General features: G+C 57.8%; 6 protein-coding genes across 8 annotated transcripts; 4 read left to right on the top strand and 2 right to left on the bottom strand.

The window, feature by feature from the left end:
- Positions 1-11192: 11192 nt before the first annotated feature.
- SEPTIN5 (septin 5) lies at positions 11193-18747 on the top strand. Of its 2 annotated transcripts, XM_056120379.1 has the most exons (12): positions 11193-11250; positions 11406-11416; positions 15286-15382; positions 15471-15557; positions 15889-16012; positions 16082-16216; positions 16335-16452; positions 16561-16662; positions 17495-17591; positions 17674-17809; positions 17927-18029; positions 18135-18747. In XM_056120379.1, the coding sequence occupies exons 1-12, from the start codon at positions 11208-11210 to the stop codon at positions 18189-18191; spliced, it is 1110 nt and encodes a 369-aa protein (XP_055976354.1). In that variant the 5' UTR covers positions 11193-11207; the 3' UTR covers positions 18192-18747. The 2 variants fall into 2 exon arrangements, with proteins under 2 accessions (XP_055976354.1, XP_055976353.1); XM_056120378.1 differs by lacking the exons at positions 11193-11250; positions 11406-11416 and adding an exon at positions 14514-14777.
- A 424-nt stretch (positions 18748-19171) lies between these two features.
- Positions 19172-20065, top strand: GP1BB (glycoprotein Ib platelet subunit beta). Its single transcript, XM_056120681.1, has 2 exons — positions 19172-19357; positions 19448-20065. The coding sequence occupies exons 1-2, from the start codon at positions 19348-19350 to the stop codon at positions 20053-20055; spliced, it is 618 nt and encodes a 205-aa protein (XP_055976656.1). The 5' UTR covers positions 19172-19347; the 3' UTR covers positions 20056-20065.
- A 28936-nt stretch (positions 20066-49001) lies between these two features.
- Positions 49002-56899, top strand: TBX1 (T-box transcription factor 1). Of its 2 annotated transcripts, XM_056120972.1 has the most exons (9): positions 49002-49128; positions 49664-49780; positions 51003-51390; positions 53283-53384; positions 54307-54478; positions 55039-55194; positions 55773-55840; positions 55917-56017; positions 56392-56899. In XM_056120972.1, the coding sequence occupies exons 2-9, from the start codon at positions 49747-49749 to the stop codon at positions 56874-56876; spliced, it is 1506 nt and encodes a 501-aa protein (XP_055976947.1). In that variant the 5' UTR covers positions 49002-49128; positions 49664-49746; the 3' UTR covers positions 56877-56899. The 2 variants fall into 2 exon arrangements, with proteins under 2 accessions (XP_055976947.1, XP_055976946.1); XM_056120971.1 differs by lacking the exons at positions 49002-49128; positions 49664-49780 and having other exon boundaries at positions 50942-51390.
- An 18374-nt stretch (positions 56900-75273) lies between these two features.
- On the bottom strand, positions 75274-95902 carry GNB1L (G protein subunit beta 1 like). Its single transcript, XM_056120347.1, has 6 exons — positions 95767-95902; positions 95345-95470; positions 92064-92226; positions 88105-88203; positions 83915-84130; positions 75274-75760 (listed from the first exon to the last, which is right to left on the bottom strand). The coding sequence occupies exons 1-6, from the start codon at positions 95886-95888 to the stop codon at positions 75509-75511; spliced, it is 978 nt and encodes a 325-aa protein (XP_055976322.1). The 5' UTR covers positions 95889-95902; the 3' UTR covers positions 75274-75508.
- A 31201-nt stretch (positions 95903-127103) lies between these two features.
- On the bottom strand, positions 127104-132483 carry RTL10 (retrotransposon Gag like 10). Its single transcript, XM_056120812.1, is given in 6 exon segments — positions 127104-127300; positions 127303-127470; positions 127473-127581; positions 128556-128565; positions 130361-130415; positions 132432-132483. Coding segments are annotated over 6 exon segments (591 nt in total).
- Positions 132484-136392: 3909 nt separating this feature from the next.
- On the top strand, positions 136393-137130 carry LOC130029462 (transcription initiation factor IIA subunit 2-like). The gene has a single exon (XM_056120353.1). It carries the CDS (start codon positions 136525-136527, stop codon positions 136852-136854), a length of 330 nt encoding a protein of 109 aa, XP_055976328.1. The 5' UTR covers positions 136393-136524; the 3' UTR covers positions 136855-137130.
- The last annotated feature ends 1791 nt before the right edge of the window (positions 137131-138921 follow it).

A 138921-nucleotide genomic window follows, 5' to 3' on the forward strand; every position in this document is an offset into this window, starting at 1 on the left:
TCAGTAAAGGTTTGAATTACATACCTATTTTGTATATGATCACACAAACATTGCAAAAGGGAGCAGCAAGGGGCTGGAGCGATAGCACAATGGGTAGGACGTTTGCCTTGCACGCAGCCAACATGACCAACACAGGTTCTATTCCCAGCACCCCATATGGTCCCCTGAGCATCGCCAGGAGCAATTCCTGAGTACATGAGCCAGGAGTAACCCCTGAGCATCGCCGGGTGTGACCCAAAAAGCAAAAAAAAAAAATACATTTACATTTACAAAGCCCAGGCACAGGGCACCTGTTGTGCAAGCAAGCACAATTCTGGTGCACCACACGCAGGAGTGTGACCGTCCAGCACTGCCACTTGGTCAGACAGGGACCAACCACGCCAGAGCTGCAATTGGCCCCCAGCTACCAGACAGCCAGGAGTGTGCAAACGCCACAATAAAGGGCTGTGAGATAAAGGGCTCTGCCGTGAGTGTCACACCTAGGCCAGCTCTGCTGCTCTGCACATGGCATCCACCATGACCCTGTGGTGGTTGTGGGCAGGGGCGACAGGGCTGGAACCCTAGGTGAATACTGCAGTTACACGGACATGCGTCCCCTGGAGAGCACTGTGTGCGTCCCTCTAAAGCGTGTGACCCAAAGCTTGAAGTACGATGCCTGGCCAGCATGTGTGCAAACACAGCAGCTAAAGGAGAGCAAACCTCAGGGCTGCCGCGTCCCAGAGAGCAAGCACCATGGCAAGGTGTGTCCCCTCTCCTCAGGCACCACAGCTAGAAATGTTCGAGCACCCCCAGCTAGGCATAAGTGGGATGACTCCCTGCCCCTTCCCAGCAAGGAAGAAAGGGAAGGGTGGGGGGGAAGGAGTTTAATTAATTAAAAAGAAGAACTCTCAAAACTCAAGAACTTGAAAAAAAGTTAAAACTTGAGCAAAAGGCAAGAGCAGACCTTGCACCAGGAGGCTATACAGATGGCAAATAAGCACATGAAAAAAGCACAGCATTGGCCAGGAGGAGATGTAGATTCAAGCCACTAGCAATCTCAACCCAGCTCGTGGATGGCAGGAGGGGGAGGACAGGACTGACATCCCCCAAAACTGGTGAGATGTGCGGGAATGGGGTCACTCCCATGGAGCTGGAGGAAATAGGAAATGGTCTTGAGACTGCAGACATCTGTTGGCACTTTCTTTCTTTTTTCTTTTTTATAATTTTATTTATTGAATCACTGTGAGAGCAGTTACAAATCTTTCGGGTTTAAGTCTTGGTCATACAGTGAAACATCCGTACCTTCACCAGTGCCCATTCTCCACCCCCAACAACCCCAGTATACCCCCATCCCACACCCTTCTCCTACCTGTGGGGCAGATGATTTCCACATTACTCTCTCTCTGCTTTGATCACATTCAATATTTCGAAACCTGACCCACCATTATTATTTGGGATTTTACCCCAACACTCGGATCTTGCCAAAAAGGCAACAGTAGACAATTTGTTTTCTATTGCGGGTTATGAATAATATATGATGTTGCGTGGCTGCAGTGGTGGCCACGCAATTTTGAAATTCCAAAATTTTAACAATTAAATCTGGAGGGATTTCTGCCAAAACCTGCTGGGTTCCGAGATCTGTTCCTGAGTCTCTGGGATCTTGACCGTTAGCAGCTTGATCAGGAGCCAGAGAGGCCGTTCGTGGGTGGTGACTCGGGGTCTCGTTAGAACGGGGAGGAAAGGGCCAGCTCCACCCCCATCCCGTGAGGCCTCACGTGTCTCATCACTGAGGGCCCAAACCTGACTGTCCAATGGCTTCTGGAGGATGGTGGCCACCGAGCCTCCAAGGGGGAGCAGGCAGAGGTACAGCACCCTTTCCCCCCTCAGGTGGCCTGGCAACAAGAACTTACTGCGGTGTCTGGACTCATTTCTGCCAAAACCCGCTGGTTTCAAGATTTGTTTCTGAGTCTCTGGAATCATGGCCGTTAAGCAGCTTGATCAGGAGCCAGAGAGGCCATTCGTGGGTGGTGACTCGGGGTCTCGTTGGGACGGGGAGGAAAGGGCTGGCTCCACCCCCATCCCCTGAGGCCCCACATGTCTCATCACTGCAGGTCCAAACCAGACTGTCCAGTGACCTCTGGAGGATGGCAGCCACCGGGCCACCAGGGGGGAGCAGGCAGAGGTACAGCACCCTTTCCCCCATGGGGTGGCCCGGCAACAGTAACCTACTGAGGGGTTCGGATGCATTTCTACCAAAAGCCACTGGGTTTCGAGATTTGTTTCTGAGTCTCTGGGATCATGACCGTTAAGCACCTTGATCAGGAGCCAGAGAGGCTGTTCATGGGTGGTGACTCAGGGTCTCGTTGGGAGGGGGAGGAAAGGGCCCGGCTTCACCCCCATCCCATGAGGCCCCACATGTCTCATCACTGCAGGCCCAAACCGGACTGTCCAGTGACCTCTGGAGGATGGCAGCCACTGGGCCGCCAGGGGGAACACGCCAAGACACAAAACCTATTCCCACCTGGGGTAGCCCAGCGCCAGTAACCTACTGCAGGGACTGGACGCATTTCTGCCAAAAGCCTCTGGGTTCTGAGATTCGTTTCTGAGTCTCTGGGATCATGGCCATTAAGCAGTCCAATCAGGAACCAGAGAGACCATGCCTCTAATTATATAGCTGAGCCGGAGGTGGTTTGTGAGTGTGTCTCCCATATATCTAACTTTTGGCCATTTACTTTCTTGGTAAACTTTGCCCCAAGTTTTTGGGGTCTGGCCAAAGGAAAGCAGCAATTTTGGGGTATCTGGAAGTCTAAAGGCGTCATCAGGCTGCTGATGCACTCGCCTCACAGGTACAGATTGACCTGCTGGTAGCACCATACCCCCAAGTGTTGGCACTTTCTTAAAATGACAAACATGGTGGGGCCAGAGGGACCACACAGGAGTGAGATGCTTGCCTTGATTAGGCTGATCCTGGTTAGGGTTGGGGTACGGTGGCTCTGGCGTTGGGAAGGCTAGGATGAGGAGTCTGTGGGGGTCTTGTTCATGCTAAGTCTGGCCATTTCCAGTTCCTTTCCCCTCCCAGGTATCCCTGAGCTACCATCATTCGCTTTGAGCTCCAGGCACTGAATCGAATCGCCTGGAAACCAGCCCTGGTCCTCGCATCAGTCTCTCACTGTGCTGGTCCTGGGGGCCAGCCTTCCTGGGGGGGAGCAGGGGGACCTCACCCTGCTCAGAAACGTGGACAACAACCCCTATAGCTGCACGTGGCCAAGGCTGGGGTGCCCAGGAGAGGCAGGTCAACCAGAAGGACGAGGGAGAGGCTTGTGCCAAGCCAGGGGAGCAGAGGGCAGCATGACAGGGAGTGAGGACAGAAGAGAGACAAAGTCGTAACAGTGGCACCAACTCTCTGGAGGCGACTGGAAGCCCAGGCTGGACCTAGGGAGGCCCACCGTGGGCTGGTTATGCTGCAGGGGGCTGAGGCCTGGTGGACACAGGGACCTATGACCCCATCTCTGATCAACTTCAGTGAGGAGAAATGTCAATTCACATTCTTTGCCCGTTTTTGGATGAGGCGGCCCTTTGGTCAGCAAGTGCCCATCTCTCTGAACTGAGCTGTAATTGACAGGTAAGAGTGTATAAGCAGAAGGGGCCAATGAAGGGATTTGACACTTATTTCTGGCACTGTGATTGCCATTGTGGCTTCAGCTAACTCTGTCTAGTCACATAATCACCACTTCTAGTGACGGGTGCAGTTAAGAGGAGACTCTTCTGAGTTCGATGCTTCTAATGCACTGGTAGGTGGCATGCTCTCTGTCCTGCCCTCATGGCCCTCTCTCCCGTCTGGTCAGTCTCTCATGGGGGCTGGGGACAAGCTGGTCCCCCAGTTGAAACTGATGAGGGGAGAATGTAGTGACATAATGGTGCACCAGGAGGGGCAGGAGAGAGGCCCCAATCTTGCGTGCAACCCACCCTGCATGCCCGACGCCACCCAGAAGCTACACGCACACAGACAGGTTCAGCATGTCAGCGGAGCGTCCTGCCAAAGGAGGCCACACATACCGGCCCCTCCCAACTCCCCAGAAGATGCCAGCACTGCTGGGTACTTGAGAAAAGTCATTTGGCAAGCTTGAGTGGGGTCAGAGGGGCAGGAAGAGGGAATGGACACAAGTCCCACGCAGGCACCCCCAGGTCCAGCTCTCAAAGACATGCTGGGGCTGGGGTGTTCCCTTGGGGAGAACCAGACGGATGCCGGCCAGAGTCCCGCATCTCCAAGGTGCAGTTTAAGCCACCCAGGATGTCTAGAAGCACCTGCTTTCCCACCGAAGCCCTCCAGGCTCAGGGGTTCCTGCCCTCCCCCCAAGTAGAGGGCACCCAGTGGTGGTCCCCAAGGGATCTCAGAACCACCCTGGGGCTCCCTGCTTCAGTCACAGGCTTTGGCACCCCAGATGGGAGCACAGGTGAGCATTGTGCTGAGTGCAGGAGCTGCCTGCCGTGGTCAGTCCCCAGACCCTCCAGCCAGGGCCACTTGCTCTGAGGGCGCTGGTGGCCGCCTCGTTACCTGGGTGTGACAGGCAGAGAGTGACTCCACAGCTAACCTACCACGCCCTTCCTGGGTGGTGCGGGAGCTCGGTGCCAGCGAGCACAGGCTGGTGCCCAGGGCAGGGCCCTCGCACGACAGGGCCTTGGCTGGGGGGCGCCGTCAGAGCCCTCGCTACATCCTGTTTATCAGCGGGCCAGGGGGGGTTCTGATCTGTCTCCGACCCAGCATTCCTGTGGCTGGGGGCAGGGGGAACAGCGCTGCGGGGGGAGGGTCATGGGGAGGAGCGTGAGTCCCTCGTGGCCTGGCCAGCTGCCCCAGGATCTGGGTCACCAGCGCCCTGCACCCCCCGCCTTTCAGAAGCAGGCCCCGGGGGATTGCACGGCGCGGGGGCCTCTGGGAGACTAACACAGCTCTGCCTTCGCCTTTGCGTGAACTCAGAGCAGCAGAGGCAGGGGCTCAGGGGCACCCCAGGCACCCTGGTGGGGGGTGGGCTTGTGTCCAGCCCCTGGGTCAAGCTGCCTAGTGGGGGGGAAGGGCAGGATTAGCCTGCTCTGCTCCCGTCACCCTGTACTCAGGGGCCCTCTGCTCCCCTTCACCCCCACCTCCACCATCGCCTACCCTCCCGGCCTCCCCCTCCCCCCTCGCCCCACCCCACCAGGCCCAGGTTCGGTTCCTTTGGGCTTTACGTGGCAATGGAGGTTGCCCTCCCATCAGCAGCAGCATGGCCCTGGCAGGGGAGGTGGTGCCCACCGCAGCTCGGGGTCCCCAGGTCCTGGGACGGGTTTCTTGCCCTAGAGCACAGGCGTCCTTTGTCACCCTCCTCCAGCTGGGCAGTGAATGTGGCCGGGTGGAGACAGAGACTCAGTCCCACTTGGGACCCTTTTCTGTCCCTTTTGACACACAGGCTACTTTAATGGGCCCGGGCAAGCCCTCCTGGCCAGGGCAGCTGCTTGGGATTCTGCTTTCAATCGCCCGTCTCTGGCTGGTGACAAGGATCCTGTGTCCAAAGTGTGCATTGGCTGATTTCTAACGAGAAGAGCTGGAAACGCGTTCTCCAGAACCGTTTACAGCATGCACAGTTCCCCGGGGGTCCCTAAGACAGCCCCCCAGAGCCCTCGTGCCCTGTGAAGCCCACTCAGTTGAACTTCGAGAGGCTGGGGGGTCGGTCCCGCAGGCTGTGGGCTGAGGCTCCAGTGTTTGACGGGACAGGGCACTCCGAGGCCCAGGCTGCACGGAAGGGCTGGACGCCACATGGTCTTGCTCGTAGACTCAGCTGGGACGGGGCCTAAGAGCCTGTCACAGACCACGGTGGGGGTGGAGGGGGCCGGGGGGGGGCCGCGGGGGGTGATGGAGTCAGGGCCCATCTGGGAGCAGGTCCAGCACTCAGGTCTGTTGCTCTGTGTCACCACTTCCTGCTCTGCCCCTCACACGCACAGTGCCTGTCCCCAGCAGATGTCTGGGCTGCCTTGAGGGCAGTGCAGCGGGGGGGGGGGGGGGGGGGGGGGGCAGTGGGGCTGCTGCCCTCCCCCATGGTGAGCTCTCCTGCCTGCCTGGTGACTGTTGTGGAGTCTGGGGTCTGCTGGTGGGAAAGGAGGGGCTCCCCGGGGCCCCCCAACTGCAGCTCTGACTTGGCTCATCACTACCCAAGAACAGCAGGGATATTGGGGTCCATGCCCCATTACCTGAAGCTTATGGACCCAGCACCCAGTGTCCATAGGGGAGGGCAGGACTTAACATGGACGCTGCAGAGCAGGCAGGGGAGGGGAAGCAGTGGGCCTGACCCCTTAGGTAGGCCCTCGCCTCTTCCTTCAGCCAGAACCAACCAGAGATCTCTGGCATCGTGGCCGTGACCTACTCTGCAGATGCCCCCCTGCCCCCAGCAACAGTGCTGCGGAGCCCCCAAGCCCCCCCATGGGGCCTGCTGAGTCTGCATGAAGCGGAGTTTGAACCTTGCTCAGGGTGGTGGGTTTGGTTCCTCTGTCACCGTGTCTGTCCTGCGGGGAGGGTATTGGGAGCAAAAAAGGGTTTCTCAAAGTTGCTGGATTCTGGAATATCCAGCTCCAAAGGAAGATAGGGTCTCGTTTCTTCCACACTGACCCCCAGCTTCCAGACCCTCAGACCCAGGTGATATCCCCGTCCCCAGGCCTGGATTCATGACCCTGATGCAGGAAGGCAGGCGAGATTGTCATTATTGGCCAGAGATTTTTTTTTTTCAGGTAGACGAATGTAATGTGTCTCGGGCTGGTCTCAGGGCTCCTCGCATCACACCCCTGCCAAGCCCAAGGACATCCATTTCTTCTCTCATGGCAGCCTGACTGAGGGAGGTGTCTGAGCAACCTGGGCCAGCCTGGCCAGGGACAGCCCTCCGCGCAACACCTCCTCTGGGGGCTCAGGGTCTTGCTCAAAGCGTCTGGCTCACAAGCGGGTGAATTTTCAAGAGCTTTGTCACCACTGACTCTTGCTCCCCCGACATCTGTCACCCGAGCCCACCGTCCCCTTCTGAGCTCAGCCCCGCGAGGCCCGCCACAGCCATGGTCCCCCTGAGTCCTGCCCCCAGATCTTCTTCCTTTCCCATCCTGGGGGACCCACACATGCACCCACAGATCTGTGCTGAGTGGGAGGAAGATGGCACAGGCTAAATGCAGCCTCTGGAGAATTTCTGAAAGACAAGAGTTGTGTTTAGGTTTTGTTTTATTTTTGATTCTCTTAGGAAAAGTAACTATTTGTAGCTCAAGTTGGTGGAACAGATTTTTTGAGTATAGTTTATTTTTTCACTCATTAACTTATTTTCCTTATGAAGAACGAACGGGCCATTTTTTCCCCTACCCTGACATATTTCACTTCTTTCCGTGAGCAGCCGGTGATCTCCCAGTCTGCAGCTCCCCTGTGAGTGCGGGGGTGTGCGGGCCACGGGCCCTGATGTCACGCCCCGGGGTGACTCTGACAACAGGGTGTGATGAATCTGCTGCTAGTGCCTGCAGGGTCTATTATCGTGACGTACATGCACGTGTGTGTGTCTGTGCCTGTGCCTGTGTGTATGTGTCTATGTGTGTGTGTCTTTGTGTTTGTGTGTGTGTGTCTGTGTGTACACGTGTGTCTGTGTGTACATGTGCCTGTGTGTCTGTGTGTGTCTGTGTGTATGTGTCTGTATGTATGTATGTGTCTGTATATATGTGTGTCTGTATGTCTATGTATATCTATCTGTGTGTGTCTGTGTGTATCTCTGTGTATGTTTGTATGTATGTATCTGTTTGTATGTGTGTAACTGTGTGTGTCTGTGTATCTGTGTATGTGTCTGTGTGTATGTGTCTGTGTATATGTGTCTGTGTGTCTGTGTATCTGTGTATGTGTCTGTGTGTATGTGTGTATGTGTCTGTGTGTCTGTGTATGTCTGTGTGTATGTGTATATGTGTCTGTATGTCTACGTATGTCTGTGTGTTTCTGTATTTGTGTCTGTGTGTGTGTCTGTATGTCTGTGTATGTGTGTCTGGGTACCTGGGTGTGTTTGTGTACATCTGTGTGTGTCTCTGTCTGTGTGTGTCTCTGTGTGTGTGTGTGTTGCCAGAGCTTAATCTCAGGGCCTTGCATAGCCAAGGCAGATTTCTATTGTTGCCTGTCCTCTCATGGAATTCTGCCACGCCAGGGTCTCCTAAGAAGAAAGTTCTGGAAAAGGCCTACAGTAGGTTTGGGGGTATCCCCTGAACTCACAGTCATGGTAACCAGTGCCCCAGGGCATGGAGCAGACCTCCTCCCTGTTGAGAGGGTCTGGTCAGGCCCATCACTGACCATACCCAGGCTGGCCCTGGACCCGTCCATCAGGTTGCTGCTTTGGCACTCTGCACACCCACCCCAAACCGAAAATGCTGGTCTCTAGTCCAGTTACATTTCTGGATGGAATCTTTGGGCTGCACTTACTTTGATTTTTTTTTTAATATTGCATTTAAGCAGTGTCCTTTTTTTTTTTGGTCTCTATCTCCTGAATTGTTGGAAAATTCACGATTCTAGTACATATGTACCTTCCACTATTTCAGATGGTCACGTAATGAGATTTAAAGATGACCGTTGGACTAGAGCTGTTACTGACTGGATTCCACGGGATGTCAAAAGACCACGTGGCCGCCCACCTACCAGATGGTCAGACTTCTTCGTCAAGATCATGAACGATCGGTTTGAGGCCCTTCATGTTCCCAGAGCGAACAGATGCCATTGGGCTACACTAGCACGCGACAGGGACAAATGGAGACGTTACTGGCGCCCGCTCGAGCAAATCGACGACTAACGGGAAGTTAAGTGATTAAGTGACTATTTCAGATCAAGGCCCATCTGTGCCCTTGACCTGAAATCAACACACCTCAAGGCCAAGCTAAAACTGCCTGATCCAGGGCTGGAGAGAAAGTTCGGGGGTTAGGGCGCTTGCCTTGCACATGACCAAACTGGGTTCAATCCCCGGAATCCCAGGAGTAATCCCTGAGCAAAGAACCAGTGGGTAAGTCCGGAACACAGCAAGGTATGGGCCAACAACCAAAAAGGTAATCCCCTGGTCCAGAGTGGTTCTGAGTTCCCCCAACGTGAGCCCCAGTGGGCAGCAGTCTGGGGGGTCGCTTTCAGGGTCATGTCTGCCACCGTGAGGAAAGCTTCTGTCCCTCTCTGTCCCCACAAGCACAGATCTGCAGCAGTTGGTCCAAGGCAGAATAACCAAGTGTCATTTCTGATCCACTTACCCATTCTGCAAAGCTCCAGCCCCCTTCAGGATCACCACCAAGCACTCCATGCCAAAGATGGCCCAGAACACCTGCCTGCCACCTGGTGTGTCCTTTTCCACCCCATTCCTTTCAAAGCTCAGGGCAAAACCAGCCCTAGGCAGACACACAGTCAATGATGAATTCCTGACGGTGTGAACAGTAGCTTCAGGCCAGGACCCGAATGTCTCTGATGCTGGAGAGCAGCTCCAGGCTCCAGGGCTAACAGTGGAGGCTCACAGCATCAAGTTCCAGCAGTGCTGGGCCCTGTGGTCCTGGGGGGGGCGGGGTGCAGGGGCAGGGTGGGGAGGGGGTACCCACACCTGCCACAGTTCTGGACCTGGCAGAGATTCCCTGGAGTGGGGGAAATGGACTTTGGCCACAGAATTGGTTCTGTTGTTTTGGTTTGGGGATACACTGGCAGTGTTTGGGTGCTCTGGGGATCATGTGGTGGAGGGCCTTGAACCCTGGACCTCTTGCATGCAAAATATGCACTCAGCCCATTGAGCATTCTCTCCATTCTCTCTTCTCTCTCTCTCTCTCTCTCTCTCTCTCTCTCTCTGTCTCTCATCACAGAATTTGACAGAACACTGTACTGTTTTTGGTTTTTGGTTTTGGGGCCACACCCAACAGTACTCAGGGCTTACTCCTGGCTCTGAGCTCAGGGCCACTTCCGGCAGGCTGGGGTCCACACGGGTTCCCAGGGATGAAGCCTTCTGGTCAGCCACGTGCAAGACAAATGCCCTACCCACTGTAATATCACTCTGGCCCTGACACTGTACTGTTTTGTGAGACTTTCCCTCTTAGTGAGCAAACAGCTCAGTGTTTGATGCTGGTCCTTCAGACGGGGGAGCCGGGGATCCCCACCTCCCACTCCATGAGCCAGCAGAAGAACAAAGGACACAGGAGAGAGGACAGAAGAGGGAGAACAGTTTCTTGCCTGTGGAGGGGACAAGAAACCCTCTGAGGAGCTCTTGAATGGGGATCCAGTAATCCTACAGTCCCCTTCTAAGGGATGGAAGGTTCCAGAACTGGCCCCTGGGGGCACTCTGTGAGGGAGCAAGCTGAGTGCACCCGACAGTGTGTGAGTGCAGAGAGCAGGCAGGCGGCATCCAGCATGCTGAGGAGTGCTGGAAACTCAGACCTCACTCAAGGTCTGAGGCCTCCCATCCGCGTCAGCCAGTGGGCTGCACTCCCGAGGACCCCACTGCCCTTTGGCACAGGGAGCCAGGATCCCCCTGTGACTCTTCTCAGGATGCTGCAAAGGGTCTACAGTGGGTGAAAAGCGGCGGTGGGCCCTACCTAGCCCGGATGCCAATCGGGTTTCTCTGAACTAGCATTCTAGGGCAGGGGACCAGGGCTCACAGCTCAGGATCGGGGCTTGGAGCCCCCCGCCCCACGCGCACACACACACACCACCCCCAACCCACATCGCCTGGTGCAGGCCAGCGCCTCCCAGTCTGTGGCGGTCAGTGGAGGAGCCGGGAGCTCCACGGACCTCACCGAGAGCGCGATGCAGGCGCGCGCGGCAGGGGGCTCCCCGGGCTTTACAGAACGGCCACCCCGGGGACGCGCTGGGTCGCAGGTACCGCCGGCACTCCCGGCGAGCCCGGGGCTTCGGCATCGCGGCGCGGCCCCCGGGATGGAGGAGGAAGGGGCCGGGCGCCGGGCGGCACGCGGGGCGCGGGGGGCGCGGCCGGGCCGGCGGGGGCGAGGGCGTCGGCCGCAGGCCGTGGGCGCGGGGGCCGTTGGGGGGCGCGCCGGGCCCCGCCCCCGCCGGCCGCGCCGGGTCGCGCGTGGGCGCGGCGGGCGCCGATTGGCTGGCGGGCGCGCGGGCGGGGCGCGGGCGGCGCGGAGGGGCCGGTCACCCCGCAGCCGGCCTCGGCCTCCGCCGCTCGTCGCCGCGCCCCGCCCGCGCGCCCGCCGCCGCACGTCCCCCGCCGGCGGCCACCATGAGCACAGGCCTGCGCTACAAGAGCAAGCTGGCGACCCCAGGTGAGCTCGGCGCCGCCCGCGCGCCCGCGCGCGCCTTTGTCCCCACCGCCCGCCCCTCACCGTGTCTCTCCGTCTCTCCCCGCCCGCCGGCCCGGACCCGCCCGCGCCCGCGCCCCGACCTCCGCCGCGACCCCGCCGCCACCCCGGCCCCGCAGAGGACAAGCAGGTAGGCGCGCGCCGCCGCCCCGGCCCGGGCTGTCACCCTTTGTGGCTCGGGCGCCGCCGCCGCCGGGCGCGACCCCGCCCCCCGCCGGCCGTCACCCGCCGGCTCGCGAAAATCGATGTCACGGGGCTGGGGGAGGGGGCTCGCGCGCCGCCGCGCCGGGGGCCGTGGGGGGACCGAGGGCGCCAGGCCACGGCGGGGCCAGGCCTCGACCCTGCCGGCGAGCCCGCGCGCCCCTCCCTAGGTGGGGAGGGGACGGGGCATGGGTATGGGCGGGCACCCCTGTCTCACTGGCCCGCGCCCTCGCCTCCCTCCCGGTGGACCGGTTCTGCGGGCCTCGTGCCGGGTCGGTCGGGACGGAGTGAGGCCACCGTCACGGCAGCCGCGAGCGTCCTGATGGCCCCCTGCCGCCACAGTCCCTGAGCAGCTCCACGGGGCGCTGGCACCCCCCATTGCTCCTCGCCTCCTAGGTCCTCTCCCCACACCAGTTTGAGTGGCGGGTCTGCGGCCAGGCCTCTGCCCTGCATCCAGCATCCCGGCTGCACCTGAGTCATCCCCATGCCAGCCGGCCCCAGCCTAGGGGCTTCCGCCAAGGGACCTGCCTAGCCTGACCTCCAGGCGGGGAGGACACCACCCAGAGGGGTGTGGGGGCACCAAGTAGGATGCGGGGTGGGCTCTTGGCAGCCTGCTAGGCGCTTCTCTGGCTGGAGCTCAGCCATGTTTGGGGGAGAAAGGAAGCCCTCTGCTCCCCGCTTCCCCCACAAACCCTGCAGGGCGCTGGCACCAGGTGGGTGCCGGGTGGAATGTGAGAGCCCTGGCCTGGGGTGTGACAGGCAGGCCAGGAGCAGCCTAGCAGATGGGTGGGAGCCTGGAGTCTGTCTGGCAGGGACGCGCCCCGCCCTGGGGAGGGCCCCACCCACTGCACCCCATCGCTAAAGGGACTCCCCGGGGATCCCTGGGTGAGAGCTGTGTCCCCACAGCAGCGGGTCAGACAATGCCTGGGTTCTGAGACACACGCGGAGTCTATTGTGTGAGAGAGAAGGGGGAGCGCCCCATGGCGGGTTGCCTTCTCCTGGCTTGTGGGCGCTCCCAGCACCAGGCCTGGCAGCAGCCTCCTCGCCATCCCTCCTGCTGGGGCGCTGCCCAGCCCTGCAGGCCCCCTGGAGCCCTCCTTGCCCCCCCCCACTCCCTCCTTGGCGAGGCGAGGGCATGATGCAGGCAGTTGGGGGTGGCACCAGCTCCCCGTGGAGGGAGCCCAAAGAGCCTGGGCGCATTGCTGTCACCGCCACTGGGCCAGCTGCACCCCAGCGCGTGCACGTTTGGGGGGGGGGGTGCACCCACCAGTGCCTCTGGGCCGTGCTGGGGGCTCTGCAGTCTGGCGGCTGCTCCCAGATCTGACTGGGATTCTAAGAATGGAAATGCCTCGAGAGTCTCAGACACCAGGAGGAGGTGGGCGCAGCTGTGTGTGGCGCACGGGAAGCCCAGAGGAGTATTTGTAGTGCCTTGGGGGCAGGAGAAAAGGGGGTGTCAGGGCCCCTTCCCTGTGGCGCTCCCCCAGGAAAGCCACAGGTCTGTCTGGGCGTGGTCGGTGGTGGGAAAAACAGTAGGTGCTGGCCCTCCTCGTGGGGACGGCCCACGAGCTGCCCGGCAGATGCCCTGGGTGGGAGCTGCCAGTCTGTGTGGGTGGATGCCAGGCTGAGGGCCGCGTCTGGGGAGTCAGTGGGCCTCAGCCCAGAGGCCCCTGCAGGTCAGAAGGCAGGGGCTGGCACGTATGAGGCTTTTCCAGCGAGGGCTGGGGACAGGCGGGGAGCACAGGGAGGCTGTGGCTCCCCCACCCCGCCCCCCACCGTCCACACTTTCCACTGGGATGAAAGGCTCTCCTGTTCCCAGCTGTGGGCCCACCCTCTGCCCCAGGTTGCCAGCTGCCTCCAACCCCACAGAAGCACCCCAGCCTGAACAGGGGACAGAGGCCCCTCAAGCTGGGAGGGTGGGACGGGGAGGGGGTAGCAGGGGGTCTCTGACTGTTCTGACTCACCAGACCTCAGCTCTTTCTCGTCCTCTGTCCCCACCCCCTTGTAGCTGGCATCTTCAGATGCTGGTGGGGGAAGACCTGGAGGGGGAAAACAGGAAGGCTGGAGTAGGAGACCCCGTGGTGTCTGGGGTGATTTTAGAAGGTGCCCAGTGGATCAACCAGGGTCAAAAGCCAGGGGAGGGGGATCCCCCAAGCCTCTCCCTCTGCTCCCAGGAGATTGGGGCGGCAGTGGAGGCATATGGGTGGACCCCCAGCTTGCAGAATTGAGTGCAATTCCTGAATTTGGGCTGGGTAGGCCCCAAGTCTCTAACGAGCCCCCCCCAACACACACACCCTTCCACTTGCAGGCTTGTAGGGGTAGGGCCAGTGGAAGGCCCCCTCCCCTAAGGCCTGGAGGTCTGCTCCCCAGGTTTCCTCTAGACTTGCCCTGTTTGTCGTTCCGGCCCCCCCCCCTCTGGTTAGGAAACAGACACACACAGACACACACAGACACACGCGTGAACACACACACAGAGGGGCCAGGCGCTCAGCAGGGGTTAGAGAAACAGCAGTGCCGGGAGAGGTAACTGGGCATTTGGGGCACATGGCGCCACCGCCAGGAGGTTTGGGGCAGAGTCGGCCAGGAGCGACGGGGCGCTGCGTGCGGGTTCCCGCGTGGGGACTGCGCCTGGGTCCCGGGGGCGTCCTCTGGCGCCCTCTGGCGGGCGGAAGCCGCGTCGCACCTCTCGGGAGCCGGCGCGCGGCGGCCACTCACGCCCGGGACCCCGGCGGGACGCGGAGGGGACTCGCGGGGGGCTTCCCTGCGTCACCCGGGCTGTCAGGCCCTGGTCCCACGGCCGCGGGTCCGAGGCCGCACCGCCCTGTTTGCCGCGTCCCGCCCCCGCGCGTAAACGGCCCGGCCCCCCGCAGCCGCTTTCCCCCGTGGCTCCGCCCGCGGCCCAATTTCCCGGCGACAGTTTCCCGGCGACGGGCGGGCGGGGCGGCTCTGCCACCCACCCGGGCCGCGTCCGCGCGCCGCCGCGTCCCGCTGCCCGCCGCGGATGCCGCCAGCCGGGGCGCTCCGCCCGCCGCGGGGGGCTCCGGGGGTCCTCTCGGCCGGGCGCAGTGTCGGGCCCGGGGCCGGGGACGCGGAGAGGGGGCGGCCCGGCGGTGGCCGCCCGTGGGCCCTTCGCCCCGTGCATGGCAGCCTCACCTGACCTGGCCTCCGTCCGGCCCGTGGCGGCGGGCAGGGCCCTGGGGGTCGGCGCCGCGATGGATTCGCTGGCAGCGCCCCGGGACCGCCTGGTGGAGCAACTGCTGTCCCCGCGGACCCAGGCCCAGAGGCGGCTCAAGGTGTGTGGGGGGAACCGGAATGTGGGTCACTGGTGTGCGTGTGCGTGTGGGCGCCTCCCGGGTCAGCCCCGGGCTCGGAGACTTGATGGGGGCCGACAGGGCCAGAGTCCACGGCGGGTGGACCCAAGACCCCCAGGCGGGGGAGGCCTGGTGCCGCGGACTATAAATAGACTGCTGCGGCAGCCAGCCACCTCCGCGGCTGGAAGGGGGCCAGGCCAGACGGGGCCTCCCACCCGCTGGTGCTCGCTCTGGGGAGGGCGAGTATTGAGGCAGGGGGCTTCGCTGCCTATGGAAGGCCTTGAAGGGGTCTTGGGGTGGGAGTGTCCTCTGCCCATCACCCAAGGAAGCACACACAATACCTGACATCTCACACACTATACCCTGTCAGGCGGGGACTGGGGAAACAGCCCATCCCTGGGACGCCTCCTGAATCTGGTTGGTGACAGGACCGGGGGCCAGCCTCCTGGAAGCCCTGCCCCGCTCTGACCCACCCCACCCCTGTCCGCAGGACATTGACAAGCAGTACGTGGGCTTCGCCACACTGCCCAACCAGGTGCACCGGAAGTCTGTGAAGAAGGGCTTTGATTTCACGCTCATGGTAGCGGGTGAGTTAGCCAGGCTCCCAGGAAGCGGGGGCAGGCGAGGCTGTCCTGGGGGCACCTCATCTGACCTCTTCCCTCTGTCCCTGAGCAGGTGAGTCGGGCCTGGGGAAGTCCACTCTGGTCCACAGCCTCTTTCTGACAGACTTGTACAAGGACCGGAAATTGCTCAGCGCGGAGGGTGAGTGGGCCCTTGTCAGCCCGCCCTGCTGTGAGGGCTCTCAGAGGGCCCCGCCCTGCTCCCCCACAGCTGGGGCCCCTGTCCCAAATCCAAAAGGCACGACCCGGACCTCTACCGCCCAGGATGGGAGGTAAAGGTCGGAGAAGCCCCTCCAAACAGCCCCCTTTGGGGCCAGTAGTGCTGCAGGTGGGGTGTGTGCCTGGCACGCGGCCAACCCAAGTTCTGTCCCCGGCATCCAATATGGTCCCCCGAGCACTGCCAGGAGTAACCCCTGAGCACCGCCAAGTGTGGCCACAAAACAAAACCAAAACATACCCTCACCCCCACCCAGAGCGCATCAACCAGACGGTAGAAATTCTGAAGCACACGGTGGACATTGAGGAGAAGGGGGTCAAGCTGAAGCTGACCATTGTGGACACTCCAGGCTTCGGGGACGCCGTCAATAACTCTGAGTGGTGAGGAGGGCTTGGGGAGGAGCGGCGGCCCCCAGCCCTGGGCCAACCTCACATGCCCTCTGCCCGCAGCTGGAAGCCCATCACCGACTATGTGGACCAGCAGTTCGAGCAATATTTCCGCGACGAGAGTGGACTCAACCGCAAGAATATCCAGGACAACCGAGTGCACTGCTGCCTGTACTTCATCTCCCCTTTCGGGCACGGGTGCGTCATGGGGCCCATGGGGGGTTCTTCCAGTCACCCCCCCCCCAGCAGGGCCTCTCCAGCCCCTCCCCGCCTCTCCCTCCACTCCCTCTACCCGCCGCTGCTCTCCTCTCTGCAGGCTGCGGCCCGTGGATGTGGGGTTCATGAAGGCTCTGCACGAGAAGGTCAATATCGTGCCCCTCATCGCCAAAGCTGACTGCCTGGTCCCGGGAGAAATCCGCAAGCTGAAGGAGCGGGTGAGCCTGGGGAGTGACTCGCCCAGCACCGTGTGCAGTGGTCTGGGGAGGCCAGCCCAGCCTCGCCTCGACACACCCAACACACACTCTGACCACACTTTCCTGCAGATCCGGGAGGAGATCGACAAGTTTGGGATCCACGTATACCAGTTCCCCGAATGTGACTCGGATGAGGATGAGGACTTCAAGCAGCAGGACCGGGAGCTGAAGGTGAGCCTGTCACTGGGGGCAGCAGGGGTGAGGGAGCTGGGGGGGCCAGCTCCAAACGGGGTTCCTTGGGACAGGGTCTTCTGTGCTGGCTCTGGAACCTCTTCATCTAGAGCTTGGGAGCTCGGGGAGGCAGCCTGTGTCCTTGCCTGGCTGGAGGCTGCCACCAGGGGCCAGAGGCCCAGTGGCTGCCCAACCACCACCCGGGGTCACGAACACAGAAACTGGCCCCAGGGTCCTGGGTAATCCATGCCCTAGCGCCCAGAATTCTGAGCTCCAGGGGGTAGGGATGGCAGCTGTGAATGTCCCAGATGCTGATGGCCAAGCCTAAGTCATGGGACAAGTGACCCTCAGGCCAGAGCTGAACTGGGCCTCTAGGCACAATAACCAGGGGGCATGGGCTGGGGAGGAGGTGCCGGATGGGCAGGCTCCTGGCATGGGGAGAAGCACCTGGGTGGGCACTGTCCTTCAAAGGGCTTAGGGCATGAGGTGCCCGAGCACTCCCTCTGCCAGCCTCAGAGAAGCCACAAGGGAGTGGGGTGGGGTGCTATGGGGACAGTGGAATCTCTTTGGGGAGAGGTCATTGATGTCTGATCCACCCAGTGCCCATACCCCTCTCCAAGCACCCATGCACACACACACACACACACACACGCCTCACTAACTGGCCATCACACACACACACACACACACACACACCTGCCATTACATATGCACACCCACCATTTTACATACACACACACATGCCCGCCTCACTAACTGGTCATTACACACATACACACACGCCCACCCGCCCCACTAACTGGGCCTAAGCCCTTGCACCTGCCCCTCCCAGGAGAGCGCGCCCTTCGCTGTGATCGGCAGCAACACGGTGGTGGAGGCCAAGGGCCAGCGGGTCCGAGGGCGCCTGTACCCCTGGGGCATCGTGGAGGGTGAGTTCAGGCGGGGGTTGGGGATTGGGGGGAAAGCCCCGCGCCAATGCCCCTGGCCCACCCAGCCCTGCCCGCCCCGCAGTGGAGAACCAGGCGCACTGCGACTTCGTGAAGCTGCGCAACATGCTGATCCGGACGCACATGCACGACCTCAAGGACGTGACCTGCGATGTGCACTATGAGAACTACCGGGCGCACTGCATCCAGCAGATGACCAGGTGCGCTGCCCCCGCCCGCCCCCACCACTGCCACTGCCCATAAGCGTGGGCGCCAGCGGCCAGGCTCCCAGGCAGGGGGCCGCGCCCTCAGAAGCTCCGCCTCCCTCATCTCCGCAGCAAACTGGCCCAGGACAGCCGCATGGACAGCCCCATCCCCATCCTGCCTCTGCCCACTCCCGACGCCGAGACCGAGAAGCTCATCAGGATGAAGGACGAGGAGGTGGGCACCATCCTGGGAGCAGGGGCGGGGCGGGGAACGGGGTGCAGCCTCTTCGCGTCTGGGTTTTCACTGTGTCCCTCCCCTCTCTCCCTCCCCCCACCCCAGCTAAGGCGCATGCAGGAGATGCTGCAGAAGATGAAGCAGCAAATGCAGGACCAGTGACCAGCCCCACTGCCCCACGGCCCCATGTGGCCGCAGACAGAACTGCCAGTCTCTGGGCTGGCCCTTCCCACCCCCCTGCACCCTAACCGGTCTGGCCTCCACCCTGGACTCATCTGGATCTCCAGTGGGCCTGGACATGTCCCCAACCCTGGAGTGGCCCAGACACGGACTGTTCCCCAAGCGACCCAGAGAGGCGGGGGGCATACTCCCCCGGCCAACCCTAATTTATTCTCAGTGCTGACCCCCTCCCATCATAGGTGTCTGCTTTCAGGGGGCGAGACAGCAGCCCCCCGGAAAGGCCCGCTCTGGTCTTGGGGGGAGCAGGAGCTAACATAGGGCTGAGACTTCTGAGATAAGCCCCTCCCCCCAGCCCAGAGCGCCTCAGCAGACTCCAGGCCTTTCTCAGGTGGGCAGATAAACCAAGGCAGAAGGGGGAAGCCGACCTGAGGCTCTCGGGGGCCCATCGCCCCACTGCCGCAGTGCGGACTCAGGAGCCCCCTGCCCCAGCTATGCTGGGAGCGCACGGAGCTGAGGCGGGCAGGGTCCTCCCGCACTTACCCCCGCACCGGCGAGCTCCACGGGCAGGTTGGTGGGCCCCTGGGCAGCAGGGGCCCTTAGGACCCTTCCGGACCTAAGGAGGCCCCCGAGCTGCCAGGAGGCCCAGGGGTTGCTTGTGCTAGGTCACCCGCGCCCCTGACCCGGGGTCTGTGGGTGGTGGGTGATCCCCCCACAACCCCCCAAACCGACACAGCCCTTCTCCGCTGGTGCTGCGGGGCCCTCCCACCCAGTAGCACCTTTGCCGGTTCCGGGGCCGCCCCCACGCCCCCCATCCTTCCACCCGCATGGCCCCGCCCCTTCAAAGGCCCCCCTCTCCGTTTTGTTCTCCCGTCGTGAATGCCACCTCCTGTCCTGGTGACAGGAGAACAATGTTGGTGAACATGGCGTTGGGTGTCCGAGTGCTCCGTGGGCGCGGGCGGGCGGAAACCCCGGGCGGCGGCGGGCCCCGGCGATAGCGCCCTTATCGGGCCCCCGGGTTATTTCTAGCCGGGAGGCCGCGCTGCGGTCTGCGGGGGGCGCGGCGGGGGTGGGCGGCCGTCGCCCGGGCCTGCAGCCCGCGCCGCGCGTCCAGAGCCAGCCGGGTCGCCGTCCTCTCGCCATGGGCTCGGGTGAGTCCCAGGGTGGGCCGGGTGGGCGCCGGGGGGCGGGCGGGGGGCGCGCGCGCGCTCGCTCGCCCGCTCACGGCGCTTCCCTTGCAGGGCCGCGCGGGGCGCTGGGCCTGCTGCCGCCGCTGTTGCTGCTGCTCGCGCCGCCCGGCCGCCCGGCCGCCGGCTGCCCGGCCCCCTGCCGCTGCGCGGGGACGCGCGTGGACTGCGGGCGCCTCGGGCTGACGCGGGCCTCGCTGCCGGCCGCCTTCCCGCCCGACACCACCGAGCTGGTCCTGGCGGGCAACAACCTGACGGCGCTGCCGCCGGGGCTGCTGGACGCGCTGCCCGCGCTGCGCGCCGCGCACCTGGGCGCCAACCCCTGGCGCTGCGACTGCCAGCTGGTGCCGCTGCGCGCCTGGCTGGCCGGCCGGCCCGAGCGCGCGCTCTACCGCGACCTGCGCTGCGCCGCGCCCCCCGCGCTGCGCGGCCGCCTGGTGCCCTACCTGGGCGAGGACGAGCTGCGCGCCGCCTGCGCGCCCGGCGCCCTCTGCTGGGGGGCGCTGGCGGCGCAGCTGGCGCTGCTGGGCCTCGGGCTGCTGCACGCGCTGCTGCTGCTGCTGCTGCTCTGCCGCCTGCGGCGGCTGCGCGCCCGCGCCCGCACCCGCCCGGCGCTCACCGCCCCGCTGCTGGCCGAGCCCGCGGGCGGCGGCGACTCCTGAGCGCGAGCGAGCCCGGCCGCGGAGCGGACCCCACCCGCCCGCCGCCCGGGCCCCAGAATTCTCCCCCGGACGTCGGCGGCGGCCACAGCATCCGGCTCCCGCGGGGCCGCCCGTCCTCCGGCCCGCGATGACCAGGATCTGCGGAGCGCCCCGCCACCCGCCCCTCGCCGTCCCCCCGACACGCGCCCCCACGCCTACCTTCGGCACCGAGCAGATCCCCTCCGTTGATCGGCTCTGCACCCCCTGACCTGGAAGCCCCTCCGCGCCCCTCCCCCCATAGAAAAGAAAAATTAAAAACAAGAAAAAAAAAGCCCTGCTGGGGACTGCTCAAGGAGACACCCAAAACAGGCCCGTGCAAACACTTGGACTCGTTCAGAGTTGGGGCGGAGGGAAGGACACCGGACCACACTGCAGGGCGATGGGTCATCGAGGAGAGGGGACATGGGGCAGTGAGCACTGTGGGGTGAGGACATGGGCTGAGGACTCGAGTGCAAAACGGAGACACTGTGGAGACCTCAAGGCCAGGAAGTGTGGCTTGAGGGGACTGGGGAATGAGGACCGTTGGAGAGGTAGACTGGGTTCGCAGGGGTTCGGAGTATGAGGGGTCCTGGGCAGGTAGAGCATGCCCGAGGGCTTGTCAGAGGACCTGGAGCAGCCAGGCCAGCCTGGTGGCCCCACAGCTGCCTGCAAGAGAAAGCCCATGGTGTGGCAGGGAGGGCCCAAGTCAGGTGGGCTGGGGACCTTTCTGGGACCTGAGGGGACAGGTGGGCCCCAGGGGTGCTATGGCCTGTGGTGAAGGTGGCCTCTGGGCACACCGCCTGTGAAATCATGTCCTTCACCTGCCCTCATGGCCAACGAACTGGCACCCTTCATGCCAGACCCATGAGGGCTCTCCAGCCCCGGTCTCGCCACTGGACAGCAGGAACTGGGCGGTGGTCCTCCACGTGAAGGGGCTGTTCTTCATTAGAGGTCACCCTTGGGCTTTAGCTGTGACCCCCCGACCTGGCTGGCCCTGCACTCTGTGGGCCCTGACCAGCAGCCCGAGGCTGGGGCCTGGCCACCTGCCACAGGAAGACCCCTGGCCCCCACTGACCGGGTCGGGGAGGCTGCCGCTGACACTGCCTTTGTCCTGGCCTTTGTCACACAAGACTGATGGCCCTCGCCGGGCTGATGCTATCTGGGGGCTGCCGCTCAGACGCGAGGCAGGGGCCACCCCCTCCTTTGTGGGCAGGTGTGGGGCATCCGGCTCATTGTGGGCTGCAGTCGACTGTCCATGTGTCCATCCGGCCTCGTCCCCACAGCTCGGAATGCAGCACCCGCGTGCAGAGGGACAGCCACCCCGCCCTCTCCAGGAGGGCCCAGCACCCCAAGCCCCAGGTAGGGCCACTGACAGTAGCCACTGTCAGAGCAGGGCACTCAGGTCACTCCCTAAACTCCGTCCCAGCATGATGCAAGGAGGCCCACGTACTTTTCAGAGGAAAGAAACAACACATAGAGGGGACCGGGTGGTGGCCCCGGAGCATGGCTGAGACCAAGTCCTGCAGGCGGGGGGCTTTCCCTCCTCACTGAGGCCTTTGGGGGACCTGGACAAAGTGGTGGGGGGGGGGGTCCTGGGTGACCGCAAGCTAAGAAGAGGCCACTGCTGGCTGTGGGACAAGGCGACGGTGAAGTCCAGGTCACTCGCCCACTGCCCGCAGGCTTGAGGACCCAGGCTAGCATCTGGCTGTGAAGGTGGGTATGAGGGTTGCCAGCTGGTGCCTCTGAGGGGTGCTGGGCTTCTCGGCGTAGGAAGCAGCCACCAGCGTGGTGGGGCTGAAGGAAGCACTTCCTGGTCGAGGGCACAGGGCACTCCCTGTGGCTCCTCTGTGCCCAGCCTCATGCCAGTTCTCAGTGATGGAGACGAGCTTCTGCCCAGAAACTGTGCCCAGGAGATGCCAGCCTGGCCCCACGTACTGCCCTCCTCCAGGTGGCGGGGAGCCCCTCCATCCTAACTCCTGACCTCAAGCTGACCCTCCACCCATTCACCCTGGGGCCTCAGCCTCCAAAGAGTGGGGAAGTGGATGGTCCCAGTTCAGCGCCCCTGAATGCCCCTCCAGGGTGAGGGGGCGTTACAGCCCTCGTCCTGCTCAGACCTGCCCTCCCCCTCCCCGTCATGGATAGCTTGCCTGCCCCAAAGCCTGTCCCCACCCTTTGTGGCCCCAGATGGGGGCTGTGTCCTTCCACATGGGAGCCAGGCAGGGTTCATTCACGATCCTGCCTGCCCCCAGTCTCCACCTACCCTGGCTGATTTAGGCTTCTTTGTCCTGCAGCCTACCAAACTGGCAGGCTACCAAATGTAACCTGCCCACACGGCAGAGTCTGGCAAACTCCCCGTGGCGTACCCAATATGACAAATACCAGTAACAATGATGGGTCTCATTCTCCTAAAGAGCCTTGAATATAGCTTTTCAGGGCTAGGATGAAAGAGACGTTACTGGGGCCTGCTCGAGGCAATCGACGAATAACAGGATGGTCGTGATTCGTCCTGCAGCCCAGGGGCCGTTCTGACCACACTACTATCTCTTCAGCCCCCCTGGGCTTCCAGCACCAAGGCCACCCCATGGCTGAGGGTTCCTGGGGGGAGGGCAGGGGTCCTCACCGTTCAAGACCCACTCAAATATCCCCTCAACAAAGGTTCTTGACCGTGCCCTGCTGGAGGCCACTGCCTGAGTGCCCCCGAGGCAAGCGGGGCTCAAATCTCAGGTTGGCAGAGGATGACAGAGAAAACGGTTTGGTGATCGAGTGAGCCCAGCGGGTGAAAAGTCCTGCCGGGAGCGTGGGTGTCCCCCAGCTGAGCGGCTAGGTGCCAGGGCCAGGGTTCCCCATCTCCCCCAGCGCGCAGAGACCCCGGGAGGGCACCAGAGGGCGCTCGCGGCCCGCGGGAAACGCCTGGATGGGCGCGGGAGGCAGAGGTGGGCGCCGGGGTGCAGAGGACCAGGACCCACGGAAACTGGAGGCCCCGGAGAGTGCGGGTTTGCAGGCGACCTGAGGGGTGGAGCAGGTCGCAGCCCTCCATGCCCACGGAGTGGAGGATCCGCGGACCTCCCTGCTCACTGACCACCTAGATAAGGACCTCGGTCAGGCGTGCCGCGCCTGCGGAAAGCTTATTGAGCTCCTGCTGTGTGCAGGCGGGAAGGGACAGCGAGGCCAGGGTCGCAGGGAGCAAGGTGGGAGCGCGCCCCTGGGTAGTGGAAAGGGCCCCCTGCAGCCCCGCCCGACCAACCAGGGGAAGTGGGTTGAGGGGTGTTCTCCGTGGGCCCCCTCCAGCCCGCAGAGGGGCTGCGCCTCTGGGCCCTCTGACCTTCTGCGAGGTGGAGACTTGAGTGGGGCCTATGGGCCAGGCCCTGGGAAGGCCTGGGGCGAGGGGGGCCGCGCTGGAGGGGGTGGGCACACCCGCTGCCCAGACAGAGGAACAACATTGGGGTGGTGGCGGGGCCCTGGGGGCCCATAGCTCACCGCAGCGTCTGCGCCCACCCCCTGCGTTTCCGATGGAAGACAGGCAGAGGGTGATAAATCACCACACCCCCACCCACCCCGAGGCATGGGAAGGGGGGCTGCTCCACAGTGAGTCCCAGACAGGCCTGAGAGGGACCTTGGTGACTGGGCTGAAGGGCTGAGCCCCACAAGTTCCCTCAGCTCGGGGTGTCTCCCCCCCCAGGCTCCTGCACCAGCCCCATCTGGAAACCAGCTGAGAGTCACCCCACTCTAGGCGACCCCCAACAGGGAGGGGAGATTGGAGGGAGCAGGACCTCCACAGACACAACTGGGGGCCCCTTGGAGAGCCATAAATCAGCAGGGGGGTCGCCCTCACTCTCCCTCAGGCCGAGGGGCCTTATGGGGGGCCCACTGGTCCTGGTGACTGGGCTCGGCCCTAGAGGTGCCCGTTCCTCCTTCAGCAACCACTGGGGAGTGCCCCGACCCCACCTCTCTCCCCAGCAGAAAGGGTCCAAGCTATCCACAGCTTGCTGTCTACACTGGACGCACCCACCCCTGGCCTGAATCTTCTGTGCCGGCCGGAGAGGTGTGGCCTCCTGTGCTCTGCCGCAAGGGCACACCCCTGAGAAGCCTCGGGTGTCCCCTCTGCTTCCAGAGAGAGGGTCTCTCCCCCATCCCTCCTTCCTGTCACTACCCTCCCCCACCAGGGTGCTGAGGGTCCCCACCCAGACAAAGGGAGCTGAGTGATGGGTCAGGTGGGGCTGCCACAGGTGAGACTTCCTGGAGGGGGGGTGCTCCCAGGCCCTTTAGAGTGTGCTCAGCCAGAACCCTGAGGCCTTGCCTCCCGCTGTCGGCATCTCGGAGATCTGGACCCTGGGTACCTCGTAGGCCCCCTTCAAGACTCCTGCGTAGGGAGGGAGGCCCAGCTTGATGAAGGCGGAGCTGCCCCTGGTGTCCAGGGGATACCCTTGGCCTCTATTCCAGACCCCGCATCCCCAGAGGCCTGAGGGTGACCCCAGAGCTGGGGGTAGGATGGGATCCTCATTAGTTTGCTCAGTGAATCTCTCTGACGTGGGGATACAGACCCCCCGGGATGTCAGGGTCCCTCTGGCAGTGGCTGCTCTTGCCCAGGCATGTAGACAGGTCTGACTTGCCCTCCCCTGGGGCGCGGGGGGTGGGGTCACAGCAGGGAGGGACTCTGAGGGGTGCCTGTGGGGGACAGAAGCTGCCTGCAGCTGAGTGGAGCGTCTTCTCTTCTGGGGGCGCTGGTGGGGGGGTGCTTGTCCTGGGCTTTGCTGACTGAAGTCAGATGAGCAGATGGAGGAGGGGGCATCTGTCTACAGGTGGGGGCGCCCTGTGTACCCACAGAAGGGGCCAGTTGTGCAGACTCTCCCTTCCTGTGGGGGGGGGGGGCGGAGGAAAGGGCAGAGCGGGAGACTCAGCAAGGTCACCGCAGTGCCCCGTCCTCTGGACAGGACACCCTCAGCCTTCTCTAAGGGAAAGGAGCTTGTTTGCGAGTCCTGGGGCTCTCCACACACTAAGGTGCCTCAACTGGGTACCTCTCACGTGGGGGTCCTTCAAACATTTTGTGGGGTTCTCTCTGCAGGTCCTTACCTTGCAGGTCGCTTGGGAACCCCTGGCCAGAGGTGGGGGCATGTTTGCTCTGTGAGTGGACCCCTCTGTCCAGGGGGCTACTGACCATGGGTGCAATGGTCCTGCCCCTCCCATCTGAATGTCACAGTGACCCCCTGGACATCCATCAGCACCTTCTCCTTGGACAAGAGTTCATCTCCCCTAGAATCATCCAAGAGGCTTCATGTGGCCCCAGGAGACCTATGTGGCATCTGGCAGCACAGGGCCAGCCACACAGCACCCCGGCACCCACCTTCCCATGCTGCTGCCACATCCTGCACAAGCATGTGACCCGACAGGGTCCTCTCAGAGGCCCCCAAGACTCCCCACATCCTCTGAGTGCTCCTGGGGCTCAGCTGGGACTGCTGTTCCCAGATCCCTCCCAGCAGGCATCTGGGGTTCGGTCAGTGAGTACTGGGCTGGGCTGACCAAGCCAGGCGAGGGTCCTACTCCCTCAGTGCTGCTGGGCATGGCCGGCGGCTGCACCGGTGGAGTCCCACAGGCTGAAACCTCCAGGTCACCGAAACCGTCCAGCCTAAAGTGGCAGGACACTGCCCACCAGCTCCCCACACACTGTGCCCTGCATGCCCACCTGTGTCCTCCTGGGAGCAACCCTGGGTCCCCTTCATCATGACCTGCCTCGGGACTTGCCTGGGACTGGACAAACTTGTACATACACACACATACATGTGCACACACACCACACACGCAGCACACATGCTGGCCTACGTACACAACCACACATACATGTGCACTTGGCACACCACACCTCATGTGTGTATGTACCGCGTTCAGGTGTGCACATGTGTAATACACACATGTCCACACATACACAACTCACGTCTGTGCACATGAGCACAGAGCACATGCATGCACGCACACACATATGAATCCCATGTACACTTGTGTCATCAGCATACCTGCACACACGTACACTCCACACTGCACAAGTACAGAGTCCACATACATGCGTGAACAATGTACATGCTCACCTAGCACGCAAATGTGCATACGTGGATGCTTGTAACAGCATGTGTGCACATGTGCGCACACGGTACGTGTACAGCCACGCGCACGTGCGCAGGTGACAGACACACGGGCAACCACTACAGTCCCCGAGGGAGAGACAGATCCCCTGAGGAGGCTCCTCACACGTGCTCCGGTGACAGGCCGCTTGAGTGTCCCCGAGGCTGTTCCACCACCTTCTCACAGGAAGACCCCCTGGTGCCTGTGGAGTGTGTGGGGCACCAGGGCAGACAGCCCTGTCCCCAGATGAGCCGGCCCGTGTCCCGGGTGCACGTGCCCTGCGGCCCACCGTGCCCCTGGGTGCCCCCGGCAGCCGCCTGTCCCCGCCCGCCGCGCCATGTGTACACAGAGGTTTGTTTTCTCTGCCTTTCGGGCCAGGGGTGTGCTCGTAAATCGTGCAGCCGATGACACATTTATCCTGCGGGCGGCTGGCGGTGTGAATTTATGGCTGCCCGTCCCTCCTAGCGGAGGCAGGCTAGGGGCTTGGACACCCCTCACACAGGCACCCACAGGCCACTCAGCTGGTGGGCTGCAGAGGGGGCGTGGGGCCAGAGATAGGCCTAGAGGGGCTCAGGGGCTCTCCCGAGCCTCCCCCGCTCAGCAAGCTGCCGTAGCAAGGTTCTGCGGCAAATGGGAGGTGAGGCCAGGCTGGCGTTCCTGGACAGGGCTGGGTGCGGGAGCTTCCAGTCTGCCTGAAGTATGGTGTTATAGTGGTCAGTCACTCCAGCTTGCTCACTGCATCTCAGTCTTCCCATCTATGAAATGGGCCAGCAGAGTGACTGTGCAGAGAATAGCAGGACAAAGAGGCCACTTCCCCCTACTCCCACAACTGCTGGGCTTTTGGGGGGCTGTTATCTTTGGGGGGTGGACTGTCAAGAAGGGGGCTGCATAGAGGCAGGCAGGGGTGGGGCAACTGGGAATGTTGGTGGTGGGAAATGTACACTGGTGAAGGGAAGGGTGTTGGAACATTATATGACTAAAATCCAATCATAAGCAACTTTGTAACTGTGTATCTCACTGAGGTGAAAAAAGAAAAGAAGGGAACTTCAGGGCTGGAGCAATAGCACAGCAGGTAGGGCGTTTGCCTTGCACGCGGCCGACCCGAGTTCAATTCCCAGCATCCCATATGGTCCCCTGAGCACCGCCAGGGGTAATTACTGAGCACAGAGCCAGGAGTAACCCCTGAGCATCGTCAGGTGTGACCCAAAAAGCAAAAAAAAAAAAAAAAGGAGCTTCACACAGGGCAGGCAGGAGGGGTTCGGGTGGTGGTCAGTGCTAGGTGGGCCCCTCAGCACACCTATCTGACTCTGCTTATAAAGATGGGGACACGGAGGGACAGAGGCCAAGGACTCAGATGTCATTCCTGTGGGGGTCCCAGCTCGGCCCACTCCCTGGACAGTCTCCATCCTGCTAGTCTGCAGGGAGGCGCAGGCGGGCCACCGTGACGCAGAGCCACAGCTGGGGACGGGAGCCAGCGGGGCTGGGGGGAGGTTGGGGGGTTGGCGGCCTCTCCTCTGCTCGTCTGTCTGTCCGTCTGCATGCAGGGTCAGGTCTCCGGGGACCCGCAGTCGGCTCTCAGGCTCCCCCACCTCTGGGCCTCACCCCCCGCGCGCCCGCCTGTCAGGATGAGCGATAGCTGAGCCCGGCCCCGGCCCTCGGCCCCAGGCCTGGTTCCCGCTCATTAGCAGCTGACACTGTTTGCTTTCTCGCCCGGGGCTGCCCACCCGTCACAGGCCATTTCTCCTGGCGGCCCCCACCCCCAAGAGCCGGCCCGGGGGTCCAGGGTGCAGGGCAGGACCTGCTTTGGACTCCCGGAGTGAGGGGATGAGGAGAGGGAGCCGGCCCTGCTGCCTGGGGCCCCAGAGGAAGGTTCTGCACAGCAGGGAGGAGGCTCGGCCTGCAGCTCCACGCTCAGCCCCTGCACGGTCACCCTCGGGGGTCGCGGGGGTGGGGGTCAGGAGGTGGGTCCCAGGTGGCACCACCAGGCCCACCAACCCCTGCCTGTCATTCCCAGCTCCTCAGTCTGTCTCTCCGGGTCTCCGTCACCAGCCCCACTGGGAGCGTCGCCCCCTCCACCCATGCCTGGCACGTTCCCATCCCCTAAGCACCCATGCTCAGCCTGGTCGTGTAAATGTCAGAGGATGAGGAGGATCAGGGGGTCGGGGAAAGGTCCAAAGCCCTGAAGCACCCACTCTGCACGCAGAAAGCCCTTGTTAGATCTGGCACCAGGGGTCCGAGAGCGACCCCTGAGCACTAAGCCAGGCAGGACTCCTGAGCACTTCTGGGTCTGAAAAAGCAAAGGCAAAAAGGGAGGCCGATCAAAGAGCAGAGCACATGCCTTGTACGTGGGAGGCTCAGGTCCGATCCCCAGCACTCTCGGAAGTGGTCACTGCCCCCAAAATATCAGAGGGTGAATTGGATATCGGGTTCTGAGAGGAAGGCAAGAGGCGAGGTGTCCAGAAGGAGCTAGCAGTGCTCCTGGTGTCTGTGCCCCGCCTCCACAGGACTCCGGGCGAGGGAGACTGCACACAGGATGGCAGGACAGGGAGGAGGAAGGACATCGACTTGGCCCGGGCAGCCCCAGGGGTATGTCTAGGGCATCAAGCCCTCCTCCCTTGGGCCAGCCTGCCACCACCCCCCTCCACCCCCCGGCCCTATGTGGCCACAGCTGGGCGGCATCAGGGCCCGCAGGCCAGTGGCAGCCAGTCCTTCACTTAAAAATGTGTTTGTGATTTCGGTGTCGGGCAGATAACGGTGACGAATGGCCGCCGGCCCCACGGGGCCCGTGGCCCATCTGGTTTGACTTTGGTCTGTCATAAGGTGCCCTTGGGCCCCCATTCCTGCCCTCGGGCCATCCCATCAGAGGCATGCTGGGGGCCGCATGCCCACGTCCCCCAAACCCTCTGCCTGTTCGGGGGCCCCCTCCAGGCCGCTGAGTCCAGCCTTCAGCCCAGCGCTGGCACACCCAGTGGGTGGGTCCACGCAGCTCCATGTGGGATGTGGAGCACGGGGAAGGTGGCTGAGGGCTCCCCGCACAGAGGGGAGATCAGGGCTGTGGGGTGGGGGCCTGTCCGGCGGTGCATGTGGTCATCGTCAGGAGGAATTTCTGACAAGGCCCCCCGACCCTCCCAGAGCCCTGTGGCTGCAGATTATCGATTAACTGGCTGGAGAGCGGCTTCCGGGTCTAGCCCTGAGCTCACCAGGGGAAGTGAGGTCAAGCCCCAACCCCCCACCCCGCCCCAGGCTCCCCCTTGGACACCCCTCAGGGCAGAGGCACAGGGAGGGATGTTCCTTCAGATGTGGGGTCCCTCTGCCTGCTGGGCCCCTGCTTCTCCCCACAGCACCCCAGGGGACAATCCGGGCAGCTCCGGCTTCATGCTTGTGGCATCCTTGGCAATGGAGAGCGTGGAGGCCCCTGGGGTGCTGTTAGGGGGGCCACTGGCTCTGTGCCTCTGGAGGCCCATCTTAGCCCCGCCCTGTCCAGGTCACCCACAGGGCCAGAAACCAAACCCCTCCCCCATCCGTGAGGAGATAAGGAAGCTGCGGGGCTGGGGACCCCTCGCCGTTCTCAAGAACTGGGGAGACATTCGGGGTCCAGGTGCAGCTGCAGAGCCTGCCTGCGGGGCAGAGGCAGCAGAGCTGGGGTGCAGGTCACCCCAGAGGAGATGTCTGCACTGCTGCCCCCAGCTGCACCCCCAGGGTGACCCCCCCACCCCCAGTGGTGACAGCTGAGGAAAGGGGGAGGGGATCCTGCCCCGCCCCCGCCCCCCTGCAAGGCAGGAAAATCCCTCTCCCTCAGTATCACATTGTTGAGAATTAACTTTGTTGAAATAAAAATTGGTCTTGGTATTAACTCGGCATCAAGCATTTTCTCCGGGATCCTGGGGGCCCACAGGGGTCAGACGCCCCTTCCCAGAGCCGGCCACAAGCTCAGCTTTCAGGGTGCCAACGACCCCCTAATCCTGCTCCTCCAGCTGCACCCTCAGGGATGCTCACCCCCTTCCTCGAGCAAGGGGCTTCGCGGGGCCTGCTCTCCCGGGGCCAGGCCACTGCGGGCCGTGCGGGTCTGAGGGGCCCACTCTCGCTCCCTCCCTCTGCCCCCCACTTCTGTGACTAGGCAGCCACGGCTCACCACCCCCAGACTGCTCTCCGCCCCCAGCACTCGACCACAGCCTCGCTCTGGGAGGGCCTCAATTTCCCCACTTCTGAAGTGAGAGGAGTGGAGTCGGGGTGGCACTGTGCCCATGAGCCGTGGTTTGCTCAGTGTGAGACCGAGAGGCCGATGCCCGGTGCTGCCCCCGTGTGCAAAGCACAGGCCCCGCAGCTCTGCCATCCGCTTTCCCCGCACTGCCCCAGACAGCGTGAACTCGACCACACGGTCGGGAGTGAGTGAGTATGGAGCCCAGTGAGCACTGCAGCTGTGAGCCCCGCGGCCAGGAGGACCCCCACCAGCCCGCATGGGACCCCAAGCCGTGGCAGTAACAGCCCGGGAGGGGAAGGAAAAGCATCGGAGGGAGCTTTGTGCCAGTCCCCGACAACAGGTGTCAGACACCCAGAGGTGCTGGAGCAGGTAGGGAAAGTTAGGGAGCCGTGCTTACGGGGAGCAGCGCCCCCATGTGGCTCTGCTTGGAACCCTCTGGAATGTGGGGAAAGGGGGTTTCTGGAGGTTCCTTAGGGTACACTGGACTGCCCTGGCTCTGGCAGGGGACCCCAGGGGGCCAGTGCCTCTCCTGGAATGTAGGTGTTCCCGCGGGGAGCTGGGACAGGGCTGGCTCTGGACCGAGGGCGAGGCCTGAGTCCCGGGGAGCCGGGGGAGGGGGCAGAGATTTCCCAGCCGGTGGTCCCCTCACAGCCTTGTCCGACCACATCCCTAGCCGCGCATTTGGGGGGGGCGAGGTGCAGCCTGGGAACGGGCTGGGCTGGGGGCCTGGGAACGAAGGCGGTGGCCCCTGGGAGGACGCTCGAGTGGGGCCAGCTGTTGCTGCCTGGCTCCAATTCCCGCTCTGCACCCGAGGCCGGTGGTCTGCCTGGGAGGGAGTGGGCGGGCCGGGGGCCTTGCCTTCCTCTGGGCAGAAGGTCCCCGGGGCAGCAGGTGGTGGAGGGGGCCACCTTCGCTCAGAGCAGCAAAACCAGCATCTCTGAGGGTGCCCCTGCCCACCAAACAGGTCCCCAAGCCTATCCTGAGCGCTGGGATGCCCACCCTCACTTGACGCCTGGGCCAACCACCTGCCAGCCCCCCTCCAGGACTCCCCATTCCCCGCCAGGAGCCTGGCACCAGCTGGCACCCCAGGAACATCCTGTGTCGGGAGCCTCTCCAGGAGACAACCTCACGCTCAGCACCGCATGGCTCTGCCAAGCTCCTCATTCCCGGCACGAAACTGGTGTCTACACAAGAATCCTTCTTTCAGTGTGGGTACAGTGGGGAGGGTGCTTGCCTTGCACAGGCAAACCCGGGTTTGATCCCTGGCATCACATATGGTCCTGTGAGCACCGCCAGAAGTGACCCCTGAGTGCAGAGCCTGAAGCCCTGAGCATCGCTAGGTGTAACCCCAAAAACTTTCGAAAAAAAATCTTTCCTTCCAGAGTGCCATTACAATGGGGAAGGCACTTGCCAAGTCTTGCTCATAGCCAGCCCGGGTTCGATTCCAGCCATGGTTCCACCTATGATCTCCCAAACCCCACCTGAAGTGATCCCTGAGTGCTGAGTCAGGAGTAAAACCTGAGCACCTGAGGGTGGCACAGACCCCATCCCCATCTCACTGAAAAAGAATCCTTCACAGCGCTGGCCCTGGGCAGGAATTGGGGGGACGTGGAGGTGAAGTGTCCAGTGCCTGCTGCACCCCTGAAGTGTGGGCCCAATAACCATGTCCACTTGTCCTCTGGGCCTACTGATGCTCTGGTGGGGGTGACCTGGAGACTGAGAGGAGCAGAGCGCTCTTGGGGAATGGGGTTTGAGTGGGTGAACCGGCACTCCCCAGAACGAGAGAATGGGGGCTCGGTGCACCCCCACCCCCACACAGCACTCCGCCGGCTTCTGTGGAGGCTGCAGGCAGGAGAGCGGGCGCTGAAGCAGGAGCAGAGCGGAATCTTCTTACCGTTGAAATCCCTCCCGCCTGCCCCGCGGCCCCCAGGGAAGCCCCGGGATGCAGGAACCTGATATTTTAAGACTTAAAGCAAATGTTTCTGGAGCCCGAGCTGTGCTGAGGCGCCCGCCCAGGCCTCGTGGGGGCAGGGTCAGCCGCTGAGGGGAGGGCTCCATTCCCCCCCACAGCCCACCCTGCCCCACCCTGGGCCATAACTCTGGTGATGGGGAGGCGAGGGGTATGCAGGGGACCCTCCTGGATGGCACGGAGCCTGGGCAGCTTCAGCCCCGGGGGGGAAGCAGGAGGGCTCCTTGCTTGCTGTTGCCCCCGCCCCCGCCCTATGTCTCGAGAACCGCGTGGGGACCATCAGGAGCCTGAGTGCCCGGAGCTGGCCTCTCCCAACCCTGAGACCGGGGGGACCTGCAGGACTGCTTGGATCTGCTGCCGTCTTTGGATTAAAGCTGCAGCAGCCAGCTCAGCAGAAAGAAACCGGGGATTGATTGGTCATGTCTGCCCAGGGTACAGGCATGGCAGTGAGGACTCACGAGCTGGATCAAAGCAAACAAACAAACAAACAAAACCAAAAAACCCTCATGAAGGGGCAGGAGAGATATCCAGAGGTTAAGGTGTTTGCCTTGTACGTGGCTGACCCAGGATCAATCTCCAGCTGCCCATATGGTTCCCTGAGCCCTGCTAGGAGCTACCCCTGAGCACAGAGCCGGGAGAAAGCCCTGAGCAACACCAAGTGTGGGTCCAAACCAAACACACCAACCCACACCACAAGGTTTCTTCATCTCCACACCAGAATGGGCCCCGCTGTCTGGCCCAGGGCGTGGCTGCTCCATCTGGGTGCAGATGGAGGCCCGGTGGAGCACTCCATGGAGCCTCTTCCTTCTGGGAGCACCGCTGGTGGGGGGAGGTGAGGGGTACAGGCAGAAAGGGGAGCAGGAGAGTGTGGGGAGGGCAGAGTGGGATAAGGGCTTAATCTCCACGAAGTGCTTTGAGGGGAGTAGACCAATCATGGCCCAGGTGGGAATGTGGGGGTAGAAGTTCTGGGGGTTCTTCCAGGGTGATCCACCCTGGCACCCCCTGCCAATTGGGCCCCGACCCTCAAAGCTTCTGTCCTGGGTCCCTGAAAACAGAAAGACCAGCACCCTCACCCCCGAGGAGCCCCATCTGAGCCAAGAACCTCCTCAGGGGGGTGTTGACTAACTTATATATGGGAAAACTGAGGATCAGAGGGAAACAGCCGTTACTGCAGCCCCTGGAGAGCCTGTAGCCGGCCCCAGGTTTCCTTCCTCCACCACTGAGCCCCCGACCCCAAGGGCACCCCCTTTTTTTCTTTTTGGGTCACACCTGACGATGCTCAGGGGTTACACCTGGCTTTGCATTCAGGAATTACTCCTGGCGGTGCTTGGGGGACCATATGGGATGCTGGGAATTAAACCCGGGTGTGCCGCGTGCAAGGTAAATGACCTACCCGCTGTGCTATGACTCCAGTCCCTGCAAGGGACCCTTTTTTGACAGGTAGAAGAGGCAGCTCTGGGCCTCTCCCCTGAGCCCTGAGGCTCGCAACCCCTGCAGCTGGCCTGTCCCTGGGCTTCTGCACTGGTGGATGCCAAGGCACCCTGGAATCCACTGGGACCCAGACTGTGAGCTCTTGTTTCTCTGGGGATGGGGTGGGAACTGTACCCAACAGAGCTCAGGGGCGACTCCTGCCCTGTGCTCAGGAGTGACCCTGGTATGCAGAGCTGGGAATTCGAACCAGGATTGTGCTTGGTGCAGCTGCGTGCAAGGCAAGCGCCTCAGTCCCTGCTCTCTCTTAGCTGCCCCAAGCTATGAGCTCTGGAATGGTCAGCACACCTGCCTCCCATCCTCACTGTGACCCCCAAAACATACACGCACACACACACACAAACGCACACGGGCAGGTGTGGCGGGGGGATCCTTCTGTCTCAGGTCTGGCTCTGCCCTACATCTCATCTGACTAGCTTCCATGCCACGCCTGATCCAGGTTGTAAAGACAGACACATCTCCCTGGACCTCAGTTTCCCCACTCTGAAATGGAGAGTTATCAGGTGGATGGTGAGCACTCCTGCCTGGTCCCGGAGGGAGATGGGCCCCCCAGTTCCCCTGCTGCTTGTGAGCAGACCCCTACTATACCTGGGGGTCAGGAAACTGCCCACCGGGCTAAGCCTGCAGCACTGTGACCCCAGGCAGCCACTTTGCCCTCGTATGGCCAGTAACCACACCCCAAGCCTGCAGGCCCCATCAGAGCTTCACATCTGCCCAGCACCACTAGAGCCCAGCACTCCCTCCAAGCCCGCACCAACCCACACACTGCCCACAGGAGGGTGTGCAGGCAGAATTCAGTGGCAGGAGGGGAGAGGGGGCAGCTGAGGCCAGAGAGAAGCAGCAGACACAGGAGTCAGGAGGAGGGAGAAAGGCCAAACAGATGTGTGTGGATGGGAGACCGTCCAGGAGCCCCCCCCCACACACACACACGCACGCACGCACACACACACACACACATACACATACACATACACTATATCAACCTAAGACTCACCTAGAAAGGCCAGAGGCCGAGAACTAAAGCATGTGGGTCAGCAGGAAGCTGAAGGCCCTCTGAATTGCACCCTGGATTCCTCGGGGCCTGCCACCCAGCCAGAGGGTGGAGGCACATGCACTCAGGACCAATCCTCCTCCAGGAAGCCCACATGGGTGACCCTCCGGTGGAGGGCGGGGCTCAGTCACCAATCTGCAGGGGAGTGCAGGCATGGGCAGGACAAGGGCAGCAAAGTGGGGCCCAGGGCTGACCCCTGCCCCAGCCACACCCCTGCCCTCTGGGGCTCCGGCCTCCTCCGGCCTCCCCGTCCCTGTTCCCAGGCCCCTGGCCTGTGCGAGCACCCAGGCTCCAAACCAGAAAAACGAGACGCAGAGCAAACAAGCACAGCCTCCAGCGGCCCAGCGCGGGCAGGGCTGAGCAAGGCCTGCTCCTCCCGGGGTCCTGGGGCCACTCGGGGAGGCATGAGCAGAGTGTGTGCCATGCTCCCCCTCTGGGACGCGGCCTCCCCTGGCACCCCCTGCCTGCCTGGCTACTGCCACTGGGGGCTCTGGAGGGGGCGGGATGGGGGAGACTGAGAGTCCCAAACCCCTGACTACCTCTCTGAGCCCGCTGCCCTCCGGGAGGGACAGGTGTCACTTAGTGAGTGCAGCACTGGGTGTATCCCTAGTGCCCATGGACGTTTGAGTATTTAATCAACAAACTCTTCAGTGGGGCCCAGGGCCAGGTGGGAGTCTCAGACTCATCAACCTGCACACACACACACACACACACACACACACACACACACACACACACACACACCACTGCCACCGTCTCCTAAACCAGGCCTCCCAGCTCCAAGGATCAGGCCGGATCACTGGAGCCTGTGCATCTGCCAGGCCAACCCACCCCAGCACCTGCCATGCCTGCCCCAGGGCCCTTGCACATGACTAAGTCAGGGAGAAACTGAGTCTGAAGTCTAATGATAGAACCATAAGAGAAACTGAGAAGGGTTCCATTTGTCCCAGTTGCTTGGCTTTTTTCGGTATATCTGCAGATTTGTAGTTTGACAGTCTACTCTCTACAAAATCGATTGGGAGAGGCTTGTGTTTTAGGGGGCCTGCAGAGTGGATGAGCTGGGGAAAATTATTAAGCCATGGTCTACAGAGACCCAGAACTCTCCCGGCACGGGGCTGCAGGGGTGTGGCTCTGGGAGACAGGCCAGGGCAGGACCTGGGGCCCAGGAGGCAGCAGAGGAGCTGCGGGGGGCAGCTGGGGTGGGGAGCAGTGACCCCGAGCCCTGCCGTGCCCCCTTGCTTTCCTCAGAGCCCAGCCCCTAGCTCTGTGGGGCCCAAGGGAACCCCATTTCAATGTCAAGTCAGAGTCAGACGGCTTGAAGCCAGGACGAGGGGGAGGTTGTCAGGGGACCCAGCAGCCCAGGGCGGGGGGCTCGGGCCCACGGTCACCCTGCAGGGCCCTGAGCCGGGCTGCCATCCCACTGAGGAGGCCCCGGGGCCTGGGGCTGGGTGGCGGCAGCAGGCTGGGGGCTCCCTGGCTACCGGTGCCAGCTGGATCCATTCGTAGGGGCCTGGCCACAGCCTCAGATGTGGGGCGTGGGGGCAGCAGGGTCCAGGGCTGCCCAGAGTGGGCCAGGCCAGGCCCCCAGCTGTCCTGCAAGGACACACGCTGTGCCGCACCCTTGGGCCGCGCCACCGGACACTCACATGACCCTGCCTGGCCGCCCGCCCGGCCGGCCGGCATCCCTGCAGTCACGCTGACCTTCCTCCCACCAGCACCTGCCGGCGGCTGACAGAGCTCTCTATTCCCGGCCGAGCGCCTGCTCGGGTTATATTTAGGTCCTGGAGGTGGGGGGGCTGCGGGGGTACTGACCACCCCCCGCCCGCCCGCCTGGAGCAGGGGCAGCTGGGGCTGGGCTCCGGGGCTCTGACCCATCAGCCACATACGATGACCCTGGCCCTGGCTCACAGGGGACGCCCCAGCAACGTGGGCCCAAACGCCCGGCCGAGGGGGACCAGGCTGCAGAAGGGGTGCCGAGGCCCCTTCCTCCCCGCGGTCTTCCCCAGGGGCACGGGCAGCCCAGACCCTTCCTGCCTGCCTGACCAGAGCCCTCTTCCCTGCTGCCGTCTGGCAGGATGTTCCCTGGGAGGAAATGGCCCCCTGGAGGTCACCCACTCCCCGTTAGAGTCGAGGGTCACTTCCTGCCCCATGGAGGTCTTGCTTCTTCCCCCCTGTTCTGCCAACCCGCACTAGACCCAGATTTCCTGCCCCCCAGGAGTGGGCGCGGACGGGAGGTTCTTGTTCTCACCCAGCTTGCAGACTGCACACCGGCTGGCTCCGAGGCCCTGCATGTCTCCACCAGAGCCCCATGGTCCGCCTGGCATGACCTCCGGCCTCTGCCCCCAGCCGGCCGGCACAGCGTGGGGACACTCTTTGCAGGCGGCTTCCGTGCATCCCCCTGGCCCCCTGGGTTACTCCCGCCACCCACAGGGCTGACCTTGAGCTAGGGCACGAACCTGGACCCGAAGTGGCAGAGGTCACGACCGGTCCGCAGACAGCGTCCTCTCTGGGGGCACACGCTTACCCCATCTGGGTCCTCCACACACCATTCAATGGAGCTTCCTGCCCGCCCCCCCAACACACACCCCCCCCCAGATGCGGACACATCTCCCATCCCCCACACACCGCCCTCCATCCCAGGAATCACGTAGCAGGTTTGTGGGGTGATGGAATAGGCTGGAAAAGCTGAGGGCTGGGGGTGGGGGGGGGCCAAGAGCTCTGAGGGGAAGTGGGCGGCCACAGACCAGCTCGCTCTGAGGTTCAGGAAGTGGGGGTCTCGGAAGCTTCCTCTTGACCAGACATGTTTGGGGGGGCTAGGCAGCTGAAGGGTCAGAGGCCTGGTCACAGCTGCCCCTTCCTCTGCTGCCGGTCACCAGCTGGGTGGCCTGGGCTGCTGCAGACCTCAGGCTGGGCCACTGGGGTCCCAGGGGCACCGCAGGTGGCTGGAGCGCAGACAGGCCTCCGAACTCAGGGCTAGCGGCCTGACACCTGAGCTCACGCTCAGACGGACGTGGTGGGGATCAAGCAAGCAAAGTGGGCCCATGTCCCCTCCCGTGGACAACCCCCAAGCCTTGGTCATCCAGGTCTGCAAGAGGTGCCACTCCCAGGCCCAGATGGACAGAGACAGGCATCCTCAGGCAAGGCTGACGCAGGCTGTTGGGGGACAGAGGTCGCTGGAGCCTCCTGGGAGGCACAGGGGCTTCAGGCCTTTTCAGATCGGAGGCCCCGGACCCAGCCCACCCCCCCTCCCTCCTGTGGAGGCATCTCAGCTCCTCGGGCTCTTCTCCCCTACCAGGGCCCAAGCAGTTCTGGGACCCCCGAGGCCACGCGCTCACCTGCAGTCCTGGGGGAAGGGCCCAGCTCCTCCGGCCACACGCAGAACACAAGGAGGTTCCTGGTCCGTGGGGACAGGCATAGGAGCCTCCCCCACACCCCCAGACCAGGCCATGTGGGTTCACGGCCCCCCAGCTCTGGGGGCGCAGGTCTGTGTGCTGCTCCCGCAGGGGTCGGGCCGTGTCTGAGGTTGCCAAGCCCCCGCCCGGGCACACATGATGGGCGGTCGTCCGTCAGCACGGCCAGCCCCTCTGACGATCCATCACCAGCCGCGGCTGGGAGCAGAGGCCTGTTTGTTTTGCCAGCTCCATGTCGCTCCCTGGGGTGGGGGCCGGAGGAAATGGCCATTTTCTGCCTGGGCGGGCGGGCGGGACACTGTGGTGTGTGGGTCATGGGGGCCAGGTCTGAGTGGGTTGTAGTGAGACGCCAGCCCGGGCCCTGATCCTGAGCTCATGCCCAGAGCCTTGCCGGGCTCCAGGACTCAGTCACCACCTTGGCACCGGGGCAAGTGGCTGCAGGCTCTGTCCGGGTCTGCCCCTCAGGGTGGGGCAGGCTCAGGTGTCCGCTGTCGCCAGTGGGGGGTCTCCTTTTCAGAAATCCAAGATGCATGATGGCGGTGTCCTCACGGTTGCCAGCAGTGGCTCAGGGGCTGGGTCCAGATGGGGAGCAGGGGGTGGACGGGCTACCACACATCTGGAGGGGCCTGTGTGCATCCTGGGAAATGTTCAGGCTTGGCAGCAGAGCAGGGGCTGCGGCACTCGCCTTCCATCCTGCCTGCCCTGGTTTGAATCCCCAACACGTAGATGGTTTCCCGAGCACCACTAGGGGTCACTCCTGAGTACAGGGCCAGGAAGAGCCTCTGAGCACTGCCGGCTGTGGCTCCAAAACAAAACAAATGTTCCATTCCAGGAGACGGTTCGATTGTATATGTAAGGCCCTGTGCCCGCCCCCATTGCCCCATGCTCCGCCTCGTCCCTGCACCACGTGGTATGCCCCAACAACTGGAGGGGAAAATGAGGGTCAGGGGCCAGAGAGATAGTACAGGTTTTAAGTGCTTACCTTGCACATAGTCAGTCACAGTTTGATCCATGGTACCACATGGTCCCCTGAGCACCATAACGAGTGATCCCTGAGCACAGAGCCAGAAGTAACCCCTGAGCAAAACAAGAGAGAGAGAGAGAGAGAGAGAGAGAGAGAGAGAGAGAGAGAGAGAGAGAAAGCAAAAGGTTCAGGGAGAATGAGAGAAAGAAAAAGGAAGGAAGGAAGGAAGGAAGGAAGGAAGGAAGGAAGGAAGGAAGAAGGAAGGGAGAAAGGAAATAAGAAGAAAGGAAGGATAGGCTGGAGCGATAGCACAGTGGGTAGGGTGTTTGCCTTGCACGCGGCCAACCCAGGTTTGATTCCCAGCATCCCATATGGTCCCCTGAGCACCTCCAGGGGTAATTCCCGATTGCAGAGCCAGGAGTTACCCCTGTTCCTCGCTAGGTGTTACCCCCCAAAAAAAAGCAGAAAGGAAGGAAGGAAAGAGGAAAAAAAGGAAGGTCTTAAAAGGGCTAGAGAAATGTCCAGGAATTAATGCACTTGCCTTGCACTTAGCCATCCCTGGTTCAAATTCCTGGCACCATATATGATCCCCCAAGCACTGCCAGGTGTTTCTCCTGAACACAGAGCTAGGAATAGCCCCTGAGCACCACCTCCTGAAAAAAAAGGAAGAAATGAAAATGTCCAGCCTCCAGGTCAGAGCTAAGGACACTTGATCCACACTGACAGAGGCGGCCCACACAGAACGTAGGAGGTGGCTGGCTGGAGCAAGAGAGCAGGGTCAGATCCAAGGCAGCATCCGGGCCCTGGGAAGATGGCGGCTTCCTGCAGGCAGGGGAGCGGGTAAATGATGGTCTGCATCCACGTGCCAGCAATTGCTACCTGCTTCTTCTCAGGGCATCTTCAGGCATCATGACTTTTGTCTTCCCAGACTGAGAGTATTCCTCTCTGCCATAAATCCTGGCCGAATTAGCAGGAAAGACTGAAAGGGTCTGGATGCGAGGTGCTGAGTTCAATCCCTGGCACTCCATCTAGTCCCCTGAGCCCAACTAGAAGTGATCCCTGAATGGAGAGTCAGGAGTAACCCCTGAGCATCGCTGGTATGGCTCCCAAACCCAAACCATGAATAAACAAAAGTTAGATTTCTAACTTCTCACAAACAAACTGGCCCTTAGCCTGTTTGGTTGTACAGTGGAAAGGGGCACCCAGCACCACCGCTCCGAGTGTGGGCATTCAGGGTGAGGACTCTCTTTGGGTTCAGTCAAACATACCCAGTGCAGCTGGCTCTGGTGCCCCTGCTTTGGGCCAGCTCACGGGGTGTTTCACTCCTGTGCCACCGCCTGTGCAGAGAACCCAGCGGCCCTTGCTCTGCAAAAGGACTCGAGCACAGGCAGGGCAGACGCAGCGCCAGGCAGCACCAGCAGCCTGACCTGGGGCCCGCTGGCCATGAGGGCAAGCAGGGAAGAAGGCATCTCCCCCATGGAGAAGGGCCCAGGACCTGGGCGGGTGGGCCCAGAGGAGCGCGATGCCCCCACTCCACATTGCTCTGTCAAGGGGCAGCCTAGCCTCCTTCAGTGGGCACCTCAGACACACCACGTGACCATCTCTAGCAAAGCCTGAGACAGCCTGGCGCCTGCCCACACCCCACCCAGCCCGGGCGCACGGGGTTCCGACACACACCCTGGATGGGGGGGGGGTGGCTTGGGGGCACCGGTGAAAGCTTACATCCGTCTGTCTGTCCACTTGGCGCAGCTGGTGCCAAGCACCCACTTAGTCGGACAGGGCAGCTGGCGTCTCCGTGCCGGCCACTCCCTCTCCTGTCCCTGCTGCCTGGAGACTGGATCCAATTGTACCCCGCCCCCTCCCAGCCTCAGTTTCCCCACCCCTGAGAGGCCTCATGTGAGTGGAGAGAAGGCTGAGGCCTGCCTAGGGGGCACCTGTGCTTCTGGCCCCAGTGTCAGACTCAGGAGTGGGGAGCTGAAGCCCCTCCTGTCTCTCCCTGCCCCCCACCGACATTACCTCAGAGATGCTGACAGCTTAGCAGGTTAATGGGGACCCGTTAACGGTGGAAGCAGAACTGACCCTCCTGGGTTCCCTCCTGCCCCTCTCCTCCAGGAAGGCAGCCAAGGTGGGGTATGGAATGCCTGCAGCCCAGGGGCCCATCCCCACGCTGGGGAGTGGGCTAAGGGCCTGACGGCCCGCCCCGTGGGGGGGCTGGGGCTATCAGGCAGCCCCTCCCCGCAGCTGTCCCCAGCCCCCTCCCCGCCCACCCCCAGGACTCCTATTTCACTGAGGAGATTAAGACCACCTGGTGAGAGCCCCCCCAGCCGCCCCATCCCCCTCCCAGCCCAGGGCCAGCCTGGAGGTGCCCCTCACCCTCCTCCCCTGGGAGCCGCAGCACCTCAGGGGGCTTTTGTGTCCCCCCTCCCAGCAGCCCCCCCTCCCCTGACCCTCCCCCTCCGGCTCTACCTCAGCACTGTCACTGCTGTCCCAGCTCAGGTCCTGCCTTCCTCCTCCTGCCGGTCCTTGGTCCTCGACTCCGGAGGGAACTGGGCTAACCTGGGCCTGGGCCACAGGAGTCTCTGAGCCCACCTCCCTCCCACTCACGGCTGACCACTATGGGTCCGGTCCCCCGCAGCCCCCAGCAGCCTGCCACAGGCTCAGACAGACAGGCAGGAATCTGAGCTCTGAAAACCGCAACTCCAAGCTCGTCTGTTTGTTTGCTTTTGAGAAATTCCAACCTGGTTCAGCAGAGCCTCGGAGGAGGGAAGGGGTTTGTCTGCCTGGGTGGGGTGGGGTGGGGACGCGCTCATGGACCATGGACGTGGGGAGCCCAGTGGAGGGTGCTGGAGGGGGGAGATCCGAGCTCCCCCAGGAGGCCTCGCAGGAGCACAGGGAAGCAGCTGCCTGCCCACAGCTCTGGGGTGGCCCAGGAGGACAAGAGTCGTTAACTGAGCAGCGATGGGACCCCAGACCGGGTTCCCCTGTACAGCCCCATCATCTCCCCCATTTCTCGGACAAGAACACTGAGGCTGGCCAGAACGAGTGTGTTTCCAGGCACAGAGTTCCTGGGTAAGGCGCACACCCGCCCCCCCTGGAGACATCTGGCTGGCACATCCCCACACACAAACCACTCTGCCCGCTTCCCCGACCAAGGGGACCAAGAGTTCTACCTGCAGGTTTCTCTGGAATCCTCTCTGTGCAGCTGCTCTGAGAGGGTCCAGCTCCATCTCCTCAGGTCTATTGAGGTGCTGACCTTCAGCGGAGCCCCCAGGCCACACGAACTCAGCTGGGACAGCAGCACCCCCACCACCTGTCTGGGACAGGACAGCCCACCTCCTTCTCATCCAGGCTGGTGGGCAAGGCAGGCAGGGTTTGAACTATCGGGGCCGAGGTGGCCCTGAGGCTCACCCTGTATTGGGCATGACTCCTGCACAGACTTTCTTGCAATCATCACACTGGTCACCGCAGTCACAGTGTGTATGGCCCGAATCCCACTGCTAACAGCACTTCGTGACAGCCCAAGTCTGAAATATTTGAATTTTTGAAATGCCCAAAACAGGAGATAGTGCCAAGAATAAGGCGCTTGCCCTGACCTAGGGTCAATCCTGAGCATCACATACGGTCCCCTGAGCACTGCTTGAGTGACCTCAGAGCACTCAAGCCAGGAGTAAACTGGGCTTGGCCCAGAATCCACAAAACAGGGGGCCATTTCCATAGTACAGAGGGTAGGGTGCTTGCTTTACAAGCCCGGCCGACTTGGATTCAACCCCCAGTACTTTAGGTGATCCCCTGAGGCTGGCAGCAGTGCAAAATCCTGCAAAATCAGAAATAAGCCCTGAGCACCACGGGTCTGTTCCCTAAGAAAAGCAAAACAAAAACAAAATGCCTGAAGCAAGGACCAGAGTGATAGCTTGGGGTTTAGGTGCATGGACCAGAGAGACACTTCAGGGTTAAGGTGCTTGCTTTGCACATCTCAACCAAGGTTCAAATCCTTGACATTACATATGGTTTCCTGAGCACCGCCAGGGGTCACTCTCAAGCACAGAGCCAGGAAGAATGCCTGAGCTCTGTGGGTGTGGCCCCCTCCCCCAGTTAAAACTCCCTGAAGAAACATCCTTAAAGGGTGAGATGCTGGAGATGCAGTGATCATTAGACTCACCCAGCAGAGATGCAGAGGTGCTGAGGTCACTAGTTTGTTTAGTCTTCCTAGTTTCAGCAGTGCTGGGAATCGAACCAGGCACGTGCTTTCCCACTGAACCACATCCCTGCCCCTGAGCTGTCATTCTTCCTGGCCTCTGGCCCTGGTTTCTAACTTCTCAGTTTCCCACTATATGGGGAGTGGCAGGGGGGAGGGGGCGGGGTGCTGGGAGGGTCTTAGTGGAGAAAGACCTCCCCTCTGAAGCATCACTATTGGCTGGCCCATCACAGGACACTTCCTGCCTCCAACATCCAGGACCCCTGGACCGTCCCTCTCACCTGGGGGCGGGTAAGGAATGGCCCATGGAATCTCATGAAAACATGAGATTCTTCCTCACAAAGAGCCTGAAGATCCCCATGGGGTATTGGTCAGCTGGGGTGGTGTCAAGGCTTACTACCATGCTCACTGTGAGGGACATGCCTGCACACACTTGGTGTCTGGTGGTGTGAGACATGTCTGCACACATGTGTTGTCCCGTGCGTGATCGGCATATGCTGACATGTGTGTGGATGTGAGTTGTGCGTGTGTATAGTGTGTGCCCTGCTTACAGCATCCCGCGTCCATCCATGCTCAAGTGTGTATGCTCAGGGTGAGTGTGGGGGCCAGGACCACCACCCTCAGGTTGATTCTCATGGAGGGTATGCAGTGGTGTGGGGCTCCAGTAGGCGGGGGGACTGGCACCCCATCAGAGTCCCCAGCTGACCAGAGAAACCTAAAGACAGTGTCCTCACATTCAGCCACTCACCCTCAGCGTACGCCCCTCCCGTGGCTTTGGAAATCTGTCCCTGTCCCCGGGAAGTGTGGGGACCCCTGTCACAGGGTGTAGCAAGGGAGCAGACACACTGGTTTTCTCAACAACCCCAGCTGGACAGGGACTGGCCCCTCCCCAGACCTGAACCGAGGTCACTGGCTCTGGGCTAGTGTGAGGGGTAGACGGACAGGCAGATGGGCAGGCAGCACACCATGGGGCTCAGTCCTCCCGCCAAGTGGGCAGCTAAACCAACAGGCCCAGAAACCCGAGAGGGATGAGGGCCTGGCTGTCCATCAGTCTGTCTGTTTGTTTGTTTGTTCTGGCCTTGTGGGAACTTCCAGCCTGCAGGGGGCCCTGGTGCCCCACGGGGGAGCCAGGGGTGCTACCCCCAGGCCGAACTGACAGCCCCATCCGGCCTGGCTGTCCCTCGCGCCATCTCCCCCATCTGTCCTCCTGGGCATGGGGCCCAGAAGACGGCACCCAGCATGCGGGGGTGCAGCGAGGCCCCAGCAGCCCCGAGGCTGCAGCCCAGCTGTGCACGGCTGTGCGCACCAGGCTGTCCCCTTCAGGCTTTCAGGGGGTCTGGTGTCACAGGGGGCGCATGCCTCTCTGTCCTGCTCATCTTCTCTCCCCTCCCCCCCCCCCCCCCGCACCCCGCACCCCTTTCTCCCTCCCCCCATGTCATCTCCTCTGGAGCCTCAGCCCTTTAGGAGTGCTCCGCCCACCCCCACCCCCCAGCCAGGCTTAAGTCAGACCCTGAGATGCATCACCCCGGAGCAGGTGGAACTGGAGTTCCAGCAGAGCCCCAGGTGACACCCCAGGAGGGTTGAGGGGGGCACCTGCACCCCCTCGCTGACCAGCACCTCCTCAACCTCCCAGCTGGCAGGCACTGAACTGTTTCTAACTTCTGGGCTCTTGCCAAGTTCCCCAACACTCCCATATGGTTAGACCCATTTGGGGAACCTCCATCCCCTGCATGTGAACCCCCCTCCATGGACCTGGGGCTCCCCCGCCAGGGTGCCTGCCTGCTGTGTGCTTCACCCCGCACACCCCACAGATCTCAGGGGCTAGCACAGAGGCTTGGGTAAAGGCTACGGGGGTGTGGGGGTGTGAACCTGGGGACTGGCTCTCAGGAATCGGGGGTTTGGGGAGGGAAAGGCCAAAGGAGCCTGCACTCTCTCAGGCACGGAGACCTCCCAAGCCGGGGGACAGGATGACTGCCTTGTCCCCACCCCCAGATCATTGCCAGCAGCGTGGCAGGGGACTTGCTCCAGAACCCAGCCCTGCCCTGCCCCTCCCCAGTTACACTCCCCAAAGGGGATGCAGCACCCCCAGACCCCAGGAGTCAGCAAAGCCACTAGCCTGGCAGACAGTGCTAGCAAGGGGAGAACACGAAATGTGCTGCATAGAACCCAAGGGACACTCAGTGCTTCTCTCATCCACAGCTGACAGTGTCCCCACCAGTCATCAAGTCAGGTTGGCCCCATCTGTTTGCCTCTGGGCTGGGTTGCTGCTCACCCAAAGTGTTTCCCCTCCCCACCCCCCACCCAGCGCAAAGCCTAGGCTGCTGCCTTGTCACACGGAGCAGCTTCCTCAGAAGGATGCAATGGAATCGCTGCTCCAGGCGCCAGCCGGCATCAGACAGGTGAGCACTGCCGGGCATGGAGGACCCCTGCCAGCCTCTGTCAGTTCCCACTAAAGTCACTCCCCTCTAACCGCCCCTGTGGAGACCCCTGATGACCCGGGTTATAGCTCCAGTCCTGGTGCAGTATCCTGCAGAAAGGACCAGAGCAAACTGCTCCTACGAGGGGAAAGAAAGGCTTCCTGCGAGCCCCCTGCCGCCTGTCCAGGCAGCCTGAAGTCACTTTGTGGTGAATCCGTCCAGAAACAAATTCATGCTTCTCTTCATCTGAGTCCTTCAGAGCCGCTTAGTTCCAAAGCCCCGCTCCAAGCACTGGTTCCCAGGAAGGTGGTCCCCAGTGCGCTCCCGGTTATCACGTACTAGAAGCTGTACAGATCTGCATTGGCATCTTCGTGCAGTGGCTTCCCAGGGCCCGCCACCATGCAGGGGCAGCGGCATGCACCCAGACTCAAGGATACCGGGTGCAAAGGAGGCTCGGGGAGCGCCTGCCAGAAAGACGCGAGAAAATGCCGGTTCTTCCCGGGGCTGCCAGCTAGCCAAGAGAATGGAGTAGACTGAGCGCTGTGGGCGCCGTCTGTGGAAGCGCCCTTAGGATGGACGGAGCGTCAGAGGCGGGGGTGTCGCAGCCAAAGAGCGTGGGGAGGCCTGTCTGGATGGCCCCAGGCAAGTGCCTCTGGGGAGGCGGAGCTGGGCAGGGCCAGGCTCCAGGGGCCGCCTCCTGCTTGTCGAGGAGAGACGGCAGCTCCGGGCCCAGCTTCGGGCGGGCTGAGCGCGGGGGCTGGGAGTCCGGGGGGCATTGGGGGAGCTCGGCTCCTAAGGCCGTGCTGCGGCACACGGAGCGCCGCTCCTCCCGGGGAGAAGCTAAGGTCTGGCCTCTCGTTGTGCCTCCACTGCCAGCGCTCAATCCCGCCCTGCGTGAGCCTAGTCAAAGCGCAGCCTCGGTTTTGGGGCCTGTGAAATGGTCTCATGAAACCGCCCGCCCACAGCCAACCTGCGCGGGGACATGCGGGTGTGGGCCGCGCTCTGTGTGCCCGGCAGAGGGGCAGCGCGCGCCGCCGGCACCCTCCCGCTCCCGTCGCGCTGCGGACCCGGAGCCCGCGCGGCTCTCGGGCCCCGGCCGTGCCCAGCCCTCGGGGCCGGCGCTGGCCGGCGCCCAGCCGGGCCTCCTACCTCGTCCTGGAGGCGCGGCCGGCAGGGGGAGCGAGGCGGAAGGGAGCCCCGCTCGGTCCAGGTGAGGGAGGAAGACTTTCTGCGGGCGGCTGCGCGCGCGAGCGGGCGGGCAGGGGGTTGCGGGCGAGGGACCATCCCAGCGCGCTCCCGGGGGCTACGCGGCAGGCCCTCGGCGGGGCGTGGGAGCCCAGCCCCCGGGGCTGCGGAGGCGCGCGCCTGCGGGAGCCCTTTTCACTCGAGAAGTCCCGGAGGGCCGGGGCGTAAGCTGCCGGGGCGGGGGTCTGCGAGGATCGCTACCGGTGAGTACAGACAGCAGAGCCCGTCGGGTCCGCCTGCCGGCCCTCGGGCGCCACCGAGGTGGGGCTCCTTCCTGCTTCCTCAGTACCTGGCAGCTCAGGGTCTGCCCACCCGGGGCGGCAAAGTTCTCTTTGCCCCGAGGTTTTGCCCACCAGTCTTCCCCTCCCCCTCCCCCGCACCCTTCCGCAGGTCCCAGTCCAGGCACGAAGGGGTTAAGGAGGGGCTGGGGGGCTCCCTGCACGACCACACCTCCTCCCTTACCCAGGACCAGATCTCAGGATCCAGGCCCAGGACGCTGACCGGAATATTCAGGAAGCCTCTCTCCACTTTCACTTCTCCCCTCCTGACACCCAAGCACCCCCAGACCAGGGTCTGGTCACTGCATGCAAGTGTGGGGCTACAGGCAGCTGGCAGGCTCCCCAGGCACCTAGCACCCCGCCAGCTGGGGCAGAATGCACCCAAAATGATAGGAGGCCAGCAGTGGAGAGAGCCCCACCCCACCTGTCCCCACACGTGCAGCCTCACCTGCAGACCCCCAGCTTCTCCTGGGTGCGCCCTCCCTCAGGCACTGGCATCTCTGCCTGCTGCCCACTCATCTTCAGCCCCTTTTAGCTGGCCACCCCTCCACCCTCCATCCTTGAAAAACAGAAACGCTACTGGGCCCCTGGAGGCAGGGACTGTTCCCGCTTGGGGTAAAGGGACAGGAGACCTCAGCCTGCAGTTGTCTGCCTCACATTCTTGGCTCTGGCCCTGAGTCCCAGTGTCTCTGCCACTCTCCCAGCCCTGAACGGCCACTCAGAAGCAGGGGACATGCTCTGAGGACAGCAGCCCTTTCCAGAGCTGCAGCCGCGGTGAGGAGGAATCAGTGCATCAGGTCACGCACACCAGACCCCACACAGCCAAGGTACCCCGTATTCTTACCTGCCACAAGCACAGTCCCTCGTCTACCTGGACCCCAGGCCAAGTCCTAGTCAGCTCCACCAGCCCCAGCTCCTGGGCCCTCCCTGCCTCCCAGCTCAAACCTGGGGTGCTAGGATTGTGGACACCCCGAGAGAGGCTGCCCTCCTCTGATCCCATCGCACGCTGTTGCTGAACAAGAGGCCGCAGAACCAGGGCGTTGACCATCAGATCCTGGGTGCACGGTCCAAGAGGTTCCCTGAGGGCCGACAACCTGATGCCCTGCAGGGTCTCTCTGCACCAGAAGGCCACCGATGCCCTGAACTGGTCAAAAGAAGTCCCAGAGGCAGTAGGTGGGGGACGATGTGGGCATGAGGCCTTTGGATCCAGAACGCCAGTGCCTAGAGGCCTGGAGGCTCTGGGCAGACCTTGCCTTACTCTGTTGGGCACCGCGGCAGTTGGGTCTTCCCAGGCCGCCAGGCTGGCCAGGCGGCGGGTGGTGGGAGGCAGCAGCACCAGCTCGGCCACCACGGCCTGAACTTCTCCGATGTGTCCTGGGCTCCCTCGGCCACTCGAGGCCCCGCCCCCCGCCCTCCCTGCGCCAGGCCGGTGAGCGGGGAGGTCGGAGGAGCGGGCACTGCCCACCCTCCGGATGTATAAGCGTCCTGGCCAGAGGCGGGCGGTGCGCGCCGGGTGCGCGAGACGCTTGCTCGGGGCTCCTCCGGGCTGGACGGCCTGGGCGGCGTCCGTCCCTGAGCTTGGGGTCCTTGGCCGCTACGGCGAGCTGCCCGAGTGGGGTTGGGTCCCGTCCGGCTGCACCAAAGACAAGACGACAGCACGGCCCTGGGATTGGCCGCCAGTGCCAGCGGGTGCCCGCGCCTGAACTGCCCTCTCCTCACTCAGGTGCAGGGGCAGCCGGGGAGGCTGCGGGAGGGCACGGGCAGGGCTGGGCCCAGGCAGCTGGGCAGCGCTTCTATTGGCACCCCACTGCCAGGGGCTGGGGCTGGGCACTCTGTATGGCTGCCTCCTCTCCAGGGTTATGGGGCCAACGGTAGCTTCGCCGGACAGAGGGAAGCCTGGCCTCGGCGGGTATAGAGGATGTTCCAGGGGCGGTGGTTACAGAGGTCTCTGGGAGTGGGGGAGCGCGGGGACAGGGCCTTGGAAAAGTAGGAGGGGCCCCTGCTCCCAGGGTGCGCCAACCTTTGGGGCCCCTTGTTGGCCCCTGGAGCCTAGAGTAGGGGGCCGCCGCCACGCCATCATCCCGCAGGGCCCGGGGCCTGCGGCTCTGAGTGGCACCGCCGCCCCCGCCCCCGGTCCCGTGTGCTGCTGGGTGCACGCAGTCGGAGGCGGCGCCGGCCAGGCCGCCGGGCGCCTATGGACGCGCGCAGCCCGCTGTCTCCTCGGGCCAGCGCGTTCAGCATCGCCTCTCTGGTTGCAGCTGGAGCGGAGCGCACCACTCGCCTGGGCCCCGGGTCCTCTGACCCGCTGAAGCTTCGCCGGCTGCTGGGATCCCCGGCCGGGATGCACTTCAGCACTGTCACCAGGGACATGGAAGGTGAGCTTCCCACAGCACAGCTCCAGGGACCTGCCCGGTGAGGGACTGCGTGGCGGCGGGGCTCCAGAGTTGGCAGAGCTGGGGCGCAGAGAGAGTGCAGGGAGCCCTTTGGAGGTGAGCTCCAGGCTTCTGGCTTTGAGGCCGGGGCAGAGGGCAATCGGGTAATCCCAAGCAGCCCCGGGCTCGGAGAGACCCCCACGGAGCTGCAGAAGGGCGCCCACAAGGGCTAGTGGGAACGGGAAGAACAGGGGAGGAGGGGCGAGGAAGGTGCGCAGAGGCGGCTCAGAGCGCGGGGAGGTGGGAGGGAAGCGGGTAAGAGAGAGTCAGAGAACCCCGGGAAAGGAGTGCGAGGAAGAGGGAAAGGAGTGAGGGAAAGCTGCGAGGGCAACCGCGGAGAAAACGAAATCGAGAACAGGAGCTAAAACCTGAAAAGAAGGTAGGAGAACGAGAAAGATGGGGTGGAGAAACAAGAACAAAAGAAGAATGTGAAGAAACATTGAAGACAGAAAGTGGAGTCATAAAAAAATAAGTTAGGCATTAAAAAATCGGGGTTTTGTTTTTCTTTAATGGGGGGCTGGCAGATGCCACGAATAACAGAGAAGGAACTGCAGAAAATAGGAGGCGAGAGACAGATGAGAAGAAAGCGATGGGGGGGAAATGCAAAGAAAAGGAGAGGGACCCACGGGCTGGGGGAGGAAGACGCGTGAAAGTAAAACAGAAATGCAGAGAAACGAAAGAGGATGGGAGAGGGAAGGCGATGAGGAGGGAAAATTTAAATGAGGAAGACAAAGGTAAGGAAATAACAAATGGGAAACGGAGCAGCACGGGGAGAAACGCAACGCGGGAGGGCGGCGAGCGAGGGGCGGCGGACGGCCCGGCGCTCCGGGGAGCCGGTCCGGGCGGTCGGGGGGCCCGGGCGAGCGGGCGGCGGCGGGCTGGGGGCCGGGAGGGGGAAGGGGCGGGGAGGGGCGAGGGCCGGGGGAGGGGAGGAGGCCATTGTCTGGGCGCGGGGCGGGGGGGTGCGCGGGGCGGGGCGGGGCGGGACGCCTCCTCGGGGCCGGCCCGCGGTGTGGGGCGGCGCGGCCCGGGGCGCAGCGCAGCGCGGCGCCCGCCACTCGGCCCGCGGCGCGGGGCAGCGCTCACCTCGGCGGCCCGCGGGTCATGATCTCCGCCGTGTCCAGCCCGTGGCTCACGCAGCTCTCGCACTTCTGCGACGTTGCAGCCTTCACGGCCAGCAGCCTGAGCAGCCTGGGGGCGGCGGGGGGCTTCCCGGGCGCCGCATCCCCGGGCGCCGACCCGTTCGGGCCGCGCGAGCCCCCGCCGCCGCCGCCGCCGCGCTACGACCCGTGCGCCGCCGCCGCCGCCCCGGGCGCCCCGGGCCCCCCGCCGCCGCACGCCTACCCGTTCGCGCCGGCCGCCGGGGCCGCCGGGGCCGCCAGCAGCGCCGCCGCCGAGCCCGAGGGCCCCGGGGCCAGTTGCGCGGCCGCCGCCAAGGCGCCGGTGAAGAAGAACGCCAAGGTGGCCAGCGTGAGCGTGCAGCTGGAGATGAAGGCGCTGTGGGACGAGTTCAACCAGCTGGGCACCGAGATGATCGTCACCAAGGCCGGCAGGTCAGGGCGCCCCCCTCCCCGCCCGCGACCCTCCCCAAGTGGCGCCGCCCTGGCCCGGTTCCCGAGAGGCTCGGTGGTTGGGGACCACGCGCCCGGCCACCTGCGGGCGCCTCTTCGCTCTCCGCGGTCCCGGCTCCAGCGTCAGCCGCCTTGCGCGCTGGGCCGGGAGGGCACGACCACACGGTCGGTCGGGGAAGGCCGGCGCGCAGAAGCCAGGAGGGACCGACTTACTCGCCCCGCAGCCCCAGGACGCCAGGAAGCCGGGGCCGGTTAGGAGATCGGAGATCACCCCACTGCCGCCTTGGAGGGGCCTGGCTAACCTTCCGCGGCTGCCACCTCAGAGAAAACGTCCCTCCCGGGTTCCCTACGGTTCCTCACTTTTTGCTAGCTGGGCCAGAGAAAGAGGGGCCACTGACAATGATCAGGAAACTTGTGGGAGAGAATTAAAAACTTTTTAAGCACCGAGCTCTGTTTGGTGGAGGCTGCTGCCTGTTTTTCTCAGGCCTCCATTCTGGGTGACTGCGGGTGCTGGCCACGCTGCCCCTGCCTGCCGTGTTGCCTTCCGACTGGCTCATATTTGTTTTAAGGGCTCAGGGAGAAAGGGAACAAGTTTTGCGATGCAGCCGATTTGACCAGCAGACAAAGGCGGGTGCTGGGTTGTGTCTAATGTACACACGGAGACAGTGTCCGTGTAGTGCAGGGTTGCTCGGGCCTGTTTGCAGAGCCCTCTCTGTGCATGCTTTCTGTTTCCCTACTGGGCCCTCCTCCCCGGGGAGCCTGGGCCTGTGATCTGCTCCAGCACCCCACTCTTCTCTGGCCTCGGTTCCCCGGTGCACGGGGGCTGGCTGCCCTGGGCTTCCCGCAGACCAGACCGGCAAAGGTTTCTGGCAGTGGCCAAGTTTCCTCGGGGAGTGGGCATTCTGCAGCACCTCCACTGCCCAAAGAGACAGGGCAGCAGGCCTGAATGGTTGGGGGACTCCATGACATTTTCTTCCTGGCTTCCCAAGAGAGTCGCCTCTTAGAGAAGCAGTGGGAAGGCCAGGTGGAGGCGAGCCTTCTGAAGCTAGCCCACCAGGACAGGGCCTGCCCATGGCCCCCGCTGCTTATCCGGGAACCGCACTGTCATTATTTCAGAATCCCTGATGAGTCACTAGTCAGGGTCCCGGGAAGGGAGATTTAGGGGACCAGGAGGGCACAAGGAGCAGCACGGGGAGGAACGATGTCTTGAAGTTGCTGAGGGGGGGGTGGGGGGAGAGAGATTGTGAATCTGGAAAAAAAGGGGGTACTCGAGCACAGGACGTTGGTCTTAGGAGCTGGCAGTGTCAGAACTAGGTATTCCCAGACCTCACCCTGCAGAGGGACTGGGGAGCAGCTGCCTACCCAGGAGGAAAGAGCAGCCGGTATTCCTGGGAGTCACCCAGACCACCCCGGTTTCACTTTGTTCGAGCCGGGAGCTGCTCCCTTTTAGCTTCCGAGGGAGGCCAAGAAACTCAGACTGGCCAGGCTTGAAGTCCTGCTGTGCCCACCAGCTCACCCACAGAGGTCCGGCATGGCACGGCCACTCAGAACCGAACCTCTGGGCCTGTTTTTTTGCAGGCGGAGGTGACAGAACCGATAGACCGAGCTGTGGGTGCAGAGACTCCCGATTGCGCACTGTCAGCCGGTTTTTTCCTGTGTGCTCGGTTCAATAAGGGGGGTGGGGGGGTTGTCTTCTTATGCTTCTTGCCTGTGGCAGGGCAGGGTGAGAGCCCCTGAATGTGAGCAGCAGCTCTGGGGGGATGGGGGGGCAAAGGGAATGGCCTGGAAGAAGGGTTACCAGTATCCAGGGCTGGCTGGTCAACGGGTTGCTGACCTCCCCTACCTGAGGTGACCCAAGACCCCACCACCCCCAGGCGTATGTTCCCCACGTTCCAAGTGAAGCTCTTCGGCATGGACCCCATGGCCGACTACATGCTCCTCATGGATTTTGTGCCTGTGGATGACAAACGCTACCGGTGAGTGCCTAGACCCAGGGAGCAGGCCCTCGGAGGCACCCCAGAAGCACAGGCCCAGCTGGGTGGTGCCCCCAAGATCAGCCCATGCCATTAGTGACCAGGTGGTCCCAGGCATCTTCACCATCTGCCCCCTCCCCCACTCCCACCCCCACTCCCATGTGTTCTCAGGATATTCAGCTGGTTGAGCCAGCCGCTCTCAGCATAGGCCCCAGACAGCTCCCTTATACCCAAGTCAGCTTGACCCAAAGCAGTTGGCCCCTCCTTTTACCGCTCCCTCTTTCAGAGATGAGTGCGGGTATCTTATTCCCTTCCCCCACCCCTCAGAACGCTGGGTCCCCAGAGCCGGGCAGGAAAGGTGGGGTGGCCCAGAGAGATTATACAGGGCGGGCCTGAGTTGCTTGGACAATTAACAGCAATTAATAAAGAGAATGTGGACCGCCCTCACCCCAGGCGGCCCACACGGCCACTTCAGGTCCGGAATGCAGGGTCCTGAACTGGGGCTCCTGAGGGCAGGGTCTCTAATGCAAGTTCCTGAGTGCGGGGTCCCAAATGGTGGATCCCGAAGCACCCGGGGGCATGAAACCCATCGGGAAAGCCCCAACCCGCATGCAGCGAAATGTGTCTGCCTCACAGCCTGACCTCCCTCCTTTCCCTTGCTCCCAGCGCAGCCTCTAGGGTATTTGTATGGGGGAGTTTCCTGTTTCCTTCAGCCCCCTCCTCAGAAAAGCTCCCGGCCCAACAAAAGCTGCAAAGCTTGGGCTTGCTGTCACTGCAGCGAAACAGCAGAGGCATGGGGGCGTGTGTGGGGGGCACATCAGGGAAACAGCAGAGACATGGGGGGGGGTAGGGTTCTCTTGGCCAGGCCCTCTCACCTTACCCCAGCCTGGCATGCTGGCCTGACCTGAGTCCGGTGTTGCCCTAGGTATGCCTTCCACAGCTCCTCCTGGCTAGTGGCAGGTAAAGCTGACCCCGCCACGCCCGGCCGGGTGCACTATCACCCCGACTCCCCAGCCAAGGGGGCCCAGTGGATGAAGCAGATTGTGTCTTTTGACAAGCTCAAGCTGACCAACAACCTGCTGGACGACAACGGCCATGTGAGCACCCCCTCACCTGGGACGCCACCCCCCTGGGCTGCCCGAAATAGGGCTGAGGCAGAGCTTGGGGCCTGGTGGACGAGAGTGGGGGAAGCGTCTGGGGCTCCCAGGGTCTGGCAGGCCTGCAGAATGGGGTGAAGGGCCGCCTCCTTCCTCATCCTGCTCCTCATCTTTCCTTGGTGGTTTCTTAATAGGAAAGGATGATTGGGAGAGGCTTTTCAGAATGTTCAGGAGGCTTTTCAGAATCCAGTTCTACCCCAAAACTGCAGGACCCCTGCAGTCCCCTGCGGGGGGGGGGGGAGGGCGGCCCCAAATATTCAGAGGTCTGGAAACTGAGAATCTGAAGACCCGCATCTTACAACTATTTTACAGCATCTCTCCTGTTAGTTCCCTGTCAGTTGCAACCACTTCTTGGGCTAGTGGGACCCACCGGTTCATTGGGGGATGTGGGGGGGGGGGGGAGGTGAGTTAAGGATTTTGGTAAATCCTCTGGGAAATTCACTGCTCTATTCAGATCGCAATGCTTCTCTTGGCCCTGATCTTGCTACCTTTACTTCCAGATCATTCTCAACTCCATGCACAGATACCAGCCGCGGTTCCACGTCGTCTATGTGGACCCTCGGAAAGACAGCGAGAAATATGCGGAGGAAAACTTCAAAACCTTTGTGTTCGAGGAGACGAGATTTACTGCTGTCACTGCCTACCAGAACCACCGGGTGAGCCGCCAGGCCGGGCGGCAGGTCTAGCCTTCCACGGGGTGCCACTTTCCGCAGCAGACCCTGGGCGGGGGACAGGAACTTTGGCCCGGAGTACTCGCAGGTCCCTGTGGAACACATCCCAGATGGAGCCCCAGGGCGGCGGCAGCCCCCTCCCCAGGCTGCAGGACCCACGGCCTCCTATCAGGTTGACCTCTCGGACAGCAACTGTCACTGGGGGCTCAAAGTTTGTTTTCCAAACCATTCCGGAAACTCCCCCGTCAGGGGCGTGAGCCGCAGTTTACCCGGATTCCTGGAGTGACCCTCCGCTTGGCCCCCAGAAGGTGGGGGCGGCGGAGAAGACCGCGTCGGATCCCAGGCAGGGGTACAGGAGCCACTTGGGAGGAAAAGAGGGGTTCAATATAGAAACCAGCCGTTCCCCCCAAGACCCCCTGACGCTGGGGGAGAGGCGCGCTTCAGGGAGGGAGCAGGCGGTGTAGTCTGGGTCGTGTTCTCAGAGGGCGGAGGAGCCTTTCCCGCCAATGCTCCCCTCGCGGCCGCGGGGCTGCTTCTTTTCCCTGACTCCCGCTTTCCCGCAGATCACGCAGCTCAAGATCGCCAGCAACCCTTTCGCCAAAGGCTTCCGAGACTGCGACCCTGAGGACTGGTGAGTGACCTGCGCGGGGAGGACGAGCGCCGGAGTTCCTCGCCCCGCGCGTCCCTGACCCGCCTCCCGCCCGCAGGCCCCGGAACCACCGGCCTGGGGCGCTGCCGCTCATGAGCGCCTTCGCGCGCTCGCGCAACCCCGTGGCCTCCCCGACGCAACCCAACGGCGCGGACAAAGGTAGGACTCGGGTCGTGGGATCGGGGCCGCGGCCTCGCGCGCGCTCCGCCCCGGGCCGGCGGCCGCGCCCCGCCTCGCCTGCGCCCCCGGGGCGCTCGCGGCCTTCGCGCCGGTTGCACAACGGCCACGGCGGCGGGCAAGCGCGCACTCGCCCGCCCGGCCCGACGGCTGCGCCCCGCCCGCCCCGCCCGCCCGCCGCTGCCGCCCGCGGAGGGGCGCGGGCCCCCGGGGAGGGCCCGGGACTCCCGCAGGTTCGCCGAAGAGGGGCGGGGAGCCCCCGGCTGCGGCGCCCGCCTCCTTCCGCCGCGCTCGCGGCTCCCCGCTGCGGCCGCCGCCCCTGAGCTGCGCGCACCCCTCGGGCTCTGTCTCCGCAGACGCGGCCGAGGCCCGGCGAGAATTCGAGCGCGACGCGGGAGGCCCGGCCGTGCTCGGGGACCCGGCGCACCCGCCGCAGCTGCTGGCCCGGGTGCTGAGCCCCGCGCTGCCCGGGGCGCCCGGCCCGGGAGGCCTGGTCCCGCTGCCCGGGGCGCCCGGAGGCCGGCCCAGCCCCCCGCACCCCGAGCTGCGCCTGGAGGCGCCCGGCGCGTCCGAGCCGCTGCACCACCACCCCTACAAGTACCCGGCCACCGCCTACGACCACTACCTCGGGGCCAAGAGCCGGCCGGCGCCCTACCCACTGCCGGGCCTGCGCGGCCACAGCTACCACCCGCACGCGCACGCCCACCCGCACCACCACCACCCCGCCGTGAGCCCCGCCGCCGCCGCCGCGGCCGCCGCCGCGGCCGCTGCCGCCGCGGCCAACATGTACTCGTCGGCCGGAGCCGCGCCGCCGGGCACCTACGACTACTGCCCGAGATAATGCGGGCCGGGTCCCGCACAGCGCCCGCGGCCGCTGCGCTCCCGGCCAGCCGCCCCAGGGCCGGCAAAGAACACGTCTCCCCAGGTCCCCGGGGCTCCCCGCGGCCCTCCGCCTGCCCCCCGCAAAGCCATCGGGGGCCTCCACCCTTCAGCCCCAGCCCCCGCGCCCCACTCCCCGCCCGGGGGCCCCCGCGGGTCCCCCCACCCCCGAGTCCCGAGGGCCACAGGGTCCGCGCCCGCAGTGCCAAAGCGCCGGTCAGCGGCGGAAGGAAGTGATATTTATTGTTCTCCGCGAGACCGTGTCGCCCCCCCCCCACCCTGCTCCCCCGCCCGGCCGGCAGTTGCAGTGTAGACGACCCGAGAGCCCCGTCTGCAGGCGGTGTAGATACGTGTAGATAATGTATAGATACTGTAGATACCGAGCCGGCGTCGACGATAAACGGTTTCGCCTCTTTTGGAAGCCGCCTGCGTGTCCGTTTTTTGTGTGTGTGGATGGGGATGGGGACTGGGGCAAAGTGAACTGGATGGACTAGGGGACTTAGGGTTTCCCCAGCCCAAAGTCCCACAGGCCGCACAGATGGGGTCCTAGGGCTGAGCAAGCAACCCAGCTCTGCGCCCCTTACCGGCCGGCCGCTGCTCACCCGGGGTCGCAACCACCTCTGGCCCCGCCCCGCCTTCGCCCCTCCCCCGCTCTCCTCCGGACGCCGGGTCCCGCTGTCCGCAAGCCTCGGTACCCCGCTCCGCCCCGCAGCGCATCCACATCCTTTACTTAACCTCCCTCTGCTAGGGTTGGGGCCCTTGGGGGTCGGACGCTGCCCTGCCCGCCTGCTCTCCCGCGGCCCGGGAATACCGACGGCGGGCCCTGTCGGGAAGGGACAGAAAGACAAAAACAGGCAGTTATGCTCTTCTAGCATTTCCCCTGGCCCCCCGCCCAGGCCTGCCTTTCCCCCTGTTTATTGACTTTATTCGATGTGAGTGTCCCCCCGGAATGACCTGGACGGGGGGCACAATGACAGTGGCTATGAGTCATCTTGAAACCTGTGTGGGAAGCATTTTTCCCAGGCCAGGTGGTGAGGGACCTCTCCCCATTAACTCAACACCAGGGATGGGGCCAGAGGAACCCTTTGATCCCTCCCTTCCTGAGCCCAGGCAGGAAGAGCTGACAACCGCCAGCGCCAAGACTGCTTGCTAGGACGCAGGACCGACGGGAAGTGGCAGAGGATCTGTCTCCCTTCCGCGTTGGTCCCAGGGTGTTGGTGGCAGTCACTGCCACGTGGCAGTGGCAGCCTGGACGTCACCTTGCCAAAGATGCACCCAGGCATTTCCCCTATCTTCCCTGCTCTGGGTGCTTGCTTCTTGCTTCCTGGACTGGTTAACCCTGGTGGCAGCAGTGACTGAGGACTTAGCCCACTGGAGGGCAGGAACCGTTCCCACGACATGGGTATAGAGGAAGGGAGAGGCCCAGAGTGCACAGGGATGAGCCTTGGAGCCAAAATCCCATGAAGCCTGGAGGGGCACCCAGTGCCAGGGTGTGAAAGCAACATGGACCCATGTGGTCAGCAGGTTGTATGGACTCAGGATTGAGAACACATCTCTCAGCCCATCCCAGTGTGCCTCTATTACCAGTCTGTGTGCATGTGGGAGGTGGGGGTCTATGCATACAGCGATGGGGGCTCACTGTTGGCACAGCAACCCGCCTCAACTTTGCGCCCCAAATGCACCCTGGGCCCCCTCTGTCCCAGGAAGCCTACGGGAGTGACAAACCACCTGCAGTTTTCCTGCAGGCACTGAGCACTGCTCTGGGGAACAGATACTGGGCACACATCCAACCCCAAGGCCACCGGGAGGGCGTGGAGCACTGCAGGAGGAAAGACCTCTGTTTTGGTTGTGTCCACATCTAAAGTGAGGAGTGCTCCCAAACTGAAGACGGTGCCAGTGCCTGCACATGGGGGTGCTCGGGGCACCTGCCTTTGCTGTGTGGCTCCTCCATCTTTTCCTGCAACCGTCACTCACTGGAGGGGCGCTGAGCTGCTGCTGGACACAGAGAGGACGGTCTTTCAGGCCGTTTCTATTTTAATACGTTGGACTAGAACAAGAGTCAGCATTCAGTTTCTCACTGGCTGCGTTCTGTGTTCTGGGTGGCCCCCCAAAGCATGGGGTTTCTCCCCTTGGCGGGCTCCATGGGTTTGCCCAACTAAGAGTTTGCGAACAGGAAGCAGCTGTTCGCCCGCTCCACGTGACTGTGTGTCAGCCCTCCTCTGGTTCGCCAGGGAGGGGCACTCGCTCATTTTCTGGTAGACTCTGTGATGCCCAGTGCCTCCTCTGGGCAGCCTGTTGTGCTCAGGCCAGACATCACTGCCCTGGACCCCTGCCTTTGATCCTGGGGGTGGGGTAGGGCAGAAGGGAGGTCTGTCTGAGCTCATCCAGCTTCTGCAGCTGGGGATGCAAGGATCTGAATTTCCAAAAGGCACCAGGGACATCTCCCTCTTTGCCATGCCGAGTGCTTCGGGAGCACCAGGGCACAGAGCGCAGTGTCTGCTGCAGAGGGCAGGGTGTCATTCCTGGGGAGGGGGGCACTCGGCAGTTCCCCACTTCGCCATGACACGGGAGCTTCCTTTCTCACATTGCCTTTCTTTTCCTCCTGTTTCTCTGGGCAAATCTGGGAGATGTCTGCTCTGTCCTCCGAGCGGGGGGCCAGTGTGGCCCCACCAGTCTGCTTCTTCTGGGGTTGGTCCCTCTGCTGGTAGGCATTCCCAGACTGCCATCCTTGATTCCATGGCTGACCCAGAGGCCGAACCATGCTCCTATTGCCTGTCTCCAGGTGCCCAGCTGCCAAGACAAGGAAGAAGAGTGACTTGAGACTTTCCATTTCTCATCGCCCTTCTTGCATCAGTGACGTGAAACAGGTAAACTCTGTTTGCCCGAGGTGGGATGGAGCCCTCTACTGCCCACTTTGCTTCCTTAGGTCCCACAGAAGAGGTCTTGGGAACCCAAGGACCGCAGAGCGCATGCAGGTAGCTGACACTGTTTTCAGAGCTGATATCCCAGTGCCACCTTCCCCAGGGGCCCACTTTTGCCCTCTCTGTAGAGTCCATTAGGTTTCTGCTGGTGCACTTCAGTGCCAGGGGCCCACCTGCAAAAGCCCAGGACAGGGTCAGGTCAATGGACTGAGCACTTACCTTGCAGTCAAGAGGCCCACATGTTCCAGCAGCCCCACCCAGAGAGAGCCCTGAGCACAGAGTTGAAGACAGCCCTGAACACCATCGGGTGTGGCCCGAACACCAGGAAAACAAGCAAAAGCTCAGGACAATGGAGCTTGAAGAACAGCACAGCACATAGGGGGTCTGGTCAGAGGTCCATTGGTTGGGGGTCAGTCCAAAGGGGTCCATTCTCCTGCACTACCACTGCAGGAAAGCTGGCCTTTTGCACACCTCTTCACACAGAGTGAAGCACCCATGGTCAGGCTAGGTAGGCATGGGGTACAGGCCCCTGTGGACAAAGGTCTTGGCCGGACTGGTCACACAACTCTCCCAGGGGAGCCTTTGGAGTGTGGGTAGCACACTCAGACTTGGCTGATGAATAAGTGCCTGTTCAGTGCTGTTTAAGCTTGGAGTTGCTGAGGGCATGTGTGGGGGGCCTCTGATGGTTGTGGCAGTTCCTGCTTTCTAACTTGGCTAGAGGGGTGTCCTGAGCACCCCTCTTCCCTCTGGATGAGGACATCCATGGAATGCATGGAACCCTCTGATGATAATAGTTGGCTGGGTGTGTGGCACTGATGTATACAGCTGTGGGGACAAGTGGATAAAGGATGGGAGTTGAGGCATTTCTTTCTGGGGAGGGTTGGGGTCACACCCAGTGGTGCTCAGGGCTTACTCCTGGCTCTGTGCCCAGGAATCACTCCTGCATGGGGATTCAGGGGGACCATATGAGGTGCTGGGGATCAAACCCGATTTGGCTCTCATACTATCTCTAGCCCTCAGATCACTAAAGGGGTGATCTCAAGGGTGCAAGATTGAGCACAAGGTGGGCAGTCATGTCCCACATGGGGTGTGTGGGAGACCATACCCTCCTGTCTTACAGGTTAGGGGTCTTGGTTTCCCTAGGAGCAGCAGAGCACTCTGGAAACAGCTGAGTAGGCTGTGGGGTCAGGCATCGCGCCCCCACCCCCTTGTGAGGGCTCCAGGGGACTAGGCAGTGATAGGTCCTGGAGGGGAGGGACTGGCCATCAATCCTGGGCACCCTCTGGCCCCCACAGATGTCCCTCCTGACCTCCCTCTCCCTCCACATCCTGACAGGAGCATAGCCCGGAGCCGGCAGTGGGGTGCGGGGCTGGGAGGATGGGGCGGTTTCCTGATATACCTCACACGTTTTCTGTATTTAAGTAAAACACAAGTTGCGCCTTTGATTCAATTCCCTTTCCTGCTTGTCGTGCTACTTCAAACCAGATGGTTCACAAGACGCACCTCTGGAGTCTCTGAGTCTCTACTTAAGTGCTGCCAGGTCTGCTGTGGGGAACGGCAGGGGCAAAGGCATTTGGTTAAAAGCGGCCCACATGGGGGAGAAGAAGCTTAGGTTTTAATAGCAGTAATTAAATTATCTTCTTAATTATAAAGAGGAATGGCGTTGTCGACATCCTTTATCTATCAGCTTTCCATGCGGAGAGTAGGCCCTTAATCCCCTCCTTCCAGCAGTGCACCCACATCTTCCCAGGCGGCTTGCAGCAGGCTGGCTGTTCCCGCGCTCACCTCCATCTGCGGGGCCCCGAGAGGGCTTGTGGGATCCGCCTCAACCCCAGGGGCTCTCAGTGGCTCCCAAAGCCTTCCCAGGGTGGCCCGAGCAGGGGCACTGGGGCTCGCTGCTGCTGGGACTTGGGGATCTTCATCATTCCCCCGCCACAGATGTGTGGACTCCACCCAGCAACCCTGGAAAGCGGCAGAGCCCTGACCTGTCCTGGGGAGACTTCTCACACACCCAGCCTGGGGGTACTGGTGTCCAGTCCCCACACCCATCTCCCGAGGGTGCAGGGTCCCTGCCACATCTTCCTCCTCCTCCCTGGAACCTGCCTTCCTCTGTCTTCTCCCTTTGTCGCCTGTCTTTAGCTCAATACGTGTTTCCTAGATTCTTCCCTAGCATGCTCTCTCTCTCTCTCTCTCTCTTCTTTTCGGGTGACACCCGGCAATGCACAGGGGTTACTCCTGGCTTTGCAATCAGGAATCACTCCTGGCCATGCTCAGAGGACCATATGGGATTCTAGGAATCGAACCCAGGTCAGCTGCGTGCAAGGCAAACACCCTACCTGCTGTACTATCACTCCAGCCCTCCTAGCATGGTCTCTTAGGTGACCCTGAAGACAGCAAAGGTCATGGTGGCCAGGGCAGACTGAGGCCCTGCTACAGAGACTGCCCTTTACTCCCCAACACACACCATTAGTCCTTTGCCTCCAGGTAGCACACCCCGGCAGCTACCATAGGCCCCTCGTTCCCGGAGCTGCCTCCCTAAGATATCCTTCCGGGTGAGGGCCAGTCTGGGAGACTGAGTCACTGGCAGGCACACGGGTCCCCCCTGCTCCCCCAGACCTCTACCCCTCTGTGAGGTCTGCATGGGGGCTCGGGCCGCCCACAGGAAGCCCCTCTCCATGCTGTGCTGTGTGTGTGGGCTAGTGTCATTGTTCCTCTGAAAAGTTGCCCGCCTCTTCCCTGCCAGTGTGGTGGTGGGAATTTGGCACCACGTGAAGACGGCTGTCGGGCTGCAGCAAAATCCGGAAGCAGCCGCTTCCATGCCAGTCAGCAACGAGCTGATAACGCAGTACAGAACTACAGGGAGTAGTGACCTCCAGAAGGGACAGTTGGCCAGATGGCGGCGCTGAGACTCAGCCTTCTCCTGGGGGATCTGCAGGGTGCCAGCTACGCCCAGCCTGGACATCTCAGGGAGCCGACCACAGAGGCTGACTGCGGGGGTTGCACCGACACACACAGCCCTGCACAACTCATGCCCGGATCAGCCCAGTGAGAGCCTAAAGACACTGCGGGTGGATGTGGAGATGCTACTATCCCTGGGCGTGGTGGTCCAAGAGAGGCCCTGAGCTGGCCCGCCTGCTATCATCTCCACGGGGCACCAGGATGGGCTAGCAGAGCAGCTGGGGCTCTAGCATGCTGTTGATCCCCCACTCCCGCTCCCACAAGGATGAGCGCCTTTGGCCTGGTGGGTGCTGGCGCATCCTCTGTTGGTGAGCCTGGAGGGAGGGCCCGGCACCAATCAGTGTCCCCTGCAGGACAGGTGGGTGCTGCCCTGGAGCTAGACGACTATTCCCCCTGTGCTGCTCCCACCATTCCCACTGCCATTTCCTGCCACCACCTGCTCCCCTGCATCCAAGCCAGTCACCTCAGTCCTGCCTCTCTGAAAGGTGGGCTCCAGGAACCTGGGCATCTTGACGTGGTCCTTCCTCACCACGGAGTCTAGTCTCAGGGGCCAGGGAGCCTCCTTCCTCGTGCCTACCCAGAGCCCCTGCACCAAGCTGCTAAGTTTCCTTTCACTCTTCAGCTATTTGCATGCCCGTGTCTCAGCCCCAGTGAGAATTTAAGTTTCTGAAAGATGGAGCTGTTGCTGTGCATACAGACAGAGAGTCGACACTCTTGCACTGAACTGTCCTGAGCCGGGCTGGAGAGATAGTCCAGCAGTAGGGCACTTGCCTTGCGTCTGGATTTTATCCCTGGTACTGCGTATGGTTTCCTGAATACTTCCAGGAGTGACCTATGAACAGAGAGTCAGAAGTAGCCCCTGAGCACTCTTGGGTGTTGTGAACTCTCCATCCTCCCCCCAGAAAGAAGATGTTAGAGAGTGGCTATCCAAACGTGTTCGTGAGGATTGAAGAAACTAGGACCCTTGTGCATTGCTGGTGTGAGTGTATAATGATGTAGGTGCTGTGGAAAACCATTGCTGGGGTTCCTCAAAAAATGGAAAAGTAGGCAGGAGTTTGGGGGAGGCCATGAATTTCCCCGGGAGGCAGCCTTGAGCAAAGTTCACCCTCCCAAATTAAAAAGAACTTGTGGCTTGGAAGTCACCACTGAGCTAGCCCCAAGGCCGGGAGCACATGCTTTCATATGGAGAGCCCACATGTCCACCCAGCACTGCTGCATGTTGGCCTGAGGCCCTCTCACTCTGACAGCGTGGTACTGGTGGCCCCCAACACCGCTACCCCAAGCATCACTGTCGTGCTGGGCCCAGCCACCTAACCTTCAGGTCCCTCCAGGTAGGTCTACTGTTGCTGAGTAGCCTCTGGCAGGGCTCCCTAGCACTGTCCCCCAAAGACACTGTCGTTGAAACTAAACGGAGACTCCATATCCAGCGAGGGACTGGATGGCTTTATTAGTCCTGTGATAGATGAAAGTGTGGGGACGGCAACTAGTGGCCGCAGCACAGCAATGGAATGGTGTTAATAGGAGGAAATCGGCTCATCATGTCGGAGTCTTGGAACGAGAATAAACAAGGGCTGTGTTCAGAGAAATCAATTGCTTCCACATGTTGCTCTCCACAGCCTCTTTTCTAGGATATGAAAACTGGGTTGTGTACATTTGTTGTGGTGGCATACAGGGGCCACAGCGGTGGTGGTGGGGGCCTGGGCCACAGCTGGTGGTGCTTGGGGAGTAGGCAGGACCGAGATGTAACCCAGAGTCACACACATGCAGAGCACATGCTCGACCACTGAGCCACATCCTTGGCCCTTGGAGTACATTTTCTTACTGAACTGTTTTGTTAAATAAACTTCAGTAAGAGTGCAAAACGAAACAAAACAAACTTACTAATGATCTAAGCAACCACACACACACACACACACACACATACACACACACACTGACACTCATTCATTCTCTAAAGAACTCAAAGAACGGAAATCAGGGGCTCTTATATCCCCATGTTTGTTGCCATGTTATACACTATACCCAAAAGGCAGGGGCAACCCAACTGTCCACTGCTGGACAGTTTCAGAAATGAATTCTGGGATCCAGAGAGATAGTACAGTGGTTAAGGTACTTGTATTGCATATGTGATGTTCTTTCTGTTTAATGCCAGGTAACTCTGAGATAGAGAGAAAGAGAGAGAGAGACAGAGAGAGAGAGAGAGAGAGAGAGAAGGAGGAAGGGAGGAAGGAAGAAGGAAGGAAGGAAGGAAAAGGAAGGAAGGAAGGAAGGGAGGGAGGGAAGGAGGGAGAGAAGGAGGGAGGATGAATTTTGACTTGGATTACCAAATGGATGTACCTTGAAGACATCTGTAGCACTGTAGCACTGTCCTCCCGTTGTTCATCGATTTGCTCGAGCGGGCAGTGGCAAGCTACCCATGATGTATTCAAATGCCAAAAACAGTAACAAGTCTCACAATTTGTTGTGAGATGTTACTGGTGCCCGCTCAAGCAAATCTTGAAGACATCATGCTAAGTTAAATAAGTTGGTCATGAAGAGGAAACAGTGTCTGAATTTGCTTTCATGATGTACCTGGAATAGTCAGATTTGCAGAGAGGGAAAGTAGAATGATGGACAGGGAAGTGGACATTTAAGGAGAGTTTCGGTGTGGGAAGCGGGTTAAGTTTGGCTGTGGTGTTTCATCGAGAGCAGTAAGCCGAGGACCACCGGGCGGCCTTGGTGACATGTGGGTGTACTTTCACCTGTGCTTATTCGGCCCAAACAAGGGGGCGTGGTCTACCATAGTATTCAGACTCATGTTTCAGAGTATAATGTGACTGTGCCACACCCCCACCAGAGTTCCAGCGTCCCTCCACCGCTGCATCTAGGGCCCACCTGTGAGTACATATTTCTGGGGTTTGTTTTTGAGCCCCACCCGTGGTGCTGCCGAGGATGGAACGCAGACTGAGCGCATGCTTTGCCGCTGAGCTATCTCTGCTGCCCTCTCCACTGGGTTATCTCTGCTGCATTCCCAGTGAGCTCTTGCTGCAGCCCTTTGACTACATATTTATTATTATTTTGGAGTGGGGGAGACACACCTGGTGATGCTCCAGGGTTATTCCTAGCTCTGCACCTTGGAAATAACCCTAGTAGTGCTAGGAAGATCATGTGGGATGCTGGGTATCTAACCAAGGTCAGCTGTGTGCAAGGCAAACACCTTACCTGTTGTCTATTGCTCAGGTAGTATATATTTAAAGAAATATTTTCTTTGTACATTTTTTATTGTTAAGTCATTTTCCCAATGTTTTTTTTTAATTGCAGTAGCCTTATTAGTAATAGCATTAATATTGCCCTTTTCTGCTTATAATGGTACCACCACTGACCGTAGGTCCCTTCCCACCCCTATTCCAGCAGCCTTGTTCTGTTGGCAATATCTCAGGGTTTATTCTCATTGGGCATCGTCTGCTCCCTTGCTTTGTTTCCTTATACTCCATAGATGGGCAAGATCATCCGGTGTTTGTCCTCCTCTGACTCACTTCAGTTGGCATGACACCTTCCTCTTTCCATCCAAGCTGAAGTGAAATCCAAGATTTTATCTCCACATCAGAGCTGAGTAGTACTCCATTGTGTGTATATACCATAATCTCTTTATCCACTCATCAGTTCTGGGATGTGTGGGTTGTTTCCAGAGTTTGGCTATTATAATGAACACTGAAATGAACAGAGGTGTGTACATATCTTGACTATTTTAATTTAATCTTTTTGTTTTTGGACCACACCCGGTGATACTCAGGGGTTACTCCTGGCTCTGCACTCATAAATTACTCCTGGTGGTGCTCAAGGAACCACATGGGATGCTGGGGATTGAACCTGTGTGCAAGATAAGTACCATCCTGGTTGTACTATTGCTCCAGCCACTACTATTTTATTTTTTCAAAAATGCTTCTTTCCCCTTCCTTTTCTAAAAAATTGTTGTTGATTTTATTTTTTGGACCACGGGGACTATTCCAGGCTCTGTGCTCAGAGCTGACTACTGGCTCCACACTCAGAAATCACTCCAGGTGGGCTTGGGGGGACCATATGGGATGACAAGGGATTGAACCCAAGTCAACCACGTGTAAGGGAAATGCCCTAACCACTCTACTTTCGCTCTAGCCTTCCCCTTTCTTTTTGTGATGGTTGTTGTTGAGGTAATTGGGGTGCACACACTTAGTGGCCATGCACACTGGGCCTCACCAGGGATCCTGAACAGCAGAGAAGCTGGGGTCACCCTATGGGGCAGTGCTGGGGATCACACTATATAGGCCACAACCTCCTACTTCCAAGGCAGGTGCTCTAACTCTAGTGCACCCCCTCCCCCGAATATATATAACTGATTTCCCTAAAACAACTGCATGCATTCCCGGTATTCAAGGTATTCAAGCCCTAAAGTCAAACCTCAAAGTTGAATCCATTAATGGGGGACAGGAGAGGTCCACATAGAAGCAACTCCCTCCCATTCAAACCCATATTGTCCAAGGTTCAGCTACAACAATTCACAAACTCTGAATGTTCTCATGTCTGCCAAAGCCACTTGCATTCACATTCTTGCCTGTCTCTCAAATAGCAATTTGAAACCAGGCAAATTTGCACAACACCCCCCCCACCAGGGTATCAGGCAATAAATGAGTGAGACCCTTTGTCCCAGGGGTGCCGGGAGCCAGGGCTACTCTCTGTACTCAGCAGCACAAGATGTCCTAACCCAGTCACTGACCACAGGTCCCAGGGCCTGGAGGGAGCCAGCTGCTGACCACCGAGCTCACCCCCTTCCCCCAATCCTGCGTGGCATGTAGCTGGGTGGCAGGTGAACTGGTGCGGGCCCCTCCTGGCGTCCCTCCAGTTACCCCAGCCCTCACCACGGGCCTCCCGGGACCCCAGGATCTGGACAGGATGGTGAGCTCAACCAAAGCCTCACAGACGGGTCCTATGCCGGTGAGGGGCTGGGCGCAAGGCTGGCTGTGGGGAGCAGGAGCCCCAGGAGGCCTCTCCAGTGATGGTGGAGACAGCACCGGTGACAGATATCAGCTCCCCAGAGCCACCTGCAGGTCCCGGTGCCTCCACCATGAAAGGCAGAGCTTGGGCACGTGGGACCCCAGGCTGCCTCACCCCACCCGGAGAGAAGCGGCGCTTGGACCTTCAGGGCTTGTTCTGAGCACTCCCCGAGGGCCAGGCCTGAGCTGCCCACAAGCTCTTTCTCCACACAGCTGGGCACAGGCCACACCTGCTGTTTGTACCTTCATTTGAATCTATGTTTGAAATGTCCAAGAGTTTTAAAAAGATGGGGCTGGAGTGATAGCAAAGCGGGTAGGGCGTTTGTCTTACATGCGGCCAAACCCAGGTTCGATTCCCAGCATCCCATATGGTCCCCTGAGCATGGCCAGGAGTAATTCCTGAGTGCACGAACCAAGAGTAACCCCTGTGCATTGCTGGGTGTGACCCAAAAAGCAAAAATAAATAAATAAATATATAAAATAAAAATAAATAAATAAATAAAAAGCTAATTGCTGAATTCTAGGCTGCCTATGCTGGAATTTTCTACTTAGTTGCAGGCTGTCGTCAAAATGTATGGTTAGGGCTGGAGTGATAGCACAGTGGATAGGGCGTTTGCCTTGCACATGACCGACCCGGTTCGATTCCCAGCATTCATATGGTCCCCTGAGCACCTCCAGGAGTAATTCCTGAGTGCAAAGCCAAGAGTAACCCCTGTGCATTGCCGGGTGTGACCCAAAAGTAAAAAAAAAAAAGTATGGCTATAACAAAATAAAATGTCAGAGCCAGAGAGCTTGTACAGTAGGTAGGGTGCTTGTCTTACAGGTGGCTGACCCAGGTTCCATCCCCGACTCCCCATACGGTTCTCTGAGTACCTCTAAGACCTCTAAGCACAGAGTCAGGTAGGAGTAAGCCCTGAGCATGACTGAATGTGGCCTCCAAACAAACAAAAATGATAATAATATAAAATTTCAGGCTGGAGAGATGAAGGCACATGCCTTGTATGTGGACTGATCTCAGCACCACATGGTTCCCTGCATGAGGCCCTCGAGCTCTGCAGGGGGAGCCCAGGTGACCCGCAGCACTGCAGGACCCGAGCATTGACTTACCACATGGTTGCTGGTAATCACCCCTGAACCTCTTGTTGCAGTGATGGGGGTCCCACCTGCTGGTCATGTGCTTGTGGTGGGTGGGCTGAGTGGTACTTCTGGTCGTGGCACTCTTGCACGCTCACGGGTGGGGCAGAGACTGGACTCCCTGCCGCCTCACACAAAGGTGGGGGGCTCTCCAGTGAGCCCCACCTTGGCCCCACCAGCCCTGCTTGTTGAAGGTCGAAACCTCCGCCCTTCCCCAACCACCAGAGGGGTGTCTGTGTCCCCTTGCGCCAAGGCTGGGTGAAAAAGGTGCCAGTTCCTGTTCCTGGAGTCCCCTAATAGAAACACAGCAGCCCCCGCCGCCCCCAGAAGTGTGCACGGCCCCTGGGGGCTGTGAGCTGATGGGCTTCTCCGGGCCGTGGGGCCCCTCGAGGAGGCCTCGGTGGAAGCTGGTGGGCTGGGCCAGCTTCTCCAGTCAGAGCAGGGATGGTGCCCAGAGGTCTCCCGACTTCTTGCCCTGGACATGGTGCGTGCAGATGGTCCCAGCACACCCGACATTTGGGCTCGTTTACCAAAGCAGTGATCAATAAGTGCAACAGGGTGAAACCAAATGACTCAACTGCCTCGCATTCCACATCTTTAAAAAATAACAGAATGTAAGCATCTCGTCTTTCTTCATTCAGGTGGCTATAACGAAGCAGTACAGACCAAGCAGCTCATAAATAACAGAAACTCTCAGTTGTGGAGGTTGAAATTCCAAGATCAAGGCCGAGAGTGTCAGGGCGGGCCCAGCGCCTGGTTTCTGTGTCCAGGGGGCACAGCGAGGGCGCCGATCTCAGTTGGGAGGACCCCGGCCGCATGCCCATGGCCCCTCCACAAGCACCTCCTCGCCCCGTGACTTGGGGGGGTTGTGTTGCCCTCTCTGAGTTGTGGAGGGACACACATTCAAGCCATAGCAACCCTGTCCCCGCCAGGCTCATCTGACCTACTTTATTTTAAACTACACTCCCAAGGTACTCAGGGCTACTCCCAACAGTGCTCCAAGGACCATGTGCTGTAGGGATTGAACGGAATCTCCAGCATGTAAAGATGCGATCCCCCCCTCCCCCCCGCAGCCATCTCCCCGGCCCCTCTTACTCCCAGTAACTATCTATATCCCTTATGGTAACTCGTTTGGGAGAGGATGGTGACTATCAGCTTGATGCCTGATATGTCTCCGGCCTCTGTGTATGTGAGGGGGACCCACGGCTTCGTTCCTGTGTCTCAGAATGCTACCTGGCTTGATGGCAGCAGACAATGCCCCACACCCTCCTGTGCCGTGGCCACTGCGTGCCTCGAAGGTGGAGCTGACAAACACCCTGGGAGAGTTCAGGGAGGGACCTTGTGGCTCCTTGGGTCCTGAGGCAGTGGCTGATGACAGGCAAGGACCAGTGGCCCAAACCCCTCTGTGCGTCTCAGCGCAAGCCAGGGTGCGGATGTTGGGTGTACCCTAGCCTGCAAGACTCTTGTCTGACGGCCACAGACAGTTTCTTTCCTGTGCCGCATGCCACATGGCCATACGCCCGGCATCCGTGGCTCCTGATGCTACGCAGAAGTGAGAGCTTCTGTCTGGTGGGAGTCTGTCTGGGTGGATCCAGCAGCATCTCCAGGTCATCCTCGCCTCTGCTCAGGTCACCCCCATGCAAGGGAAGAGCCCGGTCGGGGGCTGCAGGATGTGGGGGCTGGGCTGGGGTGGCAGGCACAGGTGCAGGGCAAGCTCTGCTTTCAGGGCGGTGGTGCCAGCTCGTCTTTAACACAGGGCTTCCCGGGAAGTTCTAGCTAGTTGAGTATCAAGCATTTCTAAAGAACCCCCTGAAGGAATGTTTTCCCTTTGTGCAAACAGTCCTTTTGTGTCAAGGGTGTTGTGTGGCGTCTTGGCAAGAGACGCAGGTGGGAAACACCTGACTGAACATCACTCAGTCAGGGGTGTGAAGACACGCAGCGCACGTCAGCACAGCGCCAGGCTGTGCCCTGCACCCACGCTGGCGCGCACGCCTGTCTCTGCGGCAGCTGGCAGGGCACCGCACCTCCACCCACGGGAGCTGCTGTGTGCAATGCCTGGGCCCAGGTGGTCCCATCTCACCCCTTCTCGGGTACAGGGTGCTCAGGGAAGATGTGGATTCCCCACAGCCAAGAACTGCTTCCTGGAGTCACCCGCGGGCCACCTCCTGTGTCTGACAGGGACCTTCTGGCAGTGGGGCTGGGGGGACAAGATGGTGGGACCCTCCCAGGCACGGTGTTGCTTGGGCAGGCGGAAGATGGACAGAAGGCTGGGGTGGCAGGGCCTCCCCGAGGATGGAGGTCTGGCTGCAGCCCTGATCGTGTGGGGATTGGAGGGGTCCTTGGACAACACCATCCGTCCTTACCCCTTCAAGAGACTTCAGAGCCTACAAAGCAGGAAAGTCACTGCAAAGGATGCCAGGCACAGCTGAGCCTGAGGTCTCAGGCTCAACCCTGGATTCTGTCAACCACCAGAGGGCCTAAGAGGGGCCACTGCCGACCCCCACTACAGCCTTGGGACCGCGAGCAGAGGCCCTGGATGCACTGACTGAGGGCGGCCGGCAGATGCAGCCAGCAGAGCGGGCAGCCTGCATGAGGAGCCAATAGGCTCTCTTGGGCTCTGGGTGCCTTGGAGCCTCTTCTCGATGAGTGAGAAGATGGGGACAAGTCAGATGCTGAGGCCACAGAGAGCCAGGCTTGTCCCTGGGCATTGGCTGGTGTGGCTCCCTACTCTCACCGGTTCGCAGGAAGTGCCAATGGCTGGGAAGTGTTTTCGGGGGGAGAACAGCTTCTGAAGGGAACAGCAGTGAAGTTCTGGAGAAAGTGGCTCAGCTCAGAGCGGAATCAGCCAGGAGAGGGCCGGGAGACGACTCAAAGGGCCAGAGCATTAGTCTGGCCCACGGGGGCTCTGATGGCTGGCACCAAGTGGGGTCCCCACATGGCACCGTGGGCGTGACCCCAGCCTCTCAGAAGACACAGCTGCTTAAAGTGGAGAGAAAAGGCATATGGAAGTAAGGGGAAACGCTTTGGTCTGATCTCCCCATGTCCCACCAGATGCCATGAAGAGATGTGTCTGGGTGAGTGAGGACTGGGGGCCGCCAAAGGCGCCAATGTAGACAGGTGGGGTGCGGGGTCAGAGATGGCCGCACACCTCCCACCCTTGGCCTGGTCCCCAGGCTGCCCTGACTACCTCCTACTGCCAAGTGCACCCTCACTGGGATCCAGGTGAACCTCCAGGTGTGCCTGCAGGTGTGCACCTATAGGTGTGCTCGCTGGTGTGTGCCTCCAGATGTCCATCTACAGGTACATCTACAGGTGTACCTGCAGGTGTGTGCCTCCAGGTGTGCCTCCAGATGTGCATCTCCAGGTGTGTCTCCAGGTGTACACCTCCAGGTGTGTGTCTGCAGGTGTGACTCCAGGTGTGCTCCTGCAGGTGTGAACCAGGACTGGGCCTTACTAAGTCACTTCAGAATGTGACAGGCTGGTGACTGGACTCCCACAGACAGGACAAGTTTGCTTTTCATGTTAATTTGTGGGGGTGGGGGCACACCCATAGGTGCTCAGGGACTACTCCTGACTCTGCACTCAGGGATCACTCCTGGCAGAGCTTGGGGGTCCATATGGGATGCTGGGGATCGAACCCAGATCAGCCTCATGCAAGGTAAGTGCCTATACACTGCACTCTCTAGCCTCTTTATTTTAAAAATTATTTAAAAAATGTTTCCTCTTCCCTTCTCTCCTTTGGGGCATTTCTGGGGTGCTGAGGGCCACTGTGCCTTAGCAGTGCTGGGCAATGCTCTCTGGGCTGTGCTCCTTGGGTGTGTTGCTTGCCTGGGCTGCATTTCCTTCCTGAAGTTCCTTCCAGGCACCTCTGAAGCTGTGGTTCCCACATACCCGGCTCTGGAGTGGCTGGAAATTGCGATCAATGGTGCGAGGAACCAGGGGCAGTGGAGGTGCCGGAACTATGCTGGGTGCATGTGGCAGCCCTGGAATGAAATTCGTGACCTTAGCTTGCAAGGCAGGTGTTCCAAGCCCCGAGCTGCTCCTGGGGACATGAAGGCACCGTGTGAGACTCCCCTATCCTCTGCCTGAGCTGCTGTGGGCTGCTCAGAGTGCAGAGGCCTTGCCACCAAGTCATCCCTCAGCCCTCGGGGCCCTCAGCACCCCATATGCCTGATCCCGAGCTCTCGGGCCTGTGGGGGTGTTGGTGGCAGTGGCCCCGCCATGCCTGCCTCGAGCTCGTGGGCTCTATGCTGCAGCGCTCCTCCCGGGTGGGGCCTGCTCGCCTCTCTTGGCATGTCAGTGAGCATTGGTGTTGCCAGCTCAGACCACCACAGTAAAGCTGCTGCAGGCAGCTGCCTTCTCTCCTCTAGGGCACCTGCAGCCTCGGTAAGGGCAGTGCGGTGTGAGGTGAGCGTCTGCTCCCCCAGACGCCCCCAAGATGGGCGGGGAGACTGGTCGGTGCCCTCCTGGTGGAGGACATGCGCCTTGGAGAGATAGGAGTCCAGGAGCACAGCATAGATGTCCCCTGCAGGATCTCCTAGACCACCCAAGGTCACACCAAGGAGGGGCTCAGCCCTGGCACACGCAGGACAGCCCAGGGCTTCATAGAAACGAAGCAGTGTGGCCCAAACAGCCTCTCGTGCTGGGGTCCCAGTAGGCCTGGCGCTGATAACCCACTGGCATCCCGAATCCTCTGCTGCAGACTCAGCGGGTAGAGCCAGCTGACACCTGGGCACCCTGGCTCTGGGGCAGTCCTAGGCACTGGTTTCCAGCATAGCTGGATCTACTGCAGTCTCGGACCTCGGCAGAGGGAACAGACGGCACTGGTCCTTCCACATGACACCCACAGGTCCTAGGGCACCACACAGCCCGAGGGACCGCAGGAGAGGGTCAGGTACACAGCGGGGCCTGCCCCCTCCAGTCCAGGCACCCGGGCTCTCCCTGGCCCGGGCCCAGTGGGTTCACAGACCAGGTCTTCTCTGCCTGCAGGGGTACGGCATGGGCCAGCTCTGCACCAGTCTGGTGTCCAGGGCCCTCCAGTTAGATGCCGTCCCCTCCACCCCCACCCTCCACCGGGCCCACCAAGGTCCCACACCCACCCTTTCGATGCAGTTAAATATGGCCACAAGGGGCTTCACCCTAGGGCCCCAAGGGCCCACTGCATGTAGAAGTCCCAGCAACGTGCTGCTACTGGGCTTTTCCACCTGCAGAGAAGCATGACCAGAGTTCAAGGAGGTGGGCTGCCCTGCGCATGCTCTCCTGTTTAGGGAACTGTCCTTGGACCCTCCAGAGCCTCCCACATCCCCTCAGCCCTTACCCTTTGCTACCCCTGGGTTCCAGCGTGTGGCCTTCCCTTGGCTTTTCTGCCTTTGGCCTTGAATTTCAACCAGCCGGGTCCCAGAGCCTTTCCTAAGCACCTTCTCGCACCACCTGAGTGAGGCCCACCCTGGTGGCTCCACCCGGCACCCGCCCCATGGTGCTCTCCAGACTGCTCTGCTCGGCGCCTCACCACACAGGTCAAGCCCGGGGCTGGCTGTGCTGAGAGTCTAGTGGTCAGCAGAGCAGCGTGAGGGAGGCCCAGGCAGGACGAAGGGCTTCCTCTGGCAAAGCAGGCAAGACATGGGGGTCAGGGCCCCATCTTCAGTGGGGTCTACTTTCAGCCCCCCTGAACCCCAAACACTCTAGGGCCCTACTCCTTCCTATCTCACTCCACTTCTGTTTTGTTTTGGGGCCATACCAGATGGTGCCCGGGACTTACTCTTGGCTCTATGCTTGGGCATCACTCCTGCTCAGGGGACTGTATGGGGTGCTGGGAACTGAGTCTGGGTCAGCCACGAGCCAGGCAACTGCCTGACCCGCTGTACTGTCGCTCCAGCCCCTGATAACCTCCACTTTAAGTGAGGAAGCCCAGGCTGCAGGCGAGCGACGCACTCACGGGAAGACTGCGTGTGTGCTGGGCGGTGCCCGGCCGTTGGGGAGGCCGAGCTCCTCTGACCTGGCACTGCTTTTGCCCACAGGTCGCCCTGGCCACAACTGCCTGCCCAGCCACCCATGACTAGCTCTCTGCAAATGGCCCTCCTCTCCTTCTCCTCCTCTTCAGAATTTGGGCTATTTTTCCTGTCCCTGGCTTGGTTGTGTGTGTGAGGACCCCTCTCCTGAGGGAGGAGCTGATGGTGTGGGCAGGCCCAGGGCTGGGGAGAAGGGCATACCTGGTGTCCCCTGTGGGGTGGGGGTACCTGTGCCATCCAGGGCAGGACGTGGGGGACAGCTCTTGGCTTGGACCAAGAGGGATGCAATGGGGCCTCCTTGGACAACTCCAACCTTGAGCCTGTGGGTTTGCGAGTAAAAATTTATTGTCCAGAAACCCCAGCTCGGCCCCTGACCGGGACTGCAGGTGCCCATGCGTCGGCTCAGCTGTCCTTAATAAACGGTCACTGTCCTGCAGCTGTGTCATTTCTACAAAAGCAAACAGCCCTCAGAGGGTGAGCGGTCCAGTGATGTGAATCGGGTTTGTCAGGTGTCCTCAGGTGTCTGCCCAGCACCCGTCCTTCGAGTCCGCAGGGGCTGGCCAATCACGTGCGTGAGTAGAGTGACCAGACACTGATGCGCTGGTCCCCAGAGCCCGCGGCCAGCAAGCCATCATCCGCGAAGGCCACACAGTGGACGGTCGCACTGTGGAAGGTCAGCACAGCCAGGGGCTTCATTGTGCTCCAGCGAAAGACGCGGATGCGATGGTCCCAGCCCGCAGTGGCCAGGATCTTACGGTCCGGCCGGATCTTGACGTCGGCGATGCCAGGGTTGGTGATCTGCTGTGTTCGGCACACCTATGGGTGGAGAGCAGCAGAGAACACTGTCAGTGTCCCCCCGAGATGAGTCAGGGGACAGGAATGCAGCGGGGGACCACAGCCCTTGGAACCCCCAACGAGGAAGAGCCTGGCCCCTGGCCTCAGGGGACCCCTCAGTTCCACAAGGACTCCGGCTAGCACACAGGCCTGCTCTGGTTCCCTCCTGTGAAGTCACAAGGAACAACCTAGGGGCCCTTCACTGAGAAACATCAGGCGCCCTAGGGCCCAGGCGAGAGATGACACTGTCAGTCTGACACAGCATAAAGCCAGCAGCCCACACTCCCGAGAAACTTCACAGTGCCCCCAGTTCCAGGGAGGAGGAGAACGCGAAGCCTGCCTTCAGCAGAAGTGAGACCTGCAGGTTGTGGAGGGGCTGCGTGGGGTATAGCCCTGAGGGTAACCACAGGAGAAAAGGACAAGCCACAGGCTTTGGTCTGGAGCAAAGAAGGAGCAGGGCACTAGCAGGAATGGGAAGGAGGCACCAGCCCTTGGGGTCATGGTCAATCTGGGACAGACAGGACTGTGGTGTGCAGTGAGCGGCAGCTGGCGTCTCCATCCCCATACCCTAGTGGCAGAAGTATTTTGCTGTCACTGTGATAATCCCAAACAGCCCCATGCCCCACAGGTCACCTCTGTCATCCATTATGTACCCCCGGCTCTACTATATCATGTCCTAATGGGGCTGAGGGACCTCGGCTGAAAGCCTCTCTTTCCTCTGTTTTGATTTTGCACTATTTTTGTTTGCTTTCTCTGTGCTCAGGGATCACTCCTGGCAGGGCTTGAGGGATCATATGGTATACTGGCAAGAATCCTACCCACTGTCCCACCTCTCCAGCCCCTGAAAATCATTTTCCTACAGAGAGAACACAAGGGAAGAGGAGGAAAGCAGAAGATGAAGAAGAAAAAAATGGCAATAATGATCAGAAACAAACGTCATCACTGCATTTCTATCATAAATGAAGCAACTACTTCTACCAAACAAGAAACCGTAGCAGCAAAACTGGAGGACCCGGGAATTGGCAGATTTCGAGAAAGAAGCGGGATGAAAAACACAAACATCAGGCACAAGAAAGGGCCTCCTGACAAGCATAGGAGGTGGAGGGAGGACACGTCGCATACGGGCAGAGAAATGGGAGGATGGAGCTGCAATGGGCTGGAGAGGGGAGAGGACACGCAAAAGAAGAGAAGGGGGTGCATACACTCACTGATACAGAACACCGATTTTTCTGTCTAGAAATGGAGCGCTTAGGCTCTAAACCCATCAAGACTACTGAATGGCAATGTTAAGAACAGCCTTAGTAAAGCCATTGGACTTAGTCTCCTAAAGAGCATCTTTTTTTTTTTTTGTAGTCCAGCAAGAAGTGCAAAACCCATTTGAGAGGCGCACACATTTCTGTCCGTGCCAGCAGACAGTGGGGCGATGCCGGCAGACTGCAAGGCGGGCATGGCCCAGGGATTTTATATCCAGCCAAACTGCCGCTCCAGGACAGAGACAATAGACAAGCATTTTTGAACATGTAAGAACTCAAAGCCTACGCTCCCATAAGCTCTTCTTGAAGGAAGATTAACGCCCGTCTCGCAGGAGATAGCTGGAGAACTCCAGCAAGTGGCCTGGCAGTGAGCATGGCATCTACTTACCTGTGGGGATTAGGCCTAAAACAATATGGGGATTACGACGATAGAACCGGTTGTGTAACAACAGAAGTAGGGAGGACAGCGAGGGACAGAGTGGCTGTTGGGTTCACCCATTTGCTCATCTCTTGTCACTTGCTGCCAATATACAACTGTAGATCTTAGGCTTGAGGGATTACCTGACACCCCATCAGAGAGAGAGAGAGAGAGAGAGAGAGAGAGAGAGAGAGGTCATTTTCCTTTCCCATACCCAACATCGGGTACCCTTGTTTTCTGTTTTTTTCATTTTTATTTTTTGCTTCTGGGCTCACACCCAGAAATGCTCAGGAGTTACTCCTGGCTCTGCACTCAGGAATTACTCCTGGCAGTGCTCAGGGGACCATATGGGATGCTGGGGATTGAACCCAGGTCGGCCTCGGTGCACAGGCCACTATGGTCCAAGGTCTACTGAATTATGGTGAAGGGGATGCTTCTGGGCAGAGGACGGGGTCGGGGATGCTGCCTGAGGGCCGTCCCTGCTCCAGAGGGATGGCAAAAGTGAGGGAGACAAAGTCCAGTGGGGCCTGGGGGAAGGCAGAGTTTGGCCGTCTGTCCCTGTTCCTTCCTTAGCAGAGACTGAATGAGCTTGGGCTTCCCACAGGCTTGCCCTGGACAAGCCTCCGTAGTCACCAGGGGAACAGCCAGTTACTGAGCTGCTTTACAGGCAGAAGTAAATGCGCATCGGAGCAGGATAACAGAGTCTAGAATTCCCAGAGTGTGCCACTGACAGTGTCCACTCACAACGCCAAGACACTCACAAAGAAGCAGGGATTGATGGCCCGGAATGAAGGGGAAGACAGAAACCGGTCCAGCATGATACAGATACTAGAGAGAGCAACTGGTATTTTGTTTCCTTGTTTGTTTGGGGGGTCCACCCTCAACAGTGCTCAGGGTACGGGGCGGTGCTGGGGATCAAATCTGGGCCTCCTGCGTGCACGGCATGCTCTCAGCCCACTGAGCCAGCACTCTGGCCCTGGACCGAGCAGATAAAGTCTGAAGTAGCCATTCAAAGGTAGAAACAAGGGCCAGGAGGACTGGTCCATGGTTGGAAGCCTGCCTCAAATGCCGGGGGAGAAGGCAGTTGGGATAGAGAAAGGACCACCATGACAAAGATAGTTGGAAAATCACTCTGGATAAGAACTGCGTGCTGAAAACAGTTAAAGGAACAAAAGGAACAAACATGATAACATCTCAGTACCTGTATTGCAAACCATAATGCCTATAAGGTCAGTCCAGTTTTCATAAGTGCTGCACATGTGCTTGCGAGGGAAGCGAGCCTCACTGCTTGGTGCGTGCTGTACCTGCTCGCGGCCAGGGCTGCCGGCCGCGGCTCCCTCCACATGTGCCGTGACCTGGGGGCCCGGGAGGGTGCAAGCAAAAGAGTTTGCCTTGCACACGGCCGACCCAGGATTGATCCCCGGCATCCCATAAGCCCCCCTCCCCGAGCACCTCCAGGAACAATTCCTGAGTGCGGAGTCTGGGGCAACACCTGAGCATCGCCAGGTGTGACCCAAAAAGCACCCACTCCTAAAAAAAGAAAACAAAAAAACAAAGGGCAGTTCTCAGGAAGATGACCTTTCTGAAAGTGTATGCTCCTACATTAGATTAAAAATGCAGTAAGAAAAGAAAAAAAAGTTCAGGACACTGTAGGCTTGATAGGATGCGCCTGGTGAGATGTGATTTTGCTTGCACCCTCCCGGGCCCCAGGTCACGGCACATGTGGAGGGAGCCGCGGCCGGCAGTCCCGGCCGCGAGCAGGTACGGCACGCACCAAGCGGTGAGGCTCGCTTCCCTCACAAGCACATGTGCAGCACTTATGAAAACTGGACTGGCCTCCACATTGCAGAGAGCTGATATCATTCAGGCCTCATTCTCCAACCACAAAGGAATTAAGTTTGAGATTGAAAAATAATAATAATAAAAAAAATAACGGGCAAGGGTGGGGGGAGAAATCAAACATTTGGAAAGAGAAAAACACTCTAATCAGCTCAGCAGGCAGAGAACAAATAAAACTTGGGTCCGTCTGGAAGTGAGTGATGAGACGCTGGTGACATCTCCCAATGTGGCACACAGACAGACCTCGAGGGGGCCCGGGATGGCTGGGGAACAGCGCGGCGCGAGGCGGCCACAGACCACGCTCCCGACAGGGGAGGAAGGAAGAGAGAGGCAGCGGCGGAAATGGTGAGGCAGAAGGAAGATGTTAGAGATCAACACGGCTCAGCCTAATCGGGAATCAAAAGGGAAGGACAGTTCCGCAGAGACAGCAGGAATCCAGCCCTCTCGACCAACAGCCAAGCGGGTCAGCGCGGAACTAGTTTGAAGATGCTCACTTCTGAAGATAAGCTGGTTAAAAGGTGTGAACGTCCCGCTCCCCACCAAGAAAGGCATAAATGAGCAGAAGAAACAAACGCCCCTCCCCAACAGGGCATGCACCTGGGCCAGGAACAAACTCCACTGGGCTTCCTGGAGATCAGCAGAGGAGGGGACGCCCCCCTCCTAATTCTGGGGCTCCAGGAGCCCCAAAAGCAGAGAAGGGGGCAGAGAGGTACGGCTCAGTCTACTGACGAATGCACGGCCAAGTTCCCCGAGCCCAGTCCCAGAGACAACCCACCGTGAGTCACTTTACGTGGGGATCGTGTGGCTATTTTAACATCAGCAAAAGGTCAGGTCACACGATGAACAGGCCTGAGTGGCCCAGCCTGCAAGAACCTGCCCAGCGCAGAGCCTGGCCTCGATTCCTGCCCTTTCGGGGTAGGAAAGAGACCAACCCGACCGTGAAAATCTGCCAGGACCTTGCAGAAGACACACCCACCCGCTCGCCTGGTCACCTGGAGGCACCCAGCGGCTTTGGGCCTCGGGGCCTGGCCTGGATTCCCAGCTGGTGAGCCTGCCCTCTGGCTGCCACCCTGTCCAGCCTCCTTCACCCCTGCCCCTTGCTCTCCTGGTCCAGGCTGACCCGCCCTCTGTCCTGCAGTCTCTCTCTGGGGCCCACTTACTCCAGGTGTACAAGGCCCTAGGCATGGGCATCCCCTCTGAGCTGGGGCTCCCAGAGGCAGAGGTGTACCCAGCTGTAGACCCCCCTCACTCTGCAGGGGGCCTCAGGGCGGGTGCCCTCCCATGCCGGCCCTCGCCTCCCACTCCTTCCCGCCTCGGGACCTGTGTCCACTCTGTCCTGGAGCCTCTAGCACAGCAAAATGGGGCGAAGAGGACCTCCGCACGGTCTGCCCCCCACGACCCCTTTCTCTCCTCTGAGCTCTGGCAGGGACCAGCCCCTGGACACGAAGGGTGCAGTGGGCTCGCTGGAGCTCCCCGGGTCCAGGCCCTGGATCCCACTGGAATCTCTGGCCAGTCCCCAGAAGGAAAATGCTGCCCGTAGATCTGCACTGCTGCTGTGCCCTGCAGGCCCAGGGCAAGCGGGGCAGGGCACCTGGGGTCCTCACGTGGCACCGGGAGGGTTGACATGTGTTCCTTTGCCGGCCAACCCACAGCCGCCCCTGCCCACTGGGAGGGGAGAAACACCTCACACGCAGCTCTGGGTGGCACGTGGCTGGCATCCACCTGGGCAGCAGCCCACAGGCCAGCCAGCTCTGCCCCTCCTCCCCTGGGCAATGAGAAGTGAGACAGGAAGCATCCGGGGGAGGCCATGCACACAGAGACCTGTCGGTCCCCCGCTTGTATTTCCAAGAACGAGGAGGCCTGTGAGGTCCCAGCCTGGGAGACGGATGGGAGGCCCGACCCCATTCCACCCAGGCGGGGTCTTGCCTACAGGTTGCCTGGCCTCCGGTGGGCGCCGTGGCCCTCCTCCCCCCGCCTCCCCGCCCCGGTCCGGCCACGGCTGTTTGAGAGGGAAGTTCTGGCCGGGTGGGAGGGAGGCGGGGACAGACACCTGGTTGCGGCATCCTCATGCAGCGCGGGGCGACAGTGATTGGCCCTCCCTGCGGCCCAGGCTGGCTGCGGAGGGGGGCACGGGTGTGTGCGCGCGTGGGGGGGGGGGTGTCTCATTATTACTTAAAGGCTTAACTATACAGCCGGCTGTAAATCAGGCCCTGCTTCAAGGCTGTGGGCCGGCCGAGAGTGGGAGGAAGCAGCAGGTCTGCACACCACCTGTGTCTGCGGACAGCTGAGGCCCGAGCCCCCGGGGGCGAGCAGGAAAGCCATGGGGGGGGGGGGGGGGGAGGAAAGTGGCCCTGAGGTGCAATGTGCCCCAATCCCTGAGCTCGGGCGGGTGGCCGGGGGCTCCTGGTCACTGCCACGACCCCTGGCCCTGCCAAGTCCGGCCCAGGATCCTCCAGGAAGGTTCCCTGGCCACCAGTGGCCCTCCCAGCGCATGACCTCAGGTGCCAGGAATGCACACGCCGTGCGGCCGCCATCTGCTTCCCATTACCCACGCTCTGCTGCAGGAACCTCATCTGCGTCTCCGCGCCCAGCACCCGCCTCGGGAGATTGATTTGGGCTCATTAGAGACCCCAGCGGCAGGCCGTGAGGTGAGGCCTGGCTGTGCCCACGTGGCCGGAGGCTGGGTGGCGGCACTTGCCGAAGCCTGCACTTCATGCCCGAGTGTGCGGGCTGGGGGTGTGGGGGGCAGCTCGCTAGCCCGCCCACTTTGATGTGCGCGGCGGTCAATGCCAACCTCAGGCCATCCACGCAGCCCTGTTCCCCTCTGCTTTAACTCGCAGCTCATTAAGGACGCCCCCCGCTTTAACTCTCTGAGCCATCAGCACAGCAAAAGTTCATCTCTGGACTGGAACATGCCCCATAAATTTCAGCTCTAAGTTCTAGCAGCTGTTCCCCAAACCAGCCAGGAGAGACCAGGAGGACAGGGTGGGGGGCAGGGGCGCCCCTCCCCTGGGGCCTGGGCGCAGGGAGGCTGGGCTGAGCCCCAGTCCTGTGGGATGGGAGGGGGATGGTCCTGGCTCCCTCGGGCTGGAGGAGCAGGGCGGAGGGGTACACAGGAGAGGCCAGGCCAGGCCTGTGGCCGGGGACCCCCAGCACTGAGCGGCCCCTGACCCACTTTCTACAGACCCCCAAAGCACCGACTTCACTCCGGCTCCTCTCGGCCCAGATTCCTGTAGAGGAGGGGGTGCTGGGACCCGACAGATCCTCCCCACTGGGAGGGCCAGTTTGACCCTCTGCTTAGGGGCCTCCCTGAGAAGGCAAGGCAGAGGGACAGACCCGGGAAGGGTTAGTCCGGAAAAGCAAAAACACACCCCCTGTCCCCAGGTGTGGCGGATGCCTCCCTCATCCGTTTCACTGGGTTCTGCAGGGCTCCCCCATGACCCAGAGGCCCCCTCAGGCCCCAGCTGCGAACCTGCCACCCTCTGCGGCTGCCAGTCGCGGTTCTGCCACAAGGCTGTGCTTCCCAGGGTGGCAGCGGCCCCCCACCATGATGCACCCGGCGCCTGCCACCACCCCCAATGTCCCCACGACCCTGTTTTCCTGCTTCCCTCCCATCTCCCTCTGGCCCACAGTGCCCACCCAGCCCACACCACCCGCCACCGGGGCTGCAGCACATGGGTGATGTCCCCTGGGTACCAGGGCACGTTCACGCCTCCTCACAACTCGCGCCTGAGGCTGGGGACTGGCTGCATGTCTGTGGTGGGAAGCCGAGACCACCACAACCTGTACCCCAGGAGAGTCACCTCTTGGCCACTCAGCTTTCCCGAGACCCCAAGGTCCCGGCTCTGGCTTACAAGTGGCCCTTCCAAGGCTGACCAGGGTAGTCTCAGCCTTCCAGGCTCCCTGGATCGTGGGGCCTCCCCTTGCCCCTCCAGAAACCAGCAAGTATCTGGGCAACCAACCCTCTAGGGACAGACATGTATCAGACACATCTCCACCCACAACCGTCACCCCCTGTTCCCTGTGCCAGTGTGAGGCTTATACGGGAGGGACAACGGGCATCCCCCCACCCACACCCATGGGCCCAGTGCAGATTCCGGGGTTCCGGTGCCAGCACCAGGCACACACCTGGTGTGCCCGCCAGCTGCTCCATATGCCCGCGGGGTGGGCAGGCCCCCAGCAGCACCGCAGCACCTCCCGAGGCCTTTCTGCCCAGGCCTCGGGGGCCGCCTGTTGACCGCTGCCCGGCCGTGACTGCGTGGAGTTCTCCTTGCAGCTCTTTCCTCTGATTAATCAGTTCCGAGCTGACTGAATTCCTCGGAGAGTTTGCAAACGGGCCTGCATACCCCTGGACTCTACATGCCTTTTTTCTAGATGGACAGGACGTGACTGCAGTTAACCCAGGCCTGAGCGAAACCCAAACCATGTGAACAGTTCCCAGACCCCCCCGCCCCCCCACCCCGTCTACCCGTGCAGGCCTCGCGGATGGGCCTGCCCGCAGCCGCCAGGCGTGATTGATGAGGCCGGCATGTGCGACAGCTCCTCTTCATGCCTAAATATTGTTTCAGCCTATCAGACTGTTAGTGCAGAGCAGGATGAATGGCACCTCGGCTCGGGCGCCCTGACCTGCAGTGCCTGCCGCTCGTCCACGCTCCAGACAGCCAGCGCCTTCTCCGCGGAGCCCGACACGCCCCTGGCCTGCTGGGAGTCGAAGTCGAGGCCCATGACGGGCTCGGGATGGCAGGCGAGGCGGCTGCACACCTTCCGCTGGGGGATGTCCCACAGGGCCACGGATCCGTCCTCGTAGCCGGCCAGGAGGAGCGGGCGGGGACTGGAGTCAGCCTGCGGGGAAAAGCACGCCGTCAGCATGTGAGTGGGGGCGGGGTGGAGGGGGGCTTGCTGGGGGCTCAGCTGGGGAGTTACTTCCTGAGTTCTACCACAGTCGAACCCCCCCACCACACACACACACGTACACTCCCCCCAGGAAGGGCTAACAGTGCCAGCACAGACTCTGGGGGTGCTCCCGAGCACTGAAGCGTTTGCGGAGCCCCAGAGTGGCCGTGTGCTTGTGCCACTCCTCGCCGGTGGGTCCTGCTGCCTGCTGGCCACACGCTGCAGGTCCCAGTGCTGGCCTGGCCTCCAGCCTCCCTTCCCCAAGCCACACCTTGCCAGGGACAGTCACCAGACTAGAACCACCGGGCACACTGTAAGCTCCACATCCATGAAAAATGAACTCTGGGCGCTGTCAGCGTGGCCGCAGAAGCCCCCATGCCCTGGCCCCCCCTCTGCCCCCCGTCCCTCCCAGGGGGCCTGGCGGGTGGCTGCGGCGCTGAGTGGTGTGTGCGGCTGCACCCGGCCCTAAGCCGCCGTGATGGATGGGCGCGCGGGGCAGAGGGCGCAGGGCCGCGGGCTGACACCTCGTTTATCTCGCCCCGGCTCCCCGGGAGCCCTGCAGGCTTCCATGCTAACCCGGACCCTGGGGACCGCCGGCTCTCAGCCCGCTACTGCCACTGGGAGACCGGTGGCCTCTGGGAGGGCTGGGGGACGCAATGGCGAGTGCCGTTTTGCTTTTCTTGTCCCCAGGCTGCCCCGACAATGGGACCTGCCTCTGGTTGGTGTCTCATATCAGAAGTAACTGAAAGGACTGAAGTGATAGCACAGCGGGGTAAGGCGTTTGCCTTGCATGTGGCCAACCTAGGTTCGATCCCTGGCCTCCCAAGCACCGCCAGGAGTCATTCCTGAGTGCAGAGTCAGGAGTAACCCCTGCGCATCACTGGGTGTGGCCCCGAAACAAAACAAAACGAAACAAAAAAACTAAGCACATGTTTCTCCCCAGGAAATTCTCCGCTGAGCTTTAGGGAGCTCTGAGGTCCCTCCCTACCTGGCGCCTGCCCGCAGATTCTGAAGGGGGCACGGAGGAACGAGGGCCAGCAGGGCAGTCCCCTGGGCCGTGGTCCCCAGGCAGCCCCAAAGAGGTGACTCCGCAGCCCTCGCCCGGCTGAGAAGCACTGGGACCCGCTTTAGGTGAAGGGTCCGGCACGCATCCTGAGGCCAGCGGGTACCGCTTCCTCAGAGGAGCTCGGCTGCACTTTCTCTGAGTGCCGGGGAGGGAAACTGAAACTGAAACTGAGGCGCACCTCTGCCCCCTGGTCTGACCCACCAGCGCCCACCCGCACCTGGGGCGGGGGCATGGCTGAGGGGGGTGAGGAGGCCTCCCACACTGGCCCGGCGGGGAGCGGTTCTGCGCTCTCGTGCTCTGAAGGCCACGCGTGTCGTCCACACAGAAGGAAACGGCAAAGCAGACACGGACCAGTCCGGGAGCTGGGACAGTGAGGACAGCCTCCTTCCCGCCCCTCTGGGAGCCGTGCGTGTGGCAGGAAGGGCTTCTGGCCCCTGTCCCACCATCCGATCAGAACGCCGAGTGCCGCATGTGACCGCCTCTCTCTGGGCCTCTGCAGCCAGGATCCCCAGGACTGAGCCTGCACCATGAGGAGGGGCGGCTGCGCAGAGCGCCCAGCCAGGAGGACATGCCTCCCTGCACCCAGACCCCACCCTGTGGCAGGGCCAGGCCACACCACCACCAGTAGGTGCCCATTTCCCTCGGGAAAGGGCAGTCAGGGCGCCAGGTCGCTCCCTCCTCTAGGCCCTGGTCACGTTGTCCCCAAGTCTGGGGCTCGCCCCCCTGCACATGCACTAGTCCTGTAACTCCCGGGCGCACCCAGAGCTGCAGTCTCTGGGCCCGGAGCACCCCAACCGGCTCACCCATCCACAGCCCAGACACCCGAATCCTGAGGGTCAGGCTGCTCCTGCCCCGGCACCGCCTGGCTGAGAAGCACGTGGCCCCCACTGCCCCCCGCGGCAGACACCTCACATAGGCAGCACCCCCTCCTGTGCTGTGTTCCCGGGGGCTTAGGGGCATGATGGCCTGGAGGGACTCCCGGAGGGTAGGCCCCGCTCTGCAGAGAGGCCCCCAGCTGGGGGTCGAGGCTGGCTGGGGGCCTGATGGAAGCCGCGGCGAGACCTAAGGCTTGACTGAGGGGGCAGGGTATGAATGCAGGCACCAGGGCACTAACGCACGGAACAGGACAGACCCAAGACTCCTGAGAACAAGCCCAGCCATTCCACCCTACTCAGATTAAGATGCGATAACCTGGACCTTTGGGCCTGCACAAACGAAAAGAAATACAGGGACGTTTCAAATGAACATGGACTTTTCTTCACAGTGTTGGATCCGTTTCAACTAACAAAAACACGATTTGTCCTTCTGTCAACTATATTAATTACCTTAACAAGTTTGTACATCCCACTTCTACACATTTTTCTGCTGGAATTTTTACATGATTACACAATGTCCACGTTTCCAGGGAGCAGAGCGAGCGTGGATGCTGCCGGGACACCCTGCCGCGGGCACCCCCGACACATGCACAGCATCTCCCCAGGGCCTGGGGGCCCCCTACCACACACACCGCATGACAGCCACGGGGTGTTGCCAGCCACATGTCTGCTGGCACCAGAGCTTGCCCTCCAGCTCTGGCATGTGAGCGGGCACCCTCTGCCCCGCCCCGCCCCTCCTGCTGCAGCCAGACGCTGAAGAATCAGCTCAGTGCAGACCCCAGTTCCGGCTGGACCTTCCAGGGTAACCAAAGAGGAGAAAGGGTAAGTCTGTGTGGCCCCCAGAGGCCAGCAGCACAGGGCAGGCTCCTTGGGACGGGCCATCCCAAGGGATCCTGCTGACCTCAGGAGTTGAGACAGGCTGGGCCCCTCCTCGGGGCAGACTTCAGAAAGGACCAACGCCCGCAACAGCAAAGCTGTTCCTTTCCCATGACACCCTCCACGGAACCCTGGGCCACCTGCTCTGATCCCCACCACAGGCCGTGCGGAGGAGAGGACAGCGTCTCGGGTGGACAACAGCGGAGGAGGCTGGTCCCAATGGCTCCCTCCCAGCACTGGCGCAAGAGCCCGTCGGCAGGGCCTCCGGTCTGTGTCCCTGCTCAGCCCTTCCCAGATGCCTCACAGCCCTCTCTAGCCAGGGAAGAAGGAAACAGTGTCAGATCAGCAGTGCCTGAGTGTGGCCGCAGGGAAACACACCATGCTAAGCCCACTCCTGCCTCCAAGAGGCAAAGAAGTAGCAATAATTAATCCCCAGCAGAGCAGGGGCCTGGCGGCTTGCAGGGTTGAGTCAGCACTGCCAAGTGCCAGGCCTCATTCAGAGGGGAGGGGAGGAGAGAGGGAAGAGGAAGGAGGGGAGGGGAGGAGTGGAAGAGAGAGGATAGGAGAGGGGAAAGAGGCGAGAGGAGCAGGGAGACACATGGAGAGGGAGGATGAGAAGAGGGGAGGGGTGGGAGGAGGCAGGAGAAGAGAAGAGAGGAGGGGAGGGGGCAGGAGAGAAGAGGGGAGGAGAAGAGAGGAGAGGGGCAGGAGGAGAGGAGAAAGAGGAGGGGGAATGCGAGAAAAGAGGGGAGAGGAGGGGAGGGGATGGGGGAAAGGGGCAGGAGAGGAGAGGACAGGAGAGGGGAGGGGAGAGGAGTGGAGGGGAGGGGAGAGAAGAGAGGAGAGGAGGAGGAGGAGGAGAGGGGAGGAAGGGGAGGGGGAGGGGAGGGCTGTCCCTCCTCAGGGCCAGCAGTGCAGCTGGGGGGCTGCCCCGGAGTCCTGCCCCGAAGCCTGCAGCGGGAAGGCAGCAGGGGCCGTGGGATGCAGAGGCTTCTCCGAAGGGGCGCGCTGCCCGGCTGGTGTGAGCGCTGACTGGCGAGCAGGGCATGAATCAGAGCCCAGCGGGCGTGGCGGGCAGGGCGTGGCTGGCGTGCGCTGGGCCTTACCTGCCACAGCTGCAGGCACATGGGCATGCCTGGCTTGGCATCTGCCTCCGGCTTCAGGATGCACACCGACGTCTTGGATGGCATCTCCAGAATCTGAACCTGACAGTAGGAAAACAAGTTGATTTGGGCCGGCGCCAGGTCGCGTCTGCGCTATACAAACAAGAGACTTTTAAGGCGATTAGCCAAGGCTGCTGCGAGTTTCTGTCTGCTCCCGAGAGCGTGGGGGCCGAGCCTGCTAATTAGGTGCACAGGCTCGTGGGCTCGGCGCTGCTGGGCCCTTGCGAAACGCACCGTCACTCCCGAGTGACCGTGTCCCCCGGCCGGCCGCCTCCCTCGCCTCTGCCCTCTCCCTGCTTCCCACGGACTCAGTCCCACTCCTCCACCTGATGCTTCTCCCTGACACCGGAACACGTCTCTCCGAGCTCGGGAGTATCGAATGGAACACCTGGGGACCCACCACCAAGCCCAGGGAAGGACACGCTGTGTAGGCAGGACGCGCTGAGCCCGTCGGCCCACAGCCCCTGCTCTCACCCCTGTGCTCCAGGGGCCCCAACGCCGGCCCCGCCCCCAGGCCGAGGCCCTGACTGGCCCCCACGACCAGCTCAAACCTACGCCAGTGTGCCTGAGCCAAGAACAGACTCTGCCCGGAGCTGCCCAGGGAACAGCAAAGGCCTCCGGAGCACCTGGGGCCGGAGTCCCGCAGACTGGACCTGGGCCCCAACCCCCACCTGAGCCAACACTGGGCAACTGGGGTGGCCCCTCCTGCCTGGTTCGGCCTTGCCCCCTACCTCCCCACCAGACCTGTGGGGGGCAGGGCAGCATGGAGGCCCGCTGCCCTCCTGGTCCACCAATCACACCTCAAGAGGAGCCGCTCAGAAGCTGCACGCCCTCGCCCTGGGGGCACCTGCTGGTGTGCTGACAAGCTTGTGCGACTGGCAAGGTTCAGAGCTTCGAGGCTTGGTGCTCCGACAGGAAGAGCCCAAGGAGAGCTTGAGGCCTGTGAAGGCAGCCCCCGAGCCGGCCTGAGCCCTGGAGCCCAGGCCACGTCCGGATTCTGGCACAGCCACACGTGCTGGGGGGGAGGGGGCGGCCCAGAGGACCAGTCACCCGACCCAGCCTCCAGCCAAGTCAGTCCTGCGGGGCTGGGGCTGTGCTCTGGGCAGGACTCCCGACTGACGCCTGTGCAGTGCCCAGGCCCTGGGCAAAGGCGCCCTGTTCCTGGCCACGCCTGCCAAGGAGGGGCCGGTCCCAGGAGCCCTGCAGTATGTGCATGTGTGCACACATACATGTGCATGCACACACACGTACGCACACACATATGCATGTGTGCACAAGAGCATATACACATGCTCACACACAACACATATGTACACATGTGTACATACACACATGCATGTGCACACAAGGCTTCCCGACTCGTGGGCCACAGGGCTGACATCCACAACTGCCTGCACTCTCCTAGCCCATGAAGAAGACAGACAAGAACCCTCGGGAACGGGGACAGAGCGAGAGGATAGTGGGTAGGACAGTGGCACGCAGCCAACCCAAGTTCAACCCCTGGCATCCCCTATGTTCCCTGAGACCAGCAGGAGTGATCCCTGAGCACAGAACCAGGAGTTGGCCCTGAGCACAGTCAGGTGTGGCCCTAAATTTTTTTTAAAAAAAAGACCCCTATAGAAGCGAGAGGATTCAGCACCATGAAGTCAGAGGTGGCTTCGAGGGGCGCCTGCAACTCCCAAGGCATCATCAATATGAAGTTCTAGAGGGGACACGTGACACGCGTCACATGCAGCCACCAAGCGTGCCAGGCAATTAACGCTGAATGGGCAGAGAAGGCAGAGGGGAATTTTTGGAGACTCTCTGCTTCCTGCAGTGAGTACCAGGGACTTGGCTCTGGGCTCACCCTGAGAACCCCGCGCCCCAGCCCTGACCGGGGGCCATAGAGCCTCAGCCAGCGGCGAGGCAGGGCTGAGCAGCTTCAAGGGCACAGGAGCCAGACCACAGGGCTCGGGCAGACACGCGTCCCCCTACGGTCTGTTCTGCTCGACGGCCAGATTCCAGCACACGAGCTTTGTTCTGGGTGTTCTCAAGGGAAGTGCTGCTCCCAGGTACTGCCCAGGGGAGGGGGACATGGGATGACAGCAAGCAAGGCTCCCAGTCCAGGGGCCTGGACCGCAGGGCCAAGGAGGGCCGAGCCCAGCCTTCCCACCCGAGGGTGCAGCAGGGCCTCTGTGGTGGCAAAAGCAGCCAGGACCGAGCTTGGCGAGCTGCACAGGCGACGGGAAGGAGAGGTGGCGCGGGGAGGTGAGAGCCGTGCAAGCTCCGAGCCTCCCACAGATGCTGCCATGCGCTTCCCCCTGGCAGTCAACCGCAACGCGTGTTTCCAGAAAGGAAAATGTTTGGTTCGGGCAAGCGTGGCCACCCAGATGGCCGAGCGGGGCAGGAGCATGTCGTCCTGGGGCAGGGTCTGGACACAGGCCAGCAAGGTTTTTCCAGGGCCCCGTCCAGGCACATTCCAGGTGGGAACATGGAAACGCAGCATTTTCCCAGGACGTTCAGGCTTCCTCAGTGGGCTGCTCCCCCGGTGCCCGCGCAGGGAGAACAGGGGGGCAGGAGGGGTTCAAAAGTGCTGGGGCCGGAGAGGTAGCACAGTGGGTAGGACACTTGCCTGCACCATGCAGCCGACTCAGGTTCAATCCCTGCACCCCATATGGTCCCCGGGGCTGCCAGGAGTGATCCCTGAGGACAGATGGGTGGACCCTCCCTCCGCCAAAGTGCCCTGGGCAGACAGCCCGTGGGGCGTCTGGGGGCAGGAATGGGCACCTGGACGCTGGCAGGAGACGGGCACCCCCTGCCCAGTGGCTCAGGGAGGCTTGCCCTGCTTTGCAGAAGGAAGCACACTATTATTTTCCCATTAATAAAACTTTTTAACAGGTTTTTGGGAAATTGGCAAGAGAAGTGTATGAAGGTCCTAATTGGTGATTTAGATGCAATCATGAACAAATAAATGCCTGTTCCTATCTCATTATTTTGGAACTGAATCTGCAGTGAGGCCGATGACTCTTCTTGGGCAGGGGCCAAAGCTCACTGCGTGCACAGGCCTCAGGCCCTGCCGAGCCACGCTGGCTGAGCAGGGGACCTGGGGAAGGGCAGCGGGCCCCTCCTCGGGCCCCGGAACTGCCGCCAGCCCGGAGCAGCTGAGCCTTCACTCCTGCCACTCCTCCAGCTGGGGCTCCTCACACTCTGCTCTCCCTGGAGCTCATCCGAGGGGGCGAGGGACAAGCGCCCCCAGCCCCGCTGACCTCTCTGCCCCCAGGACCAGCGCTGCCTCTTCTCTCCTGAGGCCATGGAAGCCACCGTTCGGCCTGCTCTGTGTGACAGTGACCACTGAGGCCTGGTTGCACCGACCCCCACCCACAGCCCTGTGCCCGGACATTCTCCATGTACCGCTGCCCCCTGGACTGATCTCATCAGTGCCCACCCACCTCCGGGGCTGGGGCGTGGCTCAGGGAAGTGGGGCCTGCTGGGCACAGGTGAGGACCTGGCTTTGATCCTGGTGGCCCCAAACCAACCAGAATAAAAGGCGATCCTGCCCATGTCCTCGCCTTGCCGTGGCCTCACTCCGGGGCCGGGTCCTGCTCCCCTGAGGAACCCCAGCCCCTGCGAGCCTCCACCTCCCAACACCTGTCGGCCTTGTGTGCCCACCCCAACGTCTTCTGAGTCCCTCATCCAGTGTTCTGGGGCCTTGGGCCTTGCACGTGTTCTGTGCAACACAGTGCCAGGTGCTACACCTCCCAGAGACAGTGACCCACACCTCTGGGCCTCCCTTCCCCACCACACAGGCCAGGGCTCTACCCGAGGTCCCTGGAGCTGAGATGGAGACAGGCCCAGCCTGCCCTGGGGCTCTGGGGGTTCTGGGAAGGGAGATGTGGTGGGGGTTGAGGTGGGATGGCACTCACCTCATCGCTGCCTTGCCCTGGCACGGCCAGGGTCCAGCGCTGTGGGCTGCCGGCCAGGATGGCGCTCTTGCAGAAGCCCACGCTCTCCAGGCGCACAGAGTCCACCACGGCATTCCTGCCCTCCGCCAGCTCCCACACGCACAGCCGCAGGTCCCGGCCCTGACTGCCCAAGCCGGGAGAGACGAGGCGTGAGCACCAGCGGGGACTCCTGCACTGCGGCCTCGGGCAGGGATGGGTCGGGGCCTCAGGCACAAAAGGCGTCTCAGGGGGCAGCGCGACAGTGCAGCGAGTAGGTAGGGCATTTGCTTGCACGCACCCAACCTAGATTTGATCCCTGGCATCCCATTTGGTCCCTTGTGTACCTCCAGGTGTGATTGCTAAATGCCGTTAGGAGTAACTCCTGAGTATTTCTGGGTGTGGCCCAGAAATTGGAAAAAAAAAAAAAAAGAAAGGCATCTCAGCCCAGATCTCTGGGTCTGCAGTGGAGGTGCCGCAGGCTCCATGGCACACCAGGTCTCTCACGTCTTCCTGCCACATCTCTCTCTCTGGCCAGCGAAAGGCCCAGTGGCCGTGAGCTCATACCCAGGCACAACACTTGACCCGAGGGAGCGGCTATCACAGTCCGTGCTGCCCCGGGTGGGAATCATGGATGCATTCTGCTGGGGGCTGCTGGGGGGAGCCAGATCCCAAAGGCGACGGAGGCTGCAAGGGCACATTGCTCACAGGACATCCCAGCAGAGACGTGACCCACAGTGGGGACACAAGGGTTCTGCAGGGGCTGACTGCCTCGTGTGGCACTGAGGAGGAGACAGGCCCAGGGGGTCTGTCGGGCCCACACAACTAAGTCACGAGGGGCGGATGCTATTGAATACTCATGGAAATAACAACCTCTGCCACTAAGAGTCCCTAAGTTCAACCCACATGGCATGGCCCTGGCCTTGGGGTACCCCAGCACCACTGATGCAAGCACTAAAGTTCTAGGCAATCACCATCAAGTATCTCTGGAAGTGACGGAGGCCCCCACTCAGCCCTGCGTGGAAGCATCTCCCCCTAAAAATCCACAAAAGTGGATTCCAGGCTATGCCACAGATTGTGAAAGGGAGTGGAGCCATAGTACAGCTTTGCAAGCAGCCGACCCAGGTTTGATTCCCAGCATCCTATATGGTCCCCTGAGCACCACCAGGAGTAATTCCTGAGTGCATGAACCAGGAGTAACCCCTGAGCATCACCAGGTGTGACCCAAAAAGCAAAAAAAAAAACCAAAATGAAACAAAACAGAATCACAAGTGATGACAAAGGGGCGGCAAAGTGCACTCCAGAGAGACAGCAGCCAAATGGGGTCCCTCCCAGAATCTTAGCTCCGCGCACCATGCTGGTTCTCTAAAAGGTAAGTCCAGTCAATGGGCTCAGGCCAAAGGCCACTGCTCACACGGCTCCACTTTTGCAAGTTAAGGGGCAAAAACAGACCATGTGAGTCTGCTTCTGGGAGCTGCCTGTCCCTCTTGGGAAGGGACAGAGGCTGGAGGGCTGCCCCCCAGGCCAAGAAAGGGTAGGGGTGGCCACGGGTGCTCTGCCTCCTGCCTGGGAGGGGCCACAGCTTGAGAAAACAGCAGTCCACGGCCCTGTTCTGGACACTTTTCACTAAGGAAGTCGCATCACACGAGGAAAAGTGGAGAAAACAAACTGACCAGGTGGCAGGCCCCGGGCCCAGGTGCACCTCAGCCATGGGAGGGGCTGGGTGTGTGCACGGAGGCCCCTGGACCCCAGCAGCCCCCCTCCACCCCGCCTCCCGAGCCCAGCCTGGCAGGGTCGGGCCTCCTCTGGCTGGGAAAGTGCATTTTCCCAACTCAAGGGCCACTTGGGAGATGCTTGGCTTCAAACACAGCTGCGTGCACGGCCGCTCGAGAGCATCAACGCACCTGGGCCTCGGCAGCACCTGCGCGGTGTGCGGCCACATCTGCTGACCCCGGCCTGCCTGGGGCGCGCAGCAGCTGCCCTTCGTGCCGGTTTCCCCCACCGCATGGGCCCGGGTCACCAAGGCCCCACTACCCTGGATCTGGCTTTTGAGGCTGCCAGGAGTTTCGGCAGGAGGAGAAGACCCCCCAAAGCCTACATGTTTACTGGAAATTTCGGAGGAACAAACAGCGGTTCCTGCAACCAGTAGCTCTGGCTGTACCCAGGAAGACCTGCTCACCCTCAGAGGAAGCCAAAGCTCAAAAGGCCAGTGTGGCCGGAACGGATCAAGGCCCACGAGAGCACTGCGAGGACGCCCAGCTATGGTGACCGGCCTCTGAAACCCTTGGTCCCTGGTCACCTGCAAGTCACCTCCAGGCTGCTGGGTATCTTGGGGGTTTGGCACAAAACTGCTCCGCAAACCAATGGAGCCCAAGCTGGCCTGGCCCCCTGAGAATGGGTTCCATGATGCCCACGTGGGCAGGTTCCAAGTCCAGCACAAGCCTCCTGGTCCATCTCAGGAGAGGACACTCAGCAAGGTAGCATGGTGCCTTGGCACAAGTCCGGGCTGACACTGTCTCCTGCAGGACAATGGCGCCTGCTCCGGGCCAGGTCTGTCCCTCCCCTCCTGATCCTGTCTCACACCTGCTGCTTCTGGGCCTCTCCCACCCGGGGGTCAGACCTGTTACCGCCACACAGCAGAGGCAGTGCCCACCACCAGCCCTGCAGATGATACCTCTGTCCCCCAGTGCCCTAAAGTGGTCGTGGGATGGGGGGAGGTGCAGCCCCCACCAACCTGGCGAGATCAGGCTCTGGTTCAGCATGGCGCTGGCGAGAAGCAGCCAGAAGGGCACCTGTGAGCGGCTGGAATGAGGCCCCCAGCGGAGAGCGGGGGTTTCCTCAGAGCACCCCTAGCAGGTCCCAGGTGGAGGCTGGGGAGAGCAGCATACCGGGGTCCCACACACCCTCCAGCCTGTCCTGTGGGCACCTGCTCAGGGCAGTGGGCAGGTGTGGTGGCCTCAGCCAAGAATGCCAAAAATGGCAGTTCAGCCAGACCAGTGTGTGTGTGTACATGTGCGAGAGGTGAGAAGTGAGAGTGTGTGTCTGTGTGAAACTGGAGAGTGCATGTGTGAGAGAGAGGTGGGAGTATGTGTATATGTGTGAGGTGAGAGTGTGTGTGAAGTGGGAGTGCGTGCGTGCGCGCGCGCATGTGTGGGTGTGTGTGTGTGTGCGCACGCGCGCGCGCACGCGTCTAGACAGAGACGGGGGCACGCCTCGCCCAAGGAAGACCCCCCTGTTCCTAGGGACAGGCTGCTACCAAGACCCACCTGAGAAGCTGGTGGCCAGGCGGCAGCATCTGCAGCCAGGTCACACACTGGCCCCCGTGGCCATCCAGGGTGGCGACCGCCCTCCGCGTCTGCAGGCTCCAGATGTGCACCAGCCCGTTCTGGGCCCTGCTGAGACAAGTGCAGGCAGTTCCCAGACGCGCTGTGGGTGTTGGAACCTGCTGGCAGGCGCTGCTCTTGCAGGAAGCCTGCAGCTGAGGGGCTGGCTGCTTCCCCTCCTCCTTCAGCCCACAGGGGTGGGGTGGGGGGCGCTGACTGCACACTGGGCCACCTAGAGCCAGCAATGTCCCTGCCTCCCCTCAGAGGGCAATGGTCCCTCACCAGGACCCCCAGAGGAGCCTCAGGCTCACGGCTGCCTCTCCCCGCCCCCTACCCCCAGGGCCGTCCAGGGCAGAGCTACTCACCCTGAGAGGAGCAGGGGCTGCCCCTGCCCCTGGGCCCCGGTGCAGAAATGCAGTGAGTGTACAGCAGACTGGGTGCCTCGAAGCACGAACTCAGGGTCTGGGGGTGGCGGTGAGGCTGGCATGCTGGGGTGGTCACCTGTGAACACAGGGAGGGGTGGGTGACTTACTGTCCTGCTGGAGGGCGGGGTACTGCCCCACCGCCTCCCCCCTCTCCCGTCCCACCCATCATGCAGTAGTGCTCACCTCCTCCCCCTCGTGGCAGAGGACCCCCCCCCCCAGCATGCTCCCGCTCCACGGAAGGGCACGTCAATAGGGGCTGCCCCTGCAGCCACGAGGCCTCCCCGGGCATCCTCGGTCTCCGCCCAGGGGAGCTGCCTGCCCGCCCTGGTCCTTCTGCCTGCGCCTCCCCCTTTGCACCCACACCAGCGCTGGGCACACGTCCCTGCAGAGTGAGGCGGCTGGATGGATGAACCAGTGGACAAACCAGAGGCCTGGGGTGCTGAGTGCGGGGTAGTGAGCCCAAATGAGGAGCAGCCCCCGACACACAGGTCCATGCCTGGACAGTTTTGAGTTCTAAACACCCCCCACTCCCACCCTGTGCAGAACAGACGGAAGGAGTCTGGGGGGCTCTCCCAGGAGCTCAGGGGCTCCAGGGCGTGCATGCTGACACTGCAGGGAAGTCGGGGGGCTTCCTCAGACGGCAGCCCCCTCCTCAACCCTCCCAGCCTGTGCCAAGGGTCCAACAGAGGAGAAACTTGCTAGTGTCCCCCTCGCAGTCCCACCACTGTGCCCCGCAGCGTCCCAGCATGGCGGGGGCCTTCTCTCCTGCCACCTTGGCCCCTAGGTCATAGGGGAGGCTGGCAGAGGATGACAGGGCGTCAGGGCACTACTGTCAGGAGGTGTCCCCGCTGGGCTCCAACGCCCCCACCCCCCGGGACGGCACCGCCACGAGAGGGAAGAACAGCCCGGCGAGGACGGCTGAGTCCTTGCCCAGGCCTGGAGGTGGCTCCGGGCGGAGGCAGAGGCTGACGCAGATGTGGCTGCAGGCACAGGCAGCCGCAGGCCAGGGCAGGAGCGCGTGGGGCCGCTCAGGGGTCGCCGCCTCTGCTGGCTCCTGCACCTCCTCTCCGCAGGCCTCTGGCCCACTGTCTGTCTGTCTGTCCCTCCCCCATCCCTGACCCGGAGAAGTGAGCCCAGAGAATCCTGACTGGAGCAAAAAAAAAAAAAAGGTTGACAACACCTAAGAGACGGGTCTGCGGGGTGCCGGGACGGCCCCCTGGGCTCCTGGGTGCCCGCGGAGGGCTGGTGTGATGGGCCACAGGGGGCCACCGCCGGGGCTGGGACTACACAACCAACGTGCAGGGAAGCCCCATCTCTGACTCCACCACCCCGTCCTGCCACCCCACTCTCAAGGGGCTTCAAAGAGAAAGGGGCCGGGGGGGCCCTGGGAATGCGCTTGACAAACAGACAAGTCCATGCTCGCGTGCTTCATGCTCTCTCTTTCCTTTTCAGACTTTTTAGCCTAAAAGTCCCTTTCTCCCCTTTGACTAAAAGCCAACAGGCCCTTCCCAGGGCAAGGACAGATCTTGTGGGGCGGGAGAAGATCCAAACTTGGGTGCTCCGTGGTCCTGGACAGTCGACAGGCAAACGGCCTGGCGTGACCCGAAGGCGCTGCCTGGGAGCCACGTGCCGAGGGGCCGCTCAGGGACGGTCGGGGAGCAGCTGCTGGACCCGCAGGAGCTCAGTCAGCTACCCTCTGCCCGCGGGAAGGAGGGCTTCCTGGGGAGGCGAGGGCCCGGCTTACGACACCCCAGAGTGGAGACAACCAAGCATGTCATTCCCATGGTCCTTCAGCAGAGGTGCACGCTCCAGGCTCCGAAGACAGGCTTCCCACACGCCACACAGGCAAGCCCCCACACGGGCATGCACACACCACACAGCACCCCCTCACACATGCACTCACCACAAACGCCCCCACTTACACATGCACTCACCACCACATGACGCGCCCATTCACACACGCACTCACCACACAATGCCCCCTCTCACACTGCCACTCACAACACAATACCCCCCTCACACTGACACCACACAATGCCCCCCTTCAAATATGCATACCACACAACGGCCCCGCTCACACATGCACACACCATACAACATCCCCACTCAAACACCCACTCACCACACAACACCCCTATTTACACACGGTCAACATACAACAACCCCGCTCACACATGCGGTCACCACACAGCGGCCTCACTCATGCACACAGTCACCACACAATACCCCCACTCACATGCACTCACCACACAACGCCCCCATTCACACACGCTCTTACCACACAACGCCCCCTCTCACACAGCCAGTCACCACACAATACCCTCTCACACTGACACTCACCACACAACACCCCCACTCACATGCACTCACAACACAACACCTCCACTCACTCGCAGTCACCACACAATGCTCCCACTCACGCGCACGTGTACATGCACACAAGGACCATGCAATGCCTCTACTCACACAAGCACGTGCACGCATGCGCTGATGCTCCCCCACAGCCACAGCAGGCACACGTGTGTGAGCACACACTCCGGCTACGTGTGCACATGCGCAGGCAGTGAGGTGGCCAGAGCCCGGCCCACACTTGCCACCCGCCTGCGGCCTGCTGGGAGTTTCCAGATCCTCACCAGCACCAGGCTCCCTTGGCGGTGATGAAATCAAGCTCACCTCCATTGTTTCCCCAGAACTGCAGGGAACAAACCCGTCACGTTGTTCCAACCACCGAAAACGCTCGGGCCAAAATGATGCATCTGCAATTAAGGGCTCCATCATTTCAGGCAATTAAAACAAACGCTTTATTTGAAAACTAATTAATTCTAGCTGCATATTTTTCCCATGACAATATCCTATGATTACTTGATTTATGACATCTAATTATTCTTTATTAATCTAATTGAGAGTAATCGCATTATCCTATCTTCTCTGGCAGCGGGCCGCCCCGAGCGGAGGCTGCAGCCCCTTGCGCAAGGTCGCAGCGAGGTACCCGCGCCCGCCTGCCGCCCGATTCCCGGCTCTACCACTTGTCTTTTCCTCCCAGAGGGCAAAGGAACATGAAACTTAATCCACAGAGCATAGCTTTGCATTCTGCCGCTCTTCAGGATGTCAAAGAGAGACACGTTCTTTCAGCGATGAGAGAGGAAAATGGTCTGGCACTTTGTGGCACCCTGACAGCTGTTCCAGCTGATGCTGAAGCCCCTTGCGGCCCTGCTGGCCCCCCAGCCCCCAAATCCAGATGACGATGCGGTCCCCTCAGCAGCAGCCACCCGACAGGCCTCTGGGTGCAGGCGGGCATGCTCCCAGGGCACCAGGCATTCCCACCCAGCCAAGGAAACTCCTCGTAGGCATCTCAGCAGCACATCTGCAGAGAAGCAGTAAGGCAAAGACTGGCTCCAGCACCCCCAGTCTGGGTCACCAGGCAGGACCCACATCATTCTCCAGGAGCATGGAGAGCACTAGGGGAGGGGCTGAGACACAAAGACCATATGTGGGTCCCGACCCCACGCTTGGTCCAGAGCCTGGCTGCCACACAGGCAGCAAGACCGTTTAGGCACCCCCTGCCCCCTCCTCCATACTCCCGACCCGCCATCTTGCCACTCCACAGAGCAGCAAACTAAGTTCTAACTGGCAGCCTGTGGATATGACAGGAACAGGTCACACCAAAGCGCTACGAGCACCTCCAGGTGGCCCCCAGCACCCCCAATCCCACCAAGTGTGCAGTGTTGGTCCAACTCCAGTGGCATCTGAGGTTCCAGCAGCAGCCAACTGGAAGGGAAGCAGGGCTCTCTAGCAGGAAGGAGGCTTTGGGGGGCCTTCCTGCAAACAAACCAAAAACACTGATTGCAAACCAGCCCATATCTTCAGTGCAGCACTGACACAGTTTTTTGTTTTTGAAACAACAACAAAAAAAAAAGTTTGGAGGGCTTGTGGCCATGCAACATCTTATGCTATTCATAACAAGCAATACAAAAGAGAGTATGGGGGAGACCGTCTGCCATAGAGGCAGGAGGAAGAGTGGGATGAGGGGGATACTTTGGACCTTGGTGGTGGAGGATGTGCACTGGTGGAGGGTTGAGTGATTGTCATTGTGTGACTGAAACTCAAACAGGAAAGCTTTGCAATTGTATCTCACAGTGATTAAAATAATAATAATAATTTTAAAAAATAGATTAGCATTCTGAATAAAAATAAGTAATGTGGAGTTCATGCCCAATTCAATCAGCTTTACTCAATGGCTGACTAAATAGCAGTACTCCTACATTAAAAAAAATTGGAAAAAAAAAACCCAACTTAGTTCTGTAAAGAAACGCAAGCATTATTAAATTACTAAAAATAGAAAAAAAAGAAAAGAAGTTTGGAGGGGTCAGAGAGATAAAATGTGGTTGGGTGCCTGCCTCACACACGGTTACGGTCGACCTGGGTTCATTCCCCTGCATTTCACAGGGTTTCCTGAGCACTGTCAGAAGTGATTCCTGAACACAGAGTCAGGAATAGCCCCTGTGCATCACCAGGTGTGGCAAAAAAAAAAAAAAAGTTTGGGGCCTACAGAGTCCAAACGTTAGTAATGGTCATATAAATGGACTGTGCCGTGCAGAGCTGCGTGGAGCCAGGGGAGGGATTCTGCCTCTCCAGGCCTCTGGGTAGGTGAACAAGGGCACTGAGGGCCATGGCAGACAATCTCATACGCGCATCCTCTTCAAGCTGACAGGATGAGACGCTGCATCAGATGGAACCAAGGCTGCACCCAGAGGCACCAAAGTTTACTACCCTCAGGCTGCAGATGCAGCGACCCTTCTGGGCGTCTTTTCACTAGGAGCCCACCTCAGTGCATTTGCAGAGAAAGCCCCAAGGCAGGCAGGTTCACAGTCAAAGACAGAAAGCAAAGAAACCCGGCACAGGCGAGCTGGGGTAGAAAAGAGACGGCACATCGCCCATGACTGTGAGCCATGAATGAACGTGAGAGGGTTAATGTTCTAAGAAAAGGAGAGCTGGGGTCACAGGGACAGCTCATGGGCAGGCACTCACCTTGCACACAGCTGACCTGGGTTCAATCCTTGGCATCACATATGGTTCTGCAAGCCCACCCAGGAGTGGTCCCTGAGCACAGAGCCTGAAGCAGCCCCTGAGCATCGCAAGGGGTGGCCCCCAAACCAACCAACCAAACAAACAAAGCCCAGAGGCACCAGGGAAGTAGCTCACAGGGCTGGGGCGAAGGCTCTGCATGCTAGAACCCCACCCTCAAGCCCCAGCACCGCATGATTGCTAGATCATGCTAGAAACCACCTCCAAGGACCAAATCAGAATAGGCCCCAAGTACTGTGGGGTCTGATCCTAAAACTAAAAAAGAGAAATAAGGAAAAGGACGTGAAATTACAAAGCGGAGAACCAAAGACTACACAAATCACCACCAGAGTCTAAAGTATGAACCAAAGGGCCGGGAAGGTGACACAGTAGGTAGAACGCTTGCCTTGCACGAGGCAGAACTAAGTTGGATCCCCAGCATCCCATATGAGCCCCTGGGCCTGCCAGGACTGATCCCTGAGCACAGAGCCAGAAGGAGGTCTCGAGTACCGCTGGGGTGTGACCCCCCCAAACAAACAAACAAAATAAAGGGTCCCTGGGAGTAACAGCTTGCTGGGAATGGGAGGTGCTCACTGCATTAAGGTGAGTTCTCCAGAATACTAATCACCCGGGGAGAATGTGTCTCTGCATGGAGATGACAGGCCTCCAGCACCCTCCCACAGACAGAAGCTGGCACTGCCAACAGCAAACAGACAGGTGTCACTTTCTGGGGTGACACAAGGAGACGCAGCGCGGGGGGCACATCCACACACATGCTCTCATTAAGGTCAGGGCCAAAGGAAACGAGGGCGCCATGTGGGCTGACCTCTGAACAGAGGCCACGTCACAATCAAAAGCTGTGCGTAAGTCCCAAGCGGAGCCAGGATCAAAAGGCAGGGGCTTCATAAAGGACATCGGGGGACACCAAGGCAATCCCAGGTGCACATGATAAGTCGCTGGTCCTGGTATTCTGGAAAGGATACAGGTGTTCTGTGCATTTCTGTTGTGTTTTCCTTCTTCCCAGGCCAGTTCTGGGAAAAACCACCACACTGCTCAATCTCTACTGTCATGGAAGGACCTGGGCAGAGGGGCGGAAGTGAAGTGAACGTAGCAACGGGACAAAGATTGGTGAACATATAAGTAAAAGGGGTAAGGAACTTCCGTGGGCTGGAGCGATAAGACAGCAGATAGGGCATTTGCCTTGCACACGGCTAACCCGGGTTCGATTCCCAGCACCCCATATAGTCTCCCGAGCACTGCCAGGGGTAATTCCTGAGTGCACAGCCAGGAGTAAACCCTGTACATTGCCGGGTGTCACCCAAAAAGAAAGAAAAAGGAGGGGGGGAGGTTAAGGAACTTTGTTATATTACACTTGCAGCTTTTCCAGACTGGTAAACAGTTAAGTGAAAGGGGTAAGACATTTGTTACTTTATACTTGCAACTTTTCTAAATTGGTGAATAGATAAGTCAAAGGGGTAAGGTATGTGTTACATTATATTTGCAACTTTTCTATGGGTTTAGAGATGTATAAGCATGCTAACAGAGGGAGAGGAAAGACATACACAACTGGACTCATTCACAACAGATAAAGAAGACACAGCTCTACTACAAAAGAAAATACCAAAAAGGAAAAAAAAACAAGCAAGAGGCTTAAACAGACATTTGAAAGAAACAGATGCCAAATAAACATGAAAATATGTTTAGTGGGGCTGGAGTGATAGCACAGTAGGTAGGGCATCTGGCTTGCACAAGGCTGACCTGGGTTCGATTCTTGGCATCCCATATGGTCCACCCATGCACTGCCAGGAGTAATTCCTGAGTGCAGAGCCAGGAGTAACCCTTGAGTATCATTGGGTGTGACCCCCCTCACCAAAGAAAAGTGGAAAAAAAAAGAAAATACATTTAGTAACTTTGAGAGATAACACAGGAGCTTAGACTCTTGTCTTGCATTGTGGCTGACCCCAGTTTGATCCCTGGAAGCAGAGCCAGGAGTAGTCCCTGAGCACTGTCAGGAGTAGTCCCTAAATCCCCAAACAAAAAAGATACTAAACCTAATTACCTTGAAAATGCCTGTCAAAACGACAGTGTAATGTAATTTAGACTTCTGGCAGATTAGCAGAAAGTCAAACAGTCACTGGGGGACAACTGCCTCCTGGGAAGCCTCCTGCAGTGCTCCAGGGAAATAGAGATGATCAATAGCACTATTGATCAAACACCCAAGTCACCAGCACCACAGTGGGATACATTTCAGACCAGAGCACACACAAGAAAATTTAAAAATAAAAAAAGCTCCAGTCTCACATGGGTGGAGTTTAGAAGTCATCGCTCTCAGGAGCATGGAGCAATCATGCAATATACTCAGAGCGCCTGTCAGACAAATAGTCGCGAGTCCAAATCATTAGTGTCCCCTATACACCGACCAAATATAATCCTTGGTCTCTGCTGTTTGATTTTGACAGCTTGGCTAGCTGTAACCCCCCAGCATCTCTCTCTCTCTCTCTCTCTCTCTCTCTCTCTCTCTCTCTCTCTCTCACACACACACACACACACACACACACATCACAATTCTTCTCAAGAGATAGTAAAGGAAGTGAAAAATGAGGCTACAGATAGGGAGAAAATATTCACCACCCAGCTAATAAAGGTGTCAGACTCCAATCATAAAAGCCCTTAAGAAAAGGAAAGTGATTACGAAAGATTAAAGTTAGAGATGAAAAAGGTGTACCATAAGATATAACAATAAGATAGTAGGAGCTGGAATACTGATATCAAAGTTGAATTCTAGCCAAAACACATTAGTGTTCACAAAGTCAGATGCTTCATAACACTGAGAGCTGCAGTTCAGGACAAGCATGTTTCTCATCACCACAGAGCACCACAGAGCACAGGCTCTGTGCTCACATCAAGAAATAGCAGCAAAGGGCTGGAGTGATAGCACAGCGGGTAAGGCATTTGCTTTGCATGCAGCCAATCCGGGTTCGATTCCCAGCATCCCATATGGTCCCCAAAGCACTGCCAGGAGTAATTCCTGAGTGCATGAGCCAGGAGTAACCCCAGTGCAATGCCACATGTGACCCAAAAAGAAAAAAAAAAAGAAATAGCAGCATGACTATCAGCATGACTATCAACAAGTTACCTCGACTGCAATATAAAGTAAGTAATAAAATAGAATAAACCAAAGAAAGTAGGTAACCACTATTAATATCCCTGTACTTATAGCAGAAATGCCACCTTCATAAAGCAGAAATTACAGGAGAAATTGGAGACCATGATGGAATATTCTTAGTACAAGCTTGATCAAGTGGAAAATAATAAACAAGGAGGCAGGAGAGAGAACATATAATGGTTCTATATGGCAATCTACTCTCTAGTATACAGGAAACAGCAAAATGGACTGTCACTGGGTCACAAAGATAATAGCAGTAAGTTCCATAAAGAAGAAAGGTTATTCTATGTCTGCAGTGAAATGAAACCAGAAATGAACGGAAGAAAAAAAAAGAGAGAGAACTATGGCCAGAGCGACAATACAGGGGTTAAGGTGTTCATCTTGCATGTGGCTAACCTGCATTCAATCCCCTGGACAACAGATGGTTCCAGAGCCTGTCTGGAGTGACCCCTGAACCCAGAGCCAGGAGTAAGTATTGAGCACAGGAGGTATGACCCCCAAACCAAAAACAAATCAACAAACCCCCAAACCAAAAGATCTTCCCAGTTAAAAAAAAATTAAGCCATTTATTGAACAAGTGTCAGGTGAAGAGGAAATAATTTAGAGCACAAACTTATAAAACAAATAGTGAAAAACACTACATGCCAGAATTCATGGACTAGTTACAACTTTGGTCAGAGGGGAAAAAAAAAAGGTAGAGGGGCCAGAGAGATAGTACAGTGGGTAGGGCGCTTGCCTTCTACTTAGCTAACCTGGGTTCGATCCCCAACATCCCACACGATCCCCTGAGCATTGCCAGGAGTGATCCCTTGTCATCCTGTTGTTCATCGATTTCCTCGAGCAGGCACCAGTAACGTCTCCTTCGTCCTAGCCCTGAGATTTTAGAAAGTGCCACATTCGAGGCTCTTTCAGGGTCAGGAGAATGAGACCCATCATTGTTACTGGGTTTTGGCATATTAAATATGCCACGGGGAGTTTGCCAGACTCTGCCATGTGGGCAGGATACTTTTGGTAGCCTGCCAGGTTCTCCAGAGTAAGAACTAGATAGTAAGATGTCGCGTGGCCACATTTGTGGCCGTGCACTTCCAGGAGCTGAGTTTTATAGTCTCTGAGTCTTAGCCGTTGATGAGATTACAGAGCGCCAGGGGCAGTTGGTGGGTGTAATGCCTACATACTGGAAAATGGGGGGATCTGGGTGGAGGAGGCCCAGTCTCAATCCAAGCAGACTTGGAGATTTACGCCCCAGGTGCCACACACCTGGGTTCTTCTGCTGGTTCCTTCATGCATGAGGCTCGTCTGAACATGTGGAGAGTGGCCTTAAGCATGGCTGTGGCTGGAACCGGAGGTCTTCAGCTGCTCAGATTGGGACTGGGCCTCCTCCACCCAGATCCCCCCATCTTCCAGTATGTAGGCATTACACCCACCAACTGCCCCCGGCACTGTGTAATCCCATCAACGGCCAAGACCTAGAGACCTAGAGAGCTCCCAGAAGAGAACAGCGCAGAGTCTCCTGCCTCCGCGCCTGGCTGTCCTCACCGGGGCCCCTTGGAGGAGGGTGGGTTGAGTTTCCCTCCCTGCTCTGAGCAGAGCCCCGGCAGCTGAAGCCCAAAAAAAAATCAACAGAAAAAAAGAAAAGAAAAGGTAGAAACTATTATCATTTATGACTATTACTATCAATGCAAATTGTAAATAAAACATCATCAAAAAGAAATAAGAAACCAATACATATAACCAAGTAGATCACCCTAGCAATGTAAGACTGACTGACTTAGATGTCTGTGCATGCCATACAACCATGCACAGCGAAAAAGTTCTCAAACAACTTTAATATCCAGGTTTATCTCCCCCTATTTAAATTCTTCTTCATCTTTTTTTTGCTTTTTGGGTCACACCCAGTGATGCTTAGGGGTTACTCCTGGCTCTGCACTAATGGAATTACTCCTGGCGGTGCTTGGAGGATCGCCAGGGATTGAACCCGGGTCAGCCGCGTGCAAAGCAAACGCCCTACCCACTGTACTATCTTCCGGCCCCATCCCTACTTAAATTCTTCTAATAAATACAATTAAAGCTAAACAACAACGACACATCCCTGTGTTTATATTGTTTTGTAGAGTTTTTGATGCACACAGATGCTTAATGCTTAATGCCCATATTTTGTTAAATAGAAACCAATATGTTAAAAAAAAAAACCAAAACCACTAAAATAGACACACACACACACCCCTCAGTTCTAATGCCAACAGTTCTCCTATGAAGAAATATTTTCCACTAACACCAGAATACCTGTTGTCTACATTACCATTCAACATTGTACTGGAGGTTTAAACTGATGCAATTAGATGAGAAAAACTAATTACTGGCATATAAATTGGAAATTAAGATGTTAAACCATCTTTGGGATAAAATGATAATTTCTGTGGTCATTATGAAAAGCCCTAGAAAATAATAAAACGTTTTAAAAATTTCAATTATGACATCAGTAAATAAAACTAACAAAGAGAAAGAACTTAATAATCTCCACATATGGAAAGATAACCATTACAGAAAATCCCATTTGCAAAATACTTGACAATACAGTAACTGTTGCAGGGCTGGAGCAATAGCACAGCGGGTAAGGCATTTGCCTTGCACAAAGCTGACCCAGGTTCAATTCCCTGCATTCATATGGTCCTCTGAGCACCGCAAGGAGTAATTCCTGAGTGCATGAACCAGGAGTACCCCTGTGCATCTCCAAAAATCAAAATATCAATCAATAAATAAACTTTTGCAAACCAAAGGAGATGAAAAGTCCAGTATTTAAAAAATATACAGAATTCTTCTAAATTAAGGAAAAACTATAGACCAAGAGAAAAATGATCCAAAGTTGTTAGATAATTTCACCAAAAAAGGAAAAATAATGGCCAGTGACCATCTCAAAGAACAGCTTGTGCTCACTCATGAAGAAATGTAATGTTTTTTAGTGAGTGTGGGGGTCACACCTGGTGGAGCTCAGGGAACGATACAGTGCCGGGGACTAAATGAGGCTCTGGCACACAGCAGGAGCTCGGTCAAGACAGTAATCCTCAACTGGAGCCCATAAGCACCCTGTGGGGCCTCAAGATATTCCAAGGGGCCACAGGTAAGAAAAAACATCATGTAAAGAAAGGGGGGCACAGTATGAGATTAGGGACCAACTGGTTGGACAAGTGGGCACCAGTTTGAAAGGGAACAAGTTTCAGTGGGGTAAAAGGTTGAGAAAACTGTTCTAGTCCCTGAACTCTCTCCCTGGACTAGGACTGTAATTTAAAAACTAATAGTCTTTGGGGGGTTGGAGAGATAGTTCAGTGGGTAGGGAGTCTGCCCTGCACACAGCTGACCTGGGTTCAATCCCTGTCACCCCATACAGTCCCCAAGCCCTTGGTCACCAGGCGTGATCGCTGAATGCAGAACCAGGACTAAGCCCTGAGCACTGCTGGGTGTGGCCCCAAAATGAAACAAAAGAAGTGGCTAAAACTTGCTTTAAAATGCCTGCTTTCGATATCACTTCTGGGAATATATCCCAGAGGGGCAAAAAAGTATAGTTGAAGTGACATCTGCACTTGTTTGTTCATTGCAGCACTCTTTGCAATAGCCAGAATCTGGAAAAAACCTGAGTGCCCAGGAACAGATGACTGGTTAAAGAAACTTTGGTACATCTACACAATGGAGCACTATGTAGCTGTTAGAAAAGATGAAGTCATGAAATTTACATACAAGTGGTACTACATGGAAAGTATCATGCTAAGCGAAATGAGTCAGAAAGAGAGGGACAGACATAGAAAGATTGCATTCATCTGGGGAACATAAAGTAACAAAATAGGAGATTTAACACCCAAGAAAGCCAAGATAAGTACCTCATGGTTTGGAGGGCAGCCGCACATGCTAGGGGAAAAGGCAGCTCAGATAGAGAAGGGAGCACCAAATAAAGGGTGTTGGAAGGATCCTCCCAGGATGGGAGATGCATGCTGAAAGTAGACTATAGACCGAACATGATTGCTACTCAATGCCTCTTTTGCAAACCACAGCACCCAAAAGGAGAGAGAGAACAAAAGGGAATGCCCTGCCACAGAGGTAGGGTGGGATGGGGGGGATGGGAGGGTGGGAGGGATACTGGGATCATTGGGGGTGGAGAATGGGCACTGGTGGAGGGATGGGTACTCGATCATTGTATAAGTGAAACCCAAGCACAAAAATTTGTAAGTCCACAACTGTACCTCATGGTGTTTCACTAATAAAAATGCCTGCTTTCAGGAACTAGAGAGGTAGTATAAAGGTTAGGGCACTCTCCTATCATGTGGCTACAGCTGAGACTTTGGTTTGAATCCTGGAAGGATATATGAGTATCAACATGGCCCCAGAACACAGATCCAGGTGTGATCCTGAGTAAAGATAGGTGTACACTTGCCCCCCTCCTCCGCAGCTCCTCCCCACCACGCCTGCCCCAAACAATAGCCCACTTTTAGGCCAGAGAGATGGCTCAATGGGCTGGAGTGCATGTTTTGCAAGCAGAAGATCCAGGTTCAATCCCTGACACCATTATTGTCCCCCTAACACCAACAGGATTGATCTCTGAACTCAGAGCCAGGAGTAGGTCTGAGCACTGCCAGGTGTGTATCCCACCCCGCCCCCTACCATATACACACACACACACACACACACACACACACACCCCTAATATCTGGACAAGAAGAACAGTCATAATGTAAAGAATGAGACAAGCTCCTTGCAGGGCTGCATGCACCCGAGCACCCTGCCACCCTCCAGCCCTGCCAAGGACAGGCCCAAGACCTGGAGCTTTGTGGAGGCTGTGACTCTGAGAGGATCTCCACTCTCCTGGCCAGCATAAACAAGGAAAGGGCATTCTGGATGAGGCAGTATCTGTGGAAATGAGGGGAGCTGAAGAAATAGAGGAAGCTAAGAAAAAAGTGTGGCCCGAAAAACAAAGGGAGAGAAAAAGGACAGGGTGGAGGTGAGCTGTGGTGATAGCTCACGGGGTTGGGGCACATGCCTAATAGGCACAGGGCTCTGAGTTCAAACTCTGGCACCAAACAGGCCCCCGAGCATTGCTAGGGTGGCCCTACTGAATCCCAGTACCCCCCACCGCCCCCAGTGTTGAAGTCGCACCACATTGCTGGGCTGAGATTTAAGTTGTCTGGCCTGAGTGGCCACTGAGCACTTTTGGGGAGGGCCCCCACGTAATTGATAAAAAATGTAACTAATATGATATAAATAAATCTTAAGTTGGTTGACATCTAGACTGACAACAAAGAAATGACAGTAACAAAAGAAGGATTAATAAATATTGCAGACACCATAAACACTAAAAGAATAAAAGGGGAGGCCAGAGAGAGAGCAGAGCGGGGAGGGCGCTTGCTTTGCACGCAGTCAACCTGGATTTGATCTCCAGCATCCCAACTAGTCCTTTAAGCCCTGCCAGGAGTAATTCCTGAGTGTGGAGCCAGGACAAATCCCTGAGCACTGCCAGGTGTGGTCCCCGACCCCCCGAAATAGAATAAAATGGCAAACAACTCACAGCACATAAAATAACTTGGACAAAACCGAAACTGAAGCATCAGACCAGGTGATTTTATCTTAGATCTCCTAGAAATGATCCCAATTGCCCTCTTTCTATGAAAGGAATTACAATACGGGGTCGAAGAGATAGCTCAACAGGCTGGAAAGTGCTCTGCATGCTGGCTGCCAGGGTTCGATCCCAGCAGCACCGGACCCCCTGAGCACCACCAGGAGTATTGCCAGCTGTGCCTTCCCCTGAGCCCCCCAAAAGAATGCATTTTGAGTTATAAACTTTTGTAAAAAACAAAACAAAAAACTTGGTTCACAGGACTTCTCGGGTAAATTATACCAAATGTTCAGAAAACAAATAGCACCAGTTCTATAGATTTTCTTCCAGAAAAACAAGGGCAAACCTCCCAACTCATTAAGAAGCCAGTCGACCTAAATACCAAAACAAGGCAAGATAGAACAAGAAAAGAAAACCACAAACTACTATCCACAATGAATAAATATGTAAAATCCTCAAAAGAAATTGTAAATCAAACCCAGCAGTACAAAAAAAAGAATATACCAAGAGCCAGAGAGATGGCTTAGAGGGCTGAGCACACGCTCTGCATGCAAGAGGCCCAGGCTTGAGCTCTGGTACAACATGGCCTTCAAATACTGATGAGCACTGCCAGGTGAAGCCCAACACTACCACACCCCTTCCCAAACAACAACAACACACAAACACACACACAGAGATTATACCATAGCCAACAAGGTTTTCTCAGGAAAGCAAAGTTGGTTCAATATTCAAAAGTCAATGAAAATAATACATGATACTTTGCACTGAAGTACCAGGGTGCTCAGGAGCCCTGCCAGGAATAATGGCTCTATGCTTGGAATTGGTATAGGAATAAAGACAGACCCACAGATCAATGGAATAGAATTGAATATCCTGACAGAGACCCTCAAATGTATGATCATTTAATCTTTGACAAGGGAGCAAGAAATATTAAGTGGTACAAGGAAAGTCTCTTCAACAAGTGGTGCTGGGAAAATGAGGCAGCTACATGTGAAAAAATGAACTCAGACCTCTATCTAACGCCGTGAACAAAAGTCAGATCAAATGAATTAAAGACCTCAACATCAGACCTGAATCCATAAAGTACACAGAGGAGAATGTAGGCAAAACCCTCCATGACACTGAAGCAAAAGGCATCTTCAAAGATGAAAAACCACTGACCAAGCAAGTGGAAGCAAAGATAAACAAGTGGAACTATATTAAACTAAGAAACTTCTGCAACTCAAAAGAAATGGTAGCCAAGATACAAAGCTCATGGAATGGGAAAAATTATTTACCCAATACCCATCTGATAAGGGGTTAATATCAAAAGATATACAAGGCACTGTTAGAACTTTACAAGAATAAACCATACAACAGCATCAAAAACTGGGGAGAATGAATAGAAACTTTCTCAAGGAAGAAATTTGAATAGCCAAAAGACACATTAAAATGCTCATCATTAATCATCAGGGAGATGCAAATCAGAACAACAATGAGATATCATCTCACACCACAAAGACTGGCACACATTCAAGTGAAGAACAACCAGTGTTGGTGCAGATGCGGGGAGAAAAGGCCCTCCCGTTGATCATCGATTTGCTCGAGCGGGCCCAGTAACGTCTCCATTGGAGACTTTGTTGTTACCGTGTTTGGCATATCGAATACATCACGGGGAGCATGCCAGGCTCTGCCGTGCGGGTGAGATACTCTCGGTAGCTTGCCGGGCTCTCCGAGAGGGGCGGAGGAATCGAACTCGGGTCGGCCATGTTGGCTGCGTGCAAGGCAAACGCCCTACCGTTGTGCTATCGCTCCAGCCCATGCGGGGAGAAAGGGACTCTTAATTCATTGCTGGTGGGAATTCTAACTAAAAAGCAATATGGACATTCCTCAAAAGACTAGAAATTGAGCTCCCATTTGACCCAACAATATTATTTCTGGAAATATATGCTCCAGGCCCAAAAACAAACAACAGAAATACCATCTGCACTCCAGTGTTTATTGCAGCACTATTCACAATAGCCAGAATCTGGAAACAATCAGAGTTGCCGAGATCAGATGAATGGATAAAGAAACTATGGTATATCTATACAATGGAATACTATGCAGCTGTTAGGAAAAATGAAGTTGTGAAATGTGCTTATAAATGGACGGACATGGAGAGGTATGATGCTGAGTGAAATGAGTCAGAAGAAGAGGGATATAGAATGATTGCACTCATTTATGGGATATATATATATATATATATATAGAGAGAGAGAGAGAGAGAGAGAAAGAGAGAGAGACAAATATTCAAGGCCAGGAAAAACAGGGGCCAGGAAGACTGGTCAATGGTTGGAAGCTTGCCACAAGTTTGTGGAGGGAGAAGGGGAGGGGCAAAAAGCAATTAGGATAGAGAAGGGGACAGGATGACTATAACAGAAATGATCTCTGGAAAAGAACTGAGTGTTATAAGTAGGTAAAGGCATATATATGATAACCTTTCAGTATCTGTACTACAAAACTATAATGCCCAAAAGGGAAGGGAGGGAGAAGGGAGAGGGAGGGAGGGAAGAATGGAAGGAGAGAGAGGGAGGGAGGGAGGGAGGGAGGGAGAGAGAGAGAGAGAGAGAGGGAGGGAGGGAGAGAGAGAGAGAGACAGAGAGAGGTGTCTCTGCCAGAGGCAGGTGTGGGATGGGGACACTGGTGTACACTGGTGAAGGGACAGGTGTTGGAACATTATATGACTGAAACCCAATCATGAACAAGCTTGTAACCATGTATCTCACTGTGATTCAATAAAAATTTTTTTTAAATATATTTTTTGTGTGGTACACAGCCTGAGCAAGGGCTAGCCTGTGGCCCTTCACTCCTGAATATGCTCAGGGATCCTATGTGGTGCCAGGAACAGAATTGGTGTCAGCCACGTGCAAGGCAAGCACTTTAACCTCTGCACTATCTGATTCCTAAACATACTTTAACGTCTTTACTGGACATTTATCATTTTATTTTTAATTTGGTTTTGAGGCCACATTGAGCAGGGCTCAGGGGACCCTACGGGATGCTGAGGACTGAACCCGGGCTGACTGTGTGCAAGGCAAGAGCTCTACCTGCTTTACTACCTCTTTAGATACGTTTATCTTTTTAAATGGGAGAAGCATGCTGAAAGTGGACTATAGACCGAACATGATTGCTACTCAATGCCTCTTTTGCAAACCACAGCACCCAAAAGGAGAGAGAGAACAAAAGGGAATGCCCTGCCACAGAGGCAGTGTGGGATGGGGGAATGGGGGGTGGGAGGGCTACTGGGATCATTGGGGGTGGAGAATGGGCACTGGTGGAGGGATGGGTACTCGATCATTGTATAACTGAAACCCACAAAAGTTTGTAAGTCTACAACTGTACCTCATGGTGTTTCATTAATAAAAATTTAAAAAATAAAATAAAATAAAAGATAAGAAAAAAATTCTCTCTCTTCTGTTTCACCATTTGCCTACAGGAACGCCATAAATTTCAGTGTGTCAAGTTCTACAGTTTGCCTATATGCTACAAGCTCATTGTTTCTGAGAGCTTTATTATTTTTTAATCAAGTTTATAGGGCTTTCTTAATAAAGCATTGTCACCTACAAGTAATGATGATTTGACTTCTCATTTTCCAACTTCACTATCCCTTCCTGGCCTACTTGCTGTGGCAAGACATCCAATACCATACTGAACAGTAGTATGAGTAGGCAACCTTGTTCCATGCCTAATCTTAAGATGGAAGGCTTTCAGATTTTCACTATTGTGAATGGTTTTGGCTGTAAGGTTCATAGTAAATGGCTTTCCTATACTGAGGGAAGTTCCTTCTATTACCATTTTATTGAGTTTTTTAATTTTAATCATGAATGAATGTTGGATCTTGACAAATGCTTTCTTTGCATCTCTTGATAGGGTCACACGGTCTTTATTTTCCTTTGCATTGATGTGGCATATTACATTGAATGAATTGTGTATATTAAGTTATGCTTGTATTCCTAAGACAAATCCTACTTGGTCATAATGCATGATCTTTTATGATGTACTGCTAAATTCAGTTTGCTAACATTTTGTTAAGTGAAAAAAGAAATCCCATTCACAATTGAGCCTTAAAAGAAAAAAAAATCAAATACCTGGGAATCCTTTAACAAAAGAGTGAAAGACTTATATAAGAAAACTATAAATCACTGCTGAAAGAAACAAAAGAATACACAAGGAAATGGGAACACGTCCCTGTTCATGGATTAGAAAGATTAATATGGTCAAAATGACAATATTGCCCAAAGCACTATTCAGATTTTATACACTCCCTATGTAAATCTCTATATCATTTTTTAAAGACAAAGACCAAATGCTGCTAAAATTTATGTGAAATAATAACACCCCACACTATCCAGAATAGCCAAAACAATCCTAGGAAAAAGATGAGAAGCTTCTCTTTGCCAAACTTTAAATTATACTATAAAATTGCAGTGTGGAACAACCAATGGAATAAAATGGAAAGCCCAGGAATAGGCCCTCAGATAGAGGAACAGATAATCCTTGGCAAAGAAGCTAAGTATGAAGTGGAATTTAAAAAGCAAACAAACAAAAAACCTCTTCAACAAATGGTTTTGGAAAAACTTGTCAGTCACAAGTAAGAAAAATGAGCTCACATCCCTATTTCACACTCTGCGTGAAAGACAATTTTTTAAAATTTATTTATTTATTTATTTTCCCTTTTTGGGTCACACCCAGCAATGCTCAGGGGTTACTCCTGGCTTTGCACTCAGGAATTACTCCTGGCAGTGCTCAGGGGACCATATGGGATGCCGGGGATCAAACCCGGGTTGGCTGCGTGCAAGGCAAACACCCTACCCACTCTGCTATGGCTCTGGCCCCATAATTTTTTTTTTTTTAAATAATGTAGGAGTTCTGCTATTTGTTCAGCCATTGATTAAGCGGATTGAATTGGGCATGAACTCCACATTACTTTCTTTTTTTTTTAAATTGTATCACCGTGAGATAGAGTTACAAAGCTTTCATATTTGAGATTCAGCCAATGATGGAACACTCACCCCTCCACCAGTGCACATTTTCCACCATCCATATTCCAGTCCTCACCCTGCCTCTATGGCAGACAACTTCCCCAATACTCTCTCTCTAATCTTGGGCATTTATGTTTTGCTCAAAATTTCCCAACACCATTCAAGCCTACCCGCCAGGGGTAGATGCTAGGTAATTTATTTTCCGTGAAAGATAATTTTTTAAATTATTAATTTTATTTATTTATTTTTGCTTTTTGGGTCACACCCAGAGATGCTCTGGGGTTACTCTTGGCTCTGCACTCAGAAATTACTCCTGGCAGTGCTCAGGGGACCATATGGGATGCTGGGAATCGAACCCGGATCGGCCATGTACAAGGCAAATAACCTACCTGCTGTACTATCACTCCAGGCCCCCCCCACCGTGAAAGACAATTTAAAGATACAAAGCAGCTTGTGTCTCCAAGTCTTTGTTCTCCCCTGAACACATAACTCACTTGCTTGTCTCGATGTTTCTTTGCTTGCTTATTTATTTCCACTATGGCAAGGCCTGTGTTCTCTCCTAAACAAATACTTCTTCCTCTCTCTCCCCTCATGTCTTTCTAAAAACCACTATCAATATTACTGTAAACCAGAAATAATTTTTTAAAAATTTTTAATTAAAAAAACAAATAAAATAGATTAAAAACATCAATATCAGACCTGAATCCATAAATTATATTAAGGAAAACCAAGGCAGAATTCTTTATGACACTCGATCAAGAGGTATCTTCCTGATCTATAATAATATTCACACACTTTCTTCTAAGGAAACTTTTCTTTCTTTTTTTTTCTTTTTGGGTCACACCTGGCGATGCACAGGGGTTACTCCTGGCAATGCACTCAGGAATTACTCCTGGAGGTGCTCAGGGGACCATATGGGATGCTGGGAATCGAACCCAGGTCGGCTGCATGCAAGGCAAACGCCCTATCCGCTGTGCTATTGCTCCAGCCCCTTAAGGAAATATTTTCCCATCATTTTCAGTGAATTATATCAAGCAATATAAAATAAATTATTCAGGGCCTGCTATAGGGGCAGGTTTGAGGGGTGGTTGGGAAAATTGGAATGGTGGTAGGATTGGTGTTGTAATACTGAATGTAATAAACCATGAACAACTTTATAAGAATAAACTTTAAAAAGAAAGGGAAAAAAAGAGGTACTTTCAATGTTTCAATGTCACTGGCAAAGCAAATGGATGCAAAGATAAACAAATGGAACTACATCAAATTAAGATGCTCCTGTACTGCAAAGAAACAACCAGAATAAAAAGACACCCCACAGACTGGAAGAAAGTATTTTCCCACCATTCATCTAACAAAGGGTTAATAGTCAAGATACATAAAGCACTTGTAAACAACTTAGGGGAAAAATATAAAACAAAACAGCCCTATCAAAAAATGAGCAGAAGAGATGAACAGAAACTTCCTCAAAGACATACAGAGGTCAATATGTATTTGGGAAAAAAATGCTCTCCATTCTTTCTCATCAGGAAAATGAAAATCAAAACAACGAGATATAATATCACTTCGTGCCAGTAAGACTGACACACATCAAGAAGAACAAAAATCATGGGGCCAGAGAGGTATAGCAAGTAGGGTACTTCCCTTGCACAACCCATATGGTTCTCCAAGCCCACCAGGAGTGATAGCAGAGTCAAGAGTAAGGCCTGAGCCCCATGGGATTGTGGCCCCAAAAGCTGATTTTAAAAAAATAATAAATTCAGTGTTGGTGTGGATATGGGAAAAAGGAACCCTCACTCACGGCTGATGGGAATATCAACTGGTTCAACATTTCTGGAAAACCATACGGACATTCCTCAAAAAACTAAGAATTGAGCTTCTACATGACCCAGCAATTTTATCTTCTCGTCATCTATCCCCAGGGTCAAAAAACTCCATTCAGAAAAGGCATCTGAGTTCTTATGTTCATTACAGCACTAATCATGAGAGCCAAAATTGGAAACAACCCAAGTGTCCATGTGCAGATGACTAGACAAAGAAACAATGGTATTTATACAGTGTGGAATACTATACAGCTATGATAAAAAGATGAAGTTATGCAATTTGCTGCTATGTGGATGATCTGGAGAGAATCTTGCTGAGTGAAGCAAGCCAGAAGGAGAGGGACACAGAATGATCTTTCTCATGTGCCGGATATAAAAACCCAGTTACAACATACGAAATAGCCAGAGAAGGGGTTGGAACAATAGTAGAGCAGGCAGGACACCTGGCCTAGCACGTGGCTGACCCAAGTTCGATCCCCAGCATGCCATATGGTTTCCAGACCCCGGCAGGAATGATCCCTGAGCATAGTCAGTCCCAAAACAAACAAACAAACAAACAAACAAACAAAAAACCCAAGAAATGGTCAAAGGCAATAAAACCTGAGAACTGGAATACAGAGTTAAAGTTACCAGGTAAAAAGATGGGGTGGAATGGGGGCCATGCAACTTGGGCAGAGGGGCAGCACTGCGACTCTCTGGGGGAGGGAGTGGGGTTGGAATGCTGGCTACCTGAAACCCTATCATTAACAGAATTGTAAATCATGGTGACTAAAATATTGTTAAATGTATATTTAAGTCTTTTGCTCATTTTTTCTTTTTGGTATTTCCTCTGTATTATCTCTCTGGCCCCATATGCAATTGTTAAACAGCGTGAACATGCTCCAAAAGACCAAAAAAAAAAAAACCCCTAAAAATGAAGAAATATGACCAAGAGAACTAGAATTACCTATCTTTGACAGTATTAAAATGAAAAAAAATAAAGTTAGAGACTGGGAGAAATTTCTGCAAATCACATAGCCAGTCAAGAGTTTATATACAAAATATATCAAGAATTCTCCAAAGTCATTAAGAAAAAAAATTAAATTGTGGGCAAAAGATTTTCAAACATTTCATAAAAAAAGGAAGGAGGGAGGAAGGGAGGGAGAGAGACCGAGAGAGACAAGAAAAAGATTTAAATGGAAAACAAGGACTTGAAAATATACTTAATATCTTTGGTATTAGAGAAATACAAATAAAATCCTTAATAAGATGCCAATACATAACATGTGACCATGGCTATGATTAAAAAGTAACCATCCAGGGGCCAGAGCATTAATACATCAGGTAGGGCACTTGCTTTGCACACAGCCAACCCAAGGTTTGCTATCTGGCAACCCAAGACTCGCCAGGAGTGAACCCTGAGCAGAGCCAGGAGTCAGCCCTGAATCAATGCCCCCTGAGCTGGGGCTGGGCACACTGACTGCCTTCCCAAGAGGCCCCTCTGGAAAGCCTCTGGAGAGACAGTGAGTGGATAATCCCAACAGCCATAGACTTGCCAACCATGAGCAAGACAGCCTGCGGGGAGCATGACCCAATGACAGCTGTGAAGGGACAGCACAGTGTTCAACTGAGGGTCACGCTACAGAAAGTCTCCTCAATGTCCTCCAAACTGCCCAGGCAGAGAAGGAAGGACAGTCTAAGAAAAGCTCTAAGACATCTCTGCAGGGAGGAAGAGACTAAGGCAACTAGTGACCGAATGGAGTGTCTTGGCTGGTACCCAGGCACAGCACAGGCCAATGGGCAAGAACCCAGAGATATGAAGAAAAGCACCCACTCCCACAGGACACTGATGTCCGGGACAGGGCAGAAAACCTCTGGTCAGTTGCCCTCCCAGTCACTTTTGGAATCGAGTATATTTCCAAGTGTTTCTGAGTCACTTTTCCCTAAGAGCGACACTTAATGGTAGTCGATTCATCAGTCGATTCATGTATTATGATAACCCAGTTTCCTACTTTTTTTTTTTCCGGCTTCACAGACAATTTCCAATGTCACTCCAGGTAACTTTCAACAGATTTAACGGTGACGTTTAAGCACTTCTCCCATTTAAAACCATGTCCCCACCCTCTCTCTCTCTCTCTCTCTCACACATACACACACACACACACTGAAGGGACTTCAGTGCTCCTCTAGGTAGTTATCACTCGCTCAGGCCAATCAGCTGCTGGCCTCAATGCCACAGGGGGCAGCCCAGAGAGTGACACTCGGGCCCCCACGGGGTCATCCTGCCACCAATAAGGCCACAGATATGGCCCCTTCCAGAAGGTCAGACCTGCCCATGGTGGCTGCAGACACCCAGAGGGGCCAGGGAAGGCGCAGGCCTTCTGAGGTACTATGACCCCTGTCCTGATGCCCACAGCTCATGGCCACAGGGCACTGGGCACGGCCCGAGCCAAAGAAAAGGTGCACGGCTAACTGTACAGACCCACGGGAGAGAGCCCTGCTGGCATCACTGGGTGGGCCCAGATGGGGTGGGTTTGGCTTCGTGGCACCAGCCCTGCCCTCACCCACTGCAGCCCCTCCCCAGCCCGGGCTCAGGAGGCAGCTCTGCCCAGGGTAACTCAAACTTCACAAAGAGACCATTTCTGGAACGGGGCTCCGCTGGGCGGTGCGGAGTCAAAGGCGCACTTCATCGCTCCTTCCCGAGCCCCGTGCATTGTCAGGGCCCTTTCCCCTTTGAAGCCTCGGTGAGTGATTGAAGCGTCTCCTTTCTGAGGGGCAGATAGCAGTGGGCCGGTAATCTGACTCTAAGCCCCGGGATAAAGGTAGTTTGTTTCCTCTCGGCTTGTCTGTCAACACCTCCTCAGTAATTAGCCCTAATTATTACCAAGGGCCAGCCTCCCATTCGGTTATTAAATCAGAAATAGTATCGTGGCCGGGCATCTGTCAACGCCCGACGGGCGACCTTGGATTCATTGAATCCTCTGTCAGTATCCCCGGCTTCAAAGACGCAGATCGTGGGGAGGGGTTCCGGGGATGCGGTGGGCAGCCCCGCCTGGGACCGGCGGAGGGCTGGGATGATGGTGCCACAGCCGCCCCACACTCTCGGGAGTTGGGCATCGTACTGCACGGACCTTCCCTTTGGGCAGCAAGTGCTTCTCCGGAGGAGGCCCCTTCCCAGCAGGAGAACCACAGGGAGGTGTGCAGGGAGGGCGGAGCGGCCGCTTTCCCGGCAGCCAGAAGACACGCAGTGGTCCCAGTCATGGCAGGCCCTGGGCCCCAGCACCAGGGACCAGCGAGGCTATGGCTGGTGTGCGGGTGCATGTGGCAGACACCTGAGTGTACCTGCCAGGCGCACGCCTGGGCTGCCAGACGGGTCACGCCTGAGGGCAGGCTGGGCCCCAGTGAGGGGAAGTCCACAGTGAACCAGGGAGGGAGGGCAGACTGCCACGATCTCATGTGGAGCCGTGGGGAGGGGCAGAGCCCAGGCGAGGCCTCCCATCACACCCAGGGTAGCAGCCATGCACGTGTGTACATGTACGTGTGCATGTCTGGGCGTGTGTATGTGTGTGCATGTGCATGAGCCTGTATGTGCATGCGTGCGTGCACATATGCCACATATGTGTGTGTTAGTGTACATGTATGTGGCCCCTGGAAAGCTCAGCTGCTCCCCAACAAGGTTCTCTGCTCCTGGCCAGGAGTCCTGCAACCTGAGCACCTCAAGAAGAGGTGCCAGCACTCTGGGTTTCCCCAGACCTGAGGGGTCACGCGAAGCTGAGGCTGCCAGCACCGACCACTGACTACAGTGAGCTGGGTGGGGCCCTACAGAGAACCAGGCACTCGCTCCACCAGGCCAGGGCAACTACGCCACTGAGCTGGGGAGAAGGGACAACGAGGGCCAAGCTAGTCGGCTCCCCAGGGCCATGCACTTGTGCAAAGGTTGTGGGCTACGCCGTGTACTGGGCAGGCCCACAGTGGCCGGTTCTGCCCCAACCCCACCGGCCAAGTCCCTGTGTGTGGGGGCGGGGGCGCCAACAGACCCCCTCTGGGAGAAAGGGCAGGAGCTTGGAGTGTGAGGGGCTGGTCTTCTTCCCATCTCAGGTACGGAGGTTGCAATTCCCAGGATTCTTGGGACGAGGGGACAAGGACGAGGGCAAAGCCCAAGATGACCTGAGGAACTGCAGGGGTGAGGGGCTGCTGGGCGGCAGGAAGGGCAGGTAGGGCCCCACCATAAAGAGGATTCACCAGCTGCTGCCCAGGGCATCCGACCCCGACCCCAGGAGCCGCACAGGGAGCCCCTCAGAGGTGGCAGGAAGGAAGGCCGGCCAGCCTGCCCAGCACTTACGGGCAGGCCCGGGAACCCAGCCAGCTCTGGCCGCCAGCGCTTTGTCCCCATGTGCACACGGGAAGCTGCCGTGCTACAGGAAGTGCCTATTCCTGTGCGCCACTGCCGGCCGGGGGGCCGCGTCTGCCAGGGCGGCCGCCTCTGCTGCCACAGGACAGGCTGGGCTCCAAAGGCTGGTGCCCTGGCCTAGAAAATGGGGGTCCCAAGCTCCAGAGCTGGGGAGGTACTCTCCATAGATCAATGAGTCCAGCTGTGACAGAGGCCACCTCGTGTCCCCCAGCCAGACCTGCACAGAGCCCGCAGAGTGCCCCAGGGCCACACTGCCCCCGAGGGCCACTCTGGCTCTAATGCACCAACACAGGACAGGTGGCCCCCGATGCTGACGGCTGTCAGTGGGCTTGGTAGAGAGGGGGGTTGGGAGTGAGTCCAGCCCTTCCGTACACTGGCCAAAGTGAGACTTCCGTGACTAAAAGGATGTGACTATGACCGGGAAGCCAGGTGGGGCTGTGGCACCTCACCAGCCCTCAGTTACCTGCCATGCCACCACCCCCCAAGGCTCCATCTGATTGAGGAATCTAGGGCTTCAGTGGTGACGTAGCTGCTAGCCCCAGAGGGCAGCACAGGGCCTCAGTGTCAGTTCATGAACCCCTACTACCGGGACCCCACTTCAGGAAACCTGCACTCTGCTGCTGAAGCATCAAAGAGGTACAGAGGCCGACAGTTGTCCTGGGAAAGGCCGAGCTGGGCCTCTGGCCCCGCGGGAGCCAGGGAGCCAGCAGCCCAGCAACCTCCTGATGGAGGCATCTACTGCCCAGGTCCCAGCCCCAGAGAAATGTCCCCTCTGCTGGGAAGGAAGGAACAGGCTGATGAAGGCGATCTGTGGGTCTGGATTTCCAGGTCAGGGCTCACGCCAGACACCCGCATTAGCACGAGGACACTGGGTCCAGAGAGACACAAAGTACCACCCAGAGAGGGCACTGGGCAGGTAGTCTGGGGGTGGGGGGAGGCAGAGAGAATGGGGAGGCTGCCAGCCTGGCATCCTGGCAAAGACAAACGAGTGCTGGAACCAACGACAGACACGCCACAGTCCACTGCCCCACCCTGGGTCTGTGAAAAAAATGTGTTTGATCCAGGCAGGGGTGGAGCTCAGTGGCAGAGGTCCTGGGTTCAATCCCCAACACCACAACGGTGAACAGAATGAAGCTAGCCTACGCAAAAGCCTTCGGGGGGAAGAGGACCACTTCCCTACTTGACAACAAAGACCACCCCCTATAAAGTCAGAGCAGCGCGAGGGCAATGGCAGCCCCTTGAGCTGGCAGGAGGTGTGGCCAGCATGTCCTCCGGCACCTGCTGCTGGGGGTCCAACCCTGCAGGCAAGGCATGGGGCTTCCACATCAGCGAGCACCCAGCAGGCCACACACGGTGCTGCACACACCCTTCTACTGCTCACTCCCTTTAGACTACCCCGCCAGTGGGCCAGGGCACCCGCCTTTGCCAGCAAAATGCATAATTGGTGACCCGGGGGCCAGGCAAAACGGTCACAGCTGGAGCGACAGCCCGTTCCCTAGGGCAGAGCCAGCTTTCCAGGGTGGGAGTTCCATACTCACACACAGTCCAAGCCCCAGTCAGGCGCTACACGTGGGTACCAGCAACGAGGGCAGGCTCCAGGGCAGCTGCACCAACACTGTCAGCCTGGATGAGACCCACTGTGCACAAACTAGAGATAAATTGTCTCCCCAAGTTCCCACGCTGAGGCTCTAACCCCAAAATGCCCCAGAACCATCTACTGGGACATGATACTTTCAAAGAGGGAAGGATGTAGCTCAATGGGCTTGAGTTCATGCTTTGCCTTTGCATGCAGGAGGCCCAAACTGGATCCTTGGCACCATGGGACCCGGAGAGCCTCCTGAGCACAGAGGTGGAGTAACCACAGAGCACCACCAGGCGCTGTCCCCACAATCCCCATAAAAGGTTTTTGTTTTGGAATACAACCAACAGTGTTTAGGGCTTACTCCTGGCTCTGCACTCAAAAATCACTCCTGGTGGGCTTAGAGGACCTTCTGGGATGTCACGTTTTTGGACCTAGGTTAGCCGCATGCAAAGCAAACCCCTGACCCACTGTACTATGGCTCTAGCCCCTACACAGAAGTTTTGTTTTTTTTAAAGACAAGAAAAACACAGAGATAAGTAAGTTTAAATGCGATTATAGGTGAGCCTGGGCCCATGTCCAGAGTCTATACAAGAGCAGGAAAGAGACACAGAGGCCAACCCCGTGAGGACAAAGTTAGAAGGCAGCTGTGGACAAGCCAGAAGAAACCAGGGAGGTGGCCGAAGGGCTGGAGCACCACATGGTCCCCCAAGTACCGTTGGGAGAAGCTCCAAAATGGGGCTTCTCTTGGCTGCAGACGTGCAAGCAGAGGGACACGTACTCTTTCCTCGGCCCCCGTGCTCATGGAGAAATATGTCCGTGGAGTTCCTGCTGACACAGGTCCCCGAGTAGAGTGCCCTGAACATAAGTGTGTGACAGCGAGCAGGAAATGAATAGGTCGATGGCAGTGGCCGTATTTGTTACTGCAGCAAGGCTTGGCTCGTTCTGACAGCTAGGGCAGGGTAAGCGCCACAGTGGCTACAGTCTCCTCGCCCCATGCTGCTGGCGCTCTGGGCCACCTCACACGTTGCTGTTAATAATGCAGTGATGCCCTCCTGGCAGTCTCCAGGGCTCAGGTCACTGCACAGGCATGCTCTCGTCCAATCGTCTGTTGATCTGTTCTCTGAGGACAACGCTAGTCTGACAATGCAGAGAGTTCAAATGACAAGGAACGGCAGCTTGCAAGTGGGGGAAACCAGGTGTGACCAAACTCAAGTCCGTGCTCTGGGCCCCCAAGCTCAGAGAGCAACGCCCATCTGCAGGTAAGTGTACAGAAAAAGTCATCAGGGCCAAGCAAGTACTGGGTGCTCCCACAAGGCGTAGGGGGCGCTCTGCTTCTCCGTGTCTTTCAGCAACGCTGGTCATCTAAACCATCCATGGTCCTGGATCCCAGGCAAAAAGAAACTTCACCCATATTTTCTGTAGTACCACTGCTTGTTTTCAATGCTGAAATCCCTAATCCATCTGGAGGCCAGACCGGATAGTAAGGCAGGTAAATCCCCGTATTTTGGGGGGCTCTATGTGAAAGTTCTCTTCTCTCTGGTCACCGAGTCCACATCAATTTCCAAGTGACCTCTGTGACTGCAGATTGGTAAGTGTTCAGTACTTCACAGGAACACACCCTCACCATCTCCTGTCTGAGAAGGTTCCTGGGACGCGGGCACTTCTACAAAGTCCTTCTGCTGAAACCTGCTGAGTCTTAGCCTTAGAAATAAAATCTCTGCGTGTGCCCCAGGGAAGGAGGGGGCAGATGTGATGATCTGGGAAGCAGGTGGCCTCGGGCACTCCCAGTGCCCCCTGCCAGGCACCCCCCTGCTCCAGTCCACCATGTGTGGTTTGCTGGCCAGGAAAGCCCTCGTCCCACTGCACAACGCGGGGTCTCACCTCCTGGCTCTGTGCTCCTTCTCCCCTGTGGAGTGGAAAAACAAGCCTGGTTGTCACCTCTGTTCACGCAGAGCGAGGCCACCAGCCGGAAACCAGGCAGCCTGTTTGCCCCACCACGTGCACTGCCAGTCAGGAAGGCCAGACTAGAGCCCTTCCCTCCTCTCCTTGAGCTCCCAGGAATGGCAACCGGAATTCAGCTGCTAGGGAACCCATCTGGTTTCCCTATAGGGCAAGAGCCTGAGACAATCAAGAGGATCCTGAGCTGAAGGGATCTGCTTCAGTATCCCCCTCCCCAATGCCCCACGCTGCCCCGGGCGCAGAGCAGCAGAGCAGCCTTGCAGAGGCCAGCAACGGCGTGGAGCTGACCGGCACCCCAAAAGGCTTGCCAGCTTCAATACGGCCACTGCCACCAGTTCTACAAGAACTCCAAGAGCGGGTGGGGAGCAACTGGCCCCAGACAGTGAACGGAGGGTCAGTTGGACAGCTGAGGAAACCCATACAGAGCACTGGGCCAGACACCCACTAATTCTCCACTTCTGACCAGAATCAAAACAGCACCCGAGGGCCAGAGACACAGATTCAGGCACTTGCTAGCATGCAGCTGCTACCACTACAAATTCTGGACTGCATATGGTCTTCTGAGCACAGAGCCAGGTATGGCCCCAGGTGTGGCACTGCTGGTTGCGGCTCCCAAACAACACCCCCCCCAGAAAGAAAGCATCTGAATTTCCTGTCTGTATGCTTTATTGCTTTTAGGATTGTATCCATTTACCACCTATTTCCAAGATTTGCAACTCTTTATCTATCCTTAAATAAATAAAACACTCATGAATTGGAGACAGAGACAGAGGGAGTATTACAGGGGGTAGAAAAAATGCTTGCCTTGCATGCAGCCAACCCAGGTTCCATTCCCAGAATCCCAAAGCATCCCCTGAGCACTGCCAGGAGTGATCCCTGAGTGGTACCAAAACAAAACAGCTGGATGAGGTCCCAAAACAAAACCAACCAACCAAAACACCAAACAAAAAACCTCATAGAAGCACCAGAACAATAGTACAGTGGGCAGGGAGTGTATGCTTTGCATGCAGCTGACCTGGGTTCGATTCTCAGCACCACATATGGTCCCCCAAACTCCACCAGGACTGATCTCTGAATGCAGAGCCAGTAGCGACCCTCCAACCCCCAATTCCAATATCTTCTTAAAAAGTATTTACCATTGGTTTTTTTTCAACTTTTAGGTACTTATTATAGCGAACTTTTTTTTTTTGGCCTTTTTGGGTAACATCCAATGATGCTCAGGAGTTATTCCTGGCTCTGCACTCCTGGCGGTGCTCGAGGTGACGATATGGCATGCTGGGAATCGAACCTGGGTCGGCCACATGCAAGGCAAATGCCCTACCCACTGTGCTATCGCTCCAGCCCCTATAGCTAACTTTTTGTCCTGCTTTCCAGGAAGCTGCTGTTTTTATTGACATGATTATCAAATCTGAAAGGGTTTGAAATTCTTGCCCCTCCGCCCCTCTGAGTAGGTGCCCCTCCTGTGTTCAACTTGACTCAAGAGAGCCTGAAAACCCATCTGCGTGCAGAACAGGTCTTTCTTCATTCCAGTCCTTGGCCCCTGGGGCCGCCCAGCACCCCACTTCACTGGTGGCTCCCTCAACGTCCAAGCCCACACCTGCCTGCCAAGCCCCCTTCTCCGCCTTGGCCCCAATTCTCTCAGCCGTCCTCTGACTCCTGCTGCCTCGCCGGAGCCCCATGGGCAGCCACCACTCACCCAGAGCTTGGGGCTGGGCCCCTGCCCGGGGTTCAGCTCACAGGGCAAGGTCAAGGCTATGCTGGTCTGCAGCCTCCGCCCCTCAGGCTCCACCACGGCCACGGTAAGCGCGGCTGTGTACCAGGCACCTGCAGCCAGCTGAGATGGAGCCCCCCCCCCCCCCCCGCCCGAGAGGCTCACGGTCTGCCCGGAAACATCCCCAGGACGGGGCTTCGGTGCTGAGTCGGCGCCCTGCAAGCCAGGGCAGGGGCAGCCGTGGCGCAGAAAGAGGGAGGAGAGAGCAAGGGCCCTGGGGAGCGACAGCGTGGGCCGATTTCCCAATGAAGCCAGGCACCAGAACGTGAACAGACAGCCAGGGAGACGCCGGGACGGAACCGACTAGTGAGAGCCCCGCACCGTGTTTTTGCGCACTCAAGGCATCCCCGGCGGCCAGGGCTGCCGGGAAGCACACAGGGAAGCACCTCTCTCTGCCAAGACCAACCGCCCGCTGCCGCGGGCTGACGCAAACAGCCACTTCACCCAGGCAGGGAGCAGATCCCAACAGGGCTGGGGCGGCAGGTCCCGCCCAGTCCTGCCAGGGCCCGAGGAGGTGCTCAGCTTTTCCCTGGGGTGGCTACAAAGATGATACAAATCCGATGGAGTCTGGCCCTGAGCAGTCTGTCCCTAAGAGGAACCTGCAAGATACAGGGGTGCAGCTGGAAGCCCCGTGGGAGGCAGCCACTGGACCACAGGGGAGGGGGGGATAAGGGGCACAAGACGAGAGGCCAGCATTCTGCCCGGGCAGAGAGCGCAGCAGAGCAGTCTGTGCTCAGACACAGCAGAGCCCCATGATCCGTGCAGTTCCTCAGCCAAAAACAGGGCAGTGGGCTGGGCAACTCTGGGCAGCACTGCATCTAGGGTCACCAGCAGTGTCGCCTCACCAGGCGGGGCTCTTCTATACTGGTGGAGTCATGCTCAGAATCCAGAGCTGCAGGTAGCTCCCCGGGGGAGGGGGGGCGTCACTGGGTGTCCACGAGCTCTTGTCCAGTACCCAAGGATGCCTCCTGGCTCTCCACTGTCTCAGGAACCTCCTCCTATCTCTGTGTGCCATGGCCCCAAGGGGCAAACCGGTTCTAGTTTCTGGATCGAGAGCCTAGCAGATTCTCAAGTGCAGGAGCCGGCTGGGAGGCAGGCCCTACAGGACCAGGACGGACCAAGGCCCGGGATTCTTCCTGGCCAGCTGCTGCTCAGCATTTCTGGGTGCAAAGTCAGAACAAGAAAGAGATGGGGTGCACAAAGCAGCTAGCAGAGGTCTGGGGGCAGTGGCCATGTGATGTTCACGGCCTCCAGAACCGGGCTAAGTCCTCCTCACCACAGGTGGCAGTGGCTACCGGTGACCAGCATGAGGCATGACACTGGAGCGCGGTCTGCAGAGAAACTGTCTGGGTCTTGAATCGCTTCCTCAAGACCCTGGCACCAGGTCTCATAACCCTCTGGCTAGGAGCAGGAACCTGGTGAGGTCAGGGCTGCCCCAGCACCTCAGGCATGTGGCTGGCGCTGGGTGGGAAGCACTTGAGGCACCAAGCTATAAAATACCCCAGCTGGGCCAGAAAGTGGTCCAGCAGCCACAGGGAACCACCCGAACTGCACAGGTTTGGGCTGGGGCGATAGCACAGCGGGTAGGACGTTTGCCTTGCACACGGCCGACCAGGGTTCGATTCCCAGTATCCCATATGGTCCCCCGAGCACTGCCAAGAGTGATTCCTGAGTGCAAAGTCAGGAGTAATCTCTGTGCATCGCCGGTGTGACCCAAAAAGCAAACAAACAAACAAAAAAACTGTGCAGGTTTGAACCTAGCACCCAGTGAAAGTCCACTAAGAGGCCAGGGGCCAGGCATGCTAGGGGGCTGCCACATGAGCACTGCTGTCCAAGCTCCTCAGCTCCAAGGTGGAGCACACATGCGTACACCAACACACACACTACATACACACATGCACAGGATTCCCACCGCTCAATGGAGGGTCATCAAGGAGACACCAAGAGCCCAGGAGAGGCCAGTCCAGTCTGTCTGTTACCAAGGGTGTGCACGGGGGTCATGAGCCGTCACCCACTGTCACCAGGCACACTGAGAGCCAACTTCCCTTGGTGGCGATGAGAAGCGGGGAGAGAACGAGATGGCACAGGCCAGGCCATGGGCAGACCACAACAGGACAAAAATGGGCCAAGGAGGCGTGGCCACCCCGGCACTCCAGGGCAGTAGTGAGTATGCAGAGAGCAGACGGCCATGGCCTGGGCACAGCTGCGCAGAGGTGAGGGGACTGTCGGGCCGATAGGCCTTCATCCCAGGCCACCTTCCCAACACCAAAGCGGGAAGAGCAGGAACTAGCCCCAGCCATCCCCTGGGGGCTGAAGGAGGCCAGAGGCAGGAAACCCAGCCAGGAACTCAGGAGGACGGCTAAGAAGGACGGCACCTGGGACACTCTGAAGGCCAGATGGGGGGACAGAGGCGGTCAGTCCCAGGAAAAGAAAAAGTGTCCAGATCAGACCCTCTGGGCTTTCCTGATTGGCCTGGCTCTCAGAGCACATCCAGAGAGTGACATTGGCAACCTTTAACTGGGCATCCCACCAGCATGGACACTGACCCCGCGTCTGGGAGCCTTATACACAGTGTGAGGAGAGGAGGGTCACTACCACACATGGCCAGGGAGTGGCAGAGGCCACTGAACCTGGCTCTAGAGACACGATGAACTCCCAGATGTCACTGCACCAGTTATGAATGACACCTGACAGGCTGTTGGGGTCGCGCCTCCAGCTGCCCAAAGCACTAACCGTCAGGCACACAGACCATGCCCTGACATTTATAGGTCATGTCATGAGTTGGGGGCACAGGGAGTGCGGCCGAGGGTCTTATTCTCCAGCATCAGGTTCTCCAGACTCTGCTCATAACTCCAGGCATAGCAGGGAGGCTCTGCTACTCCCACCCCAATGCACCACCCTGTGGGAGCACCCTGTCAGCCACCAGCACCTGAAACACCACGTCAAATCCCACAGGTCCACTCTTCTCTCACTTCTCGAAAGTCACCCCTCCTCCAAATGGCCTAAAAAGTAGCGCTCAGCACACCTGACTCGAGGACAGGAGGCTATAACCAAAGGCAGTGCACGGTGCAGATCTGGGCAGCGGGCCCTCGCTGCCCAGTCTGGCCAGCCTCCTTTCCGTGCAAAGGGAGGTCTACTCCAGGTCTCCAGGGAATGCACTCTGCTTCACCCTGCCTGTGTCTTTCCCAACAAGCCTTCCATACACACCCAAAGTTCCATCAGCTCACACTGAGAGGAAACCTGGGCCTACAGAAGTGTCCAAGTATGGTCTCCTGGTGTTTATCAACCCACCCTCCCCACCCCCCCTCCCCCCACACACACCTTCCCTGTCATGCGCTCCCCCACGCAGACACAGCTCTGCAGGTTTGCCCATCATCTCCCACAATAGCCCAAACAGCATAGCAAGCTGCCAGGGCTATGGGCAACCATCTCCACCCCTTCAGCATTCTGGAATCTCTCAGGTAAAGCCTCATCCAGGAGGAGCAGGTGTCTTCTACCTGAAAGGTATCCACTCCTGACAGCCAAGCCGGAAGGGGTGACCAAGGGACAGCATTCGAATACAGTCCACGCCTGAGCGCAATCCAGTCTTTCAATGGACTCTGAGCAATCCATGCCCAGGAGCATGCCCTACCTGCCACCACTAAATCCCAGGTCAAATGTCTGGCTGCCCACAGAGGCCCACATCCCATGCCCCAAACGCAGTGCCCAGGTCTCTCACCTTCCTGGAGTAAGGCCGCGGCCCGACCTCCCATTCCCACTCAATGCGAGCTGTCACCTACCTGATCACTGGCACGCGTGTGGATGCCCTGCGTGTGGGCGCCTCCTGGCCTGACTCTCACCACCCTGAGGCGCCGTGGCAGGGTTTTCTGGATTCTCTCCCCATCCCGCCTGCCACCGAGAAACCCGGGTGCTTCTCCTGGACCGGACAGCGCCCGACCCAGCCGGGCACCACCACGGCGCCTGCGCACTCGCCCCGCCGAGCCAGCAGCGGCACCTGGAGAAACCGGCGCCTTCCTCGCTCCAGGGAGACCCAGGCGGGGGTAGAAAAACAGGCCCAAAGTTGCAAAGCCTCATGCTAGGGTGTAAACCTCTGCATCGCCCCTCCCGCAGTCGCCGTGCAGGGAACCACCGCGGGAACAGGCGCTCCCAATGCCCCGGGGCAGCAAGGAGCCCAACTTACCTGAGGCTACGCGCGGCGGCGCACGCGTCTCCGAAAGCGAGAATCAAAGAGCCACCTAGAAAGTGGAGAACAAAATCGACCGCCATGAGGCGAGGCAGGGCGCGGCCGCGACCTCCCGAGACTGCGGGAAGCGTCCGAAAGTAACTCCAGGTGCCCCTTTCCCCAGCGGAGAACGAGAATCGGGAACGTCGGCCCGGAGAGGAGCGCGCGGGGTCGCAGGCCAGGGGAGGGGGGGCGTCCAAGCGCCGCTCCGGAGACGGCGCGCTGGCACGGGTAAGGGTCGGCGTGCCCCTGCTGGCACTTGGGCTCCGGCCACGCCGCGAACCCACCCGTCCAAGTGCGCGACACCGGCACACGCAGGACCGTGGCGTGCGGAACCCCGAGCGCGGCGCCCGGCCACGCCCCCTACGCGCGCGCGCCCGCCCCGACGTCCCCGCGCCGCACCCGCCACGCCCCTCCCCGGGCGCCCTGCCGTCTGCGCCTGCGCCGAGCGGCCGTGCGCGGACATTCCCGGGGCCTCGGCAGCGCGCTCGCCTCTCGCCCCCCAGCCCCACGCTGCCCCGTGTGCGCAGCCGCGGGACGGCGTGGCCTGGACATGGGGAGGGATGGGGGGTCTGGGAAAGGAAGATCTGGCGTCAGGCTCTTGGGGCGTCCCCACCTGGGTCCCGCAGAACTGGGCATGGGGGATGCTCTGATGCTGCCACACGCGTGATGCTGCCTCTCGGTGGGATGTGCACTGGAGAGCCGTGGGGGTGCTACCGAGCGTCTGGAGGGGTGCTGGAATAGAGGAGGCTATTGTACTTCCCAGGAAGGAAGTACAGTAGTCCGTGCCCTTTTCTCAAAACCTCGTTAGCGCCGGGTTCTACACACCTCCAGCCTAGAATCCTAAAAAAAAAAAAAAAAAAAAAACATGGTCCCCGTGACACCCGCCCAACCGCCGTGACCCCTGCCCCCTTCACTTCCATCTGCCTGCAGGTGGAAGGGCAGAGGGCTTTGGGGTTCCTTTCGCGAGTGGGTTTGTGCCGCCCTATCCAGCCCAGAGCAGACAAGAGTGGGGGAGGGGGCTGCCAAGGTCAGCTTCCCGCTGTGAGTGGTATGCCACCCAGGATTTGGGAACAGAACGAGATTGGCGGCGCCTTCTCCTGCACCGCCCTGCCTGGACAATAGGAGAGGCTGCCAGACCTACCCAAGGCTGCAGTGCCCCACGGGCCAAGGACGTGGGTGCAGGCCAGGCGTCACTGGGGCCATGCACGGGCAGCTGGAAAAGGATGTTTCTCAAGGCGAACACACGTAACACACCAGCTCCCTTTCTGCTCTGGTCTAGTGACTCCTTTCATGAAAGGCTCTCTGAAATGTTATCTGCATTTACACCCAAACTCGTTCTCTTTGATCTCTGAAACGCGAATCAAAGATCACATTGTACCTTCGCTGGGGCTGTAAGGCTTTCAGCCGTCTCCGCCAAAAATAATAAAAATGGCACCCAGCCAGGAAACGCCTCCTTGAAGTGTGAATGAAACTTGTATTTTTCGGTTGTATCTTTCCTAATTGACCTGATAATTTAAACTTCCTGCCTCAAAGGAGAGGGGGAGTTCCTGTAAATTTGGCTTACCTCAGGCGCTAGGAAGCTCTGGCCAACCCAGGGTCTGTCTGCAGAGAGCCCAGCCAGACATGCCGCAAGATGATTCATCCAGTCAGACCATCAGAAAAGTCCTTTTGGATCCTTTTTTTTTTTCTCTCCAGAAACCCTCTATGCTATGTATGTATATATTTAAACTGTGATGAAGTATGCATGACAAAAATCTTCCCTTTTTTTAGGTATGCTATTCAGTGGCATTAAGTTCATGAACACGATTGTCCAACCTTCATTCTATCCTACTCCAAAATTTTTGTCCAACCTTGTGACAAAACATTAGCAACACAGAGTATCTGTGCGCATTTAAACATTAGCTACCCAGCCCCAGGTTAACTCTATTCTATTTCCTGTCAATATTGTCAATACTAGTTTACCTATCAGTGGAAGCATACATACTACTTAGGAAAAAAATTGCTTTATTTTCACACACAACCCCACCCTTTTCTTTGCTGTCATTGTTGTCGTGCTTGCTGGGGGTCACATACTCCATGTGGTCTCCCCACCCCCCCAAAGTACTCCGCAGTGTGGGGTTGTGCTAGGAATCAAACTCAAGGCCTCAGCATGCAAAGCATAAACTGGCACTGAGCTACATACCAGACCCTAGAATCAAGTTTGGTATTTTATTTTTTATTTTATTTTTATTGAAATTACTGTAAGATTTGCTCGAGCGGGCCCAGTAACGTCTCCATTGGAGACTTTGTTGTTACTGTGTCTGGCATATCGAATACTCTCAGTAGCTTGCCGGGCTCTCTGAGAGGGGCGGAGGAATCGAACTCGGGTCGGCCATGTTGGCTGCGTGTAAGGCGAACGCCCTACCGCTGTGCTATCGCTCCAGCCCTGGACGTTACTGGGCCCGCTCGAGCAAATCGACGATCAACGGGAGGGCCTTTACCTTACCTTTACTGTAAGATACACTTATGAAGCTTTCACGATTGCGTTTCAGTCCTACAGTGATTGAACACCCATCCCTCTACCAGTGTATATTTTCCACCACCAATGTCCCCAGTTTCCTTCCTGCCACCCACACACCACCCCATCCTCTGCCTCTATGGCAGGCACTTTCCTTCTTACTTTCTCTCTCTGCTTTTGGGCTATATGGTTTGCATTACAGAAACTGAGAGGTCATCATGTCTTCCTTTGTCTACTTTCAGCATACATCTTCCATCCCGAGCGATCCCTCCAACCACCATTGACTTAGTGGTCCCTAACTCTATCCCAACTTCCAAATCTTTAAAAGAGGGCCTACTCTTTTCAAGAGGACCTACTCTTTTCAAGCTTCTTTTCAATCCTTTTCAAGCTTCTCCAGGAAATTGAAGAATCAGAAACACTTCCAAACAGTTTCTATGAGGCAAATATCACCCTGATGCCAAAACCAGACAGAGACACCACAAAGAGAATTACAGGCCAATATCCCTATTGAACACAGATGCAAAGATTCTCAATAAAATCCTAGCAAACAGAATCCAACCACTCATCAAAAAGATCATATATCACTACCAAGTAGGATCCATCCCAGGCACGTAAAGTTTGGAGAAGGCTTCCGAAGCTGTACTCAGGGGTCCCCAGGCCCATGCCCAGTGCTGGGATGGCAACACGCAGTCCCTGGGACCGAACTCAGCCTTGATCCCCTGAGCTACCTTCCTCTGCCCTAAAATAATGTTTAAAAAGTTCACCCATGTTGAGCATCTATCAGAATTTGTTTCTTTCTAAGGGTGAATAATATTCCATTATGTGGACATAGCACTTTTTGTTTATCCATTCATCTGTTGATGGACAAGTGGGCTGCTTTTATCTTTTAGAAACAATCGTACTATATTGTGACTAAGAGGCCATAAACATAGGTGTCCAGGTACGTGTTTTGGATTTTTCCACATAATCTTTTTATGGTGGTAAAATGTGCATAACAAAATTTACCACTGTAGCTATTTTTTTATTTTATATTTTATTTTCACAAAGTTGTTCACAATAATTGATTACATTCTATATTTCAACACCAATCCCACCACCATTACACCTTCCCACCACCGTTATTTCAAAGTTTCCCACCTCCATTCAAGCCTGCCCCATAGGCAGATGCTAGATAATTTATTTTGGTTTTTCTTTTTTGATAATTTATTTTGTTATGAATAGTATAAGATGTCTGTGAGGGTCTATTTCACAGTGATTTAACAACAACAACAACAACAAAAATAGTATGAGATATCACGCGGCCAGGACCCTGGAAGGGTGGGGATTTGGGAAGGGCTGGCCCAGTCCTGGCTCCTTGAGGCCTGATGTTTTTAGTCACTGGCCCTACATACATGGGTTTTTCAGTGGATTTATTCTCTTGCATAGGGGGCCGAGGACGAGCCTGTGAAGATTGGTCATGAGGATGGTGGCAATTGGGTTCAGAAGTTTGCGGCTGCTGGGGTTCATCTGGTGCAGGAGGAGAGAACACCTGCTCCTATCTAAGGCGCCCCGTGAAATCAGCCTGGCACATGGTCTGGAGCCATCCCTGCACAGAGACGCTCAGTCCTGGGATTCATTTGTGAGTCTCTGAATCCCACTGTAGCTATTTTTGATGATATTATTTATTTATTTATTTGCTTTTTGGGTCACATCTGGCGATGCACAGGGGTTACTCCTGGCTCTGCACTCAGGAATTACTCCTGGCGGTGCTCAGGGGACCATATGGGATGCTGGGAATTGAACCCGGGTCGGCCGCGTGCAAGGCAAACGCCCTACCCACTGTGCTATCACTCCAGCCCCTGATGATATAATTTAATGGAGCTAAGCATATTCATTTTGTTGTACCGCCATCTCCTAGAAAATTTTTTTTTACAATATTAGCCATTGCCTTGTACTGCTGTATATCCCAGGACCTATAAGAGGAATGCTGTCTTTTGTGGGCCCTTTCACCCACTTCACTACTCTCCACCCACTTCCCTCTACAACCACCATTTTGTTGTTTGTTGGTTGTTTTTTTCCTGTTTATTAATTTGGGTTTTTTTCCTTTTTTTTAGACTCCACATACAAGATGAATGATGTATGTGATAGACAAAATTGATAGACTTTTGATAGACATGAATCTGAGTCTCTGCTCTCAATATTTTTAGGCATATATGTAGGAGTGGAATTGCTGGTGCATGTGGTGATTCCTTGTTTAATTCACTGAGAAACAACCAAACCTTTCCACTTGAGTAACTTGCTGAATTCCTATGTCCTTTGTGGTCCCTTTCATCCATTTATGTTCCCATCAGCAACTGTAACAATGTCTCTCATTCTCATCCACACTTGTTCTTTTCCGCTTATGACTGCGGTGGTGGTGTCAGGGACCAATGCTGGAGACGCTGATTGTTCTCACACCTGGCACTGCCCAGGGATTACTCCCAGAGGTGTGGACTGTGCCAGGAATCAAACCCAGGGTCTCATACAGGCAAGGGATGTGTTCCACTGATTAAACCCAAGCCCTGCCCTCTCTGCTTTTTGATGAAAGTCACCCCAGAAGGTCTGAAGAGCTATCTCCTAGTTTTGATTTGCATTTCCTCAATGACCCCTGTGTTTATTTGCCATAGTATATCTGTTTTGGAGAAATGTCCTTTTTATTTTTTTTTTTTGGTTACACCTGGCAATGCTCAGGAGTTGCTCCTGGCTCTGCACTCAGGAATTACTCCTGGTGGTGCTCGGGGACCATATGGGATGCTGGGAATCGAACCTGGGTCAGTTGGTTGCAAAGTAAATAACCTACTGGCTGTATTATTGCACCAGTCCTGGAGAAATGTCTTTTCAAATTCTTTGCCCACTTTTTATTTTTAAAATTATTTTATTAATTTTGCTTTTGTGTTTGGGCCACACCTGGCAGTGATCAGGTCATACTTTTGGCTCTATGCTCAGGGATCACTCCTGATGGTGTTCGAGGGATCATATGGAGTACCGGGGATCGAACGGGAATCAGCCACGTGCAAAGCAAGTGCCCTACCCACTGTACTATCTCACTGGCCTCTGCCTATTTTTAATTGTTGTTTATTTTGTTGTTGTGACGTAGGAGTCCTTTGCATATTTTTGGACATCAATACCTTAAAAAATGTATGCTTTGGGGCTGTAGAGATAGTACAGCATATAAGGCGCTTGCCTTGCACACAGTCAACCCAGGTTCAATCCCTGCCATCCCATAAGGTCCCTCAAGCCCACAAGGAGTGATTCCTGAGTGCAGAGCCAGCACCGTCAGGTACGACCCCCAAACCCCTAAAAAGTATGATTTGCAAATATGTTCTCTAATCTTGTGGATTGTCTTTACTTTCTTGATAGTTTCCATTGAAGCACACACGTTTTAATTGTAATAAAGCCATTGCCTCTTTTTTCTTTTTTCTTTAGATGTTTTGTTGTCATATCCAAAAAATCATTGCCAAGGGGGTTCGTGCGGCGGCCGGAGAGGAGGTGGTGGGCGTCGGTGTCTCCTGCCGGGCTTCCGTGCGCTCCGCGGCGGGAAGCGCCGTCCCCTCCCCCAGGGTATCAATGCAAGCCTGAATAAGGAAACAACTTCTCCTGAACCATGGCATATCAGTTGTACAGAAATACTACTTTGGGAAACAGTCTTCAGGAGAGCCTTGATGAGCTCATACAGTCTCAAGAGATCACCCCGCAACTTGCCCTCCAAGTCCTACTCCAGTTTGATAAGGCTATAAATTCAGCACTGGCTCAGAGGGTCAGGAACCGAGTCAACTTCAGGGGCTCTCTAAATACATACAGATTTTGCGACAATGTGTGGACTTTTGTATTGAATGATGTTGAATTCAGAGAGGTGACAGAACTTATTAAAGTGGATAAAGTGAAAATTGTAGCCTGTGATGGTAAAAATACCGGATCCAATACTACAGAATGAGTAGAAAATGCAGTGGCTTTTTTATGCCGTCCTCGTTATCCACTATTTGGAGAGAAGCACAGAAGAGACTTTTTTTATTTATTCTAGCATTGCAGAAATCACTACACTGTGCTAGACTATCAGAATCCCATTAGAAAGACACCTGTACTTCTGTAACATCTCATAATTGTTATGATACAGCATGAAGAAGCAGCTTTTTTCAAATGACAAATCAGACATTGTTGTTGCCTTCCTAAGAACGTTCTTTAATAAACTCATTTTAAAACAAAAAAAAAATCATTGCCAAATGCAATATTTTGAAGATTTTCTCTTTTTTAAGGAGAGGGCAGTGTGATTTGGGTCACATTTAGAGATGCTCAAGGTTTATCTCTGGCTCTGTGCTCAAAATCACTTCTGGCAGGGCTGGGCTGGAGTCTGTGGAAGGCAAAAACTTTAATCCCTATCCTATCTCACTAGTCCTATTTTCTCATTTTCTTGTGAGAATTTAAGCTCTATCTCTTTAGATCCTTGGGGTCCATTTTTTGGTGGGGGGAGGGCTGGGCCACACCCAGCAATGCTTAGGCGTTTCTCCTAGCTCTGCATTCAGGAATCACTCCTAGTACGGCTTGGGAGACCAACTGGAGTGCCAGGGATCAAACCCAGGTTGGTCATGCCAAAGGCAAGTGCCCTACCCATTGTACTATCTCTCCAGCCCCACACAATCTTGGTTGTAAACAGTAGGTTATTGTAAATTATTTTAAATAAATAAGCTAAAATTTTCTGAAATCAGAAAATGTGAGTCTTTCAACTTTAAGATTTTTTAAAAATCTATTTTAGGTGCCTTCAGACTTCTTATAAATTATGGAATGGGTTTCCTATTTCATAATGTATTGAGCTAATACACCGTTAGGAGTCTGAGAGGGATTGCTTTGAATATGTAAACCACTTTGTGTAGTATGGCTATTTGAACAAAATTAAGTCTTGATTCGTGAATATAGAATGTCTTTTCATTTATTTAGGTCCTCCGATTTCTTTCAATGACTCTTTATAATAGTTTTCAGTGTATAAGCCTTTTGCCTCTTTGGTTAATGTGGTTTTACAGATTTTATTCTTTTTGCTATTATTGAAGTGGGATTGTTTTCCTAATATCCTTCATGGGCTATTCAGTGTCAGAGATGCAGCTGATTTGTGAGTGTTGATTTTGTGTCTTGCAACTCTGCTGAATATATTTATTACCTCTCACAGTGTTTTTGTGGACCTTGAGCATTTTCAGCATAAAAGGAAATGTCATCTGTGAACACAGATCGTTTTACTTTCTTTCTAGTTCGAATGCGTTTATTTATTTTTCTTGCCTTATTTTCTGAAAAGACTTCCAGTCCAAGTTGCTGGACATCCTTGCCTTGTTTCTAATCATAGAGAAAGGCTTTCCATTTTTCACTCTTGAGTATGATGTTTGATTTATTTATATACGGGCATTATATATTGAAGAAGTATATTCTTTCTATTTTATTGAGTGTTAAAATATTTTTTTGTTTCAAACCCAGGGCTCTTGAATGCAAAGCATGGTATCCATACCTCTGAACCATACTTGAGTCTTAATTTAGGGTTTATCTCAAAAACATATGGAATTTTTCAGAAATTTTTCTAATATCAATGAAGATGATATATTTTTACCCCCTTTCTTTCTACTGTTATAGTCAATGAGACTAGTTTTGATATATACATTTTTAGTGATTTTAAATTTGCCTGTGGGCACACTTCTTAATGGGTCCCAACATTTTTTTTTATCCATGATGGGAGTGAATTAATTTTGCTGCAAGTCCACCAAATGCCCACAAGTAACCTCAAGGTTCTCATAGGCTGGTGAGATGTTTTTCCATTTCCCAGTTGGAGAAACTAGGCTTCATGCAGGCAGAAACTTCATAAAGAAGCAAACCTGAGATTTCTACCAACCTGAAACTTTGGAGGCGACCCCACTTTTGCTGGCAGAGGTTATTTGAATAGGGGCACCCATTGCTGGTGGTCTAGGTACATTGGAGCTAAGACTTCTGCCCTCATGTTTAAGGCCCATGCCAGCTCTGTACCCCC

Source organism: Sorex fumeus, unplaced genomic scaffold, assembly GCF_029834395.1.
Source record: "Sorex fumeus unplaced genomic scaffold, SorFum_2.1 ptg000043l, whole genome shotgun sequence".
In the NCBI taxonomy this organism is placed as follows: domain Eukaryota; kingdom Metazoa; phylum Chordata; class Mammalia; order Eulipotyphla; family Soricidae; genus Sorex; species Sorex fumeus.

What these genes read in the sequence shown, in the direction of transcription:
- SEPTIN5 (XM_056120378.1), top strand. Translation starts at nt 14,625, where the DNA reads ATGGCAGCCTCACCTGACCTGGCCTCCGTCCGGCCCGTGGCGGCGGGC. An exon ending in TTTCACGCTCATGGTAGCGG is followed by an intron (nt 15,383 to 15,470) that starts GTGAGTTAGCCA and finishes GTCCCTGAGCAG; the next exon opens with GTGAGTCGGGCCTGGGGAAG. An exon ending in GCCGTCAATAACTCTGAGTG is followed by an intron (nt 16,013 to 16,081) that starts GTGAGGAGGGCT and finishes CTCTGCCCGCAG; the next exon opens with CTGGAAGCCCATCACCGACT.
- TBX1 (XM_056120971.1), top strand. Translation starts at nt 50,942, where the DNA reads ATGATCTCCGCCGTGTCCAGCCCGTGGCTCACGCAGCTCTCGCACTTC. An exon ending in ATCGTCACCAAGGCCGGCAG is followed by an intron (nt 51,391 to 53,282) that starts GTCAGGGCGCCC and finishes CACCACCCCCAG; the next exon opens with GCGTATGTTCCCCACGTTCC. An exon ending in GTGGATGACAAACGCTACCG is followed by an intron (nt 53,385 to 54,306) that starts GTGAGTGCCTAG and finishes GTGTTGCCCTAG; the next exon opens with GTATGCCTTCCACAGCTCCT.
- GNB1L (XM_056120347.1), bottom strand. Translation starts at nt 95,888, where the DNA reads ATGCCAGCCTCACCGCCACCCCCAGACCCTGAGTTCGTGCTTCGAGGC. An exon ending in TGTGCCTGCAGCTGTGGCAG is followed by an intron (nt 84,131 to 88,104) that starts GTAAGGCCCAGC and finishes TTTTCCCCGCAG; the next exon opens with GCTGACTCCAGTCCCCGCCC. An exon ending in ACGAGCGGCAGGCACTGCAG is followed by an intron (nt 75,761 to 83,914) that starts GTCAGGGCGCCC and finishes CTCCACCCATAG; the next exon opens with GTGTGCCGAACACAGCAGAT.
- LOC130029462 (XM_056120353.1), top strand. Translation starts at nt 136,525, where the DNA reads ATGGCATATCAGTTGTACAGAAATACTACTTTGGGAAACAGTCTTCAG.